At 47.8% G+C, this 144179-nt stretch overlaps 1 protein-coding gene across 1 annotated transcript; it reads left to right on the top strand.

Annotated features, from left to right (window-relative positions):
- The first annotated feature begins 65582 nt into the window (after positions 1 to 65582).
- On the top strand, positions 65583 to 143975 carry ZNF185 (zinc finger protein 185 with LIM domain). The gene is made up of 26 exons (XM_065411332.1): positions 65583 to 65607; positions 68393 to 68531; positions 69793 to 69867; positions 72362 to 72400; positions 73261 to 73332; positions 74461 to 74541; positions 75188 to 75268; positions 80143 to 80226; positions 81412 to 81450; positions 83221 to 83304; positions 84509 to 84592; positions 85244 to 85324; positions 85768 to 85851; positions 94880 to 94924; positions 95389 to 95493; positions 97588 to 97683; positions 98231 to 98329; positions 99578 to 99673; positions 100101 to 100196; positions 110501 to 110614; positions 131399 to 131497; positions 137717 to 137818; positions 139396 to 139458; positions 142166 to 142231; positions 142995 to 143097; positions 143877 to 143975. Exons 1-26 carry the CDS (start codon positions 65583 to 65585, stop codon positions 143973 to 143975), a joined length of 2151 nt encoding a protein of 716 aa, XP_065267404.1.
- Positions 143976 to 144179: the final 204 nt, after the last annotated feature.

Below are 144179 nucleotides of genomic sequence, written 5' to 3'. Positions count from 1 at the left end.
AGCACTAACTAGTGACTAAAGTGGAGCCATCCTTTACTCCATGTATTTGTAACAGTGGCGGGAATGAGCATCAGTTCTCTTATCCTTTAGTAAGCAAAGGGTGTGCCCTGTCCCTGTCCCTCGTTGTAACAATCTTGGGTTTTTCTTGTAACCAGAATATGCCATGACACTGCCAAACCACAGTTGTTGTTACTCATTTCAGTACTGCATGGTCCTGCAGAGAGCATAATGGGAAAACAAGCTTCCCTTCTCAAAGCTTACACCTAAATTAAACTTTTTTGCCATTATCTACCTCTTTGCCCTCCCTGGCTCTCCAATTCTGTGTTGGTTCCCTGCCAACTTGTATCCTACCACAGTGGAAGCACCTGCAATAGTGAGGTCATGCCACTTTGGGGTGGGGGTTTTGACACTCTGACTTTGTGAAAGGCCTATAATGCGGCTTGTGCTAAAGAGTGTGTTGGGATATGTGAGGGTTAAGTAAAGACCTGGGAAACCGCTGGTGTGCTAGCATGGTATTAGGAAGTAAAGGCACAGACAGGCACAGTTTCTTCGCTTGACAGATAAAGTTGCCATCCCTCTCCCTTCCCTTCTGCTTAAGGATTTTTTTCATAGATTCATAGATTCTAGGACTGGAATGGACCTCGAGAGGTCATCGAGTCCAGTCCCTGCCCTCATGGCAGGACCAAATACTGTCTAGACCATCCCTGATAGACATTTATCTAACCTACTCTTAAATATCTCCAGAGATGGAGATTCCACAACCTCCCTAGGCAATTTATTCCAGTGTTTAACCACCCTGACAGTTAGGAACTTTTTCCTAATGTCCAACCTAAACCTCCCTTGCTGCAGTTTAAGCCCATTGCTTCTTGTTCTATCCTTAGAGGCTAAGGTGAACAAGTTTTCTCCCTCCTCCTTATGACACCCTTTTAGATACCTGAAAACTGCTATCATGTCCCCTCTCAGTCTTCTCTTTTCTAAACTAAACAAACCCAGTTCTTTCAGCCTTCCTTCATAGGTCATGTTCTCAAGACCTTTAATCATTCTTGTTGCTCTTCTCTGGACCCTCTCCAATTTCTCCACATCTTTCTTGAAATGCAGTGCCCAGAACTGGACACAATACTCCAGCTGAGGCCTAACCAGCGCAGAGTAGAGCGAAAGAGTGACTTCTCGTGTCTTGCTCACAACACACCTGTTGTTACATCCCAGAATCATGTTTGTTTTTTTTGCAACAGCATCACACTGTTGACTCATATTTAGCTTGTGGTCCACTATAACGCCTAGATCCCTTTCTGCCGTACTCCTTCCTAGACAGTCTCTTCCCATTCTGTATGTGTTGAACTGATTTTTCCTTCGTAAGTGGAGCACTTTGCATTTGTCTTTGTTAAACTTCATCCTGTTTACCTCAGACCATTTCTCCAATTTGTCCAGATCATTTTGAATTATGACCCTGTCCTCCAAAGCAGTTGCAATCCCTCCCAGTTTGGTATCATCTGCAAACTTAATAAGCGTACTTTCTATGCCAATATCTAAGTCGTTAATGAAGATATTGAACAGAGCCGGTCCCAAAACAGACCCCTGCGGAACCCCACTCGTTATGCCTTTCCAGCAGGATTGGGAACCATTAATAACAACTCTCTGAGTACGGTTATCCAGCCAGTTATGCACCCACCTTATAGTAGCCCCATCTAAATTGTATTTGCCTAGCTTATCGATAAGAATATCATGCGAGACCGTATCAAATGCCTTACTAAAGTCTAGGTATACCACATCCACAACTTCTCCCGTATCCACAAGACTCGTTATCCTATCAAAGAAAGCTATCAGATTGGTTTGACACGATTTGTTCTTTACAAATCCATGCTGGTTATTCCCTATCACCTTACCACCTTCCAAGTATTTGCAGATGATTTCCTTAATTACTTGCTCCATTATCTTCCCTGGCACAGAAGTTAAACTAACTGGTCTGTAGTTTCCTGGGTTGTTTTTATTTCCCTTTTTATAGATGGGCACTATATTTGCCCTTTTCCAGTTTTCTGGAATCTCTCCCATCTCCCATGATTTTCCAAAGATAATAGCTAGAGGCTCAGATACCTCCTCTATTAGCTCCTTGAGTATTCTAGGATGCATTTCATCAGGCCCTGGTGACTTGCAGGCATCTAACTTTTCTAAGTGATTTTTAACTTCTTCTTTTTTTATTTTATCTGCTAAACCTACCCCCTTCCCATTAGCATTCACTATGTTAGGATAGAGAAGCGTTGCAGCTGCATAAGGAATGTGGTTGTCTGAAGGATATCCTATGTGTAAAGAAGTGTTATCTCCCCCCTCCCTTCCTTTTCCAGCTACATAAACGAGCTCGGGGTCATGTCCCCTTCCTCCCTCACCTGTGAACTGCTGATTAAGGGAACTTGTGTCTACAATTACTGCAAAGAAATGTATCTTCAAGGTAAAAATGTCTGTATAATATGCTTAATGCTGAAAACAGTAAACAGCTGGGTATAATTATATTCAGTATATAGCTATTAATATTCATTATATGGTCATTCATGTTATCAAATAAGGGTTTTGGGGGTGTTGTAGTAAATGGGTAGTTACATATTAACTTAGGTAAAAGAGCGTGATGTGATTAACTTACCGCTTACTTGACAATTGGGTCAAGGGGAACAAGTACCGCAATAAAGAAGCCTGTTTACTCAATCTGCCTCTGGGTCAGCCTGCTCTTCATCTCCAACAGAGTGGGGAAGTACTAGTGTGTGTTGTGCGCTTCACCGAGCTGTCAAGCAAGTTACTGGTTTCTAAACTGTGACATTGCTATTGCACTTCCACTTTTAGCATTTTGTGTGAGAGGAAGCATGGGCCTGGGATTTACTCGCTTCTGACCTGTGACCCATCCCTTAGCCTCTCTGGACCTCAGTTTCCCATCTGTAAATTGTGGGATACTTCCCCTGCCTTGCAGCTGTGTTGTGAGGATAAATGCAGAAGGGATTGTGAGGTGCTCAGACCCCAGGAATGAGGGCCAGATAAGTACAGAACCAATGATAGATTGGCCTGCAGGTGGCACTTGCCAGCTAGAATTGTCTGCCAGCTTCTGTTTTCACCATACCACAAGTACTGTCTATCTCAACCATCAGCAGTAATTGCAATGGAGGGCTTTCCTCTCCCACTGTAGGATCATCAGGGTATCAAGGGAATGTAGCATCCAGCCAGAAGTGCTACAGGACCTGGAACATTGAGACTGGTTGGACTGGTGTAATGTAAGGAGCAGTGTGCATGCTAGAATTTTCCCTCTAAAACCCAGCTCATAAAGAGAGGAATAAATGATAGACTGTGATAGGTGAGGTAGCTAGAGGAGGGCAAGAATGGTCTCCCTGTGCTGGTAGCTCACAAAAAGCATTTGGGAGAAGTGGAATTGGACTGACCTACTCAGTACTCCCTATCAATTAGGTCACCTCACCATCTCTTCAACATAGCATCACTAGCCTTTACTTTCCAAACCAGATAGAAACCCTGCACTATGGCTGGGCTGAAGTCAGATATTAACATGGCTGAAATTATAGCCAATAGCTTAGAGACACCTCTTCTCCACAAGGACCCAGATCCATATAGGGACTTAAATGATGCAGGGCTGAGTATCGTGGCTCCCATCTTTTAGGTGCCTAGAGAATGACAGAACACCACAGTGAGCGACAGAACACCACAGTGAGCCACAGAGCCTGAGTTAGGCTCCTAGGTTCCCTATACAATGAATAAAAAGAACAGGAGTACTTGTGGCACCTTAGAGACTAACAAATTTATTAGAGCATAACCTTTCATGGGCTACAACCCACTTCTTCGGATGCATATAGAGTGAAACATATATTGAGGAGATATATATACACACATACAGAGAGCATGAACAGGTGGGAGTTGTCTTACCAACTCTGAGAGGCCAATTAAGTAAGAGAAAAAAACTTTTGAAGTGATAATCAAGATAGCTCAGTACAGATAGCCACCCGCAGGTCTGTCATTGAATGGCCAATCTTACAACAGAAAAACTTCAAAAGCAGACTCCAACGAGAGACTGCTGAGCTGGAATTGATATGCAAACTAGACACAATCAACTCAGGATTGAATAAGGACTGGGAATGGCTGAGCCATTAGAAACATTGAATCTATCTCCCCTTGTAAGTATTCTCACACTTCTTATCAAACTGTCTGTACTGAGCTATCTTGATTATCACTTCAAAAGTTTTTTTCTCTTACTTAATTGGCCTCTCAGAGTTGGTAAGACAACTCCCACCTGTTCATGCTCTCTGTATGTGTGTATATATATCTCCTCAATATATGTTTCACTCTATATGCATCCGAAGAAGTGGGTTGTAGCCCACGAAAGCTTATGCTCTAATAAATTTGTTAGTCTCTAAGGTGCCACAAGGTACTCCTGTTCTTTTTACGGATACACACTAACACGGCTGCTACTCTGAAACCTGTCAGTATACAATGAATGGGCACATTAGAATGTGAGTCACAGAAGCCAGCATGCCAGGTGGGGAGCCGCCTAAAGTAGCCAATGGGAGATGCCGAGCTGAGAGCTGTGTGCTAAGTCCTGGCCCCTTCTCAGAGATGATGCCTAATTCCAGGCTGCAGGCAGGGGCCTCACAGTGCTTAGTGTTCCAGGAACAGGAACCAGCCACTTGGCATCTTGTGGTTTAAGCACCTAAGGTGTTTCCTGGGGCATGAGTCAGGCACCCGCTTCACTTCACACAACACAGCTGAAGGAGGAGGAGGCAGCACCCATCTTATAGCCCAGCAGTTAGAGCACTTGCCTAAGGCATGGGACACTTGGGTTCAATTCCCACCTCTGCCAGACAGGGAGAAAGGGTTTGAACTGGGTTTCCCACCTATTTGGCAAGTGCTCTACAACTGAGGTGCTCCCTCAATCTCCTCTCAAAGCTGTTCTACTGTGGGTAACTAATGATTCTTCTTCAAGTAGATGTGTATCCCATGTAGGATGTGTGTGACCTGTGCACCCGGGCTGGAGACTTGCCTAGCAATACCTGTAGAGAGGCAGCACTTGTGCATGTAGTCCCACCCGTGGTTCTATGAGGCGGTCCCCCTCAGTTCCTTCTTACTGCCCATCAACTGGAGTTGGAGCTCTGTGTGATTGTTTCTTCACAATCTCTCAAATTTATATCTTAGCCTAGTTGTATATAGTTAATAATTAGTTAGTTGGTGATGGAAATGATGCCGGTACCAACGATATCAATGATGTCGGCATCCTGTCCTTGCCACTGGTCCAGGATTTGCAAGGCTGGTGCCTATGATGAGACCCCAGTTGGAGCATGTTGTTGAAGTTTTGGCACCGCACCATGAAGCACCACTTCTTCGAGTGCTTGCTCATATCCATTCCATTGTAGGTATGAGTGCTCACCACATGCACTGGTGCCGGAAGTTTTTCCCTCAGTGGTATCCGTAGGGGACCGGTTCTAGCGCCCTCTTGAGTGTCATGCGCATTCACCGGTATAAGGGGCACTACCGGCTCCCCCCCACCCTCAGTTCATTCTTACCACCAGTGATGGTGGTGGAACGTCTCCTTGCCTCAGCAAGCCTATTCTTCTCAACTGTGCACAGTTGTGAACTTCGTATATAGTTGTTATAAAATTGTTAGTTTTAGTATAGTAGTGGGTCCTGAGTGGGACTTAGCCTAGGGACAGGGCATGCCCCTGGCCCCAGGCTTCAAACCTTGTTGTGACTGTTGCAAGAAACCCATGCCAGTCAGTGATCCCCATAGAAGCTGCTTGAAGTGCTTAGAGCAGGGGAGGACAAACTACGGCCTGCGGGCCAGATCCGGCCCATTAGGCTTTCAATCCAGCCTGTGGGATTGCCAGCCCCATGGCGCAGCGGGGCTAAGGCAGGCTCCCTGCCTGCCCTGGCCCTGCACTGCTACTGGAAGCGGCCGGCACCATGTCCCTGTGGCCCCTGGAGGGGCGGGGGGAAGAGGGCTCTGTGTGCTGCCCTCTCCTGCAGGCACCACTTCCCCCCCGCAGCTCCCATTGGCTGGGAACAGAGCCGCCTGCCCCACCCCACCCCCAGGAGCCACTGCCAGACATGCTGGCCACTTCCGGGAGTGGCGCGGGGCCAGGGCAGGCAGGGAGCCTGCCTTAGCCCCGATGTGCACTGCTGCCACCCCGGTGCTGCTCGACGTAAGCAGTGCCAGGCCAGAGCCTGCCTTCCAAACCCCTACTGCACGCCTCACACCAACCCCCTGCCCTGAGCCCACTAACCCCCTGACTTCAGCCCCATGCTCCACCCCTCCTGCACCTCAACCCCCTGCCCTGAGCCCCCTCCTGCATCCTGCACCCCTTCTGCACCCCAACCCCTTGTCCTGAACCCCTTCCTGCACAAAGCACTCCCTCCCACACCCCAACCTTACATTCATGGCCCTGCATACAATTTCCCCTCCCAGATGTGGCCCTCGGGCCAAAACGTTTGCCCACCCCTGGCTTAGGGGAAACCCACCTTAGCGACAAGTGTCACATTTGCAAGAGTTTCAGACCGTGGACCAAGAAGGAGCAGGACATTCATCTCCAAGCGCTCCTTATGGAGTCGGCCCTTACTCCGGCCTCAGAGCCGAGCAAATCAGACTCTACTCCTAGCATTGTGGCTTTGGTGTGGAGTGTGTCGCAGACCAGCACCGATCCCCATCCCCGGTAGCAGCTAAAAAGCAAAGAAAGGCCGTGAGGGAGCGTTCTCCTATGTCCCATAAAGGGAAGGAGAGGGCTGGAGGAGAGCAAAGAGGGGCAGCTCTTCCCCTCCGGACAGAGGTCAGTCCCTGACTCCCGCTGAGTGGCCAAGCCCACTCCAGGACTCGCCTGCCATCCAGGGAGTGGCAGAAGCACTCGGCACCTGGCAGTGCCATCCACGCTGGAGGCCTTTCAGGCTGTGTGAGACATTCTGTTCTTGCCAGTGCTGCCCATGCCAGCTACAGACGTGCCTCAGTCGAGGGGTAAACTGGTCTTGGAACCCTTCCAATGGTCCTCATCAGTATGACACCGTTCCTTGCCACAGGAGGTGCCCTGTCAACGCTCACCTGAGCAATGGCACCAGCCCGCAGACGCGGGCCGTCTGGCCTGCCAGAGTCCCTGGTGTCAGTCCACGGACTCCAGGCAGTGTTCCTCGGGCTCGAGGTGGCAATCACCAGTGGGCTGGCGCAGACCTGTAGAGGTACAACAGCAGTCCTCAGAGCCCCGACGCCGGGAGCGCTTGAGCTGCTCACCCAGTGCATGGCACCACTCCACAAGGTCAAAACGCCGGTCCCCGGAGTTACGCCACCGGGCGCCAGACCGCTGGTACGGCTCACCACGAGCGCATTGACGATCTCCGACTCATCAGTCAACCTGCTCATGCTCCCGCTCGATGGAGTGGCACCACTTGCGAAAGCGTAAGGCGTCGATCGTGGAAGTACTGTTGCAGATCCACTGAACGCTGCCGCTGGTCACCGGGATTGTGGCACTGCGAGCCATCACCCTCCTACAGAGTCTCAGCAGAGGCTCGGGGCCAGAGCCGATGGGATTGGAGTAGACAGGCGGCCTTGGCACTGGCCTGGTCCCCAGACATATATCCCCTCCTCTAGCTCCGACAGTTAGGTGGAGATACTGCCCGTGGGCCAGGGCCACCCATTAGGGGCATTGGCGTTCCCCGCTGGGCCACCAGTGGTACCATGGCCATAAAATATCAGGGTTGGAAGGGACCTCAGGAGGTCATCTAGTCCAACCCCCTGTTCAAAGCAGGACCAATCCTCAACTAAATCATCCCAGCCAGGGCTTTGTCAAGCCTGACCATAAAAACCTCTAAGGAAGGAGAATCCACCACCTCCCTAGGTAACCCATTCCAGTGCTTCACCACCCTCCTAGTGAAAAAGTTTTTCCTAATATCCAACCTAAACGTCCCCCACTGCAACTTGAGACCATTGCTCCTTGTTCTGTCATCTGGTACCACTGAGAACAGTCTAGAGCCATCCTCTTTGGAACCCCCCCTTCAGGTAGTTGAAGGCTGCTATCAAATCCCCCCTCGTTCTTCTCTTCTGCAGATTAAACAATCCCAGTTCCCTCAGCCTCTCCTCATAAGTCATGTGCTCCAGCCCCCTAATCATTTTTGTTGCCCTCCGCTGGACTCTTTCCAATTTTTCCACATCCTTCTTGTAGTGCAGGGCCCAAAACTGGACACAGTACTCCAGATGAGGCCTCACCAATGTCGAATAGAGGGGAATGATCACGTCCCTTGATCTGCTGGCAATGCAAGCCCAAAATGCCATTAGCCTTCTTGGCAACAAGGGCACACTGTTGACTCATATCCAGCTTCTCGTCCACTGTAACCCCGAGGTAGAACTGCTTCCTAGCCATTTGGTCCCTAGTCTGTAGCAGTGCATGGGATTCTTCCATCCTAAGTGCAGGACTCTGCACTTGTCCTTGTTGAACCTCATCAGATTTCTTTTGGCCCAATCCTCTAATTTGTCTAGGTCCCTTGGTATCCTATCCCTACCTTCCAGCGTATCTACCACTCCTCCCAGTTTAGTGTCATCTGCAAACTTGCTGAGGGTGCAATCCACGCCATCCTCCAGATCATTAATGAAGATATTGAACAAAACCGACCCCAGGACCGACCCTTGGGGCACTCCGCTTGATACCGGCTGCCAACTAGACATGGAGCCATTGATCACTACCCGTTGAGCCCAACGATCTAGCCAGCTTTCTATCCACCTTATAGTCCATTCATCCAGCCTATACTTTTTTAACTTGCCGGCAAGAATACTGTGGGAGACCGTATCAAAAGCTTTGCTAAAGTCAAGGAATAACACGTCCACTGCTTTCCCCTCATCCACAGAGCCAGTTATCTCCTCATAGAAGGCAATTAGGTTAGTCAGGCATCACTTGCCCTTGCTGACTGTTCCTGATCACTTTCCTCTCCTCTAAGTGCTTCAGAATTGATTTCTTGAGGACCTGCTCCGTGATTTTTCCAGGGACTGACATGAGGCTGACTGGCCTGTAGTTCCCCAGATCCTCCTTCTTCCCTTTTTTAAAGATGCGCACTACATTAGCCTTTTTCCAGTCATCCAGGACCTCCCCCGATCGCCATCCGCCAACTCGTTTAGCACCCTCGGATGCAGCCTATCCGGCCTCATGGACTTGTGCTCATCTAGCTTTTCTAGATAGTCCTGAACCACTTCTTTCTCCACAGAGGGCTGGTCATCTCCTCCCCATGCTGTGCCACCCAGTGCAGTAGTCTGGGAGCTGACCTTGTTCGTGAAGACAGAGGCAAAAAAAATCATTGAGTACATTAGCTTTTTCCACATCCTCTGTCACTAGGTTGCCTCCCTCATTCAGTAAGGGGCCCACACTTTCCTTGACTTTCTTGTTGTTGTTGTGAACATACCTGAAGAAACCCTCCTTGTTACTCTTAACATTTCTTGCTAGCTGCAACTCCAAGTGTGATTTGGCCTTCCTGATTTCACTTCTGCATGTCTGAGCAATATTTTTATACTCCTCCCTGCTCATTTGTCCAATCTTCCACTTCTTGTAAGCTTCTTTTTTGTGTTTAAGATCAGCAAGGATTTCACTGTTAAAAAGTGGCCTGCCCCCTGGCAGCTCTGGAACCCCTGGGGATTTCCTCAATCATCACAGGGGCATAGGTTGGTCTCGGAGCATCTGACAAACGGTTGGCAACAATCTCCCACCCGCCCCTGGACTTGGATGTGTAGTCAGAGTGGGTCCAGCCAGCCTCGGATGAGTCTCCCATGACAGAAGCGAATGCGGGACCCTCTCATTCGGTTCCCCAGAACGGCTCACCAGGAACTCTTAAAGAAGGTTGCCTGCAGTGTTCCGTCTAATTTTTCCCACGCATGTTCGGAATTAATTTTATGTGCACCGATATGGAGGTGATGTGGTGGGGATGGGGCCAAGGGCTTTGGAGTGTGGAAGGGGGGTTCAAGGCTGGGGCAGAGGGTTGGGGTGGGGGGTTAGGGCTCCGGCGGGGGTGCAGGCTCTGGGGTGGGGCCAGGGATGAGGGCTTTGGGGTGCAGGCTGCCCCAGGACTTCCCACCTCTCTCTCCCCACAGCAGCACCTGGGCTGAGGGGGAGAGGCGCCTCTCCTCCGGCCGCGGCAGGCCCGGGTTGGGGCTGGGGCTGGGGGAGGGGCACTTCTCTCCTGGCCACAGCCCTGAGTCCCAGGTAATATTTAGTGTCAGATGACAAGACCACCTGACTCTGTAGGATCACAGCATCCATGAGGCCCTTTTCACAATCCATTGTCCTCACTGATGGGTCATGAGCCCTGTCTGGCTTTTCCATCGTTGTACCTGAAGTGTTAGCAGTGGGCGTCACCCAAAGTAGCATAGTTGAAATACAGATACATAGTTAATATTCCTAACTTCAGATACAGAAATGATACAGGCATAACCTTTCCAATGATATCTCACATGAGCCATCTTGCATAAAGTACATCTCAGTTATGTCATATTCATATCATAAGCATATTTTCATAAAGAATATGGAATGAAACGTCACACCCACCCTGCCCCAAGCTCACTGGTTGTGTTGGCAGCCAAAGAGCACAACAGATAAGGCCAACCAGGATCTATGCCCAAGAACGAGGAAGCAAAGAGGCTCGATCTATCATTCTATGAAAAAGGTTCAATCTCTTAGGTAGAAAGATTTATTTTACATCCAGCCTCCAGCTGAGAGTGGCCAACCACCAGGCCTTGCTTGGCTGCTATGATTTTAATATCTGGCAGTCCATGGCCAAGTTCTTGGATGCGCTGCCAGAGGAGCCCATGAAGGAATTCCTGATGGTCCTGGATGAGGGTAGGGCAGTAGCCAGGGCAGCACTCCAAGTGGCCTCAGATGCCACAGACTCTACTGCCCGAACCATGGCCTTGGCGATTTCAATGAGGCATGTGTCCTGGTTGCAATCAGCCTGGTTGCAATCGTCGTGCCTTTCGATGGAGGTTCAGCAGTCCATCCAGGATCTCCCATTCGATGATCTGGCACTGTTTTCTGAACAGACAGACAACAAATTGCATGGCCTGAAAGACTCGGGCCACATTGTGCACCCTAGGCCTATATACACCGGTGCCGGCAAGGAAGTGGTTTAATCCGCAACAGACACAAAGGTTCAGGAGCCAACCTCGGTCAGATCCCTTCTGTAAGAAGGGCAGGAGCTATAAGTGCTGGCAAGGCAACAGCTGGCTTCCTCTGCTCACTCAAGCTCCAGCCGTAACCAGCAGGGTGGTAAGCAGGCATTTTGAGGGTGCACTCAAGGGCGATCTTCCAGCCTGTGTCCTGGATCCTGCTCCCCTGTTATTTTCCAACCACCTGTTCCCCTTCCTCCCTGCCTGGGCCTCTATAACATTGGACTGGTGGGTCCTCAGCACAGTAGCAGGGGGATATACCCTCCAGTTTATTTCTATCCCCCCTCTCCCACCTCATCTTCCCGTCCCTCTTCAGGGACCCTTCTCACAAGCATCTGCTCGCTCAGGAGGTACAAGGCCTTCCCCGGGTGGGAGTTGTGGAAGAAGTACCGCTGCATTTAAGGGGCAAAGGCTTTTACTCCTACTATTTTTTGATCCCAAAGGGGGTTTATGGCTCATCCTTGACCTGCAGAACCTCAACAAGTATCTCAAGAAGTTGAAGTTTTGTATGCTCTCCCTGGCCTCCATCATTCCTTCCCAGGATCCAGGAGTTCTCTGCCAGGAGGCCCTCTGCCTGTGGGACTTTTGCATCCAGCATGCGATCCACCTGGAAGCCTCGCATCTCCCCAGCATCCAGAACATGCTGCCGGATGGCCTCAGCAGGTCCTTCTCTCACCATGAGAGGTCGCTCCATTCGGAGGTCATTGAGGCGCTCTTCTGAAGGGGGGTGGACCAGTTCATCACCAGACAGAACAGAAAGTGTCATCAGTTCTGCTCTCTCCAGGGCCTCGGCAGGGGTGCCTTTCCAATGCTTTTGTCCTATCATGGTCAGGAAACCTGATGTATGCCTTCCCACCCATTCCACTTATGGGCAAAGTCCTCTTCAAAATCAAGAGTCATTATGATCGCCCTGGCGTGGCCTCACCAGTATTGGTTTGGCACGCTCATGGAACTGGCCATGGTAGCCCCTTGGCCACTGCCCAGCCACCCGGACCTACTCTCGCAAGACTATGGTCGACTCCTGCACCTGAACCTTACCTCTCTCCACCTCAGGCTTGGATCCTGCATGGCTGAACCCAGAGGAACAGGCCTTCTCTAGTCAGATACAGAAGGTTCTCTTGGAAAGCAGAAAGCCCTCCACCAGAGCAACTTACCTGGCAAAGTGGAGGCGCTTCTGCTGGGCATCGGAGCGCAACATCTCCCCGACCCACTCGTTTCTGCAGTCCATCCTGGATTACCTGCTTCAATTAAAACACCAGGGCCATGCCTTCTCTTTGATCAAGGTGCACCTGTCAGCCATATCGGCCTTCCACCCTCGAGTCCAGGGCAAATTGGTATTCTCGCATGAGATGTCGATCAGGTTCCTGAAGGGCCTTGAATGGCTCTTTCCACTGATCTGGGACTTGGTTCCCCAATGGGACCTCAACCTAGTCCTCTCCAGGCTCATGGGCCACCCGTTTGAGTCAATGGCTTCTTGCTCCCTTTCCCATCTGTTGTAGAAGGTTGCTTTCCTTGTAGCGATTACTTCGGTGAGGCAAGTATCTGAGATTAAAGCCCTCACTTTGGAGCCACCGTATACGGTATTCTACAAGGACAAAGTCCAGCTGAGGCCCCATCCGGCTTTCCTACCTAAGGACCCTTTTCATGTCAACCAGGATATCTTCCTCCCAGTGCTCTGTCCAAAGCCGCACTCAGCCAGTGAGGAGAGGCGGCCTCACACTTTGGATGTCTGGTGCAACCTGGCTTTCTACCTGGAGTGCACCAAGCCCTTCCGCAGGTCGACCCAACTCTTTATCGCGACAGCTGACAGGATGAAGGGACTTCTGGAATCCTCTCAAAGGATTTCAAATTGGATCACGACTTGCATCCATACTTGTTTCAAGTTGGCGCAGGCCGTGCCTCCACCGATAGTGAAGGCTCACTCGACTAGGGCTCAGGCATCTTCGGCTGCCTTCCTGGCACATGTCCCTATCCAGGACAACTGCAGGGCCACAACATGGTCTTCAGTATACACGTTCACGATGCATTACGCCATCACCCAGCAAGCCAGAGATGATGCTGGATTTGGTAGAGCTGTGTTGCAATTGACATGTCCATGAAGACCTACCTGCCTCTGGTGGTACTGCTTGGGAGTCACCTACAAAGGAATGGACATGAGCAAGCACTCAAAGAAGAAAAGATAGTTACCTTTTCATAACTGAGATGTGTTGCTCATGTCCAGTCTCTGACCTGCCCTACTTCCCCACTGTCGGAGTTTCCGGCAAGAAGGAACTGAGAGTGGGGGGAGCTGGCATTGCACCTTATACCAGTGCATACGCGCGCCACTCCAGAGGGTGCCAGAACTGGTCCCTATGGATACCACTGAGGGGAAAACTTCCAGCACTGGTGCATGTGGCAAGCACAAACACCTACAATGGCATGGACATGAGCAACACATCTCGAAGACCAATAGTTATGGAAAGGTAACTGTCTTTTCCAGGGCTTGGTATGGCCACAGTACTGGAGACAGTACAAGGCTCTTCAGTATTGTGCCCTTCCTTGGCACTGGTGCAATCGATGCTGCAGCTGGTTCCGTGAAGGCTGTCTCCACCCTCAACATTGAGGCATGCAGGCACTCCATTACCATCATTTACAACAGGCCTGACCTTGCCTATGGCACCAACCTTTTCAGCACTGGTGGTGAGGACTACTTTGGGAGCACTGATCCTGACCTCATTCTGGGCTATGGATGAGTCGGATTGGCTATTGGCTCCTTCTGGAGTCGCCACTCCTATGTATCCGAGGTGCTGGGACTCCTCTCCTTCAGAGTTGGGCTTCACTTCACCTGAGGGCATCCAAGGGCCATCGGTGGACCACTACGGCTACCAAAGTTGGCATGTGCCTCAAGGCCAGGATGGAGGTCCCTTGCCTAGCGCCTTATCCTCCTCGGACCCAATGGGAGACTACTCACTCTCTGAGGTCTCGCTCATCGTCCAAGTCAAGAGCGAGATCTCCTGCTTGTGTGGCATTGGTGGCTGCGGATCAGATGCAAATTCAAACACCTGCAGTTCCCCTGCCCATGGAGCCCCAGAGTATCCTTCTCCGGAGGTGGTGTCCCAGGAGTAGGACCTGCTGGAGGTCCAGACAAGACTCATCCTTGTCCCTGGATGATGTGGTTTCACCTCATTCTTCCTCCTCTTCCATCCTGGAGGACTTTAAGGCATACCAGGACCTGTTATGCCAGCTGGCCTCCTCCCTGGGTACTCAGGCGGAGTTTTTCCAGAAAAATACCTATAAACTCATGGACATTCTCCAGCCCTCTGTCCCTGGGAGAGTGGCCTTCCCAATTAATGAGGTGCTCCTTGAGACTGCAAGCGCTTTTGGGGGCACACCAGCCTTGGTACCACTGGTAGCTAAGCAGTTGGGAAGCGCTAATTTATCCCAGTTCAGGGATATGAGGGGTTTTATTCCCACCTGACCCTGATCTCCCTGGTGGTCACAGGGCCCAGCAGGGCAGAGTCAAGTCCTCCCCCAGGAGGCTCAAAGCACCTAGACCTCTTAGGCAGAAAGATATACATCTCATAGTAACTTCAGATGAGTATTGGAAATCAGCAAGTGCTGCTGGCCAAATATGACTTCCTCAACTGGCTGGCTATGGCCAAGTTTGAGGAGCAATAGCCTGAGGGCTCCCAGGATGATTTTCAGGCATTTGTCTCTGAGAGCTGCTTGGTGGAAAAAATGTCTTTGCAATCTGCCCTGGATGCGGAATACACTTTGGCCAGGGTGATGGCCTTGGCAATTAATATGAGGAGGACTTTCAGGCTCCAAAACTCAGGGATTGCTCTGGATGCCCAGCAAGCTATTGAGGATATGCTATTCGATGGCTGAACCTTGTTTTCGGACAAGAATGATGAAACTCTCCATTCCTTCAAGGATTTGAGGGCTACCTTACGGTCTCTGGGGGTATATACATCACCTGAACAGATATACCATTATGGGGCTCAGCCATAGCACCCCTTTTGCAGCCCGTCACCCCCGAGACAGCAAGACTATCCCAGGAAGGATAAGTCTCATAAGAGGAAGCACTTGAGCTCAGGGCCCAGTCACTCAGTACACCCTCCTTTGATGCCTACTAAGTGCCCAATTTGACTCATTGAGCCAGAGCACTGAGCCAGTTGTTCTTCTTCCTCATTCATCATTCCCCGTTCCTCTGGGGACAGGCTGGCTTGCTTTTACAATGCCTGGGTCTCTATAACATCTGACAGCTGGGCCCTAGACACTGTCAGATTGGGCTATGCCATCCAGTTCCTCTGAACGCCCCCTCCCCACTCCTCTTCAGGGACCCCTCTCATGAGATACTGCTCTTCAAGCAGGTCAGTTCTCTGATAGTATTGGAAGTGGTGGAGGAGGTCCTGCAAGAACACTGCAGCCCCAGATTCTACTCCAGGTATTTCCTGATACCAAAATCCAAGGGTGGGATGAGGCCCAAACTCAACAAGTTCATCAAATATGTGAGGTTCTGTGTGGTCACTCTGTCAGCTAGCCTCCCTGTTTTGTCCCAGAATGACTGGTTGGCTGCTCTGGACCTTCAAGATGTTTACTTCCATATGGCCATTCTACCAAATCACAGGAAATATCTTTGCTTCATGGTAGGAGACCACCACTTTCAGTAGATGATTCTCCCATTCGGCCTCTCTTCTGCCCCCTGAGTCTTCACCAAATGCATGGTGGTGGTCATGGTGCACCTCAGGAGGAAAGGAATCCATATCTTCCCTTACCTCAATGACAGATTGTTGAAGGGCAGCTCCAGAGAGGAGGTTCTTGCCCACATCGACACCACTCTATGCTTGCTCGACTGTTTGGGACTCATTCTAAACACCATAAAGTCAACTTTTGGCCCCCCACTCAGCAAATAGAGTTCATTGGAGCCCTGTTAGAATCCATGAAGTCAAGGGTGCTCCTGCAGACTGACCGCTTTCCAGGCGATTTGACACTTGTGCCTCAGTCTGTAACCATAGTTGTCCATGACAGTTAATGTATGCATGAACCTATTGGGCCACATGTCCGCTTGTACCCAGGTGGTCCATCTTGCCAGGTCATCCTCTTCAGATGTGGCTCGGGACGGTTTACTGCTCTGCCCTGCATTCTCTAGACAGGTTGGTTCACCTTCCTCCATCAGTCCTGGAGTCCTTGCGCTGGTGGGAGTCCCCACCCAATGTGTGCCAAAGGGTCCCCTTCACTCTCCCACCAAGTCACTGGTTATTGATGTGTTCCTCTTGGGTTGGGAAGCGCATCTGGACTTGCTGCAGGTGCAGGGTCTGTGGTCGGAACAGGAGACCACACTCCATATCAACATGTTGGAGCTTTGGGCCATCCACAACACACGTCTTGCCTTCCAGTATCGGATCAGGCATTCACTGGTTCACATGCTCATGGACAAAACCACTGTGATGTACTATGTGAACAAATAAGGGAGAGCTCACTCAAGAGTACTCTGCCTGGTTGTGAGTTCAATCCTTGAGGGGGCCACTTAGGGATCTGGGGCAAAAATCAGTACTTGGTCCTGCTAGTGAAGGCAAGGGGCTGGACTCGATGACCTTTCAGGGTCCCTTTCAGTTCTATGAGATAGGTATCAAAGAGGACATCACCCTGATAGCTGTCCATGTACCATGGGTCCAGAACCATCTCTTGAATCATCTCAGCAGAGTTTTCTCCCCAAGCCACGAGTGGTCCCTATAAAGATGAAGATCTTTCAGATGATGTTCACAATTGATATCTCTTTAACAAGGGAAAATAGAAAGTGTTGCCTATTCTATTCTTGAGAGGGGCTCAGCCCAGGCTCCCTGTCTGATGCTTTCCACTGCAGCTGGAACTTGACCTTGCTGTTAGCATTTCCTCCTATCCTGGTCCTTCCCCAAGTCATCGTCAAGCTCAAGGCGGATTGAGCCAGACTCATCCTCATTGCCCTGGCGTGCCCAAGGCAGCACTGTTCTCAGATCACCTTGCTCTGCCTGTTCAGCCTCCCCGCCACTTCCTCTCCTTTCTGACCTCTTCACACAGGACCGCAGCTGCACCCTGCATCTTTCGGTGTGGCTGTTGCATGGCTGAACAAGGAGGAAGAGCATTGCTCAGAGGCTGGCCAAAAGGTTCTACTTAACAATAGAAAGCCTTCCACCAGAATGGCCTACTTGGTGAAGTGGAAGAGGTTTTCTGTGTGGTCCTTGGCCCATGGAACCAATCCAGCAGAGGCTTCTATCCAGGACATCTTGGAGTACCTGTTGCACCTTCAGGAATCGGGCCTAGCACTCAGCTCTCTCAAAGTGCACTTGGCATCGGTATTGGTGTTTCATCCAGCAGTGGGTAGCATAGGCTGTGGAAGGCTGTGCCATCTCAAACAGGCAGGCATGTCCCTGCCCATGCTCACCCCCAAGCCCACTCCTGCTTGCTTCCAGTTCCCTTCCCAGCACTCTTCCATGGCTGAGAGGCTGGGGTGGGCAGACTGGGGCTGGTGCTCACAAGGCCTGGGGCTGGGGCCACACCACGCCGCCCGTCCGCTCGGTGCTGGGGTTGGGGCCGTTGCGACTGCGTCACCCGCCTGGCTCTCCAGGGCTGGGGCTGGGGCCTCCTTTCACACAGTTCTCCAGGGAAAAGGTTACACTTTAGCCATATCCATAGTTTGTATCCAAGGTGGTCTCAGTTTCACTTGACCTAGCCTATATTTTTCCCCAAACTGCATTCCTCCCTGAGGAGCAATGCCTCCATATGCTAGACAATAGATGCTGTCTAGCCATCTATCAGAAGAGGACAGAACAGTTTCATGCTTCACCTTGCCTGTTTGTATCATGCAGACCACATGAAAGGTTAAGCGGTCTCTGCACAGACTCTGCACAGTCTGCCATCTTTAGATGGATATCAACTTGCTTCAAGGCTGCATATGAGATCGTATGAGCTACACCTCCTCAACAGATAAGGGCATGTTCAACAAGAGCACAGGTATTGTCGGTGGCGTTCCTCAATGACATTTCCATATTGGACATTTGTAGAGGAGCCACATGGTTGTCCATTGATACTTTTACAGACCATTATGCAATCACTGCTTCTTCCAGAGCAGATGCTAATGTCGGAAGAACAGTCCTGAGATCCTTGCTCAGGTAGACTCCGAGCCCTGCTCACTAATCACCTACTTGGAATACGGGTCTGCATCTACTCGAAGAAGAAGAAATGGTTACTTACTGTGTAACTGTGGTTCTTTGAAATTTCACGCAGACATGTACTCCACAACTCACCCTCTGTCCCCTCTGTATTGGAGTCTTCTCTTGAATGTTCAGTGCAAAGGAACTGAAGGGGGTTGGGGTGGCGCCACCTCATATAGCCAGCAGAGGGGTTACAGACACCAGGCACAAGCGGCACCCCTCTACAGGTACTGCTAGGCAAAAGGCTCTGGCGTGCAGTGCACACGCACCTACTTGCAATACACGTCTGCATCACATCTTGAAGAACAGTAAGTAACTGTTTCAAGAGTGATTGGAGCAGGGGGGACTGGACTGTGGGTCTCCCACCTCCCAGGTGGGTATCCTTCCCACTGGACTACAGAATCATTCCCTCTGTCTCTGCTCCACTGACAGTTCCATTGTGGATAGATACTTAAGTAGCCATTCAGTGAGAGAGAGAATGATTCTGCATGGGTGCACCCACGGGGAAAAATTAATGGGTGCTCTGCACCCACCGGCAGCCAAACTCCCCTCCTGCCCCCCCTCCTCCTTCCCCCCTCCTGAGCACGCCGCGTCCCTGCTCCTCCGCCTACCTCCCAGCGTTTCCCACCCGGCCACCGCCAAACAGCTGTTTGGCAGCGTTGGCACACTCTGCGGGAGGGAGGGAGGAGCGGGAACGTGGCGCACTCAGGGGAGGAGGCGGGGCCGGGGTGGGGATTTGGGGAAGGAGTTGGAATATTGGCAGGGAGGGGGCGCAGTTGGGGCGGGGACTTTGGGGAAGGGCTTGGAATGGGGGCAGGGAAGGGGTGGGAAGAGGTGGGGCAAGGGTGGGGACTCATGGAAGGGGTAGAGTGGGCGTGGGGCCAGAAGCAGAGGTGGGGGGTCGAGCATCCACGGGAAAGAGGGGAAGTCGGCGCCTATGTGACCCAGTCTGCTTCCCTTCCCCACCTAACCCGATACCCCAGTATGATGGAGTATCTGCCATTCTAATTTTATAAATAACAATAATTCAATATTATAAAGGTAGAATAAAATGTAGTAGATTTTGATATGAAAGAATGAAGGAAGGAAGTATAGGTGACCAAAAAGGGTGTATTTCTGATTACAATCAACATTGCTTAATTTTAAGGAAAAGTCATCCTGATCTCTTAATCAATGTTTACGTCACCTAGGGAAAGACATACAGAATGAGCTTATTCAGCTTCTATCCAATGCCATCAAACAAAAAATCCTAGCATCTGCTCGTGCTGCAAAATACTTTTCGATCATTCTAGATTGTACACCAGATGCAGGCCACGTTGAACAAATGACCATAATCATTCAGTTTGTGGATAGGCCTACTTCAGAGACCGAGAATGAGACTGAATCAGTATTCATAAAGGAACACTTCTTGGGATTTATGTGGCTTACGGAGACAACTGGAGCTGGTATGACAGAAACTATTCTTCACCAGTTAGAAGAGATGTCACTGCCTATAGAAAACTTGCGTGGTCAAGGGTACGATAATGGGAGCAATATGAAAGGGAAAGAAAATGGTGTCCAGCGAAGAATTTTGGATATTAATCCATGAGCCTTTTTCATTCCTTGCAGTGCACATTCATTGAATTTGGTTGTTAATGATGCTGCAAAGTGTTGCTTGGAGGCAACTGCCTTCTTTGATTTAGTTCAACGTGTTTATGTGTATTTCTCAGCTTCTACACGTTGCTGGGAAGTTCTAACACACCACGTATCTAATCACACAGTTAAACCATTGAGTGAAACAAGATGGGAAAGTCAAATTGATGCCTTGAAACCTCTTCGCTATCAGCTTGGTGACATCTATGATGCTCTGATAGAGATCTATGGTGACACTACTCTAACAAGATCATCTGGCAATACATCACAAGTTGATGCAACGGATCTTGCAAAATCCATTTCTAGTTTCAAGTTTCTTGTTTCTCTTGTTGTGTGGTATGACATATTGTTTGAGATCAACATGACTAGCAAACAACTTCAGGCGAAAGAATTCGACATAAGTGATGCCGTTAATCAACTTGGAGAAACCAAGAAGTTTCTCGTAGGCCGCAGAAGTGACGCAGACTTTGAGAAAACATTGATAGATGCAGGTTAACTTGCGGAGGAGTTGGATGTACCGGCACTTTTTGAACCAGATCCAATCCGTATTAGAAAAAAGAGGAAACAGTTCACATATGAAGCAGATGACAAACCTATTTACAATCCGAAAGAAAAATTCAAAGTGAACTTTTACTTTGCAGTCATCGACACAGCAATACATTCAGTTGAAGAAAGATTCACATTGATGCAGCAAATTAGTTCAGTATTTGGCTTCCTATATGAAGTTTACAGTTTGCAAACATCAGGGGGTAGCCGTGTTAGTCTGTATCTACAAAAACAACAAGGAGTCTGGTGGCACCTTAAAGACTAAACAGTTTGCAAAATACAACACCAAAGCAAATTATGGAACATTGCTTGAATCTGGAGCAAGCTTTGCAACGTGGTGAATCCAAAGATTGATGCCTTTGACTTGTGCAATGAATTGCAAGCTATTGCACAACGAGTCCAAAAGAGTGCATCACCACAAGATGTATTGAACTTCATATGCACAAATAAACTGACAGATAGTGTCCCCAACACAGTTATTGCTCTTCGCATCCTCTTGACTCTCCCAATTTCTGTGGCCAGTGGTGAGCGAAGCTTCTCAAAGCTCAAGTTGATAAAAACATACATGCGAACATCAATGTTGCAACAAAGACTTGTTGGGCTATCTACCTTGTCAATAGAACATGACATTGCTCGCAGCATTGACTTGGAGGAACTTGTTTCTAAATTTGCTAAACTGAAAGCGCGGAAAAATAAATTCTAAATTATAATGTGTTACTCTGTGACAGTGTATTGTGTATAATGTATGTGATTTATTTTAAGATCCATGCTATGTTGTGCAAAGTGAAAACAATAACAATGTCAACACTGTCAGGTTATTCATTTATTTTCATTAAATATGTAGACTAAATAATTAAATTAATAATTTTTCAAGCCGAACATGTATTAATTCTAATGAACAATGCCACATTATGCAGCATTCATTTTTGAAAGTTTTTAATAAGTGATGTTCGGGGGGGTGCAAGGTGGAAGTTTCGCCTAGGGCGCAAAATATCCTTGCACTGGCCCTGGGTGCCCAGGCACAGGGATTGTCAAACTTCATTGCATTACGACCCCCTTCTGACAACAAAAATTACTACATGACCCCAGGATGGGGGACCAAAGCCTGAACCCACCCGAGCCTGCACCCCACCACCTTGGGCAGGAGGACCAAAGCCAAAGCCCAAGGGCTTCAGCCTCAGGTGGGGGGCCTGTAACCTGAGACCCACCACCCAGGGCTGAAGCCCTTGGGCTTGGGCTTGGGCTTTGGCCCTGGCCCCAGGCTGTGGGGCTCAGGCTTTGGCTTCTTGCCCAGCAAGTCTAATGCCACCCCGGTACTGCTAGGGTCCCAACCCACAGTTTGAGAACCACTGGCCTAGAGGAAGGAAGCAGTGCACATGCCTAGAGGCAGAAACTTAGGTGCCCACAGAACTTTTACCCTGAAAACATAGGCACCGAGTGAGTTTAGGTGCCTACAGGATTCAGTGGCAGTTTTGTGGATTGCAGTGGAGTCTAAAACTGGGACTTAGGTGTCTAAATACCTTTGTGAATCTGGGCCCAAGAGTTTTTTTATACCTTGCTGAGCCCTCTGTTCTTATCTTGCATGGCTTTTCATAGGCAGTCATAGAATCATAGGGTTGGAAGGGACCTCAGGAGGTCATCTAGTCCACCCCCTTGCTCAAAGCAGGACCAATCCCCAGACAGATTTTTACCCCAGTTCCCTAAGTGGCCCCCTCGAGGATTGAATGCACAACCCTGGGTTTAGCAGGCCAATTCTCAAACTACTGAGCTATCCCTCCCCCATCCTTTCCCACAATTCCCTTTGGCATACAACCAGCCAAACAGCAGCTCTGCCCTCTTCAGGGCTCTGTCCTTTGCTTACTGTAAGTGCAAGAGATGAGACATAAATGAGAGCCCTGTGCTTCCCCTTCCTCCAGTGTCTTGTGTGGCTTTTATTCCACCCCTTCTGTATTCAGAACCAGTGTCTAGCTTTCTTGTGGATGAACAAAACCCCAGTTAATTCCCTCTGTCAAAAGCTCCTTTTAACTTTCTGGGCTCAAATGTTTTATTACTGACATGCAGCTGAAGGCTATCGAGCCCTTCATAGACCCTTCCCTAGAGTGCTCTTACCTGGGGTCTCTATCTCTCCCTGCCTTTCTTTTCTTTCCTGGCTTTCTCACCGTGGCTCTTAACTTTGCTGACTCAAAACATCAGGTGGTGGAATCTCCATCCTTAGAGGTTTTTAAGGCCTGGCTTGACAAAGCCCTGGCTGGGATGATTTAGTTGGTGATGGTCCTGCTTTGAACAGGAGGTTGGACTAGATGACCTCCTGAAGTCTCTTCCAACCCTAATATTCTATGATTCTATGATCAGGGGACTGGAGTTTTTCTGATTTGAGGAGCAATGGGAACAGCAATAAAGGAGCTCTCCTGTATATCTCTGAGAGAGACAGAAGGGCGATAGAGGGGAAGGTAAATGGCCTTGTGGATTATTAGTGGGGTTAAAACAATCTCTCCATCTCAGGAGAGAAACTGCAGTGTTCAGTGTGTGCAAGCATGAGGACTTTAAGTGTAAAGAATTCCATTCAGTCTTCTCTCTTGAGTCAGAGCTGCTGTAGAGCTCTCAGCACAGGCGCACCTAACTACCAAAAAAGGCAAAAGCATTGCTCAGCTGTAGGAGAATGGTTAGTAGCTTGGAGCAGGTGAGAAGAACAATCAGTACAAAGCAGATCAGCAGCTATGGTATGTCTACTGCTCAATTGCATGCCCTGGAAGCACAAAGATGTGGGGACTGATTTCTGAGTCAGTCCCAGGAATGGGTACATGGTAGGTTTCAGGTGGAGAGAGCTAAGGGCCAGAACTGTGTACAGGTTACCTCTCCCATTGGGGGCACGCTACCTTCCATGTCCCTTATGTTAGGATCTTGTTTTTAGTATCCCAATGGTAAAGTACAGTTTTTTAAAAAAAGACTATATGAAAATTGCACCTTCCTACTCAGCAGATCCCTACGTGTACCAGAGTCACATCTGCTGGCATTAGTGACATGCACACATTTGTACTGCCTTGTACTCCCGTTAGCCCTGTGGATCCAACACAAGGGAGAATGAGTGGGCTGATGCTTATTTCTTCTTGTGCCTCATCAACAGAATTGTTTACTGAGTTCCAGTTACACCTGTGCAAACCCTTTGAAGGCCCTGGGGTTGCACAGATGTAATTTGGTCTTTAATACTGGAGCAGGAAAGCACCCTGCTTGATTCAGATCCCAGAGAGCATTTACAAGGCTGATGATCAGGGGAAAAAATCTTTTTAGCTGTAAAGAGAGCACACTTGAGTTGGCTCTGGTGGGAGGCCATAACAATGGAACCCCTTGTGGCTATCTTTACAAAGGTGAACTTCACTAAACGTAATGTGAGTTATAACAAGACCATGAGATTTGGGGGGGGGGAAACAGAGACTTTCTGGCCCATTGGGCTTGGAGTGATGAGGTTTGGGCATGTTTTGAAAGCCTGGTTGCAGGGAGGCTCATGCCCATTTTGTACACTGGGGGCTGGATGGCAGGGTGGGGGCATTCCATAAAACACGTTCTGAAATAGTTCCTGGTTTTATTGTACCCTTCAAGCCCTACTCCTCACCCCTGACATGCTGCTCCCTTGTGCCTCCTCTAGGCACTTCATGTGTTTAGCTCTTCAACCCAAAGGCAATGCCAGAGCTGGGCTCTCTCTGGCTGTAGACAAGCAGTTGCAGTTTGGAGTGGCTTCTCTCTAATAGTGCCCCTGGACTGGCCCGTTGTCCCATTTCACATTGGAGCAGGAGGCTTAACCCCAGGATTTTTTGACCAACTCCAGCAAGGGAGTGCCTTTACCAGCACGAGACTCCCAGGAGTTGCTGAGATTTCTGTATGTCGCAGCAAGACAGGGAAGGGTGCGAGGCATGGTTCTGACACCTGCTATTGGAGGGAGGGCGGTGAGGTCTGGCATTTTGGCAGAGCTAGGTAATGACAACTGATGAAAAACCAGTTTAATTCCCTTGCAGCAAGTGAGTGTTATGGTTTACACACCCTTCTACGCTTCACAGCCTCTTTCAATCCACTTAAAGGAGGAAGGCCTTAGTTCTGTGTGACCCTGGCATGAGGCCAAAGGGAGGGATTGATTGCTCACCTTCCTTTTACCCACAATAGCCAATTAAAGTAGAGATTAGTAAATAGAAAATAAAAGGAAATACTCTTGTACTGTGTATAGTCAGCCGATGGAATTCACTAGTGCTGGGGGCCACAGACTCAAATACCATGGCTGGAAAGGGCTTGATAAATTTGACCCATAACAATATCTATTGTGATGCAAGCCAAGATAGCGATAATCAAGTCATATGCTTCAGTCATGCTGTCAATGTGTGCCTGGGTCAGGAAGGAATTGCTGCCCAACCTGGCATCCCACTGTTAGGCCCAAAAATATGGAGTATAGGACATTGTTTGGCCAGCTTAGCCAAAGTTAGGCTAACAGTAGTTGCTGGGCCATTCCTGTCTCTCTGTGAAACCTGAGGGCATGCTTGCTTGAGCTGCAGAGAATGAGATAAGAGGTGGGGGCCGCATTCTTGTACCAGAAGTGCTAGGAACAGTTTGTTTGGACATATGGAAACTTGCAGTCTCCACTCCCTGTTTCTGTTCTTCATCTGTTCTTAACTCCCTCCTTTCTCCTAGTTTCTGGTGCATGACAACAAAGCTCATAAGAAGTTGCTGAGGCATCACGAATTGTTTGTAGTGTCAAAGAAGATAGATATGCATGAATATTAGAAGCTTTCTAACTAATAAAGGGGGGTTGGGTTGTTTTAACTATGACGCGACGGAACTGTCTATATAACCTTACTAGTTATTGTAATCGGGGCTGGTTCTCAGTGGAGACGGGCCGCTCTCTATTGTTGTGTGCACTCTTCAATAAAGAGCTTGTATTGGACCTTGCTGGTGTTGCCTGTCTCTCTCTGAGGTCAGACAACGAACCTTGCCGTCTGGGTTAAAAGTCCCCGACACCACCATATTGCATAACTGGCTGGCTGCATTTTGTAGAGTTAGGGGCTTACTGCGTGCTCAGTATGAGCTTTCTTGTGTTATGCAATTCTTGTGTTTTGCTGATCTCACTGAAAATGATCTGCTTTGGAGCTCACCAAAGATATATTTCTTTCCTGGCCTACTGATGTTTCTTAGGAGGAGTATTTTGCCAAGGCCTCTGTCATAAATATAAAGGGAAGGGTAACAATCTTTATGTATGCAGTAACATAAAATCCCTCCTGGCCAGAGGTACAGACAGAGGTACAGAATCATTTTACCTGTAAGGGGTTAATCAGTTCAGTTAACCTAGTTGGCACCTGACCAGAAGGACCAATGGGAAAAGAAGATACTTTCAAATCTGGGAGGAGGGGGGTAGGTTTTGTGTGTGTGCTCTCTTTGTTTGTTCCCTCTGGCTAGTGAGAGAGAGACCAAGCAGGTAACCCATCTCTTGAAAAGATACCTTGAAATGATACATCTAAAATTACAGAGGTGCTGCTTTTACTTTTTTCTTTATTATAAAGTTCTTCTTTTAAGAACCTGATTGATTTTTAGTGTCCTAAAAATAAAGGGTCTGGTCTGTACTTTTATTAAAGGCAATTGGTTGGTATATTATTCTCAAGCCTCCCCAGGAAAGGGGGTGAAGGGGCTTGGGGGGATATTTTGGGGAAATAGGAACTCCAAGTGGTCCTTTTCCTGAATCTTTGTCTAAATCACTTGGTGGTGGCAGCAATACCGTCCAAGGACAAGGAAAGGATTTGTGCCTTGGGGAAGTTTTAACCTAAGCTGCTAGAAATAAGCTTAGGGGGTCTTTCATGCGGGTCCCCACATCTGTACCCCAGAGTTCAGAGTGGGGAGGGAACCCTGACAGCCTCCGCCAATAGGTAGCTAGATTGTGCAACATCACCAAGGAGATGTAGCCAGCATCCATTCTGGGTGAAATCAGATACTCCAGGCTGCGATTTACCTAAGAACACTGTTCCATGGATGAAACTAGGGTCCAGTCAAAACAGAAAGCCCTCCTCTGCTGCAGGAATGTGCATGTGTTGCCGTAGAAATGTTGTGTTGTTGAAACATGTCACGATAATTCCACTGACATTTGGACTGAGTGACTTGGTTTCCCTGGCACACTTGCTATGTTGGCATTAATCATTCCATTGTCTATTGGCTTAGAGTTAGTCCAGTAATGCAGCAGCTGTGCGGGGGCTTTTAGATGGACCCTGTTGGCCTTCCCTGCATATACTAAAGCTACCACACATGGAGCCTGATTGTACGTCACAGAAGCTTTTCCAGTGACTTCAGTTGGCCCAGGATCTGCTCCTGTCGGTGTTCACCTCACAGAGAATTAACATGCTTCCTCTAGAAACTTGTTTCAAAGGTTGGCTTAGCTCACAACTGAACATGAGTTCTACCTTGAAGTAATAGCACATCTATGGATACTGAATCTGGGAACCTTTTCCTGGAAAAGCATGAGCCTCAACTGCTTGTACTAAAGGACTGGTTCTGTTAGTTCTGGGGCAATAGCAGGCTCATAAACCCCTATACCGTGTCTAGCAATTATAGGGGACAAAGAGCCTGGCTTACATGAGTGCCTGGATATTTGCCCCTCTACATAACTACATGCTGGGCAGCTTCTGATCAAGAAAGGCCCAGAGGTGCTGCAGCTCACCAGGCAGGGGGACTGGCACAAGGTAGTGTGGGAAGCATCCATAACACTTGCTAGCATTAATTCCTGCCTCTCGCCACAGCTATTATTTTCACATGCACCTTCATTAAAAAAAATTAAACACCTGTGGCTTCAGCTCTTCATTCTCAGTGCCTTTCTGGCATCATTGTGGGCTAAACCAGTTGCAAAGAAATGCTGGGTTTCTCATGTCCTGGTGATGAAGATTCAGTAGTTTATAACCAAATGTGAGAGCTTAGACATTGTGTTTCAATCCGTGGACAATGCCATTGCTTCCTGTGATGGGGGCAGGGCCATGGTTTTGACACTAGATAGCTGAAGAAGAGATTATATGTAGGGCTTCTGGGTTTAGGTTTTTAACTAATAAACACTGATTAAAAAAACAACACCTCATTCAAAAAAAGAAAAAGAAAAAGAAATTGGTGTTCAGCCAATCAACACTGGCCAGACACCAGTTACTCAATTTGTGTTCCCAGTGCAGTTCGGTTATATAGGCGATGTCCCTGCACCCTGACTTGTACCTAAGGGCTTGTCCACATGGAGTCGGAATGCGGACTAGGGGGCTATGATTTCTAAAGCGCACTAATGTGTTGTGCCTGATTCTCCTGGTGTTGTGCATTAACATGCACACTAAAGTTTACCTAGAGTGCTTTACCGTAGTGTTGTTTGACACAGTACATTAATGTGCCCTAGGGAACAATGCACTACATGCTAAACCAAGGTTTCAATAACAAGGATACAAAGCTTAAACTAACCTGTATGTGTTATATATACACCACTACCCCGATATAATGCGACCCGATATAACACGAATTCGGATATAATGCGGTAAAGCAGTGCTCCAGGGGGCGGGGCTGCGCATCCGGTGGATCAAAGCAAGTTCAATATAATGCGGTTTCACTTATAACGTGGTAAGATTTTTTGGCTCCCGAGGACAGCTTTATATCGAGGTAGAGGTGTATATATATATATATATATATATATATATATATATATATATATATATATATATATAAATTTTATATATATTTATATATATATAAAATTAACATAGATCCTACTTAGACAAGAATTTTGTGCAGTACCCAAACAGTCTTCCCATTACAGTGTCAAAGCGAGAGCCTCGAAACCTGCCATTTCTGAACATCTACATAGCATTCAAAAATTGCTAAAAGTAACTCCCCCAAATGAAATTAATGAATCCTGAAAAACAGAAGGCCTAGTTCTATGTTATTTCTGAATTTGCCAATTGGGGAGCACAGTATGACTGCCTTGGCACCTCTTAGGGTATATCTACACTGCAACTAGTAGCAAGCCTCCCAGCCCAGGTGGCCAGACCTGCTGGAGCTAGGGTGTTAAAAATAGCAGAGCGGATGTTGCAGCCTAGGCAGCATCTCAGGCTAGTGACCCCCCTATGTTTATATACTGCCCCCAATTGCTATAGTCTCTGATGTGGTGCCAGTCCTTGACTAACGCATGGGAAGACTGGTAAAGCCAAGAGTTCAAACATCACAAGACAAATCAAATTAACCCCAGAAGGTCTATTTCCAAGCTGATGAGCCCCTGATCTGGTGCAAGTATCCCCATCCTACAAACATATATGATGGCATCATGCTGAAAAGTGCAGGATACTTACAAGCATGCTTCCTATGAGGTCAATCAATGATGCACTCCCTTTTTCAATGGGAAATGCTATCACAGACTTGACCACCTCCCCCTCAGCCAAACCTGGACAGATATTTGCCTGCCCCCAGATCCAGCTCAGCACTCTGTTTGTCTTAGACTTGCTATGACCCAACTTGCCTTAGGCCTTGCACTAGAGCAAGCTGCCTTCTTTGCAGCATCAAAGGCCACAACACTGTGGCCTTTAATTTCAAAAGGGGGAACTATACAAAAATGAGGGGGTTAGTTAGACAAAAGTTAAAAGGTACAGTGACTAAAGTGAAATCCCTGCAAGTTGCGTGGGCCCTTTTTAAAGACACCATAATAGAGGCTCAACTTCAATGTATACCCCAAATTAAGAAAAACAGTAAAAGAACTAAAAAAGAGCCACCGTGGCTTAACAACCATGTAAAAGAAGCAGTGAGAGATAAAAAGACTTCCTTTAAAAAGTGGAAGTCAAATCCTAGTGAGGCAAATAGAAAGGAGCACAAACACTGCCAACTTAAGTGCAAGAGTGTAATAAGAAAAGCCAAAGAGGAGTTTGAAGAATGGCTAGCCAAAAACTCCAAAGGTAATAACAAAATGTTTTTTAAGTACATCAGAAGCAGGAAGCCTGCTAAACAACCAGTGGGGCCCCTTGACGATGAAAATACAAAAGGAGCGCTTAAAGATGATAAAGTCATTGCGGAGAAACTAAATGGATTCTTTGCTTCAGTCTTCACGGCTGAGGATGTTAGGGAGATTCCCAAACCTGAGCTGGCTTTTGTAGGTGACAAATCTGAGGAACTGTCACAGATTGAAGTATCACTAGAGGAGGTTTTGGAATTAATTGATAAACTCAACATTAACAAGTCACCGGGACCAGATGGCATTCACCCAAGAGTTCTGAAAGAACTCAAATGTGAAGTTGCGGAACTATTAACTAAGGTTTGTAACCTGTCCTTTAAATCGGCTTCGGTACCCAATGACTGGAAGTTAGCTAATGTAACGCCAATATTTAAAAAGGGCTCTAGGGGTGATCCCGGCAATTACAGACCGGTAAGTCTAACGTCGGTACCGGGCAAATTAGTTGAAACAATAGTAAAGAACAAAATTGTCAGACACATAGAAAAACATAAACTCTTGAGCAATAGTCAACATGGTTTCTGTAAAGGGAAATCGTGTCTTACTAATCTATTAGAGTTCTTTGAAGGGGTCAACAAACATGTGGACAAGGGGGATCCGGTGGACATAGTGTACTTAGATTTCCAGAAAGCCTTTGACAAGGTCCCTCACCAAAGGCTCTTACGTAAATTAAGCTGTCATGGGATAAAAGGGAAGGTCCTTTCATGGATTGAGAACTGGTTAAAGGACAGGGAACAAAGGGTAGGAATTAATGGTAAATTCTCAGAATGGAGAGGGGTAACTAGTGGTGTTCCCCAAGGGTCAGTCCTAGGACCAATCCTATTCAATTTATTCATAAATGATCTGGAGAAAGGGGTAAACAGTGAGGTGGCAAAGTTTGCAGATGATACTAAACTACTCAAGATAGTTAAGACCAAAGCAGATTGTGAAGAACTTCAAAAAGATCTCACAAAACTAAGTGATTGGGCAGCAAAATGGCAAATGAAATTTAATGTGGATAAATGTAAAGTAATGCACATTGGAAAAAATAACCCCAACTATACATACAACATGATGGGGGCTAATTTAGCTACAACGAGTCAGGAAAAAGATCTTGGCGTCATCGTGGATAGTTCTCTAAAGATGTCCACGCAGTGTGCAGAGGCGGTCAAAAAAGCAAACAGGATGTTAGGAATCATTAAAAAGGGGATAGAGAATAAGACTGAGAATATATTATTGCCCTTATATAAATCCATGGTACGCCCACATCTCGAATACTGTGTACAGATGTGGTCTCCTCACCTCAAAAAAGATCTTCTAGCACTAGAAAAGGTTCAGAAAAGAGCAACTAAAATGATTAAGGGTTTAGAGAGGGTCCCATATGAGGAAAGATTAAAGAGGCTAGGACTCTTCAGTTTGGAAAAGAGAAGACTAAGGGGGGACATGATAGAGGTATATAAAATCATGAGTGATGTTGAGAAAGTGGATAAGGAAAAGTTATTTACTTATTCCCATAATACAAGAACTAGGGGTCACCAAATGAAATTAATAGGCAGCAGGTTTAAAACAAATAAAAGGAAGTTCTTCTTCACGCAGCGCACAGTCAACTTGTGGAACTCCTTACCTGAGGAGGTTGTGAAGGCTAGGACTATAACAATGTTTAAAAGGGGACTGGATAAATTCATGGTGGCTAAGTCCATAAATGGCTATTAGCCAGGATGGGTAAGAATGGTGTCCCTAGCCTCTGTTCGTCAGAGGATGGAGATGGATGGCAGGAGAGAGATCACTTGATCATTGCCTGTTAGGTTCACTCCCTCTGGGGCACCTGGCATTGGCCACTGTCGGTAGACAGATACTGGGCTAGATGGACCTTTGGTCTGACCCAGTACGGCCTTTCTTATGTTCTTATGTTATCATGTGCCATTGGGGTTAGAGAAGGGACTGTGCTGTGAGGATGAAAGTTTCTTTCAACCCCCTGCCAACCTCCGAGGACAACCAGTAGAGAGATGGTTTCTTCTTGGTGCTTTTTCTTGTCTAGCTGGCCTGGTTGTTGGATGAGACACACACACAACCCGTTCAACAAGAAGTCCGGTTGTGCCACCAGCATGATACTCAGAGCACCAATCCAGGTGTCCCGCCAGCCTGGCTCCACCCTAGAACAGCAATGGTTGGAACAGTGTATTTGCTTTGCTTCCGGCAGAGAGGCTGCTATTTGTCAGCCAAATTATTCTAGTAATAATCTGAGCACCACTCAGCGTCACCAGGGTATGCGAGGAATGCGGTGAGAGGCAGGGGGCAGGGAGACTGCATCTGAACAGAGAAACCTGTTTGATCTTCCCCTGAAGGGCAAGACACACCCACATCTCCTCCTCAGAACAAGGCTTGGCTTTTGGAAGCCAGCCCTTGCAGGTAACCCACTGCAGCTGCTGGGGAGTGCGAAGAAGAGACCTGCAGGGAGCTGGGGGAGACAGCTCCAGCCACTTTACATACCATTCTCAAGTTCACCTTTGGGGGAAACCTGAGCTGAAGAGCTGCCACAGGTAGGGCCACTCATGCTTCTCGGGGCATCTGGAGAGAGCAAGACAGAGCCTCTGTCTTTCTGTTCTCCTCTTCTCTCCCGTGCTCACTGTAAGAAAAGGCTGTTTATAACCTGCCAGTGCTGGGATTCAGCCAAAGGCTTTTGCTGTTAGCAGAGCTGGGCTTGAATCAAAATCCCAGCTCCCAGCGTGCTGTGGAGCATGCAGGACCTGTATCTGAAATCCCTCTATAATGGACTGTAATAGCCTGGGTCCGAGTGCTGCTGGGCTACCAGAGTGCTGGGTGTGGTATAAGAACCTGAGTGGACCAGAATGTTAGGAGGGGTCAGATCTGGATCTGGACAATGTGGCTTGGGCTCAGGTCAGGTATAATCCATATCCATTTACCTCTTAGCTTTGTCTGACCGCTGCATTCCTTCCTACCAACCTCTCTGAAGCCACTGTTCTACCTAAGATCATTATATACTGAGTAAGAACTGGTCTCCCCTTTGTATGTATTAACTTGATAGGCTGGAGAGCGAGAGAGTGGTGATGGAGGGCTAGGAGGCTTATGAAACTTCTGGCAAACCCTTTCTTCTGCAGAGGTTTATTTGCTTATCTCTGAATTAGTATGTAAATTAATGCTCTTGGAAGGGAGGTATGGGACTGACAGTACAGGTAGGGCCGGTCTAGTGTAGGCAGGCACCTCCCTCAATCCCAGCTTCTCCACTGCACCTCAAATCCTGTTACATCCTTTCCACCCCACCTGCTGGTCTAGTTCTAGGTCTCTGCCTAACAGAGACTTGGCCATCTCAGCAAGTGATGTGGTGGCTAACAAATGTGATGCAGCCCTGCCCAGCTCATTTCACTTGTGAGCCAAGGCAACATGCAGACCTAGCTCTCCAAAGGCAAAAGGCTCCTGAGTAGAACAGCTCAGGAGTATTAGTTTTTTTTATTTTTTATGCCTGCAAAACAACTGTAAATGAAAACTAAGCTTGTCAAATGTGTCCTCAAAAATTGGGGGTTTTCATTAAAAAAAACACCCCAAAAATCTGAAACCCTTTTTTTTTTCAGTTTTCAACAAATTTTCATGTCTTTTTTTATAAAACCCTGAAAAATTTTGACAAAAATGGATTTTTTTTTGACAAAAAAATTCCATTTTGTTAAAAAGAAAGCTGTTTTCCATTGCAAAAGTTGAACATTTTCAGTTGAAAATAGAGCTGTTCATGATGCTTCATCGATGAGATAGCTGTAATGTGGATGTAAGGCTTGACTGAGCCCTTGACGCTAGGGAAAATGGTGTCTTTACTTTTCTTTTTTTATATTGCGGTCAGGGCTCAAGCTGAAGGTTATGTGGGTATGGAGACCATTGCTCTCCTTTTTAAAATAAAGGAAATACTTTAATAATAATTAGCAGTTAATTACTTGTAATTATAATAATTAAATGGTGGGCACAGTGTTGTGAAATGTGCTTTAGAAATGTGTATCGTGATAATAGTAAGCTCACTAGATATGGGACTATCAATTGCTGTTTATATAGCACAATGGGGTCCCAGTCCGGTTAGTGACCCCAGATGCTGTTGATATATATATATATATATGTGCAATAATATTACACATGTGGAGAGGGGAGAGAGGGGTCAAGGAAACATTTCCCTTGTTAAAGGTTTAACTCTGTGATTGTCAACAACAAAACGTCCGAACTCGTAGCACCCATGTCTTGGAAGGGTTCTTAGGTTGGGATTTTGCCCACTCTTCTGTGTTATAATACAAAACACTGACTGGTGCTCAGAAGGCAGTTCTGTGCAAGCCTTTGTCTGCTCAGGGTTGATCCTGAGATGCTGATGCCATAGAACTTCATAGAGATTTGCCAACCTGGCTCATCCCAAGTCTGGGATTGTGTCTCTGGCACTGACAGGATCAGAGATTAGCAAAACCAGTAAATGCCTCAAGCCAGCTGAGCATCTGTTTGGTTGCAAGCTTGGGTACTGCACAGGTAGGCTGGGCCCCCACACCCTGTCTCACCCATGTGTCTCAACCCTGACCTGTAGAGCCCACCCCCACCCCAGTTGAGACAGAAGTGCATTTGTGGGACCCATTCCTCCCTTAGCTCTTCTGCTGCAGCAGCCCATGATGGTGGGCTTTGTGATGTGAACATCTGTTCACAAGTGACTGAACTAAGTCCTCAGACTCATTTCATTCCATCTCTCTGTTGCCCTGAGCTGGATCTGAAAGGGTGCTGAAGAGGGGAAAGGTTTCATCTCCCATTACCAGTCTCTGGAACCAGCTAAGCAAATCACTTACAAAAATTAAATTGAACTCTGATCGCTGCAGCAACCAGGACTAGAGGAAGGGTTGAAATGATTCTTTGCCTTCAGACCAACACACCCTGGAGGTTAAAATCTAAACAACGGTTTTCAAACCACCATTTTATATAATGGCATGGAATTCCGTTTATTCACCTGGCAGGAATCTTCGGAATTAATGTTTTCAGCATAGGGGAAAGTGCTGGAAGGAGGTCACCAATAGGGGATGGGCTCCCAGGTGTTGAGGAACAAGTTAGTGGACTGAACTAAGTAGCAAGTGTTCAGTTTGGTCAAGGCAGCCAGTGCTAACACTTATCGGGTAACACATTAGCTATTGGAGATAGGTAGGGCTGCCAACTTTCTAATCGCACAAAACTGAACACCCTAGCCCCAGCCCTTCCCTGAGCCCCCCCCCACCCCCGCTCACTACATTCCCCCTCCCTTGGTGGCTCACTCTCCCCCACCCTCACTCACTTTCACTGAGCTCGGGCAGAAGGTGGGAGTGTGGGAGGGGGTGAGGGCTTCAACTGGGGGTGTGGGCTCCGCATGAGGCTAGAAATGAGGGCTTTAGGATGTGGGAGGGGCCTCTGGGCTGGGGCAGGGAGTTGGGGTGTGGGACGGGGTGAGGGCTCTGACTGGGGGTGCGGGCTCTGGGATGGGGCTGGGGATGAGGGGTTTAGGGTGCAGAAGGGGGCTCCAGGCTGGGGGGTGGGGCCAAGGGATTCAGAAAGTGGGAGTGGGTGCAGGCTCTGGGGTGGGGCTAGGGATGAGTGCTTTGGGGTGCAGGAGGGGGCTTCAGGCTGGGGGTGGGGCCAAGGGATTTGGAGTGCGGGAGAGTGCTGTGGGTTGAGGCAGGGGGTTGGGGAGTGGAAGCGGGTGAGGGCTCTGGGCTGGGAGTGCTGGCCCTGGGGTGGGGCTGGGGATAAGGGATTCAGGGTGTGGGAGGGGGCTCTGGGCTGGGGGGTGGGACCGAGGCATTCAGAATGTGGGAGGGGGCTGCGGGTTGAGGCAGGGGGTTGGGATGTAGGAGGGTGTACGGGCTCTGGGCTGGAGGAGCGGGCTCTGGGGTGGGGCTGGGGATGAGGGGTTCAGAGTGTGGGAGGGGGCTCTGGGATGGGGCAGGAGGTTTGAGCTCGGGGTTGGGGCATGGGCTTACCTCCGGCAGCTCCTGGTCAGCGGCGCAGCAGGGATGCTAAGGCAGACTTCGTGCCTGTCCTGGCACCATGGACTGTGCTGCACCCCGGAAGCAGCCAGCAGCAGGTCTGGCTCCTAGGCAGAGGCACGCACCTGACTGTGCATGCTACTCTTGCCTGCAGGCACCGCCCGGCCAATGGGAATACGGAGCCGGTGCTTGGGGCGGGGGCAGCATATGGAGCTCCGTGGCCCCCCTGCCTAGGAGCCAGACCTGTTGGCCGCTTCCGGGGTGCAGCGCGGTGACAGAACAGGTAGGGACTAGCCTGTCTTAGCCCCGCAGCACCGCCGACTGGACTTTTAATGGCTCGGTCAGCAGTGCTGACCAGAGCCGCCAGGGTCCCTTTTTGACCGGGTGTTCTGGTCGAAAACCGAACACCTGGTCACCCTAGAACAGGGGTGGCCAACCTGAGCTTGAGAAGGAGCCAGAATTTACCAGTGTACATTGCCAAAGAGACACAGTAATATGTAATGATTTTATATATATATATAATATGCACACTCATAATCATTATGTGACAGACCCAGACCAGTGGGGTACAGGAGTCTGGTAGAGGGCAAATATACTGGTCACTGGATGAGTAGTTTTCTGTTCCCTGAGTGACCAGAGCAGGGGCTGCACTAGAGTAATCAGGAACCTGCTAGAACCAGTTAAGGCAGGCAGGCTAATTAGGACACCTGGAGCCAATTAAGAAGAAGCTGCTAGAATCAATTAAGGCAGGCTAATCAGGGCACCTGGGTTTTAAAAAGGAGCTCACTTCAGTTTGTGATGCGAGTGTGAGGAGCTGGGAGCAAGAGGCGCAAGGAGCTGAGAGTGAGAGGGTGTGCTGCTGGAGGACTGAGGAGCACAAGCGTTATCAGACACCAGGAGGAAGGTCCTGTGGTGAGAATAAGGAAGGTGTTTGGAGGAGGCCATGGGGAAGTAGCCCAGGGAGTTGTATCTGTCATGCAGCTGTTACAGGAGGCACTATAGACAGCTGCAGTCCACAGGGCCCTGGGCTGGAACCCAGAGTAGAGGGCGGGCCCGGGTTCCCCCCAAACCTCCCAATTGACCTGGACTGTGGGTTCTTCCAGAGGGGAAGGTCTCTGGGCTGTTCCCCAACCCACATGGTGAATCTCTGAGGCAAGAAAATCCGCCAATAAGCGCAGGACCCACCAAGATAGAGGAGGAACTTTGTCACATTATATAGGTTGATAATGTATATTTATTATAAATTTATAATGTATAGTTAACGATAATAACAACTTAATCTTTTACTTAGTGGGACTTCTGGCAATCTCTGCTTTCAAGAATTACATTGAAGTTTGGTTTGTGTTCAGTTGTGCTCACAAGGAGCAGTTCTCTTAAGTGTCTGTCTGTCAAAACGGATCAGTGCTTGGATTTCACATTTGAGTGTTGAGAAAACAGACTCACAAGGATAGGTTGAGGCAAACATCGAGATTAATTTTAAGGCTGTACCTCTGATGTTGGGGTATTTATCCTTTGGTACAGATTTCCAGAAAGTAAGGGTCCCCTCTGTCTTCTGAACAGATTTCAATCTGTCATCTTCCAAAAGTTCTATTATTTCCATCTGGGATGTTGCTTCATCAGTGACTAAAGGGGGCTTCAGACAATCGGCTTTAGCACTAAAAGGGTCAATCAGAAAGCTGATCTGAGGTCTTTTCTGCTGCTAATCTTGGAATCTTTCCTCAAAACTGTCCTTAAGATTACACTCACATACCTAGTTGTGCTCCATTTTAGGAGTTCTGCTGCACCTTCTTTTGATCTGGCTTGAAGTTGTGATATTGAGGGAAAGTGTGTCAGCTCTCCCTCAAGTGTCTGTCTGTGAAACAACTGCAGTTTGTTCATGAACGCAAATACGCCTTGCACTAGATCAGACAGCAACCCGAATTTTCCTTGTAAGTCCACATTTAGTTTATCCAAATTCAGCAGCATGTTTGCAAGAAATGCCAAGTCTAGAACCCATCCAGGATCTGTAAGCTCGGGGTGTATTCTGTGCTTCTCCATAAACAATTTTACCGGTTCCAGGAGCTTGAAAAAACGGGAAATAATTTTACCTCTCGAGAGCCATCGAACTGCACAGTGAAATGGCAAATCATCAGGGGAGTCTTCTTCATCCAGTTCTTCAATTATATTTTGAAATTGTCTGTGACTGAGTGCATTTGAGAGAATGAATTTCACAATGTGCAAGACAGGTTTCATGACATGATCAAATTTGAGATTTTTAGATACCAGTTGCTCCCGATGAATAATACAGTGAAATGTCCAAAATTTGGGAAAGCTCTCATCAGACTTACAAAGTCCTACTAATCCATTCGCAGAGCCCCACATTTGCAGAAACCCATCCATTGCAATGGCAGTGAGTTTCTGTAAAGGCAAGTGGCTTTTCACAACTACCAACATCAACGCCTCCTTTAAATCTCGTCCATGAGTTCTGTCCTTTAGTGACACGATATCGAGGAGTTCTTCCCTTACAACACAGTCATCAGACACAGTGCGGACAAATACCGTTATCCTGTGCATGGCATGACTCATCCAAAGTGATGCTCAAATACTCACACTGCTGAAGTTGCGAGTGCATTTGCTATTCAATGACAGTATTCAGTTCAGAGATTTTGCATTCTATTGTGTGGCATGAAAGCTACAGGCCAGAAATTTTCCTCTATAGATTGTTGTTCTCTGGTGACAGGATTGAAATCACATTAGTGAGGCACGTTTTTATAGGCTCTCCTTCAGAGTAGGGCTTTTTCACATGGGCTGTGTGCCAGGCCCCATAATAGGAGGCTAACGTTACAGTCTGCAATCAGCTGGCAAATCTCGTGAAGAACTGGGCTTCTACATATGTTTGTTTTTTCAAAGTTTTCAGTTTTAAAGTGCGAAGTTCAGAACCTTGTGGGAATTCTTGATCCATATGTGCATGGCTAGAAGCGAAATGATGCTGCAAGTTTGAAGATTTGAACGGAGAGATATACGTCTGGCAAAAAAGACACATGGCCTTACCATTTACATTGAACGAAAAAGTACTTATTCTCCCACTCCTGTTGGAAGCCTCGATTTTCATCTGTGTATTTTCTTTTCTGTTTGCACCCACCATTTTTTCCCCAGAGTTGGCTCCTAGCAGGAGCCGCATATTGTCTTCTTAAATAGAACATTCATATTCCATGGTTGGCTGTTCGCAGTAGAGACTGGCACACTTTGGATGGTGTGTCCATAATAACTTAGCTGAGTAAATGCCCATTGTACATGTCCACATGCCGACTGGGATATATTAATGTTTGATCTCAATGACCTGTTAGGTGCTCACATTTGAAAACAACCCCTAGTGTCAGTATGACAAAGAGATTGGGTGGCATCATGCAGTTGTGCTTCTAGAGACCTGGCTTCAGAGCTGGATTTTGAATCACAGGTGAAATGAATTTGATGGCCTCCATCTAGTCCATATTGGTCATTTGTCCACAACACACAGTTCAGAGGTTTGGAGCTTCTACTTTCCAACATGGATTTCACGTTAAATGGGGGACTCCACTCTGCCGCCCCTTATAACATTAGCCTGGATAGCTCAGCTTGTGCCAAGCATTAAATGGAAGTGCTTTACAAGAATGCTACCTCCCTAGATTGCTTTGCTGTTGTAATGGTTGCCATCTTGGCTGATACCAGGCATTGAACTAGGGACCTCCAAAGCTAAAAGCCCAAGGGAATAAAGTTCCCTAGGTGATAGTCGTTACAGACTCCTGTCCTCTGTGGATTGGGCACAGAGCACAGGTAACATACAGTGACCAGAGGCAGGGACAAGGTCAGGTGGCAGGGGGGGGACGACTTTCTGGAAATGAGTCAGGGGGTATGTAATGAAAGCATGCTCAGACCACTAGCTGCAGAACTTCCTTTCCTTGGCTGTCCCCTTTTCCCATCTGTTTCTTTAACTACTCAGTTCTTTTCACAAGGGCTGAGTCTGATATATGCTGTTAAATTGCTCACCCAGAAGTTTCTCTCTTGCTGATTGTATCTTTTTGTCTGAACCAAGGATGTGTAGATTGCTTCATTGTTATGTATCCACAGTGGTTTTAAGAAAGGGGCCCAATGACTCTGCATGCGGATATTGGATTAAAATATGATCCATTACACTTTTGATTCACTGCCAATCCTAAACTTTCTTGCTGCAACTGCTGCCTCTGTTCTACTGATTGCCCAAAGTTCCAAACATAAACCTTGTGGTTGTGCATCCTGCATATGCTATTTTCATCTGAGAGTGATGGTGTCTACAGCAGAGACTCACAAGTTTTGCTCCATGGCTCATTCCCTGATACTGAACAGAATGAGTGATTTTGAGAACTAAGCAGTGAGGAATGGGAGGTTTGCAACAAAGGGAGGGAGGGATAGCTCAGTGGTTTGAGCATTGGCCTGTTAAACTAAGGGTTGTGAGTTCAATCCTTGATGGGGCCACTTAGGGATCTGGGGCAAAATCAGTACTTGGTCCTGCTAGTGAAGGCAGGGGGCTGGACTCAATGACCTTTCAAAGGTCCCTTCCAGTTCTAGGAGATAGGATATCTCCATTAATTTATTTATTTAGATTACAGGGGACTACAAATGTAGAAAGTCTAGATGAGAGTGAGGGTCACAGGATTAAAACAAGGGAACCAGAAGGGGACACTGAGCAGAGAACCCCAGACAGCACCTCCCACTCCAAGTGAAAGGTGCCAGCTGGATAGCTCTGGAGAGTGAAGTCTCCTATTTATCCTGGTCACCTGGTAGTTGCTGACCTGTTCAGATGAGCACAGTCAGCTCAGTTCCTGGCCAGATGTGAGCATGCATTTTGTGATGTAGACACTGTAGGTGGATTTTCAAAAGAGCTCAGCATTGACCCATCTCTGCTTCTGGTGAAACCAATGAGAATTTTACCAATGGCATAGATCATGGAATCATAGAATATCAGGGTTGGAAGGGACCTCAGGAGGTCATCTAGTCCAACCCCCTGCTCAAAGCAGGACCAATTCCCAACTAAATCATCCCAGCCAGGGCTTTGTCAAGCCTGACCTTAAAAACCTCTAAGGAAGGAGATTCCACCACCTCCCTAGGTAACCCATTCCAGTGCTTCACCACCCTCCTAGTGAAAAAGTTTTTCCTAATATCCAACCTAAACGTCCCCCACTGCAACTTGAGACCATTGCTCCTTGTTCTGTCATCTGGTACCACTGAGAACAGTCTAGAGCCATCCTCTTTGGAACCCCCCCTTCAGGTAGTTGAAGGCTGCTATCAAATCCCCCCTCGTTCTTCTCTTCTGCAGATTAAACAATCCCAGTTCCCTCAGCCTCTCCTCATAAGTCATGTGCTCCAGCCCCCTAATCATTTTTGTTGCCCTCCGCTGGACTCTTTCCAATTTTTCCACATCCTTCTTGTAGTGCAGGGCCCAAAACTGGACACAGTACTCCAGATGAGGCCTCACCAATGTCGAATAGAGGGGAATGATCACGTCCCTTGATCTGCTGGCAATGCCCCTACTTATACAGCCCAAAATGCCGTTAGCCTTTTTGGCAACAAGGGCACACTGTCGACTCATATCCAGCTTCTCGTCCACTGTAACCCCTAGGTCCTTTTCTGCAGAACTGCTACCTAGCCATTCGGTCCCTAGTCTGTAACAGTGCATGGGATTCTTCCGTCCTAAGTGCAGGACTCTGCACTTGTCCTTGTTGAACCTCATCAGGTTTCTTTTGGCCCAATCCTCTAATTTGTCTAGATAGGCTGCTGCTGAGTGCTGCTGAGACACCACTTGTCTATTAGGAACTGGAGAGGGGCCATCACCTCAGTCCATAGAAGACCCTGAACTGTAATCAGTTTTTGGTCACTATTAGCCTAGGCTGGATTCCTGTCGGGGACAATGCCAAGATGCATTGATTCCATTCAGAAAAGAGAGGGTTAACACTTCAGGAGCAAGGGAAAGACGCCCGCTGTTTGGCTGAAGTGCAGAGTGTGGCAGGGAAACTTGTCCAGGAGGGGAGCAGAGCTGAGGTCAGCTAGGTGAAGTAGGTACTTCCTCAGCACTCTGTGAAAAAGATGTGCTCAAGGCATCCAGCCTAGGTCCCATGGTGGAAATACTAACTAGGTCAGCTCACTTTTGATGGATTCAAACTTTGTCCCTAAGCCTTGTGGTTAAGCTCAGGCTGAACGAACCTTTTAAAGCGCCTAGTTTAAGTTCTAGTTGAGAGAGATGGTTGTTCTCTTTTGTCTACACTAGAACTGGAAGGTATAAATTACAGCTCAAGGAGACAGAAGCACTAGCATCCGAAAAAGAGTAATGTAGCCACAGCGAGAGGGGCTAGCTGCCCTGAGTACCGACCTATGGGCTCAGGCTCCGGGCAGCTAGCCCTTCCTGCTATTTGCACAGCTGTAGTTATGTTCTGTTTTCAGTGTGGTAGCTCACTCAGAGCTAGCATGCATATGTCTCCTCAGCTATGAGACCTGAGCGGTGACTGAGAAGCAAACAGCTCCACTACCCTTCCCAGAGCTAGTCAGGCCTCTACCTCATTTCTGCCTTTCAGAGAGAATTACCATACCAAAATGGGCAGCAGCCCGGCCATGTCAACAGCATTATAAAAGGCAGGTTTGTAGGAGAGAGGGGTATGAACCCCCACTCCACCCCAGGTGCTGAGGCAATGCCATGCTGTGTTATGTGGTCTCCAGGACAGAGTGCTATCAGCAGCACCCTGATCACTAGAGTTGCTGCAGCATTGAAAAGGCTGCAGGCTCAGCTGGCAGCAGTTAATCACTTTCTATTGGGGGATTAGGGACACTTGGGTGGTAATAGCTGGGTTAATGATATGATAGCTGTAATTGGAAGGATGAAAGGGGAAGACAGGAAGTTGTGGGAAGGGTACAACGTGGAAGGTTCCTGCTACAATATCTTGTTCTGTTTGTGAGAGAGCTGAGGAGTAAATGTACAAGTGGTGAAAGGGCAACAACCTGGTGTGTTTTTGACTGAGGCAGGGCAGTCCTTAGGATTTATGGGGCCCTAAGCAGTACTATTAAAGGTGCCCCTATGCCCAACTTGGGGCACAGCCACCACCCCTGCCCGCAGACCCCCCCATTGCTGACACACACCGAGCAGCAGCCCGGGCTCGCAGCCTGGGGGGAGGGACAAGGCAGCAAAGAGGATACCAAGCCGCCCGACAGAGAGTCACAGTTCCCCACAGACCCTCGTACCCTCTCCCTCATGCAGAATATGCCATGCCGGCACATTCGGGTCTGTGAATACGGCCCTTGCCTTCTGCCTAGTAAGGAGACTGCAGCGTGTGCTGGGTGTGCGGGAGCCGAACCGCTCTTACTGGCCTGGTCATAGGCGTGGACTCCGTGGGTGGGTGCTCTGGGGCTGGAGCACCCACAGGGAAAATTTAGTGGGTGCGGAGCACCCACCGGTGCCAAGCTCCCCCCTCTCTCGGGGGAGGGGGTGGAGCAGGGGCAGGAAGAGGCGGGGCGGGGACTTGGGTTGAGTGGGGGCAGGGCGTGGAGTGGAGGCAGGGGGGTCGAGCACCCCCTGGCAAGATGAAAAGTCGATGCCAATGGTCCCGGTGCTGCCCCAAATTTTCGGGTTCCCAACCCAGCTGCATATGCTGCATATGCTTAAGGACGGCCCTGGACTGAGGGACCATGGAAACAGGCTAGGCAGTACAGCACACCGGGTAGCTGAAGAAGCACCTGTGACATTCTCTTAAAGCCACCTTTGTGCAGGGCATTGAGTTGGTTCTGAGCAAAAATAATTAGCTGTGCTTTTCTGACAGAGACAAGTACTGCACTGTCCCTAAAGCTCTCTGGGGAGGCGTTGTCTTACCGTGGCAGGTGCCAGTGCTGGAAACGGCAGTTTCTCAGAACAATGACTCAGATGTGTTTTAGCAGGTAGCTGCACAGTCCTGAGTTATGTGCTGGGCCTGTTCTTTAACTTCCTTTTAGTTCAGTCTTGGAAAGTGCCTGTGGCACGCCCTGATATTTCTCTCCTTTCAATGGGGTAAATCAAGAGTTACCATCATTGATGTTAATGAGATTACACCAATGCAAGGGCGACGAGAATCAGGTTCTCAGTCACTGATCAAAAAGCACAGCTTACTGAAGGCCCCTCCATAGATATTTCACAGGAGTTATTTTGACCTGTTCAGTAAATCATAGGCACCCACCCAACTCACTAGGGCACTAGACTGGGCTGCAAGAGGCCTGAGTTTAATTCACAGCTCTGGTACTCCTTTGCTGGGTGACTTCGGGCCAATCATGTCCTTCTCTATGCCTCAGTTTCCCCATCGGGAAAATAGGGACCTCCATTGTGAAGTGCTTTGAGATCTACGGACAAAAAGTGCTATATAAGAGCTAGGTATTGTTCTTTTATTCCACCGACTTCATTTTAAGACCTATGTGGCAGTGCTTGTGACCTTGTGTGGAGCTATTTCTCACTGGGGTTACAGCCAAATACTTTTGTAACATGACCAGTTTGCTGAATCCTTTTGGTAGCAAACACAAAAGGATCTAAGCTGCAAAATTTGGATCAGGATTTCAAAACCATGCATCTACATGTCTGGAAATGTTCAGCAGCTGCAGGCTTTTGCATGAGGCTATTTGCAAAGTTTAGCTCTATCTACCCATGAGAGTCTGGCTTCAGATTTTGAGCCATACAGCCATTAAAATTCAGAGGTGTTTGTGTAACAATCCTTATGTTCAGCACTGCTGGGGATTGAATCAGTGAAGCCTGATTTTTATTACATCCTTCTTGTACCAATGTTGGACCATAAGGCAAAAACTAGTATCTTCCTTCCCTCTCTATCCCTTGCTGCTGCTTCCATCTGTTCTACCCTGTCTGCCATGTTCTTAAGCTTTCTCTTGGGTGTACCATGTCCTCATTTCCTCACACCAGCTGGTTTCCTCTTGACAGCTTCATGTGGGAACCAGTGTACATGCCCCAAATATGTCCAGTGCTTCCTTCTATTTCTAGTGGAGATGAGCTGCTGGTAGGTGACTTCTTGGGTCTCCTTCTTTGGTGATAGTCTCTTCATCCAATGCCAAGAATCTTTCATAGGCAATTATTTCCAGAGTGAAGTCTGAGTTTAGAGATTAATTCTTCTGTCAGGGGGCTGCAGCAGATCATATTCTCTGTGGGTCAGGCAGAGTGTGGGCTGTGTCATATGCTGAATGAGTTGCATTTGGATCCAGGATTTTGGTTCTTGCCCATTTGCAGTTACCAGCTCTATGTGGAAATCTTGCCATGTCCCTGCTGAAGGCTGGTGTAGAGAGATTAGGTGCATGGTTTCCACTAGCATGTTTGATTCCCTGTCCGTGCTGGAGCTAAAGCCCTGCTAAACTCAGGCTAGTTACAACCATGTTTGGAAATGGCAGACAAGAATGGTTTTGCCAGAACTTTGACAGCTCATTCAGAATCCGATTGGGTTAAGCAGAGCTCTGCTCTCATTGTGGAATAATCTTTAAATGAAAATAACCCCACTCCCCTTTCTCAGTCCCCTAAATCCCAAAGGCATTTGATCTAGTGGCCGTCACAGGCATGTCTATACTAAAGAATTCTGCTGTTTGGCCATGGGGGCAAATCTAGCGCTTCAACCATTGCTGAAAATGTTTGTCCAGCTAGCATTGACAGGGCCAAATGAATTCAATGCAGCAAAGCATGGGTGACCCCTTTGTTCTAAAAGGGGTGTGACTCATGCTTCCTTACAACTGGTGTTGAACTCTATTGACCCTGCTCACTTTAGTAGAGGATCACTTTCAATATTGGTGGAGGGGAAGGGTGGGGGAGCAGGGGACACATGTTTTCAAGTGTAGACACTGATTGGAAGGGACAATGAATCCACTAGATTCTCTTAAAGACATAAGGTATGGCACTGTTTGCTGGGGAAGAAGAAATTATTTTTCTCCAATCGAGGAATGATAGCCTCCCTTGATTTTATTTTCCTCCTATTTGTTCTTATTGCTGAAGAAGAAATGTCTCTAGTAAGCAAGGTCTGTTGGAAAGATGGCAGGCATGTGTTTAGGAACCAAACAAGTTCTGACCACTCTTTGGGGCAGAAAGAATTTAAGACCTGTGTATCCACTACTTTGTATAAATGTGCTGATGCACAAAACAGAGGTAGCTATACTGAATCGGGAGAAAAAGAAAAATGTGGACAGGATAGAGCATAAGATACCTGCATATTGAAGCAACTGATGAGGAATAATAACTGCTTTTGGTCCATTAACTTGTGTATATATAAACTGTAGTTTCTGTTAGCCATAAACCATTGTAATGAACTGGCTTGTAGCAGGGGCGGGTAGTGTCTGTCTGTGTATGTGCATACAGCATAGCACAGCCCTCTTCTGGACAGAAACTGAACTGCTTTGTGTGTCATAGACCCTATGCTTCTAAAGCTAAGGCAGATTCTCCTTTAGCTCAAGAGGGAGGGGCCTATGAGAAGGCGCAAGGGGATCTGAATTCTATCCCCACTGTTGCCTGGAAGTTCTGACTGACTACTCTAGTTGATATAATGACAACTGAAGTCTTAGGTAGCCATGGGCTTGTGTCAAGAGATTGCATGTGATTTGTCTGCAGAAAACCATTGAGTAATCTTTCCAACAAACCCTTAAGGAGAATGAGAAAGGAGTTGGCCCAAGTAATGAATCTAGGCACTGTGGATAAAAGCAGTCTGCATTCTCCCTTATGTTTGTTCTCTTTCCCAAGCAGTGTGGCATGTGAGTTTATGAAGACAGATTTGGCAATATGGAAAACATGTTTAAATTGTTACAAAACAGGAAGCATGGGCAGTCAGATGCTGCCAGTAGGTGGTTAGCCTGTTCTCCCTAGTGGATTACAGATAAGAAGGCGAAGAAGGATCTTTACTTGCATTACAGGGCAAAATATAATTAATCCAAGGGTCATCTGCCTCCATTTGCAGGATCAGCATGAAAGATGGGAGCAGTGTCTTGTAGCAAGAGGAAGGGCCTAGAACTTAGGACTCCTGAAGTCTATTTGTAGCCCTGCCGCTGATTTGCTGCCTGACATGGATGGACATCATGTCACATGTTTGTGCTCAGTTTCCCCACTGGTAACGCGTGGATAGCACTTGGCCTTGCTCACAGGCAGGTTGTCAGGCTTACTTTTAAAGTGTGACTCCACTTTTTTGATAAGCAACTATGAAAATGGCAATTGGGATCCCACTTTTCCTGTCTCCTACTGACTCCATATGAAAAATGCTCAGTTTCCAAGTAAAAAGATGGCTTTCTAACTGCTGACCCTGCAAACTCCCGCTGGGATCAGAGAGTCGCACTGGGCGCCTTCCTTCCCAGGAATCATCTCAAAAAGTATCTACAGGCTCAATTATGCTATTTAGGACACTTGTGTTACCTATTGTCTTCAAACTATGCCCTGTCTCAATGACACCTGTAGAGCCCCCTTACTTTCAATAGGTTTGCACAGGTGTAACTAATTGGAATTTAACAAGCCGTTCTGTCACTGCTGACCAAGATGGAAGAGACTCCAGCCCACTGGCTCTACAGGTCTACCAGGAGTAAGAAGCTGTAGAAGAGTATATGTGTCACTAAAGCCGGAAGATGGGAGTTTGATGTACACAGCGAGATCTGCTGAGTAGAAGGGGAGATTTTTGTAATTACTTTTCAGAGTAGAATCACATGCCAATATTTTGCACTTCAACTGAATCTTAATTTAAGGAACTCTGAGCACTTCACAAACACTCAGTCTTACACCCTGGGATGTTTCATAGGAAAGGGCTATTAAGGGATCATTTCTGCTCCTTGAAGTGCAGCCAGTTCTGGCGTGGAACATGGCAGCTGTATAACAGAGCTCAGGAACATGAAATAGAGGAAGTGAAGAACTGTTATTATATCCTTTACATTGTGGGCGAGCCTTTGGGTGCTACATGAGGACTGAGGTCCCATTGTGCTGGGGCCTGGATGAACACACACAGTTCCTTCTTTGAATCATTTACATTTAAAGCTGGTTGAAAACCTTCCATTTAAACTTTTTTTTTAAGGCAAAAATAGTTTTTTGATTAAATGGATTTTTGTGTTTAAAAACCTTTCCATTGTTGTTGAAATTTTTTGGGGGGGTTATTGAAAAACTGAAAAATAAAATCAGTTTCTAGCAACCAAAATCAGGAAACTTTGTAAGTTGACTTATTTTCAGTTTTCAACTGAAGTGAAAATATTTGACAAAACAATCAATGAAAATGGAAAAAATAGTTTGTTTTCAGTAAAACGTTTCACAGCGGGGAAAATGACCCCATTCCCAAAGAGCTTGTCTTATAGTGTAACATGGACAAAGGCTAGGAAACAGTGCTATGACAGACAAGGAGATTTGCTGCATGCCTGTATTAGTCACATGCTGAGTTATTATTGATTTGTATTACTGTTGAATCTAGGAGCCCAGTCATAGACCAGGACCCCATGGTGCTAGGTGCTGAACAGAGAAAAAAAAACAGTCTCTGCACCGAAGGCCTGGATCCTTGAAGGTAATGAGAGTTAGGCACCTAAATGGAATCAAGAGCTAACACTCTACATGGAAGACAAGAGACAGCTAGAGGGAGGCAGACAGGAAGTACAAAGAAACAAGGAAACAAAGTGGTCAGTATGACAGTCAGTGGTCTCTGCATACCAGCAGCCTAAATGTTATCAAGGGCTTGTTTTTTTTGCAGGCAACCTGCTGTTGCTGCTGCTGTTGATTTTAATTGGGAGGTGCAAAGGCAGGGGTATGGGAGTGGGAGAAGGGACTCTGAGGGTAGAGGGGAGATAGGGGAAGGAAAACTTGGCAGGTGGTGAAGAGCACAGGGGGTGGTGAGGCTGGCAGCAGAGTAGAGATCAAGAGGGGCAGGGAGGAAGATGGGGCAAATAATCCAGAATGCTCAGTTAAAACCAGTAGTTAGGCCAAGTGTAGGCACCCAACCTGGAAAATAGCCAGGGCACTAGGGTTAATACCCCCTCATGACAATTACTGGGGATCTGTAATGAAAACGTGTGGTCAGCTGGGGGGGGGGAGTGGGTTCTCTCTCCTCTGAAAGGCAATTTAACTAAGGATTCTATCCACATAAAGTGCATTGTGGTGAAAGGGGCTGTGAAAGAGCAAGTGATATAGTGAAATGTCAAGGAAGTAACAGGCCCAGGAGCAGGAACTTTGCCGAAGCAACAGGTAAGGACATGCAAGGTTTCTTGGCAGGCTCTGCAGATTCTTTGTGCAGAGAACATGTTCTGGGCCATGTCAATTTGCATAGTTCCCTGAAGAATTCCATAGACACTCCCTCAGGGAGTTGGGCTCTCTCCCATCCTGCTCCGCACTGCACTCAGCCTTTAGAGTTAGAAAATAGAGACCAGAAAGATCTGCTACAAAGAGTTTTCAGAGGGTGGCAGGATCTGAAGGCTGCCAGCCATGAGGGATCCTTGTTATTCAGCCAAGACCTGAAAACGTGACGCCCTGTGTGCAGTGCATGAATGTCAGTGATCTCATGGGGAAATGCATCCTCCGTTATACAACAGGCAGCATGCTGGTTTGTTTTCACACCCACCCTAAAGGTGGCTGCATTTCAGTGGTGCTACAGGTGGTACTACAGAGCCTGTGAAGTGCTATGGGATACAAAGTGCTATATAAAGCTGAAAATGATGTTATCAGTGTCAGGGGTTGGGTGAACTACGGTATAAATGGGATCCATTGCCATTATTTTCTCCTGCCCTGAGGAATCACACTTGGAGCTGTGGTAGCTTTCTTACAGAGTTCTGTTTATCCTCCTCCTCCCCCAGAAATCACAAAACCCTTTCATCCTACCAGCAGGTAGTAGAAATAGCAAGATGACCAATCGACTGACTGGGACCATTTACAGCTTGCTAATAGTTCTTCCTCTCCTGTGCCCTATAAATATGGAAATCAGACTGAAGGGCTCTGAAATAAGTCCCTACAATCTCCCAGGCACATCGCAATGTAAAAGTTGGTTTTGGAGCTAAAATACTTCTTACCAGGCATTCCCCTCCCATAGAGACCCACAAAGATACTCCAGAGAAGCTGCTATATTGCTCTGACTCAGTGGTGGGCAAGCTGCGGCCCGCTAGGGTAATCTGCTGGTGGGCTGCCAGTTTGTTTACATTTGCACGGCCACCCGCAGCTCCCAGTGGCCGCGGTTCACTGTTCCTGGCCAATGGGAGCTGCAGGAAGCGGCAGCCAGCACGTCCCTGCTGCCCGCGCCGCTTCCTGCAGCTCCCATTGGCTGGGAATGGTGAACCGTGGTCACTGGAAGCTGCGGGAGGCTGTGCACATGTAAACGAACTGTCTGGCGGCCCGCCAGCGGATTACCCTGGCAGCCTGCATGTGGCCCACGGGCCGCAGGTTGCCCACCACTGCTCTGACTCATGTAATGTGGATATCTTGTCTTCTTTTCTTTTTTCTATTTCCCATCACAGCAGCCACCTCCCATCACTGTCCTCTGGACAGAGGACACTTGTCTTGAGGCCCAGCCTCTCCCCTGATGCCACTTCAGTCTGTAACATGATGCCAATAGACATTCCCTTCTCCACATAACAACCTAAGCAATGGTATTCTCCTCAGCCTCCCATGGTCCATCCTAGACAACCAGGTATTCAAGAGCAAGTCAGGGCTGATTGCACTGTTATGACTGTTTATTCTCACCACATGATTCATGCTTATATTCTGCCCTGTGACTATTTTTTCAGCAAGAGGCGCATGAGAATTTAATAACTTTTTACATTAGCTAACAACATCATTGAATCTGTGGGACAGCACTGCTGAAAGTACCCACAATGCAGTCAATGTGTCCACAAAAGCTGTGCTGTTTTGGGTTCAGAATGGTTGCAGTTTTGTCCTGTGTCCACCCTAATTGCGATTTACACAGCTGTAGTCACAGTTCCTTCTGGGTACCTATCCCACATTTCCTGGTACTGCCACCAGAAGCTGTAACTTCTGGGAGATTTCAAAAGTTCTTCTAGGTTACCTGGAGTGGCACAAGAGAATTATGGGAGAAGAGGTCACTCTGCCATAATTCCCTGGAAAAACTCTTGTAAATTCTCTGGTGTTGGCACTATTTCCTAGTCCGTGGCTCAAAAGGGAGGCCAGAGGACATGCTTTGCTCTTGCTCCTCACTTAGTTGGGAGGGTTTTGCTGTTGAAAAGTAGTTATGAAAGGTGACTGTGGAAGATATTTCAGAAGAGCCTATGGAGAGCCAGAGATTGTCAAACAGCTCCCAGCACTCACGATCAGCAAGGCATCCATCACCACTGCCTAGCAGTCCAGATGAGCTTCACTGGGTGGAGCACAACTTTTGTGTCTAGACCATGAGCTCAGAATCCAGGGGGGCACAAACCATACACAAAGCTGAGGGCAATATTGCAGCACCAGATGAGCATGGGATTTGCTGCACCAAACAAACAAATAATGATCCCTCTTATCCAGAGCTGGGGGTGTTTGGCTCTGGGGTTTTGGTTCAGTCCAAACAAAATACCTCAGCATTGATTTGCTTTTCCCTTCCCTTCCTTGCTGAGTTCAGAAGTCTGAGCCTCCACTGCAGTGACTGACAATGTGCCTAAGGTGGGGCAGAGAGGAGAGCCATTCTAGCTGGTCTCAGAGGGCAGGTCTACACCACTGCCTAAGCTGATCTAAACTTACGTCACTCAGGAGTGTGAAAAAGTCATCCCTCCCACCCCTGAGTGACACAAGTTTTGCGCAGTTCCCACCAGTGCTATATTGGCGGGAAACGTTCAACCAAGAACATAGCTTCCACTTCTTGCCGAGGTGGAGTAATTATGTCGACAGGAGAGCGCTCACCCATTGGCATGGTGCATCTTCACCGGCTGTGCTACAGTGGTGCAGCTGTGCTGATGTAGTGCTCTACTGTGTAGACTTGCCCAGAGCTTCAGCCTCTGTGGCTATGTTCAGTCCCAGCTTGAGTACACAAATTTGCACAAGCTCTTATGGCGTTAGCATGGTAACAATAGTCATGTGGCCATTGTGGCATGGGCAGGGGCTGGGATCGTTGCAGTCCAAGCCTGCCCACCCTCCCAAGTCCAAGCTCGGGTGGCCAGCCTGAGCCTCTGCCCATGAGGTACCATTCACATTGTTAGTTCTAGTCCGCTTGCTCAAGCTGAGCTAGCACCAATCTGGCTGCTACATTGGGAATCACCCCTCTCAATTGCAGTGTCAATAGGCTCTAGGCTTGTCTAGATTGGAAAGGGTAAGCTGGTCTAGCTAGTGAAGACACAGCTTATCCCGGCAAAAGAGTGCTGTTACTTATGTAGCTTATACCACTTCCCAAATGAAATAAGCCAAAGCTCTCTTACCAGCTATACTGCCATAAGCTGGAGTAACTGTGTCTACACTAGGGCTTTTGCCAATGTAAAAATGTTGTAACAAAATCTCACTTCTAGTCAACAGTACTAGCCCAGCAAATGGTTCTAGTGTGAACCTGGGCCAAAGCTGAGATTTTCTGAAGTGAATTAGTGACTCCAATGGGCCAACACTGAGTGCTTTTGAAAACCCAACCCTAAATCCTGAACTCAGATCTCTGAAGAAACTTTGAGCTATGATTTGTGCTCTTCATTTGTTGAAAGCTCCAGGCTCAATAGCTACAAGTGATGGAGAAAATGCTTGCCAAGCATTTTGTTTTAAAATCTAATTGTCTCTTCGTTGAAGTCCAGATGCATTATGTGTTGTATTAATGGAAAGAACAGGATACAGACTAACACGGCTGCTACTCTGAAACCTGTCATTTCAGAGTAGCAGACAGCTGTTCTCACGGGATGGACTTCACCTGAGTAGGGAAGGTAATAGACTTCTGGGAGGGAGGCTGGCTCATCTCATCAAAAGGGCTTTAAACTAGGAACTTGGGGGAGACGGTTGGGAGATGTCCAGTTAATCTCCACGCCAGATTCCAATGCTGAAAAAGAGGGCAAAGAGATAAGCACAGATATAGATAGGGGTAGGGAATTGGACATAAGAAGGAGGGGGCGGATGGACACTACGGGGTCCGTACCAAAGTGCATAACTAATGGGAGAAAGGATAGACAGCATACGGTAAGATGTTTATACACCAATGCGAGAAGCCTAGGTAACAAAATGGAGGAATTGGAGCTCCTGGTCCAAGAAATGAAACCTGATATCATAGGAATAACCGAAACGTGGTGGAACTGTAGTCATGACTGGAGTACAGGTATGGAAGGGTATGTGCTGTTTAGGAATGACCGGAAAAAAGGTAAAGGTGGGGGTGTGGCACTGTATGTCAATAATGAGCTAAAATGTAAAGAAATAATAAGTGATGGAATGGATAAGACGGAGTCTGTCTGGGCAATGATTACACTGGGTAAAAGAACTACTAGAGCCTCCCCTGAGATACTGCTTGGGGTGTGCTATAGACCGCCGGGATCTAGCCTGGATGCGGACAGAGAACTATTTAATGTTTTTAAGGAAGTAAAAACTAATAAGAGCTGTGTAATCATGGGGGACTTTAACTTCCCGGACATAGATTGGGGAACAAATGCTAGTAACAATAATAGGGCTCAGATGTTCCTAGACGTGCTAGCAGATGAATTCCTTCATCAAGTAGTAGCTGAACCGACGAGGGGGGATGCCATTTTAGATTTGGTGCTGGTGAGTAGTGAGGACCTCGTTGAGGAAATGGTAGTAGGGGACAACCTTGGCTCGAGTGACCATGAGCTAATTCGGTTTAAACTAAATGGAAGGATTAACAGAAATAAAACTGTGACTAAGGTTTACGATTTCAAAAAGGCCAACTTTAATAAATTAAGGCAACTACTTAGGGAAGTGGATTGGGCTAACATACTTAGAGAGCTAAAGGCAGATGAGGCCTGGGATTATTTCAAGCTGAAGTTGCACGAGCTGTCCGAGGCCTGTATCCCGAGAAAGGGGAAACGGTTAGTAGGCAGGAGAATTAGACCTAGCTGGATGAGCGGGCGTCTCAAAGTGGCGATTAAGAAAAAACAGAAAGCGTACAAAGAATGGAAGAGGGGAGAGATCGGCAAGGAAACCTACCTTATTGAGGTCAGAGCATGTAGGGATGCGGTGAGAAAGGCCAAAAGCCGTGTAGAGTTGGACCTCGCGAGGGGAATTAAATATAAGAGGTTTTATAGCCATATAAATAGGAAGAAAACAAAGAAAGAGGAAGTGGGACCGCTGAAGCATGTAGATGGAGTGGAGATTAAGGATAATCTAGGCATGGCACAATATCTAAATGAATATTTTGCGTCGGTGTTTAATAAGGCTAATGAAGGGCTTAGGAATAGAGGGAGCGGGACAGAGGGGAATAAAGGAGGGGCGATTGCAATTACAGTATCAGAGGTGGAAGCCAAACTTGACCAGCTAAATGGGACTAAATCGGGCGGACCGGATGATCTTCATCCTAGAATATTGAAGGAGCTGGCGCGAGAAATTGCAAGCCCCTTAGCGATAATTTTTAATAAATCTGTAAACTCGGGGGTGGTACCAATGGACTGGAAAATAGCTAATGTGGTTCCTATTTTTAAGAAGGGGAAAAAAGTGACCCGGGTAACTACAGGCCTGTTAGTTTAACTTCTGTAGTATGCAAGGTCTTGGAAAAAATTTTGAAGGAAAAAGTAGTTAAGGACCTTGAGGTGAATGGCAATTGGGACAAATTACAACATGGGTTTACGAAAGGCAGATCGTGCCAAACCAACTTGATCTCCTTCTTTGAGAAAGTAACAGACCTTCTAGATAAAGGAAATGCGGTGGATCTAATTTACCTCGATTTTAGTAAAGCGTTTGATACTGTGCCGCACGAGGAATTATTGGTTAAATTAGAAAAGATGGGGATCGATATGAAATTCCAGAGGTGGATAAAGAACTGGTTAAAGGGGAGACTGCAGCGGGTAGTACTGAAAGGTGAACTGTCGGGTTGGAGGGAGGTCACCAGTGGGGTTCCTCAAGGTTCGGTTTTGGGTCCGATTTTATTCAATCTATTCATTACTGACCTCGGAACCGAATGTAGGAGTGGGCTGATAAAGTTTGCGGATGATACAAAGTTGGGAGGTATTGCCAATTCGGAGAAGGATCGGGATATTCTGCAGGGAGACTTGGATGACCTTGTAAATTGGAGTAACAATAATAGGATGAGATTTAATAGTGAGAAGTGTAAGGTGATGCATTTAGGGATGACTAACAAGAATTTTAGTTATAAGTTAGGGACGCATAGGTTGGAAGTGACGGAGGAGGAGAAGGACCTCGGAGTCCTGGTTGATCGTAGGATGACTATGAGTCGGCAATGTGACGTGGCTGTGAAAAAAGCTAATGCGATCTTGGGATGCATTAGGCGAGGTATTTCTAGTAGGGACAGGGAGGTGCTGCTTCCGTTATACAAGGCGCTGGTGAGACCGCATTTGGAGTACTGTGTGCAGTTCTGGTCTCCTATGTTTAAAAAGGATGAACTCAAACTGGAACGGGTACAGAGAAGGGCCACTAGGATGATCCGAGGAATGGAAAACCTTTCCTATGAAAGGAGACTCGAGGAGCTCGGTTTGTTTAGCCTAACCAAAAGAAGGCTGAGGGGGGATATGATTGCTCTCTTTAAATATATCAAAGGGATTAATACCAAGGAGGGAGAGGAATTATTTCAGCTCAGTAGTAATGTGGACACGAGAACGAATGGATATAAACTGGCCGTGGGGAAGTTTAGGCTTGAAATTAGATGAAGGTTTCTAACCGTCAGAGGGGTGAAATTTTGGAACAGCCTTCCGAGGGAAACGGTGGGGGCGAAAGACCTTTCTGGCTTCAAGATTAGGCTTGATAAGTTTATGGAGGGAATGGTTTGAAGGGATAACGTGATTTTAGTCAATTAGGCATTAACGTGCCATCGTGGGTAAAATGAGGGTCCGGCTGTAGAATCTTGCCTGTATGCTCGGGGTTCTGCTGATCGCCATATTTGGGGTCGGGAAGGAATTTTCCTCCAGGGTAGATTGGCAGAGGCCCTGGAGGTTTTTCGCCTTCCTCCGCAGCATAGGGCAGGGGTCGCAGGCTGGAAGATTCTGTTGTGGGTGGGTCAGCTTTTGTGGCCTGCATCATGCGGGAGGTCAGACTAGATGACCATATTGGTCCCTTCTGACCTTAAAGTCTATGAGTCTATGAGTCTATTAATGGAAAGGGATCTCAAGCTGATTTGATTTGGAAGTTTTTGATAATTACCTATAAAGAGATAGGAGGGAGGCGAGTGGGCACAGGGGAAGCAAGAGGGAGGTGGCATTATCAGATGAGCCTCTAAAGCTTTTTTCCTGATAAGAAGTTTGCTGTTTGTTACTCTGTCCCTCTTTCAGTTTGCCTTTGAGTGTCTTGTGTATCTCTGTTTATGCTTGTTTCTCTAATGCAACTGTCAATATTGCCATCTCAAATTGCCAGTCTATCTGCTGAGAATCAGTGTCTAGCAGGAAGGAGAGGTTTTCAGTTCAGTTCCAGCAACTGCTTGGTCCCTGTTGTGTTCATTCCACCATGGATGGTCTGGATCAGTGTCTTTCTCTATTGTGCCAATTACCATAGTACTGAGATGTTAAATACAAGAAGTATAATTTCTGTCCAGTTATGGATCTCTGGCTCTGTCCCTCCCTTGGTTAGGACATATTTCTGTGATCATGTTGGGGGATGATATCTAAGCAGAGGATAAAAGTTGTTGGCACTTTTTAGCCTCCATTAATAAGGAAGGTGAGTCTTGTGTTGTGCTCTAAATTAATCAAGTCAGGGACTCCTGCTTTCTCCTGAAGAAAAAGCCTATTATCCTTGTGAACCTACTGCAGAAAACTGGCTAATGTGGCCGCTTCACTCTGGACTCTAACATTCACAATGTTCCCACAGAGCATCTAATTCTCGGTGTGGTACAGAAGAACAGGCGGCCCAGTGGTTCTCAACCAGGGCTACACATGCCCCTGGGGCTACGCAGAGGTCTTCCAGGGGGGGTACATCAACTCATCTAGATATTTGTCTAGTTTTACAACAAGCTGCATAAAAAGTACTAGTGAAGTCAGTACAAACTAAAATTTTACATAGACAATGACTTGTTTATACTGCTTTGTATACTATACACTGAAATGCAAGTACAATATTTATATTCTAGTTAAGTTATTTTATAATTATATGGTAAAAATGAGAAAGTAATAATGTGTTGTGACACTTTTGCACTTTTCTGTCTGATTTTGTAAGCAAGTAGTTTTTAAGTGAGGTGAAACTTGGGGGTATGCAAGACAAATCAAACTCCTGAAAGGGATACAGTAGTTTGGAAATATTGAAAGCCACTGCCCTAGCCCACAGAGGCTTCTGGAGATGATACAGCTTAAAGTCAATATTTCCGTAGATCTGAAATTGGGTAGAAACCCAAAGTAGCTCTCAGAGTGCTGGTGTGATATGTTCTCTCTGAAGTGTCCCACTTAAGAGAAGAGCCACCCCATGTTCAACAATGCAATGGTAAGCTTCAGGTATCAAGAGAATCTGCTCTCCAAGGCCCCTGTTCAACCAGGTGTTTAAGCACATGGCTAGCTTTCAGCACATGTGTAGACTCACTGAAGTCAACAGGATGACTGAGTCAGGGCCCAATTGTTAAAGAGCTGCACAGGCTTCAAGGCATACTGGACTCACCTCTACACCTAGATCTCCAAATAGCGGCCATAAGTGCTACTCAGCCTCAGTTTGCAAGGTGGCAGAACTCTTCCTCTCAGATATAGAGCTTGCCATTACGATCCATGTCTTTGTCATCTCATGCTGTACTCTATCCAGGAGTGACTTGTGGAGGCCAAGTTGGAGCTCTAACATCTGGAGGTGCTGTGTAACTTGTGTGTCTGAGGCGCTGCATGGATCCTATTGTGCTCTGGCACTGGAAGAAGACTCATTTATACTTAACAACCCCAAGTGTGCCTTGGCATAGCCTTCCCAGGATAGAAATTCCACACTAAAAAATTCCACACTTTGTCCCCCACCACAAAGCCTGGAGTTCTCCTGGTAGCTGAGAATTATCTTGGGAGGCTCTTCCTATGTGGATTGCAGTAGTCAATTAAACATTGTCTGCCTCAGACCAGGAGTGCGGTTTGGTACTAGACCCTGTTTGTGTTTACTGTCCCATTTCTTGCAGCGCACTCTCCTGCAATAGGTTTTTTGCTTTAGAAAAAATCTCATCATCTCCAACATGTCATTAGGAAATCTGCTTGGAATTCTGCACTTGGGCAGCCCCTGAAACTGTGGTGTGGCCCTTTACTGAGGCTCTAGAGACAGCTGTCCCAGACACTGGCCTGCCACTGACTCTGAACCACCACACTCAGCGTGCTTGTACCTTACTAGGCCATAGCGTGCCTGTCAAGGAAGGGCAGGGCTCGCTGCTGCTGTGTGAGTCACGGTTGGAAAAACAATGTGTGGGAACCACTGCCAGTCCCGCAGAGCCAGCCCTAATGAGCCATCAACATGCCCAAACACCTGTCTGCAGAGCCAGAAATATCTGTGGTGCACAACCGTTTGTGATGCGCTCTCCCACACTGATGTGAATGGAAAGCTAGAGAAGCCTGAAGGATCAGGTAGTAGGGTTGGCCAATGTGCAGTTTCAGGGATCAGAACTGTGTATTTATTCACATGTCCTTTAATGCCCATTGGCACCTCCTTTAATTCTGGGGTGTATTGTTAAAGGCAGATAAAGTTGGGTAAGTAAGAGGCTAATAGTAAGAGGCTAATAGATCATCATCATCATCATCAATAGTGCTGGCTAGATGATGTGCCAGCTATGTCTAGGGAGGAGTCCCAAGCAAAATTCTTGGGCTGAGATTCTCATCACTGCTCTGGTCCCATTACCTGTCATAAAAGACTCTCTCTGTACAAGCACTGCGGAAGACAACTGTAAGCTGCCCTCTGAGGATGCCTTCATGAGCCTTTGGATAGGGCGTGTGGGACTGTGGTGATGGGAGGGATGCGCTGGGGGTGGGGGAACAGCTGGGAGATTTCAGGTAGCACTGCAGTCCAGGAAGGATGCCCCTAGAACAGCTCAGGATTTTTCAGCTTTCTGGCTTCCAGCCTGACATGCTGCCAGGCTCCTAGGCTGCCTAGATTCTCAGCAAGCTACTTCTTTGCAGAACAGGAAGCAAGTAGCTGGGTAGCCGACCATCCTGGGGATCTGACCAACCTGGGAAGCTTGACAGCTCACAGGCAGTGTCAGCCTGGGTACCTGCTTATCTGGTTTCCATTGAAGCTGTTGGTGGAATTGATGCATGTTGATTCTGTCAAATCAGGCAGAACATTTTCGACTAGCTATAACCATCAGTCTAGTGACGCTACTACTTCTAACTCAACATGGATCAAGGGCAGCATCTGACCGTTGGGTAGAGCTGGGTGCAAAACAGTTTCCCTCAAATATTCAAGAGTTCACAATTTGTTCTCATCTTAAATCAAGATGAAAAGTCAAAATCTCAAAAAAATTTGCAATGCAAAACACAGAGAAATGTTTTGGTTTTGGTCTATGGAAGCATTTTATTTTGAAAATTTCAAAATGTTTCATTTCAATTTTCACTTTTTTTTTTCTTTTTTCCTCAAATCTGACTCAAGAACAGTTTTGGTTTTGACAAGTTAGCCTCTTTCAATGAAAAACGATTCATCCAAAAAATTCCCAACAAAATTCCCTACGTTTGGGCTACTTCCTTGCCACCATTTTCCCCTTTGTCCCTGTTCCTGGGTTGTTTTATACCACACAGTTACTGCAGGAATAGGAAATAACTTGTTAACAACTAGAAGGGAGGAAGAAATGCATCAGAGCATCTTGCATATTGAAGATTTGAATTGAAATACTTTATGGTCATCCATAATAGGATTATTGTCCTTGTTCTGTCTCTGTCCCCTTGTGAGACTGAGTGGAAAGGCCTCAAGAAGGCCAGTCTGGGAAAGATGGGGGCAGGAGAGGGCTGTCTACATGCAGTGGGAGTTAAACTAGCATTCTAGAAGGGAAAGGTTGAGCAGGTGAATGGAGCTTGAGAGCAGGAGTTGTCCTGAATTTATTGCACTTCGGTTGTGTTCCAGAATTCAGTGCAAACTAGGAGGGAAGTTGGATCTGCAAAGAGCAGAGGTGGTTATTCAGCTTCTCCTGTGCCAAGCAAAGGGTGAGGACTTCGCCAAGCAGTGATGCCGTGAGATCAGTACTAGGTATTTTTTAATGGGAGCGTGGTTTCCATGCAATATTTCAGAAACAAGCCACCCACAGGTAATAATAACTTAACTTTATATTCATGCAGCATAGGGTGACCAGATAGCAAGTGTGAAAAATCGGGACAGGAGGTGGGGGGTAATAGATGCCTATATAAGAAAAAGCACCAACAATCGGGACTGTCCCTATAAAATCGGGACATCTGGTCACCCTAATGCAGCATCTTGAAGATTCCCAAGCCCTTACAGACTGTACACACAGGGAGCATGGCTGCTTCTGGGGAGGAATACACAGCTGTTGGAAGCAGTGGCACAGGACAAGTCTTTAGGACAAGAAGTGAAAAATTCTGCTCTCTTGTAATGTTTTCAGAGGGGATTTAGACAGGCAGCGTACACTTAGCCAAATTGGAATTTGGCCAGGACACTCACACTAACCCTAGTCTGGGATGCCCAAAATGCATGGGACGTCCAATGACCATTCATGGCCAGGACTTTGGTGTTGTATTTCACAGGAAAGGTGACACCTCCAGTAGCAAAATACTTCCTAGCTTCCCAGTTGGTGCATTGGTTCAAACTGACTCAGATGCCTAAGAGAACATTGCTGTAGAGGATTACACTCAAAGGAGATCATGCAAATCATCATCATGCAAATCCCAAAGGGACGTAGCATCCTTGCAGTCTGAGTGCCACACAGATCAATTTCTAGCTCGGTCCTTCAAGTGGTCTGGCTGGATAGTCAGATTATGTCCATCATTGGTAATTTTACTGCACCCCTGAAATTTGTGATTACCACGGGATCTCTGGCCATGTAGCAGCATTCCTTGGTAAATACACTTTGGAATTCATTGGTCTTCCATTGTAATTATATGTCCATACCAAGAAAGCCACCGAACCTGAACCAGTGTTGATGGAGATGGTTACTGGGTCCGGCTCAAACATTCTCGTTGCTGATCTTGTCCCTTAATACAAGCAGATGATGAAGATGGTGAGAATCGCAAATGTCAGTGTGCCACTCTTCAGCAGCCACGTTTCATTGCTGGACAATAGAGCTGGTATATCTAAGGCCTTGGCTACACTTGCAGCTGTACAGCGCTGTGAGTTAAACCTGTCTTAGTACAGCTGAGTAGGGAAAGCGCTGCAGTCTGCCCACATTAACAGCTGCCAGCGCACTGTCGTGGCCACATTTGCGGCAATTGCAGCGCCATTGGGAGCGGTGCATTATGGGCAGCTATCCCACAGAGCACCTCTTCCCATTCTGGCGCCGTGGGTTGTGGGAAGGGGGTGTGGGTGCGGGGATTCTGGGTCCTGTCCCAACGCCCCGTGATGCATCGCTTCGCATCCCAGAAATCCCTTTGTTTCTGTTCACCTTTGGCGCCATCTTTCAACGGTTTCAGAGTGCAGCGCGATCTGTCTGCGGGAAATGGAGCCCAAACTGCTGAGGCATATGCTGACGAGTCTCGCCAGCACATCACGTTTGGCTGTCAAACTATTCCTTAAGATCCAAAGTGACAGTGAGAGTGAGGAGTCCGACAATGCTATCGAGCCGCGTAACGCGTATGATACAAAATTGCTTGTGGCATTCATGGACATGCTCAGCACCGTGGAATACTGCTTTTGGGCTCGGGACACAAGCACTGAGTGGTGGGATCACATCGTCATGGAAGTCTGGGATGACGAGCAGTGGCTGCAGAACTTTCGGATGAGAAAAGCCACTTTCATGGGACTGTATGAGGAGCTTGCCCCCACCCTGCGGCGCAAGGACATGAGATTGAGAGCTGCCCTGCCAGTGGAGAAGCAGGTGGCTATTGCAATCTGGAAGCTGGCAACTCCAGACAGCTACCGGTCGGTCGCAAACCAGTTTGGAGTGGGAAAGTCGACCGTTGGAATCGTGTTGATGCAAGTTTGCAAGGCCATTAATCACATCCTACTCAGAAGAACCGTGACTCTGGGTAACGTGCAGGACATAGTGGATGGCTTTGCACAAATGGGTTTCCCTAACTGTGGAGGGGCGATAGATGGGACGCACATTCCTATTCTGGCACCACCCCACCTAGCATACGAGTACGTTAATCGGAAGGGGTATTTCTCTATGGTTCTCCAGGTGCTTGTGGATCACCATGGGCGTTTCATTGACATTAACACAGGCTGGCCAGGAAAGGTGCATGACGCACGCATCTTTCGGAACACTTGGCTGTTCAGGAAGCTGCAGGCCGGGACTTTTTTCCCAGAGCAGAAGATCACAGTAGGGGAAGTTGAAATGCCCATTGTGATCCTTGGAGATCCCGCTTACCTGTTAATGCCGTGGCTCATGAAACCCTACACAGGGAGCCTTGACAGCAGCAAGGAACGGTTCAACTACAGGCTGAGCCGGTGCCGAATGACTGTGGAGTGTGCCTTTGGCCATTTAAAGGGCCACGGGCGATCTCTGTATGGGAAGCTGGACTTGGCCGAACACAGCATCCCCGCGGTTATATCCGCGTGCTGTACCCTCCATAATATTTGTGAAGGGAAGGGTGAAAGCTTCACTCAGGCATGGACCTCCGAGGTTGAACACCTGGAGGCTGAATTTGCACAGCCAGAGAGCAGGGCTATTATAGGGGCCCAGCGCTGGGCTGCAAGGATTAGGGATGCCTTGAGGGAGCAATTTGAGGCTGAAAACCAGCAGTGATATCTGGTGCCCCACACGGGAGTGAAGTGCAGTAGTTCCAGTCTTTAGGAATAAGTGTTTGCTAAGCAGACTTGCAGTGCCTGTTTATTTCCTGGGCTAAGGAATCTTTTACTTTATGCAATAATAAAGAATGTTTTCAAAGCCAAAAAATCCATTTATTGAAAAGAAAATCCATTTATTGAAAAGAACATTTATTTATTGAAAAGAAACACAACTGCTTGGGAATCAGAAAGGGCAAGGGGATGGAGTGGGGAACGGTACAATCACAGATTCGCATATGTCCTGTCTGGTGTGCTGTGCAGTGAGTGCTGCACTTCAGGATAGCTATACTGCATGGTGATGGGGGTTCAGTGCAGAGGGTAAGGGTCAAGGTTTTCAGGGCTGGGTGGTGAAGATACTGGTGTTGGAGGCAGCTGGTGGCATGAAGAACCTGGAAGTTGGGGAAAGTGGGTTGGAGGTAACAGTGGGGCACAAGGGAAAGAGTTTTGGGACAAGGGCTGTGGGGGGGGGGCGTTTGCGTTTGCGGTACTGCTCCTTCTGCATGGCTACGAGCTCCTGGATAGCATCTGCTTGGCGCTCCAGGATGCTTATGAGCCGATCCATGCTTTGCTGCCGGTACTCCGTGCTTTGCCGCCGGTGCGCTGCGTTTTCCTGGCGGATCCTGCTTTCTCTCTCCCTCCAGTTCTGTGCTTTTTCATTGTCTTTAATAGATTGCCGCATCACTTCTTGCAGCATGTCTTCTTTGGTTTTTCGCGGTCTCTTCCTGAGTCTTTGCAGTCTCTGAGCAGGCGATAAGAGGGACGGCTGAGGTCTCAAGGTTGTTGCAGCTGTATAGGCAAAATGCAACATTTAACAGAGGCAGCATTGTTTATAGCAGACAGAGTAATGATTTCCCCCGCACTTAAAGGGGGCACACACAGGGTCTACACAATAGCATAATTTTCCCGTCCCAAACAGAGCACACATAACCCACGGGAGCCTCAAAATGGTGAGTAAGGGGGACTGATTGTTTCAGGGCTGTACTGTCCTCTGGGTTTCTGTGCCTTGGGGAGAGCCAACAGCTGCAGGGGGCACCTACACTGAACACTGTCCCAACATTTTCCACAGGAGTTCATCCTGGACGATATCTCGCTGCTGAGGGTGACCTGGGAAGCAAGGGAGGGTCTTCTACTGCAATGCAGCTTCCGCCCTGCCCCATATGCAGCTTGCCTGTGTGCAGCAATGGTCCCCCCACCCCTCGCGGCACAGTGGCGCGGACACATTAGCCTGGCTGGGACAAGGACCACGGTGGCTCTCCCGATAAACCTGTGCAAGCGCATTGCACACGTTCTGGATGAGACATTCGAAGAGATTACCGAGGCCGATTACCGCGATGTGATAAACCACATCAATGCACTATTCCGCATCTAGGCATGCATGCCTAACCCTCCTCTCCCAAAGGGCCCGCACTGAAAAAATTCCTTCCCGAAAAAAAACCCGCTTACCGGGAACCTGCTCTTCTGTTTGTCCTCCACCAAGTACCGGCCGCTGCGACTGGCTATCTTCCTCCTGGCTCGAGAAGAGCTCCTGGCTGCATGCCTCCAGGGATTCCCGGGTGTCTCCATCTGCCCCACCACCCTCACTCCCGTTTTTCTCCTCCTCCTCCTCCCACCCCGGCTCTGAAGTGTCCATGGTGGTGCTCGGAGTGGAGGTGGGGTTAACCCCAAGTATCGCATCCAGCTCTTTGTAGAATCGGCAGGTCGCAGGGGGAGCACCCGAGCGGCCGTTTGTGTCGCAGGCTTTGCGGTAGGCACTCCGCAGCTCCTTCACTTTAGTCCTGCACTGCAGGGCGTCCCGGTCATGGCCCCTTTCCATCATGTCCTTTGATACCTTCCCGAAGGTATCGTAATTCCTACGGCTGGAGCACAGCTGGGACTGGACAGCTTCCTCCCCCCAAACACTGATGAGGTCCAGCAACTCGCCATTGCTCCATGCTGGGGCTCGTTTGGCGCATGGAGGCATGGTCACCTGGAAAGTTTCGCTGATAGCACTCCACTCCACACCATGCCTGGCTGAGCAAACAGGAAGGGGATTTTTAAAATTCCTGGGGAATTTTAAGGGCGGGTCACATGGTTGGTTACCTGAGGCCAGGGCAGTAGAGTTTGAACTGATGACCAGAGTGGCTAGAACAGGCATTGTGGGATACTGCCGAATACTTCTGGAGGCCAGTCACAGTGCATTGGGCAACCACACTGGCGCTGCTGCGCTTCAGCGGCAGCGCAATACACGATATTCCTCTCGGGGAGGTGGAGTACATGCAGCGCTGCAGCCACGGAGATACAGCGCTGTAAGTGCCTTGCCAGTGTGGACGGGGAGTGAGTTACAGCGCTGGGGGAGGCTTTATTGCGCTGTAACTCGCAAGTGTAGCCAAAGCCTAAGGTTCTATAGATCCACAGCTTTGTAACTGTCATGATGTTCCCACAGAAGCTGCTGAAAGGCCCAAAACATGACAGCACCTACTGCTATACAAGAAGAAGAAGAAGAAGAGGGTCCTTGCATACCAGACTGTAGAGAATATAGCTCTTTGGATGAAAGAGCCTCTTAATTGTCAGTCATTAAGTCATTTACGCACTTGTAAAAGAGACAACAATGTGTGTGGGTATCTATAGGCTAAGGTTACTACAGCTTGCTACCTGCTTGTGAGATCATTTGGCAGGGAACAGGAATTGTCAGGTCTGCCTGGAAAAGTGATGCTGCTTTAAAAGAATGTCAGTGTTATATCAACATCAATATGTGTCTTGTGTCTTGTCTGAGTGGTTTGAGGCATATGACCCTGGGGTGCCTCTTCCTCCGCTGAGCCTGGATAGGCATGTCTGCCATGACTAGACTATGGAGTTAATGGACCTGAGCATGAATCCAAGTGAGTTTTACCCATCTTGATCCTGCCTCAGAGCAGGGGGATGGACTAGAATGACCTCTCAAGGTCCTTTCCAGACCGACATTGCTATGATCCCTTAATTCTGAATGCCTTTTCACATGGATCCATGAGAACAGTGATGGGAAAGATTCCAGTTGGCCAAGAGGGTGAAATAAAATAGAGGGGCAAATAGACCTTCCCCGTCTCATTTCTGCCAGTGTGATATTACTGTGATATGTAATTCACACACTCACCCAGATCCTGTCTGGAAACCATTTATAACTGGAGCAATAATTTGGGTTTCTCCCGCTTTTTCATTTTTTCAGGTGGACCCATTACCTTGAACTGGGAACTGAAGTAGAAGAAAATTTAAGAGAACCATGATGTCTCTTGGTGTCAGCAAAGGTGATTTATCTTGCCCCTACCTAAGCTGCTTTGCAGCCCTCTCCTTCCTTAAGATCATGCTATTTGCTATTTGTTATATGAACTCTAACATCTATGATTTCCCCTATTCCAGTGTATGATGTCTGAAATGTCGTTGGTCCTACTCTTTCCTCTCAGCCTTACCCCCGTGAGATCCCTCTCCAGTACACAGGCATACTTTCTCCACCCTCCCAAATACCCCTCAATACACACTCAACCACCAGCACCCCGCAAATATCCCTCCCAATACACACGCACCCCTCCTGAACCCCCAAATACGCCTCCCAGTACACACGCACCCTTGCTGCACCCCCCAAATACTCCCCCAATACATACCCATCCTGCACCCCTGAAATTGCTCTCTCCATACATGCACACTCTTGCCACACCCCACAAATAGCCCCCAGTACACACGTACTCCCCCCAGAATCAACCAAATACCCCACACACAGTTTCTGCATGCTCCAAAATACCCTCCAATACACATGCGCCCTCAGAACTCCCCAAATACACTTTTGAATACATACACCCCTCTGGCCCCCCCAAATACCCCTCCCAATAGAGACGCACCCCTCCTGCACACCCCAAATACTCCCACCAGTACACACATACACCCCCCAAATATCCCTCCCAGTACTGTCACTCCCCCAGCACTCCCCAAATACCCCTCCCAGAACACTCTTGCCCTTTCTGCACCCCCCCAACTATGCCCCCCATATTGTGTCCTCTTTTTGGGAACCTGCAATATGGTAAGCCTAACTGTGTCCACATTCAGGGTTGTGCTAGTGTAACTACTGTGGTAACCTTCCCCCCCCCCCCCGATATAGTTTCACTTGTGCAAAATCTGTGTGTGGAGCAGGCCGAACCCTTCTGGCCCTTTGTTGCTAGGGCTACCAACCCTCCTGGATTGGCCGTGAGTTTTGCAGAATTGGGCTCAATCTCCCAGAGGCTACTGAAGCCAATCCAGGAGATTTTAGGTCACTAAACGTCCAGCGGCACAGCGGGGCTAAGGCAGGCTCCCTACCTGCCCTGGCTCCGCATGGCTCTCGGAAGCGTCCAGGGGCATCCAGGGGGTCTCTGCGTGCTGCCCCCGCCCCGAGCGCTGACTCTGCAGCTCCCATTGGCTGGGAACCGCAGCCAATGGGAGCTGTGGGGGCAGTGCCTGTAGGCAGGGGCAGTGTACGGAGCCACCTGGCCCCTCCATCTAGGAGCCAGACATGCCAGCTGCTTCCCGGGAGCCACCTGAGGTAAGCACCGCCCAGCTGGAGCCCGCACCATGCGCCCCCTTCTGCACCCCAACCCCTGCCCCAGCCCTGAGACCCCTCCCACACCCTAACTCCCTCCCAGAGCCCGCATCCCACACCTTCTCCCGCACTCCAACCCCCTGCCCCAGGCTCAGCCCGGAGCCCCCTTGGCCCCACCTCTAGCCCAGAGCCCGCATCCCCTCCCGCACTCCAACCCCTTGCCCCAGCCCGGTGAAAGTGAGTGAGGGTGGGGGAGAGCGAGCGATAGAGGGAGGGAGGGGGTTGGAGTGAGTCAGGGTGGGGCCTCAGGGAAGGGGCGGGACAGGGCATGGGGCGAGGGTGTTTGGGCTTGTGTGATTAGACAGTTGGCAACCCTATTTGTTGCTGGTTTCCAACTGGAAAAGTTGGAGGCTTTTTGGCAGCAAGCTTTCCTCACACCTTCTCATTTTTCAAAATTTTCTCCTGGGAAAATTGTTTGTATGCAAGGGGGAGTCTATTTTGAATGGGGATTTTTCCCATGCAAATTCCCATTTTCCATCCAGCTGTACTCAGCCCCTTGCAGATAGTGTTTAGCAATCTGCAAGATTGATCCATGTTTTGATATTCCTCTTCCCTCCTCCCCCCCACATACGGCTCCTCCACACCCTAGCTTTCCTCAGCGCCTTCCACTTTCTCTAGCCCCTCCCTAGGCTTCTTTGGTCCTCTCAAACACCACCCTGTCCAACCCTCACTCTCTCCCATCTCCCCTGAACTGCTTTCTCTCGCCTGATCGCTACCCTGCTGATATTCTGGAAGACATGGATTGATCACTTGCATTTGAAATAGCAATTGGGAATGGAAGGGTAGAAATGAGCAAGGCAAGGGTCTCTTTAGTTCGCTAATTTGAGGTTGTCATTAGACAAGGTTTGCAGGAGGGACTCCTATGTTCTTTCGATCTGTCCGTCCTTCCATTGAGCAAGTCCTAAACTTGTCTCACCACTAGGTGGCAGAAATGGCAAACCATGCATGACAACCAGAAACATGTTTTTTTCCAACCTAACACTTGCATTAGCTTCAGCCACTCTAAGTAGATTCAGGGAGAGGGAATGTGGAGGCAAACATACTGCCTTTTAGATAAGCGAGCAGACAGTCACCTGAATGTCTTTGGTTCTCTGTGGTAGAAAAACAACTGATTCATGCTAAATACTCCCCTTAAAGGAGCACAAGCAAATGAGTCTGTGAATTCCAGTAGAGGGTCCTGTAGGCCAGGATATCCAGTGTAAAGTGGCCCTCTAAGTCCAGTCTGGAGTCTGCCTCTGACTTTGCCAGCTGGCAAATTCCAACTGCCAAAGCCTGTATGAGTGGGTGAAAGATTCCCTCGGTATTTTAAATCTATTAGAATAAGAAGGGGGAAATAAGGGCTGGCTTTTTTCCCAACTGGAATGGCTCCTGGATGGGTTTGTGGGAGTTCTGTGCTTATTCAACAAGCCCATTCCCTCAGTCCCACACATCCCCCTAAACCATCTCCTCTTGTTCTGTATCAGGGGGTGTTATCCCACCTAGTGAAGAAGATCGCAAGAAGATCATCAGACAGATGAAGGTACGCACCACACTAAAAGGAGATAAGAGCTGGATCTACCCACAAAACTCAGACAATGAGGAGGAGATGAAGAGCAGCCCATTGTAAGTAGAGTTACCAGTCTCACCCACCCACAGCTTGTTGCCCCTTCCTCTCAGAATTCTGTGCTATTTTGGTAGAGTCCCTTCCCCAAACTCAATGGAGTCATGGGACAACCCCATCACCGTCAGGTATTCCCTAAGGGTGGCACAAGGCCATGCGGCTGGCAGTGAACTCACAATCAAATTGACGCATTGCTTGTATTTACTTTTGATAGTTTAAATGGAAATGACCTTTCCAGAGAACCATGAACCCAGCAGCTCGGAGGCATTTTTAATCCCCAGGAGATGTCCAACTGCAAATGGGAGAGGATCAGCTGAACTCATAGAGCCAGTCCTGCCCAATGCTCTGGCCCTGTGGTTGCTGGCATGGTAAAAAGGGGCTGCAAAGCTGCCAGAAGTGGGCAGATGGAGGTTGCCCCATGTGGGGGAATCCTGGACCCTAAGTGTTGTAAAGCCAACACAGCTAGCTCTGCACCACCCCCTGCTGATCCCAGGGGCATAACATTACCCTTGCAAGGTGCACTGGGCAGAGCTTGGGATACAGACACTTAAAGAGCCAGTGTTTTATTAAACTGCTTAATGAAAAACAAAACAAAAAATCTCCCTCCTTTCTAAACAAGCCTCCCCAGTGCTGATGAAACCTGAGTGCATCAGCAAGCTGGCAGCTGACCACAGGATGCCCCATCCCCACACCAGTTTGGATGCTGTAGATTCTCTGGCAGGGACTTTTCTCTCTACTTGTTTATAAAGCACCATCTGTAGCATGAGCGCTCTCTAAATAATAGCAGCAAAATAGGGAGGCAGACAGTGCAATCCCAGAGGCTGGGTGAACCAGAGTAACATTCAGGAGAACTGGGTTCTATGCTTGGCTCTGCCACAGACTCGCTGTGTGACTTTGAGCAAGTCACTTCCCACTCTTTGTGCCTCACTTTCCCCATCTGTGCAATGGGGATAATGCTCCTTGCCTCATGGTGAGGTGCTTTGAGATCTGTGGATGAAAGAGCTGGGTGAGTATGATGACACCAATGTGGTTCTTCAGGGAGCATTGCCTGCACGGGATTTCCTTCATGGGTGAATTCCTCTGGAAGTCCTCCCTGGCTGCAGCACGCCATTGCCACACTGGCACCACGATGTGCCATGCACATGGGATGGCACTGGAGGTGCATTTTACTCACATAACTGTCACATTTGGCATGTCTAAAGCAGTTGAGAATTGTGTGAATGGGACTGTTACCATTGTGATTCTGTTCCTCCCCCCCACCAGGCACTCACCATGTAGGTCTGGCAAGATCGACGGGGGATCCCCAGCCTCAGCATCTGTTACACCCCACGGTGACAGGTAACTGAAGGCTTCTGGCTGGGATGGTAAAAATATGCAGTGCCATTGCAGCTGCCTGTACATGGGGTTCTTCGAGGTCTCCTCACACCCACTCCTGGTATTATTAGGTTATAAAACGTAATGCAGGAGGAGAGCTGCACCCATTGTGCTCAGCACAGCATTCTGCAAGCATTCATCTTGGACGGAGCATGGCCCCCATCCTGCAAGTTCATACATGCGGATGGATCCGTGTGCCAACGTAGTGCCATGTATGGTCCCAAGCAGTGGCAGATTATCCAGTGGGCTGATGGGACCTGTGCCCAGGGGCCCTGGCCAATTTGGGGGCCCTGGAAAAATGTGTGCCCGACCCTCAGCAGAAATCTACCGCAGTGTGGCGGAAGTTCAGAACCCTAGCAGAAGCGCCAAGCAGGGAGTGGGTGGGGGAAGCCACGGCGCCTGGACCCTCGCTGCGGCCCCAGGACTAGAAGAGCTCTCATTCCCTGCCATGGCTTCTCTCGTGTTAGAGCAACAGAGGGGGAGGCAGAAAGGAGCAAACGGGTTGTGGGGCAACAGTGTGTGTGTGGAGGTGGAATGGTGCACGGCCGTGGGTGGAACAGGGGTGGGGTTGCAGGGGAAAGGGGCAGAATGGGGTGTGGCCGTGGGCATGGCCACAGGCAGAAGGGGCAGGACTGCAGGCAGAAGGGGTAGGGAGGGGCCCCCCACTTGCTCTGACCCAGGACCCCAGGAAACCTTAATCCACCTCTGGCCCTAAGCCTGCAAGCTCACAGATGCAGGTGGATCCGTGTGCTGGCAAGGTGCTTTGGATGGCCCTGATTCTGCAAGCTTATGGATACAGGTGGATCCCTGTGCCAGTGTGCTGCCTGGGGATAAGGATCCAGCTGTTCAGATCCTAAGAAAATAAAAACATGGGGCAGCGATTAGCCCAGTGTTTGAGCCCCCTGCTGGCTGCAGTCCCATTGCTGAAAAGTGACAGTCCTCGCCGATCTGAATTTTTCATTAATAACTCTCCTGTGAGCGGTTTGCTGCCGCTTCCCCCTTCTCCTCCATGACCTCTTATCAGTTCTCCTTGCGTTCCCCCTCTCCTTAGCTGGCAGGATTCTCCAGGGAGGGCCTTTGCTTGAGGCCTTCCTGTAAAGCAACATGCACATTGGGGCACAATAGATAATAACAGCAACATTTGTGACATTGCAGGGGAGTGCACTGGAATAAAAATTTGGCCACTTTTGGAGCGGCATTTTCTGTGCCCCAGGGCCGGTGGAGCTCGCTCTCCATGCCTGCCCCCCATGGCTGGTGGAGTTCGCTCTCACCCGGCAGCTGGAGGATCTGGATCTCCCCCTGCAGCCTCAAGGCTGGAGGAGCTCGGTCTTCCCGCCCCAGAGGAGTTCTGTGCCCCCACTGATTGGGGGGTCTGTGCCCCTGCTTGCCCCCCCCCCCCCGTGCACACCCCTGTGACATTGGCAATGTGATGCCTTCGGGGGCATGTTCACCTTGCAGTGAAAGGGGAGGAGTGGAGTCTGCTGTAGCTGAGGTAAGGGGGAGAGCAAGGTGCTCAGAAACCCGATGGTAACGAGGACCACTGTCTTTTTGTTCTGTTTGTACAGCGCCCAGCATGGGGGTCCTGGTCCGTGACTGGGATTCTCACATGCTACTGCAATACAAATAATTAATGGGCCAAGCTTTCCAAGAGCATGTAGTGATTCTGGGTGCCCAACCTGAGACATGTTAAAAGGGGCCAGACTCACCAAAGCCCAGATCCTCAAAGGCCTAAGCACCTCTGAGGACCTGAGCCCCAGCTGCTACAAATCAGAGCCTTTAAGGTATCTCAGGTTGAGCACCCAAACATTGAAGCACCTCAAATGACTAGTCACTTTTGAAAATCCTATGCTGCTTCTCCTCCAGTCCCTGTCCTACTTTCACTGTCAGAAAGACATTTCTGACTCAATATTTCACAGGTTTGTATGTCAGTCCTTTTAGCATGTCACAATTTGCTGGTTCTAACCCTATCTGACAATGTTTCCTTCCTGTTCCCCTAAGGGAGTGTTTCTCCAAACTCCTTCCCTAGCTGAACAGCAGGCCCCTTCTGCAGATGGACATTTGAATAAGTTAATGTAAATATGTTGTTCTATAAGAGAGACAATGTTTGATCCATTATCCATGCATTTATATTCCATCTGTGGATTTATGTTTGTGTCTGGAATTAAATAGACAGTCAGCACAAATTTTTAAAGAATGAGTCAGTTTCCTGATAGAGCCCCTTATAGCACATCCTGAAATAGTGTAAAAAAAATCCCTTGGAGCTAGTTGTAAACAATAGTGGCTACATAAACTTCGGATGGGGATGTGAAATAGCATCACGGGGCTCGCTGCTCTGGATTTCCACTGTTGTGGCTTTGGACAGCACCAGAAGCCCTGGTGCACTGACAGCCTTGTACCCTATGGATATTGCTGCTCCCGTTTCTTCCTTGTGAGTTTTTGATTTCTATTCCCTGTGTAGGTTGCCAGGTTCCAAGCCCACCTCCGGTTACCTCATCAGGTTGGTATGCAGAGCCCCATCCCCGGAGATAGAATCACTGGGGCTGCAGGTGACAGAGGCTAAGACAGTAGAGGATAAAATGGGTGAAATATCAATATCACCTGTGTTTCACTGTTATGGTGATGTCTGACTGTGGGGATCCCCTGTGGGTAGACATATTTGGGTGCTTAACAAGCAGAGCCCTGGCAGTGATGGGAAATCAGATCTCGTAGCCTGAGGAGTAAGGTGGTCACTTGGTGGGGGTGTCAGGAAGTCTCTTCCAGTCCCTTGTAAACAACAGTGCACTAGAAACTCCGAGCACTGTGGGATTCACCTTCCATTGCAGCACTAGGTGTTGACCAGCAGTGGACTTGGTCTTCTGTGGTCTGACAGAGGATCATGTATCCTGTATTGCCATACTCCCAAGTCCATTTGGGAGCTGATTAAGTATTGACTATGACCATGGAATGGTTTAATCTGTTTCTGACCCAACATCTTGCCCTCAACATGAGACATAGGCCCTTGCATTAGCCAAAATGCTAGGTGTATTCAATTCCTCTCACAATTCCGTTACCCTTTGGGTGCTGGATGAATCCTTGTACACACTCAAGGGTCACAAAGTCATCATACTTCCATGGAATGCGAGGCTGGGCAGTGCATCCTCATCAGGCTATACAGATCATAATGTAGTGGAGGTGATGAGAGCCCTGCAATCTATGAGGAAAATCTGCAGCTTAATAGATTTGATGGAGAGACAGATTTGGGGCCCACTTTAGCATGGTCCTCTCCTCTAGGGCCTTTCTCAATGGCTCCCTGAGCCTTTCTGTAAGTTTGGTTCTAAGATGGCCCTGCATCTAACTACAGTTCTCCTCTTCCTATAGGGGGGTGTTCACCAGGACCATTGACAAGACTCCGCCCGAGAGCACCTTCTATTCCAATGGCACGCAGAAAAGGTTTGTCTGATCCTATTCTTCATACAAGACCTGCTTGGCATTTTGGAATATTCTGCATACACTGGTGCCCAGTCTTTGATTTCATACAGTGCCTGTAGAGTCCCACAGATCTCCATTAAACTCTGGCAGAGCCACTCCAACCACAATTCAGAATCCAGAGACGATGAAGCGTCTAACAAGCTAGAGAGACTTGGACCCAACCCGCTGCACTTGAAGCGCATTCAAAACTCCAAACTCGGATCCCAATTCTGAGGCTTCATGCCATCTCTAAACTGAACTGGTTGTGGCACATAGTGGAAAGGTTCATCTTGGCCCATCACTGACCTCCGAGAAGGCTGCCGGAAGTTGTCTGGAGTGGGAGTGTTCTGGGCGTGCCCTCATTTTTTTAATCTTGGGATGCTTGTCCCAGAAATCATGTGCTGATTAGAGCTTTTTGGGGTGGGTAGGAACCTTGAGAAAATGTCCATGATGGTTTCATTCAATAATCATTGTAACAAACATGTCACAAAAATAACAAAAATATTTTATTATGATGATGATGTTGTTGTTTATTTTTGAAAGCTGGAGTGGTGGGGTGAGGCTGTGGTCACACACCTCTCACCCCCAGCCTGCCACTAGCCTACTCCTGAGCGCTCATTACATGCCCCTGGCATGAGGAGTACTTGGGGGGTGGAGAGTTGCAAAGCTAGCATAGCCAGTCCTGTGCCTTCCCCATGGCAGGGTGATTTATGGCTTCTTTGCCACCATGGCACACCCAGGCATTTCCCCCTTTACTGTCCAGTGGATAATGCTAGAGAGAGCAGTGTTACAAGATGTGTGTCTCTCTCTCCTTGTAACAAGATAGGATTGTGTGATGGAGGGGGATTCCAAACCTAGTAATGACAGTTTTCAGGAGCCCTTGGGAAACTACTGGGCCCTCATATCTGTCATATCATATCCTGGGCCCAGGACAGCTCAGAAGAACAATGTGCTGTCCATACACTGGCTAAAGTAATCAACATGATCCATTAGGTCATCCTTTTTGCCCTTCTCTTGTGAAACATTCTCGAATCTGCATGGGAGGGAAGCTGGCGGGAGGGCAAGAGGTCACAAGTGTCACATTAATGGAAGTGACTGTGTTATCTGCAGTGCTGCAGCTCAGGCTAAGAGTGCCAACCTCCCCCACTTCTCCTCCGGATACAAGATGACAACTGAGGATTACAAGAAACTGTGAGTGTACCAAGAGGAGCAGTGCACTGCTTATCCAACTGCAGGGCCTCGCCTGGTGCAGTCGCCTGCATGATGGAGCCACCTGCTCAGCCAGGCTGATCGCTTGGCTTGCTGAACATTCCACTGCCATTCATTTTAAAAGAAGTTACTGTGTGGAGCTTCCTTCTGCATGGGGTGAATTTTGTTCTTAGTAAACCCAGTTGGGACAGGAGTCAGAAGCCTCCAAACTACCACAAGGGATGCTTGCTTTGCCGTATCTGTGACCTGTCTGAAAGCAAGAAATGCAGAAATCTCATGTCTGGGCCTGCTGCCAGGCCACTGCCTGATTTTTCTGATCAAAGCAGGTTCTGGCTGAGCATTCAACATTATCATCTGTTGAGGCTCAAGCCCTGTAAATCAGAAAACCTGGACAGGGATATGTTTTCACCATTGTGCATGGAAAATAAAAGTGCCTCTCCCATGAATGAGGGTCAGGATTCCTTTAGGTGCTGCACTGACGTCTACCTCTAAGTCATCTCATCATCTATGCTCACCTGGCTAAGGCTGCTTCAAAGTCTGTTATCCAGTATCCATTGCTTTAAATTCTTTTATTACTAGGTACAAAAGCGAAGCCATTAACATAGTTCTCCTCTTCTCTTGGATTCAGGGCTCCATTCAATGTCAGGCAAATATCAGTGGAGTCAGATGAAGAGAAACCATCCTTTTCCCCAGATGAACATAAGAAGAGGTACAAACTGCTGCAGCCAATATCTTTCCATGCAGGGGTTTTGGGGATTCAATGGACACAACAGAAAGTATCTTTTCATCTTATCTACCAGCATCATGCAGGTCAAGTTTATGAAAACTTTAGCTGAGCCAGTCAGAATAATAATGCATTTCTATATAGAGTGCATCAATGCCCCCAGGCCTCCGGGCTCCTAACAAAATATAATTAAAAGCCTGACATGATTCAAAATGACAGTATGGCCCAATTAATTTCCTAGTGAGTGAGAGGAGGTGGGGAACCCATCAGCTACATACAGTCTATGTGAATGGATGGAAAAAATGGTGTAAAGACTCAGGATTATCCTGGGAGTAAAGTGAGCAAGCCACTTTCTGTAGCCAGACCCGAGCTCCAGAATTCTAAGTCTGGATATTTTTGCATTTGGATCTAAATCCAGATCTGAACTTCCATAGCTCAGGCCAAGCTCTAGCTTTCACATCACTTCCTCTGTCAGGCGGGACTTCCTGGAACACTGCCTCAGAAGCAGCGAATCAGAATTCCTGACACTTGAAATCATATTTTCAGAAGTACCTTTTTCTGGCATGGGACTTTAGGAATGGAAACATATATTTTGGCAGACTTGTTGAAAGTCTCTGGGTAAGGATAAAAGAGGTAAAAACAATGGTGATGACATGGTAGGGGTCTACTACAGACCACCTAACCAAGAAGAAGAGGTGGATGAGGCTGTTTTTAAACAGTTAACAAAATCATCCAAAGCATAGGACTTGGTGGTGATGGGGGACTTCAACTACTCAGAACTACATCTGTTGGGAAAATAACACAGATTATCCAGCAAGTTCTTGGAATGTATTGGAGACAATTTTTTATTTCAGAAGGTGGAGAAAGCTACTAGGGGAGAGGCTATTCTAGATTTTATTTTGACAAATAGGGAGGAACTGGTTGAGAATTTGAAAATGGAGGCAGCTTGGGTGAAAGGAACCATGAAATGGTAGAGTTCATGATTATAAGGAATGGTAGGAAGGAGAAGAGCAAAATAAAGATAATACATTTCAAGAAGGTAGACTTTATCAAACTCAGGGAGTTGGTAGGTAAGATCCCATGGGAAGCAAGTCTAAGGGGAAAACAATTGAAAACAGTTGGCAGTTTTTCAAAGAGACATTATTAAGGCACAAGAGCAAACTATCCCACTATGTAGGAAAGATAGGAAGTATGGCAAGAGACCACCTGGCTTAACCAGAAGATTTTCAATGATCTAAAAATCAAAAAGAGTCCTACAAAAAGTGCAAACTAGGTCAAATTACAAAGGATGAATATAAACAAATAACACAAGTAGGTAGGGACAAAATTAGAAAGCCCAAGACACAAAACGAGATCAAACTAGCTAGACATAAGTGGTAACAAGAAACCATTCTACAAATACATTAGAAGCAAGAGGAAGACCAAGGACAGGGTAGGGATGTTACTCAATGAGCGGGGAAAAACAATAACAGAAAATGTGGAAATGGCAGAGGTGCTTATTGACTTGTTTGTTTTGGTTTTCACCAGCAAGGTTGGTGGTGATTGGACGTCTAACACAGTGAATGCCAGTGAAAATGAGGTAGAATCAGAGGCTAAAATGGGAAAGAACAAGTTAAAAATTACTTAGATGTCTTCAAGTCATCAGGGCCTGATGAAATGCATCCTAGAATACTCAAGGAGCTGACTGAAGAGATATTTGAGCCATTAGCGATTATCTTTGAAAAGTCATGAAAGACAGGAGACATTCCAGAAGACTGGAAAAGGGAAAATATAGTGCCAATCTATAAAAAGGGAAATAAGGACAACCCAAGGAATTACAGATCAGTTAGCTTAACTTCTGTACCCGGAAAGATAATACAGCAAATAATTAAGCAATCAATTTGCAAACATCTAGAAGATAATAAGGTGATAAGTAACAGCATGGATTTGTGAAGAACAAATCATGTCATATTAACCGGATAGCTTTCTTTGACAGGGTAACAAGCCTTGTGGATGGGGGGAAGCGGTAGATGTGGTATATCTTGACTTTAGTAAAGTTTTTGATACTATCTCACATGACTTTCTCATAAACAAATTAGGGAAATGCAACCTAGATGGAGCTACTGTAAGGTGGGTGCATAACTGGTTGGAAAACCGTATCCAGAGAGTAGTTATCAGTGGTTTACAGTCATGCTGGAAGGGCATAACGAGTGGGGTCCTGCAGGGATCAGTTCTTGGGCCAGTTTTGTTCAATATCTTCATCAATGATTTAGATAATGGCATAGAGAGTACACTTATAACGTTTGTGGATGATACCAAGCTGGGAGGGATTGCAAGTGGTTTGGAGGATAGGATTATAATTCAAAATGATCTGGACAAACTGGAGAAATGGTCTGAAGTAAATAAGATGAAATTCAATAAGGACAAATGCAAAGTACTCCACTTAGGAAGGAACAATCAGTTGTACACATACAAAATGGGAAATAACTGCCTAGGAAGGAGTAAGATGGAAAGGGATCTCGGGGTCATAGTGGGCCACAAGCTAAATATGAGTCAACAGTGTAACACTGCTGCAAAAAAAGCGAACATCATTCTGGGATGTATTAGCAGGAGTGTGGTAAGCAAGACATGAAAAGTAATTCTTCTGCTCTACTCCACGCTGATTAGGCCTCAACTGGAGTATTGTGTCCAGTTCTGGGTGCCACATTTCACGAAAGATGTGGACAAATTGCAGAAAGTCCAGAGAAGAGCAACAAAAATGATTAAAGGTCTAGAAAACATGTCCTGTGAGAGAAGATTGAAAAAACTGGGTTTGTTTAGTCTGGAAAAGAGAAGATTGAGAGGGGACATAACCGTTTTCAGGTACATAATAGGTTGTTACAAGGAGGGAGAAAAATTGTTCTTCTTAGCCTCTGAAGATAGGACAAGAAGCAATGGGCTTAAATTTCAGCAAGGGAGGTTTAGGTTGGACATTAGGAAAAACTTCCTAGCTGTCAGGGTGGTTAAGCACTGGAACAAATTGCCTAGGGAGGTTGTCAAATCTCCATCATTGGAGATTTTTAAGAGCAGATTAGACAAACACCCGTCAGGGATGGTCAAGATAATACTTAGTCCTGCCATGAGTGGAGGGGACTGGACTAGATGACCTCTCGAGGTCCCTTCCAGTTCTATGATTCTATGATTTTGCCCACATTCCACTGTGGGCAAAAAACTGAGGTTGGCAGCACCCCATCCACATTTAGTGGTACCAAAATCTTCAAATGAATCTGTATAGACACACCTGGTCCATTCAGCAATCCAGCTGTGAAGCCCAGGCCCCACACTCTGTATTTGCGTTGTTTTATTATGTACCATATTGCAACCTTTCATTGCCCTTGGACAGTAATCTCCTTGAGCTAGGGACTCTATTGGTTGCTTGGCACATTTCACCCATTGCACAGAGCTACGTACACGCCTAGCACAGTATAAATAGTATGCAGGTGGGAATTGATACCTGGCCACCACAGTGATGGGTACAGATTAAATGGACAGATAGGCCATTGTTACTACCCTTGGCTCTTGCTTGATTTATGTTCTTTCCAGCGGAGTCTGGTACAAGCCTTCAGTGACTCATTCACCTCTAGCCCCCTACTGTCTCAGTCTCCTGCCTCCCACCTTCATCACTGGAATATGCTCTCTTTACTCCTGAGGGCATTCTGTGCCAAAAAAATTAAAATTCTGTGCACAATATTTTACAATTCTGCAAATTTTATTTGTCAAATAAATGTGAAGGCTCCAGCATGGCATTGGGGAGCACAGGGCACTGGCTGCACAGAGGTAGGAGGTCACTGTGCAGCTCCCCCTCCCACCCCCAGGACATGGACTCAGCGATAAGGCTGCACCTGACCTTGACACAGCGCAAGGACCAGGCCTGCCCCAGTAACACCCCAGAGCCCTGCACCTCCGTGCCAGGTGCACCAGGTATGGGCAGGCAGGAGCCAAGTGTGGAGAGGCTTATTGGGGCGGGAATCCAGGTGTGGGTTGAGAGGGTTCTGTGTGGGGCAATCTGGGTGCAAGCGGCTCAGTGGGGGATCTGGGTGCGGGGGGATCTACATGCACAGGGGCTTACTTGGGGGGTTCTGGGTGCAACGGTAATGGGACTCTGCAGGAGGATCCAGGTAAAGGTGGTTAGAGCTTAGCAGTGGGGTCTGAGTGTGTGGGGATAGAGCTCAGCAGTGGAATCTTGGGGGGCTCAGTGTGGAGAGCCAGATGCTGGGGGAGTGGGGCTTATGGGGGTTGGGACCCAAGTGCAGCCGGTTGGGGCTCGGTAGGTTGGGGATCCAGGTGCTGGTGCTCATCAGGGTGGTCCAGGTACAGGGGGAGTGGGGCTCATTGGGAGGGTTCTGGGTGTGGGGTGGGTGAGGCTTGGTGGGAGGGTCTGGGTATGAGGGGGTCTGGATGCATGGGGGTTGGATGGATGGGGGATCAGCTCCCTGTACAGTGATCTCTCCCGCTGCAGCTGAGGAACGATGGGTGCAGGAAGAGCTGGTGGCGGGAGGGTGAGAAATCTGGGGGAGGGCTGACATGGCCCTGGATGCCATGCAGGGGAAGATGAAGTTCTGTCCTCCCCAGCCCAGCCGGGACTAGCAGCTGAGCCCGGCACAGGGAAGGAGCCACCAGCTGTATCTTCCCCACAGTGATTTGCCTCTCTGTCGGCTGCCCTGTGCACCCGAAACATACTGCTGGGGAGGGTCGCATGACTGCTTTTGTGGCTGCCCTTTGCTTCCCTATCAGAAAGTCATTTTTCTGCAGGGAAACAAAGAAATCTGCAGGGGACATAAATTCTGCATCTGCGCAGTGGCGTAGAATTCCCCCAGGGGTATCTCTTCCTTCCCTTCCAGGACAGAGGCAGCCAACAGTGTACTGAGGCGCACAGCCAGCAGGGAGCGCTCTTACGTCCTCTCTGCTGCCAAGAAAAGCCATGGGTGAGTCTCATGGGAGGGGTGAACAGAAAGGGAAACTATTAGCAAATGTTTCACAGGGACTTATGGGCCTGATCCATTGAAGGCAATGAGTCTTTCCACAAGTCCTAACTGAGAAAAGTCCAAGGAACTGTAGAACTGGGCATATCCACTGAAGGACCTTTGAAGTGTTTCCCATCCGAGAGGGAAAGGAGCAAAAGGAAAGAAAAACAGCCTGAAATCTTTGAAAAAATGATTCCTAACTGTCTAGAACCCACAACTAAGACCCATATTTTCAGGCCTGGCTGCTCAGAACATCCCAAGCACCTGTTTTCTCCAGCCCAGCTTTATTGCACCAGGGAGAGAGGGGGCAGGGGCAGAAGGGGCTTGTAAACATTAGTATGGGCCAAAGAATCTCCCACAAAGAAATTGGATTCCAAGCAGGATTTGCATCCAGTTTAGATGAGCTCCTTGGGGCAAGGACTGTCTTTCACCATATATTATGAGTCCCCATCTCAGCAGCAGCTCCAGTAACAGTAGTAGTGTAAGTATGTAGGAGATACTGCAGGTGTAGAAAGCTCCTCTATCCACCTCTTCTCTGGGGGTTGTAAAGGTCAGTTCTACTGGTCAAAATAAGATTGATCTCCCAGGACAAGTAACTGCAATTTTTGCAGCTTAAAGGGCATCTTTTCCCCTCTTGGTCTAACTCGGGGTGGCACAATGAGGTGGCGGGGAGGCTGGCAGTGCCTGTGAGGGAATAGGAGAAGCAAAGAAGGAATGTGCCACAACAGTGACATAAAGTGGTGTAATTTACACAAGGGCAATAAGATAGTGTACCTTGCACTGATTTGGAATTCAGCTGGTATGCAAAACAAATGCCGTAAACAAATGCCGAGGCAGAAGGATTTTGTGTGTAACAAGAAAAAAACTACTAAAAGAAAGGTGTAAAATAAGAGGGGGTGGCTTTATTTTACACCTTCTTATCAGATGCTTTTCCTGCTTTTGCCCCCTAGGTGTGTAAGTTACATTGGTTTTGTATACCCACTCACTGCTAAATCTGTGCAAACTGCATTACGTGGCCCTATATGTAAAATAGCATCACCCTTCAGGTCTCTGTTGAATTTGTCTCAGCGCCTCCCGTGAGAACTGCCCACATGCCAGGTTTGCTCACTGGCTTCATGCAATCTTTGCCTTGTATCTCCTTTACAGAAGCCCAACACAAGAAGTATCACCCTTCATTGCCAAGAGGTGAGTTATTGGCTCTGTGCCCCAAAAATTACAGAACTCCCCTTCTATGGTACCATCTCAGTGTAGTGGTTTCTACTAAGGGCTAGGGTTTGGCGTTTCCATCTGGTGTGAAATTGGAGGCAGGGAAAATGCCTAGATAGGCTGGACCCATCCATCTGGGCTGACTTATACTGGCACTGGAAAGCTCCTAGTGGGATGAACACGGCGACTTAGGCTATGTCTACACTGGCACATTCATCATTACAAATTTTTTTGCTCAGGGGTGTGAAAAAACACCCCCCTGAACAACAAAAGTTTTAACGACGAAAAGCACAGGAGTGGACAGGACTTCATTAGCGGAAGCTGCGCTCTCAGCCTTGAAGCTACCACCCCTCGTTGTAGGTGGCTTTATTTTGTCGCCAGGAGACAAAATGGCTATACAGTGCACCTTACAACAGCGCGGCTGCAGTGGCACAGCCGCACCGTTGTAAGCAGTGGTGAGCTGGAGCCGGTTCGCACCGGTTGTTAAATTTAGAAGCCCTTTTAGAACCGGTTGTCCCGCGTGGGACAACAGGTTCTAAAAGGGCATTTAAATTTAACAAGCGCTCCCCGCCGTGGCCCCAGCTCACCTCAGCTCTGCCTCCTCCCATGAATGCTCCGCCCTGCTTCTCCTCCCCCCTGCTTCCCGCAAATCAGCTGTTCGCGCGGGAAGCCTGGGAGGGCTGAGAAAGCAAGCAGGCTTCCCACTCAGGCCCAGGAAGACGGAGCTAAGGTAGGGGAAGGGGGGGAGCGAGGAGGGCCATGCGCCCGGGCTGGTCTCTGGCCCTGCCCAGCTCTGGCCGCGTCCCTGCCCGGCCCCGCGTCCCCGGCCGCCCGGCTCCGGCTGTGGCTGGACTGTAGTAAGGGGGCAGAGAGCAGGGAAGGGGTGTTGGAGAGAGGGCAGGGGAGTTCGGGGGGGTGATGGGGAGGTGGATAGGGGTTGGGGCGGTCAGAGGCCAGGGAACAGGGGGATTGAATGGGGGCAAGGGTCCCGGGGGGGGCAGTCAGGAAGGAGCAGGGGTTGGATGGGGCGGTGGGAGGCAGTCAGGGGCAGGGGTTCCAGGGGCAGTCAGGGGACAGAGAGAAGGGGTGGTTGGATGGGGCAGGGGTCCCGCGGGGCCATCAGGAATGAGAGGAGGGGTTGGATGGAGCGGCGGGGGGCAGTCAGGGGACAGGGAAGGGGGGTGGATGGGGCAGGGGTCCCTGGGGTGGGGGGGGCATCAAGGAACGCAGGGGGTTGGATGGGACAGGAGTCCCAGGGGGTGGGCCATGACCCCCTCGTGGGGTGAGGAGGGAACCGGTTGTTAAGATTTTGGCAGCTCATCACTGGTTGTAAGGTGCGCAGTGTAGACATAGCCCTAGATATTGAACTGGAAGATGACAGCCGTGGATTGTCAGGAATCCTGGAATTGTGATTGGGAGATCATGGGGACCCACTTCCTTTCCTCTTCCAGAAGAGATTGACCCCTGCAATCAGGGTCACCATTGGGCTTTTAACTTCCTGAGCAGTCAGTCCCACACAAAGAAAGGCTATCGAGGTGAGGGTAAGGGCTTGCTTCACTCAGCCAGTTAACAACATATTCATTGTTAAGTCCAGCTGTGGACTCCAGGGACAGAAGCAAAGTTTGACCCTAAGATGAGCAGAGAAAAATTCTACAGCATGAGGGGAGACTAAATAAAATGTTTGAACAAGTGTGTGTGCATGTGTGTGGAATGATGTGATGTTTGTGTCTTTATTTTTCATCCTGAAAGGGTTGAGATTGAGGAGGAAGGAGGACTGCGCATGCAGAGTCAGATCCTTCCGGCTTCATCAAGGTTCGGTCTTGGTGGCAAAAGGTAGTGTCCCTGACTCTGGATTACTCTGTGTGTGTTTGGGATGGGGTCCATTTTCCAGCTTGTCTTCCTGTGTGACACTGAAGGTAGTTGCTGGTGAAAGGTGACAGTCTTTCTGACCACAGTTGATGATGGAGGGTCCCCTCCCACAAGAAGCACCAAGAATGGCTATGGCTGGAGATGGTACCATAGGCAGGTTAGGCCAGAGTTCTGAGGTGGCACTGAGCATTCTCTCTCTCAGGTGGTTGGCTGGCTCATATGCTCAGGGTCTAACTGGCCACCATATGTGGAGTTGGAAAGGAATTCTCCTCTAGCTCAGATCAGCAGTGACCTTGGGTGGGTTTTGCCTTCCTCTGCACTGTGGGGGTGCAGGTCACTTGCCAGGATTATCTGGGTGTCTCTCACTTCATCATTTCCCTGCCAATGCAGGGTTTTGGGCACTGGTGCACCTCAGTCCCTTCTATTCTCTGCCTGTGGCACGTAATAGTCTAGTCTCCTGTGGTCTCCTCTACTTTGGTCTCATTTTGGGTTTGGTGTGTGGGTGCTGGGTGATGCTGGTGGCTTGTGTTCTATGGGAGGTTAGACTAGATCATCTAGTGGGCCCTTCTGGCCTTAAACTCTTTTACAACCTTGGCCACCCCTGCTGAAGAGGGGAGGGGGCCAAAAGAAACAGGTCAACTAATTCTAGGGGACAAAAGGGCAGGGGTGGGAATGGGGCCAAAGGGAGCCATTCCTTACTTTTCCTAGTGGGCTCCCAACTGCCCCCAGCAAGCTGTACACCTGCCAATCACAGTGGGAGAGATTTTTGAGTTTGAGTCACTGTGGCTCCCTCCAGTGCTGCACCAGAGCCCAGGCACAAAAGTAGCTAAAAAGCCAGACAAGGAGCTTCCCAGGTAAGGTCATGCACACACTCTAAACTCACGTAATCACTGTGAAGTGTCAAGACCACTTGCAATGAACATCAGGAATACCTGAGCTCCATTTTGATTCCTGTGGGAAGAGGGGAAGCGATCCGATCCAGAAGAACAGTTTATTCAGTATTTCAGAAGTGTTCCTTGCACTGCTGCAGGGAGCAGACCTTCACTCCATGTGCACGCATTTCTATCTGGGATGGAGTGTTCAGTGCAGCACTGGGTGTCTTGGAAAGCAGGGGGGCATTCACACTTTATCTTGTGTTTTATTAATTATTATTTATTGTGATTATCAGTGATAAAGTGGATGAGGAGAAGCCTGTTGGGACTTCTCCAGGTGAAGCAACAACATCCAAACCCGCTCTGGCTACGGGCAGAAGGTAGAGTTGCTGTGGAGTTTGTTACATGAAATGAGCCTGCATGCCAGTGGGTGCTCCCAACTCATATGTACTTTTTGTGGCCGGGGGTGCCACTTGCTATGCTATTGCCTTTACTAACTCCACTAAGGAACGGGTGGTTCCTTTCAGCATTGAGAAAGACGCTGCTCTGCCCAATGAGGAAGCAGTGAGGCACTTAGTTTGTTCTACCCAGGAGTAGATGGGAGCTGCTGGCTTCCCCATATTCAGATCTCCTCTGCCCCAATCTCAGTTATACCCGCCGGTCCAGCTGAGAAGGCTTGCTACCCATTTCTTTTATACAGACCTCCTCTGGCCTAGGTTATACCCTTTGTCTATTTCAGAGATCCTTCTGTCCTTTCCTCAGATTCAGACTTCCATGGGTGGAAGAAACTCATTTGCTTACTTTGTCCCATGTTAGTGGAGTTCTTTTCCCTCTCACGTTCACGGCGCAGAATTTGTTTGCTATGATTTGGTTGGATCAGAACAAGCTTCAGACCTATTTTTTTGGCATTTCCTTTTAAATTCTGTCTTCCTTTGCTATATGGAACTTCAATAACTGTAGAGGACTTGGATGTACCAATGAGTTTGTGGTAGCATGCCGGTTAATTGCAACTTTCTTTCTATATTTATCAGTGAAGAAAGAGTTATAAATGTCCCCAAGCCAATGCCTCAAAGTGAAATAAAGTTGAGAGTCACCTCCTCCCCAGAGAAAAGGTAAAGTTCAGACTGTGTTGATGTTCCCTTAGTTAAGGTCATGAATAGATCCCTGTGTCTCATTATTGCAGCAAATGCATGATCATAGAGCACTGGCCATGGTGGGAGTTATCTGACATGGCCACTCCTACCAGTGCAATCATTCCGTGTGTGGGATAGTCTCCCAAAAGACAAAGGGGATCGCTGTTACTTGAGCTAGGCAGGGCAAAGAGTGAAAAAAGATTACACTGTAAGGAACAATTGGCAGAGCGAGAAAATAGACACAGCAGCTGAACAGGTCCATGGTGGCTCTGATTTATATGATTAGCTTGAGCAGAGTGGACTATCCCCCAGTATATTTTTCTGTTTTTTCCTATGCACCCTGTATTATATTTCAGTAAGTTATATTAGGCTACAGTACAAGTACTACATACCGAGTCTTACTTTTGTTTTTTTGTTACTAGTGACAAACCAGTTAAAGAGGAGCCTGACCTGATCTCCTGGGATGAATCGATTCCAAAAGCCACCACCATTTCCACAGGGGAAAGGTAGAGTCCGTATGAAACACCTTCCCTCCTCCTGCAGTGAAATGAGCGTTGTGCAGAGAGTGAAATAGATGTTGTAAAACTCATATAGGCTCAACAGTAAGACTCACATACAACATAACAAGGGAAAATCCCCACTTCATCACACCAGGAAAATGGGGCAGCCTGACATGAAGGTAGCATGGCAAGTATCTAAATGCCTCTTCTACCCCTGGAGCACATTCTATTCAGAAGTAGCTGTTGTGGGTGTTCTCCCCACATCTCTAATGAAAGCTGCCCACCACTGCCCTACTTACCTTCAGCATAAGATCAGTAATGTAGCGCTCATTTATATAGCTCATTTCATCTAGCAGGATCTCAAATCAGGTTTGACTGTTGACTGATTCACGTGTGCTGGAGAAAGAGAGGAGAGGAAGATGCAAATTGAAGCCCCTGCACTAATGTTACCATGAGAATTCACCCTGAGGGCAGGTGGTGTTTAAGACATTGCATGCCCTGGAAGTTTCCCCTCTTCCTTTCCCTCTCTCTCTTCCCTCCCCTGATCCCCACTCCCACCTCAGAAGACTCTACTCATTTGTATAGTTTCCACCTTTAGGAGAAACAGCTGCCAACTCCAGCTCCCAGCAGCCTACTAGACCAGAGTAGCAACCTCCTTTCTCCAGGCCTGGCAGCTTAGAATCATAGAATATCAGGGTTGGAAGGTATCTCAGAAGGTCATCTAGTCCAACCTCAAAGCAGGACCAATCCCCAGACAGATTTTTGCCCCAGATCCCTAAATTGCCCCCTCAAGGATGCTCAAACCACTGAGCTATCCCTCCCCCAGAGCTCAGCTCTAGCAATCGTTGAGAAAGAACCAGAACTCTCAAATGAGTCTAGTTTGCTTTAAATACCAAAGGGGAAGGGACAAATGGCTTGTAAGCCCCTTCAAACAGGTCCAGACCACTAGTAGAAACACCTGTATCATCCCTTTCCCCAACACTCTTGAAGGGGTAGACACCTCCTCTCAGCACAGCAAAGGGGATTAACCCCTTTCTTGCTCAGCCAGAGATGGGGAACATATACACCATCACACTTCCCTCCTGTGCCTAGAGGTTGTGTCTCCAGCTCAGGTGGGAGGCAGGTTGGTGATGCAGTGTGTGATGGAAGCTTGCAGTGAGGCTTCCTGTGCTGTGGATAAATTGACTGCCATACAGCCTCTTTCACCAGCCGCAAAGTCATAGAATCATAAAATATTACGGTTGGAAGAGACCTTAGGAGGTCATCTAGTCCAATCCCCTGCTCAAAGCAGGACCAACACCAACTAAATCAACCCAGCCAGGGCTTTGTCAAGCCGGGCCTTAAAAACCTCTAAGGATGGAGATTCCACCACCTTCCTAGATAACCCATTCCAATGCTTCACCATCCTCCTAGTGAAATAGATTTTCCTAATATCCAACCTAGACCTCTCCCACTGCAACTTGACACCATTGCTCCTTGTTCTGTCATTTGCCACCACTGAGAACAGCCTAGCTCCATCCTCTTTGGAACCCCCCTTCAGGTAGTTGAAGGCTGCTATCAAATCCCCCCTCACTCTTCTCTTCTGCAGACTAAATAACCCCAGTTCCCTCAGCCTCCCCTCACAAGTCATGTGCCTCAGCCCCCTAATCATTTTTGTTGCTCTCCGCTGGACTCTTTCCAATTTGTCCACATCCTTTCTGTAGTGGGGGGCCCAAAACAGGATGCAGTACTCCAGATGTGGCCTCACCAGTGCCAAATAGAATAGAGAGGAATAATCACTTTCCTCAATCTGCTGGCAACGCTCCTACTAATGCAGCCTGTGACAAGGTTGGGACTCACCACCGCAGCGCCTCCTGCTGGTTACCTCTGGGAATTAGCTCAGTCCAGTGGAGCACCCTCTCTCGGTGGTGTCCCGCCCGTTGCCTCACCCTTGGTTGGCGTCTGAGCCCGCGTCACTCACCAGCTCGTGGCATCCTCTTCCAGACCACTGCCCTACGGCAGTGCCCCTTAGTCCATCCACACCCCCTTCCGCAGGGGGGGGCAGTTGATCAGCAGTCTCTCTACGCCCCAGCCACCATGTCCAACCACACACCCCCAAAGTCTATCCCTCTTGTCAGGGATCTGGTGTAGTCTATAATGGCCGCTCCCTACGGCCGATGGCTGGATGTACTGCAAGGGGGGACCCAGGCCCACCCTCTACTCTGGATCCCGGCCCAGGGACCCTCTGGCAGCAGCCTCGCTGTCCTCCTTCTCTCCCCTCCGTCTGTCCACGTCCCTGGGCTGCTTCCCCTTCGGCGCCTTGCGCTGGCTAGTCCCTTCCCCTCAGGGCCTGCAGTCTGGCAGACCCCGGGCTGGAGTTCCCTTCTGCTCCCCCAGGCCTGCCCAGCACTGCGCTCTCCCAGGTGCTAGTCTCCCCTCTGGAGACAGACCTTCTCCCATGAAGGTCTGGGACAGGCTGACTGCTCCCTTCCTGAGCAGCCTTTTTATAGGGCTGAGCCGGGCCCTGATTGGCTGTCTCCAATCTGGGCCCCGATTGGCTCCCACTAAGCCCTTCTCTGATTGGCTGCCCGTCTGCGCAGGCCCACTGGCCTGTGGCAGCCTAAATTCTCCAGGAGTGGGGCAGCCGCCCCACTACACAGCCCAATATGCCATTAGCCTTCTTGGCAACAAGGGCACACTGTTGACTTATTTCCAGCTTCTCATCCACTGTAATCCCTGGGTCCTTTTCTGCAGAACTGTCGCTTAGCCAGTCGGTCCCCAGCCTGTAACGGTGCATGAGATTCTTCCGTCCTAAGTGCAGGACTCTGCACTTGTCCTTGTTGAGCCTCATGAGATTTCTTTTGGCCCAATCCTCCAATTTGTCTAGATCACGCTGGACCCTATCCCTACCCTCCAGTGTATCTACCTCTCCCCCAGCTTAGTGTCATCTGCAAAGTTGCTGAGGGTGCAATCCATCCCATTATCCAGATCATTAATGAAGATGTTGAACAAAACCATTTGATACCAACTGCCAATTAGACATCGAGACGTTGATCACTACCCGTTGAGCCCGACGATCTAGCCAGCTTTCTATCCACCTTATAGTCCATTCATCCAATCCATACTTTTTTAACTTGCTGGCAAGAATACTGTGGGAGACCGTATCAAAAGCTTTGCTAAAGTCAAGTCCACGGCTTTCCCCATATCCACAGTGTCAATTATCTCATCATAGAAGGCAATCAGGTTGGTCAGGCATGACTTGCCCTTGGTGAATACATGTTGACTGTTCATGGTCACCTTCCTCTCCTCCAAGTGCTTCAAAACGGGGAGGGATAGCTTGGTGGTTCGAGCACTGACCTGCTAAACCCAGGGTTGTGAGTTCAATCCTTGAGGGGGCCACTTAGGGATCTGGGACAAAAATCAGTACTTGGTCCTGCTAGTGAAGGCAAGGGGCTGGATTTGATGACCTTTCAAGGTCCCTTCCAGTTCTATGAGATAGGTATATCTCCATATATTATATTAAAATGGATTCCTTGAGGTCCTGCTCAATGATTTTTCTGGGGACTGAGGTGAGGATGATCGGTCTGTAGTTCCCCGGATTCTCCTTCTTCTCTTTTCAAAGATGGGCACTATATATGCCTTTTTCCAATTGTCCTGGACCTCCCCCGATCGCCACGAGTTTTTAGAGATAATGGCCAATGGCTCTGCAATCACATCAGCCAACTCCCTCAGCACCCTCGGATGCATTGCATCCGTCCCCATGGACTTGTGCATGTCCAGCTTATCTAAATAGTCCTTCACCTGGTCTTTCACGACTGAGGGCTGCTCACCTCCTCCCCATCCTGTGCTGCCCAGTGGGAGCTGACCTTATCTGTGAAGACCGAGGCAAAAAAAGCATTGAGTACTTCAGCTTTTTCAACATCATCTGTCACTAGGTTGCCTCCCCCATTCAGTAAGGGTCCAACACTTTCCCTGACCACCTTCTTGTTGTTAATGTAACCCTTCTGCCAGGTGAAGCCAGCAGCAACAAGGGCCGGGTTCAGTATCTAGGGGTTCCTTTTCAACAATAAAATACAAAACCAGCTCGAGCCCCCACCCAGTGACCTGGGACAATTACACACCACCCCCTGGGCACCTCTAAGAGGCAATACTTCCCCTCTCACAAGCATGGAGTCTGAGTGTAGGAAAAACTGTTAATAAAAGGAGGGAATTAACTCAGCATTAATTTGGGAAAACACTGCAACTAGAGCACATAAACATAAACCATGAGCAAAAGACCCACCCCCAAGTAAGTTGGGCAGTGTCCTTTTCCCCTCAGGGTCTTAAGTCCAGCAACCCAAAAGTCCCATTAATGTGCCCATCCCTTCTCTGTACCCCACTCACAGTTCCTGCCTTTGGCCAGTGCTGCCCCAGAATTCAGAGGTTCATCTGCAGAGTTCACCTCTCAACCTGTGTGGAAGGCGCAGGGGGTGGTAAGGAGGCACCTTAAATGCTGCACTGCTCGGGCACTCGCTTGTCGCTCCAACAGCCAAATGCCACGTCTCTGGGGGTCTCTGCTTGGCAGGGCCGGTGCAAGGATATTTTGCGCCCTAGGCGAAACTTCCACCTTGTGCCCCCCTCCCCCTCCTCTCCCCCCGAGCATCGCTCATTATAAACTTTCAAAAATGAATACTGCATAATGTGGCATTGTTCATTAGAATTAATACAGAGAGGGAGGATTTGGCCCATGAAACAATAACTGTGTTAAGATGTGGCCTGTGAAAAAGTTTGAGAAACCTTGACTTAAATTTCTTTGGTGACATGATGTAATATTCAGTATTGCCAACCTCAAACATTCAGAACTCATGAGTTGGGCCCCCACAAAATCACTTGATATCTGATCTATCAGTCCTCATCCTCAAAGGAAACATGCAAAGCACTTTTCAAAAGATGAGCCTGGGAGCTTGAATTCAAAACGTTGCTAGACATTAAAAATCATGATCTTCATAAAAGATACTGGATCTATGGTTAATTACAACAACTTGCAACCCACTAATCTCCCCTTTTGTCCTGGGATTACAAGGGAGTTAATGGGCTACTTCACCTTGAATGCTCCCCTTGAATATGTGCTAACTACTTGTGCTAAACTATCTGTTAGTTCTAGTGTTTAGCTGTGACACTGTTAGTACCTTTTCAGACCTGACAAACTCTGTGTAGCTCGAAAACTTGTCCCTCTCACTAACAGAAGTTGGTCCAATAAAAGATATCACCTCATCCACTTTGTCTCTTTTAAATAATGTGACAGCACAAGGGATTGTATAAAAATTATGTGTCCCTGTAGCTAAACCCCATCACCCTGGTCCTTTTCAAGTGTTCATAGTAATAAGTTCAATAACAGATTTGCAGACCTTTGATATCTCTACTTAAAAATGACCTGACAACTTTCCAACAACTGATGAAAAGTGCTTTTTTGAAATGTTCTTTATAAAATAGGCCCCTCCCATATGATCTCATATTGTAAAGTTTGTCGTTAAGTTTAAACTAATATTTACGGAAACTTCTGTTTCTATTTGACATTGACTCCGCTTATGCATAATATGTGTTTCTTACTTTACTGATCACTTCCTTATCTGGGAAGTGTGAAACCAACTGTCTTGGCATGATTTTCCTAGTTTTGTGGCTGTGTTTTATAATCAGTTGAATTACTTTTTAAAATGTTAGCTACATTAATTCCTTTGTATGCTGTGGCTTTCTGAACAGTTTAAAGAGCAGGATACATCATTGCAATTGGAATTGTTTTCTTGATTTAAACACTACAAATAAAAAAAGTTGGGGCATATTTTTGAAAGTTAGGTTAATGCAAATATCAAGTATTTAATCATGTAACTTTTTAAATAGGTTGTTTCCCCATAGAAATCCCAGATTAATCCATACAGGGAAATACAACTAGAAAGTCCAGGGGTTTTTTTGAGCTGTGGAGGCTTGGCCCATGCAACATGTGGGGAAGGGAACCCCGAGGGGCTGCAACTTACAACTCCCAGGTTCAGGTCGGCGCCGCGAAGGTTTCATAGATTCATAGATTCATAAATTCTAGGACTGGAAGGGACCTCGAGAGGTCATCGAGTCCAGTCCCCTGCCCGCATGGCAGGACCAAATACTGTCTAGACCATCCCTGATAGACATTTATCTAACCTACTCTTAAATATCTCCAGAGATGGAGATTCCACAACCTCCCTAGGCAATTTATTCCAGTGTTTAACCACCCTGACAGTTAGGAACTTTTTCCTAATGTCCAACCTAGACCTCCCTTGCTGCAGTTTAAGCCCATTGCTTCTTGTTCTATCCTCAGAGGCTAAGGTGAACAAGTTTTCTCCCTCCTCCTTATGACACCCTTTTAGATACCTGAAAACTGCTATCATGTCCCCTGTGTAAATTTCTAACATGTATCCATTAATCTTCACCCTGTAGCAGGCTGCAAATATAGTGATGTTATTAACCTGAGAAGGTTTCCTGCCAAGCCAGCCAGACGGTGATGGTCAGGAACATTTCCTGGGAACCCCACGCTGCCTGGTGGCCACAGTCCACAGCAGCATCCCTCCTAGTCCTGCGCCGCCTCCCGCTGCCGCTCCCAGGGCAGGAGCCAATGCCGGGCTCCGGTGATCTGTGGGGGACAGAGGTGGCGGGCAGCATCCGAGCGCGCAGCCGCCTCCTCCCCAGGCTCCAACTTTCCCGGCTCCCTGAACTAGGGTGACCAGATCAGCAGTATAAAATATCGGGACGGGGGGGGGGAAGCAAAAAAAAAAAAAAAAAGGGAGTTTAAAAGGGGCCGGGGGCATTAGCAGGCCCCGGCCACGCGCGCTGCCCTCCCCGCGGAGCCTCCCGCCCCCCGGCCCGCCAGGGGCATATGTGGTGCGCGGTGGGTCCGGGTGGGGGCAGCGCGGAGCGGGCAGGGGCCGGGTGGGCGGCAGGGGCCGAATCCCCGCTTCTGCCGGGGAGCCCCGCGCCTCTCCCTCCCGCTCGCGGCTGTGGCTCCTTCCCGGCGGGACACGCCTCCCGCCGCCCCGGCCACATGCGGCGCGCGTCCCCCGCGCCTAGTCTCCCTCCCGCCGGGAAGGAGCCGCTGAACACGCGCCAGATGTGCCCGGGGCAGGCCGGGGGGCGCGTCCCGCCGGGAAGGAGCCGCAGCTGCGAGCGGGAGGGAGAGGCGCGGGGCTCCCCGGCAGCAGCGGGGATTCGGCCCATGCCCCCGTGCCGCCCACCCGGCTCCTGCCCGCTCCGCGCTGCCCCCGCCCGGACCCACCGCGCTGCCCCGCAGGCTGCAGGGCTGGAGCAGTCTCCAGGCTGCGCTTCCGGCCCCGGCCCCCATGTGCAGCGGCCCGGGGCCCGGGCAGGAGCCCTCTGGCGCGGCGGGGGGCTCAGAGCTGAGCCCCCCATCTCCCTCCCTTGCCAGCTCCCCTTTGCCCGCCCAGTGCCCGGGTGCCGGAGCTGACTCACCAGCTCCAGGATCCAGGCACCGCCGCCACCCCCTCCCTCCAGGCTTGCGCCGCCATGCTGCAAGCCTGGGAGGGAGGAGGAATGCTGCTGGTTGGGGAAGAGGCGTGGCCGGGGCGGGGATTTGGGGAGGGAGCCAATGGGGGAAGAAGGGGGCGGAGCCGGGGCAGAGGGGGCAAGAGTCCCTCTGGGAGGGCAAAATTTCTTTTTTGTCCAGTGTCCCGACCAAACATTGGTCAGGACTAGGGTGACCAGACAGCAAATGTGAAAAATCAGGACGGGGGTGAGGGGTTATAGGAGCCTATATAAGAAAAAGATCCAAAAATCGGGACAGTCCCGATAAAATCGGGACATCTGGTCACCCTACCCTGAACCATGGGGCCTGAAGCAACTCTCCCCCCCCCCAGCTCCGGCTGCTTCTGCACAGGGGAACCGCCCGGTCGGGGGTGCACAGGCTGGAGAGCAGCAGGAGCCAGGAAAGTTGGAGCCCATGGAGGAGGCGGCTGCGCGCTCGGATGCCGCCCGCCGCCACTGCCCCTCTCAGAGGGCTCCAGCGATCTGCGGGGGACAGAGGCAATGAGAGGCATCCGAGCACGCAGCCGCCTCCTCCCCGAGCTCCAACTTTACCGGCTTCCTGAACCGCGGGGCCCGAAGCAACTTCCCACCCCCCCCCAGCTCCGGCTGCTGCTGCACTGGGGAAGCGCCTGGCCTGGGGCGCACGGGCTGGAGAGCGGCGGGAGTCGGGAAAGTTGGAGCCTGGGGAGGAGGTGGTTGCACACTCGGATGCTGCCTACCGCCTATGTCCCCCACCGATCGCCGGAGCCCTCCAGCAGGGGCAGTGGCGGTGGCGGCAGCTCACACGCCGGGGAGCCACAGAACCCGAGCACGGTGAGGGGGGAACAAGGCGACCACCTAGTTTGCCTAGTGGTTGCACCTGCCCTGCTGCTTGGGCCCTCTCCACCAGCCATGCCTCTCCACCAGCCACCCTGCTGATCACAGCTCTCCACCAGCTGCCCACTCACCAAGATGTCTTCACCCCCCCCCCCATACACTTAACACAGCTCTCAATGAGTTCAGCTGTTAGTGGGGGAACTTTACTGCTGGTGCACACTGGGCAGTCTCTTGCACACTGTGCCAAAGTAGATCTAATATTTAGACCTAGGTATCAGTGATTTTAGCTTTGCAGCATGTAACAAGCCTCTCAATTGAGTCTAAATTAGCTAACTAGCCGATTGCCCTACATTCTTAGTATGAATCAAGCTTCCCCTGTTGCACCCTCAGGTACACAAAGCAGGAAGTGGGGAAGTTTGCATTTATTTTCCCAAAACAAAGGAGCGTTTCCCAGTAAGAAATATGCTGAGGCTCATCCCCAGAGGATGATGCCTTTTCACTGTTGCCCAAAACTGTTGGATGCTGAGGCTTCCCAAGAAGCCCAGTCTCCCTGTTGTACATTGGGAAGATATAGGAGAGCCCTTTTGGTTTTTATAAATGCCAGATACAAATATTCAGGAAATGGGTAATGCAAATTATCATGCTCTGCACAGTGGATATGCTTTCTAAGGGTGATCTCTTTCCTTTCTTCTAGCTATCCTGATTCCCTAGAGGCTGACAATGAATTTGACCCAATAAAGTAAGAGCAGAGTCTGTTAACAGCATCACATGCTGCTGTTTTTGTCTTGCCGTTGGGATAGAGGGTTCTTTTTCTTTCTCCAAAGCATCCTAACAAAGGGCATATCAAGGGGACTGCACTCCTGCAGAATTATGAGGGAGGTGATGCATGTATTGTCCCTGGGGAAGAGAAACAACCCATCATTTAAAAGTGCATTGAGGTCCTTCAGCTTCTTTCCCATGTTGGCATGTGTCTCCCAGATTCCAGTCTGCACACTTTGACCAGCAGGCTGTCATGCTGTATAGTATGCTGGTGCATGGTAACTGATGGGAAGTTACATCTCACTGTCTGAAGTGAGCAGCAGGTAGGTCAGTAAGTTCTTTTCCAAAAGGAAAGTTTCACATCATATGATTTTGTTACTTCAGACATTAACTCCATTCATCAAACTGCTCTTACAAGGTGTCATGAGTCTCTCTCCCTTGCAGGTCCAACTCATATTATATGGACAATACAGCTGACCCCCCATCTGAGACACGCCACTGGTACAGGGTTCCTGAATACCTGGATGACACAAATTCTGACCTCACAAGGTAAGAGCCTAGAGATGGTGTTCACAGTGGTGTAAGTAGAGATCTGATGATATTGGGATAAACTAGCATCAGCTTTCCAAAGGGGGCAGGGTGACCTACAGGGCTGTGGGGCAAAGGAGAATGAGAATGGGATATCTTGTACATAGAAGACCAGGAAACACAATCCACATCCTGAGCCAAAGGTATAGAACATGAAGTGGGCACAGCTTCACTGCAGTGACCAGTCACATGGTTATTAGTCTTGTTGATTCATCGCTCATCAAGCTTTCTGTTGCAGAATCAACCAAGCTAGTAGCGGTAACTACAGTTGTGCTGTGTCCACTTCACCTTTATGATTTCCCTGGGTATCTAGAGTCTTCATTCTACACAAGTGTTGGAGTTTGTTCACTTTCAAACTTGACATCAGGCATGTGAAATCAGGAAAGTGATAGTGGAGTCGCAGCTATGGATGCTGAAGACACTCAGCATCTCTTTTTCTTGGGTGCCTAGTTTTGGATCTTGGTCTCACACTTTATCCCACCAAAGGGACTGGGGAGTTGAGAGGTATGATCTTGTGACACCATTCTATCCTTTTTGTGAGTTGCATGGTGAACCCAATGTGGGGGCTGGCAAAAACCCAACCCCAGGCAGTCAGAAGCTGTGGAGTTGCTGATAGCAATCCTGGGTTTAGCTAACATTCCTGCAAGAAACTTCTGCTATGCTTTATCGGGGATTGCAGCACTAGCTGAGACAGAGTAACTGCATTTGTTCTCTAGAAGTCTGTATTTCTTGGTTAGAGGTAGTGAGAATGTTTTTCTGAAAGGAACACAGCTTTCCACACCACTTACTTGCTAGTTTCATAGAATCATAGGACTGGAAGGGACCTTGAGAGGTCATCTAGTCCAGTCCCCTCCACTCATGGCAGGACTAAGTATTATCTCGACCATCCCTGACAGGTGTTTGTCTAACCTGCTCTTAAAAATCTCCAATGATGGAGATTCCACAACCTTCCTAGGCAATTTATTCCAGTGCTTAACCACCCTGACAGTTAGGAACTTTTTCCTAATGTCCAACCTAAACCTCCTTTGCTGCAATTTAAGCCCATTGCTTCTTGTCCTATCCTCAGAGGTTAAGAAGAACAATTTTTCTTCTTCCTCCTTGTAACAACCTTTTATATACTTGAAAACACTTATCATGTCCCCTCTCAGTCTTCTCTTTTCCAGACTAAACAAACCCAATTTTTTCAATTTTCTCTCATAGGTCATTTTTTCTAGACCTTTAATCATTTTTGTTGCTCTTCTCTGGACTTTCTCCAATTTGTCCACATCTTTCCTGAAATGTGGCGCCTAATCAACGTGGAGTAGAGTGGAAGAATTACTTCTCATGTCTTGTTTACAACACTCCTGCTAATACATCCCAGAATGATGTTCGGTTTTTTTGCAGCAGCATTACACTGTTGACTCATATTTAGCTTGTGGTCCACTATGACCCCCAGATCCTTTTCTTCAGTACTCCTTCCTAGGCAGTCATTTCCCATTTTGTATGTGTGCAATTGATTGTTCCTTCCTAAATGGAGTACTTTGCATTTGTACTTATTGAATTTCATCCTATTTTCTTCAGACCATTTCTAGTGTCTCACACAGTGCAACCTTGTTAGTCTAGACCAGTGGTTCTTAATCTTTACTGCAGCCTGCACCCCTTTGGTTTTCAAAATATGTTCTTGCACCCCTTATCAAAAATCAAAATTTGTTCTCGCACCCCTTAAATCTAATAAATATGTTCTGACACCCCTTAAACCTAGATATATTTTTGTTTGTATATTACAGTATGTAATTGTTAAAAATATATAATGTTAATAAATACATAGGTTTGATAAAACAAAGTAGTTGTACTTACGTGCCTGTGCTTAATTTGTGTTTTCGATGATTTACCTTCTAAAAAAAATCTGGCATGTCTCGAACCCCCAGAAAGGGTATCTCGCACCCCCACGGGTGTATGCACCCCAGGTTAACAACCACTGGTCTAAACAGTAATTTCACTGAATGCCCTTTCTGAAGCACTTTAACAACACATATGAGCGAGTGAAGCAGTTTAATGACTCTCCTCCTCTGGCAGGTCCAGCCCTCACTCTAGAGACATCCCCGCACATCACACTGATGCCAGATTCACAGTCCCTGGATACCTGGGTGATACAGAATGTGACCCTAAAAGGTACGTGGGTGTTGCATTTAGTGGGGTTATCCAGGAAATCTGAGGACAAAGGAAAATCTAAAGTCCACTGCTCTTGGAAGGCACTCTTATTATAGCCATCAGCCCTGGAGTGTGAAATGATGAAAGGGACTGTGCAGAAGAGTGTAGATACCCCAGCTTGCAGGACGTAAGGTGAGCTTGAGGTGTATTTCACCTCAGCTTTTCCTGACAAGATTCGAACACTTGAGCTCTATTCTCTTGTCAATGCCATGTGCTTGGAGGGATTAGAACCCTTAGTTTTCAGCCAATGTTAATGTGAATAGGCTCTGCTCCCATCCTAGTGACCGTAAGATGCTGCAGAGGCAACAGAGGTGTTGAAGGGCAACTGAAATATATAGAAAGTCAGTGTCAGTAGGTTGGCACATTGAAATGCAATTGGGGACCATGAAACAATCCCCACAGAAAGAGCCTTTGAACAGTTGGACAGAGTCTTTCCTTTTTCTTAGCACATAGAACAGGTTTACATGATGATTCAGGTGCCAGTGATGGGCTTTTCCTTCTTTACCAGATCTGTCCCATGCTATGAGGAGAGACGTCCCACAAGAGAGATCAGATACGAGAGTACCAGAGCCACAGAACACAAAGAGCCTGAACTGAATGTGGCAAAGTAAGGAGTTAGGGGGAACAACCATCATATTGCTCTGATGATGAATTCTTGAGTTATGTTCCGTTCCCCTTTTGTCTAAGGCTTTGGAAGTGCCTGTTGCTCCCTAACCTCTTAACATCAAGCAGGTGCAGAACATCACAATTTGAAATTCCCATGCCAGGTGCCAATTCCATCTATTCCCTGTAGGGACCTTTGGCACTGCTGCACCTTGGTCCCTCCTGTTCTCTGCCTGTAGCACACAGTAGTTTGCTCTAATTCTGGATGTGCAGGTGCTGTGTGGTGCTGGTGGCTTGTGACATACATGAGGTCAGACCAGATGATCTGCTGGTCCCTTCTGGCCTTAAACTTTATTACTCTACAATGTTCAGGGCAATTAGGCCAAGCAATTCCAAACTCACTGCCAAGGGGCTTAATTTGAGTAATTAATATTCAGCTGATATCCATTGAAAAATCAAATCTCAGTGAACTGATCTAATATAGCCCAAGCTTCTTCCAATGTTCCCAAGATCTGTCCATTGCATGTATGTCTTCATGGGTACAATCCAGCCCTCAGAAATGCATGCAGGACTCTCACTGACTTCTGTAGACCTTGCACTTGTGTATAGTTGGGTGGAATACAGCCCATGCTAAGGGTCTCCTAACTCCAGCGTAAGAGAGCCCAAGTAACAAAATAGTCTTTTCTATAGCAGCTCACACCCTAACACCTTAATTATACATGAGTGAACTTAGCCTTGCAACCCCCTCTCTGAGATAAGTAAATATGATTATCCCATGTTACAGATGAAGAAACAGAGGCACAGCAACTAAAAGATTCTTGCGAAAGGACAGACAGTGAATCAGTGGCAGAGCTATTAGAGGTGCATGTCTTCTCAGTCCCAGCATTGTGCCTTAATCATAAGACCTCCTCCTTCCTTCCCAGTCTGACCCTGGGTGTTGGTTTGATGTGCAGGTGCTGACCCTGGGTCAGACTCCGTTGGCTATTGCGCTTTGCTTACAGCTGTCAAGCTACTATTGCTGGGAGGAAAGCTCATAGAATGCTGTACATCCCCAGATTAATGGGTAGTGCTAAGAGGAGTTTAGCAAAAGGAGTTCTGTAGTCCACGCTTATTTTGCATTGCCTATACTTCCCCCACATTGCCATGTTCTGGAGCAGATATTTCACAAAGGATCCAGCCATTTCAGAATCTAATTCCATGAGCCAATCTCCAAGGCCCTTTGCATACTGGAATGACCCTCCTTCTTTCGTAGGTCCAGCCCTTCTTCTGGAGACAGCAGCGCTGTTACCCAAGAGGTCCGATACAAAGTCCCCATGCACCTGGATGATGAAGAATTTGATTTCAACAGGTGAGGGGGAGATGTGTGTTTTGTTGAGTGATATTAGACAAGGACTCTAAGGAAAATCTTGAGGATATTGCACTGGTAAGTCTTGGAAGTAGAATCGGGACTTTGATTTAGATTGTCAGGTACCCGGTCTTCATTTATGATTGTACGGCACTGAGCACACTGCCAATGCTCAATATATAATCAAACATCATATAGTTTTCTGCAGACAATAATAGCGCTTTTTCTAGACAGTCCATATTAATGTTCAGTACTAAGAGGCCTTGACCAAATGGGATTCCACATTTCATTCCTACTGCTTACACTTTTCCCACAGTACACTTTTCCTTGTAGAAAGGGATCACTTAAGAATGTGATGTTTCAGGTCGTGATGCCATTAGCCGATCTCTGGGGCTCTTCATGGCCTGCAATGACTTTCTTTCTTCAGCAGGTCCAGCTCTCATTCTACAGAAAGCAATGTTACTATCAATGACCCAAGACACAGAATCCCTGGGTGTATGGAGGTTGGGGAATTGGATCCTGAAAGGTATGGGAAGTCTTGCATTTAGTGTTGTCACGCAAGAAAGCTGAGGACAATGGGGAAAAATTGGCATTCAGTGTCACAGGTTCCCAAGAGTGCAACCTGGAACTGGGATACTGCTGAGGCCTCTCTCTTAACAACCTGGGCTCCCTCTCACACTGTGATGCTGTGACAAGCTGCAAACCTCTCCAGGTCCTGCACTTAAACAGATATCCACAGGCAGGGACACACCCAGCTGAGTTACATGAATGCTTCTCCTAGCCACTCATGAACAATAGAGCGGCTCCAGCCAATTCCCCCAGCTCCACAGCTTCGGACCCCAGAACTGTACCGTCTTGCCCTGGTCAGAAGCCTGACCAGTGTAAGTTTATTACCCTGTCTGCCACTTCTACAAAGGAAAGTGCACATGCACCAGCTTTTGTACACTGAGCAGATTCCCCAAACACTTCAAGCAAAACACACTATTTTAGGTAAAATATAAAACAGATTGATTAACTACAGAAAGATAGATTTTAAATTATGATAAGTAGTAAGCATACAGATCAAAGTTGGTTACCTAAGAAATAAAAAGTAAAATCGCAATCTGAATTCTATAAACTAGACAGGATTTGAATCAAGCAGTGTCTCACCATGATAGATAATACAAGTAGGTCACAGATCTTCCATACACAGGTTGGAAATCCCCTTCAGCCTGGGACTACCTCCCCAGTTCAGTCTTTGTTCTCCAGATGTGTTTCCAGGTGTTGAGTTGTGGGGGGAGTGAGGCTAAATGATGATGTCACTTCCCCTCCTTTATAGGTTCTTCCAGCTTGCTGGAAAGTTCTTTTGCTATGATGTGAGTCAAACAGTGTCCATTGTTTACATGCTTCCTCTGAGAAATCTTTATTGTACACAGATCCTGTGATAGTCCTTGGTAGTGTGGATTCTGCTTAATGGGTCATCAACACTATCAACAACTTCATTGTTGTACCTGAAAGGCTGGTTGTGGGTGTTTCCAACTTCACAACATATTTTGATAGCAAAACTTTGTAACTCCACATGTAATGAGAGCACATACAATTTAACAGGATATTAATGTTCAACAGATTAAGACTTTTAAAATGATACCTTACAAGACATACTTTGTACAAAGCATTTCATAATTATATCACCAGGGTACATATGGGGTTGCCAGGGTGTTGCTTTGGGGTACAGAGTGCCACAGTCAGCTGTTCTGAGGAGGCATGGAAGCAAAGCTGGAACTCCTAGTTCAGTGTGTAGGACAGTGGTTCTCAACCTGTGGTCTAAACTATATCTAAGGGGTCCGCAAAAGACAGACTGAAAACTGACTGAACAGAATTCAACTTTATATACAGATAATAGATTTCCAAAGGGGTTCACAAATTAAAAAAGATTGAAAACCACTGGTGTAGGGTATACCAAAGGTTGTGATAGCAAGGGTTGTTGATATCACATAGGTGACTATGTTAGCTGTCAGCAGTATTGTCATAGCAAGGGACCACCAGAGGTATCACAATGCATGTATCAGTCCCCAAAATTAATTGATTGTCATATGTCTAACACAGGGGTTCTCAGCCTTTTTCTTTCTGAGGCCCCCCACAACATGCTATAAAAACTCCAGGGCCCAGGGGGAAAGGGGGGACTCGGGGCTCTGGGACAGTGGGGGGGAAGGCCCTCAGATGTAGGTGTAGTTTCACTTCTATGTTGGGTGGGCAGGGGCCAGTAGGGCTCGAGCCAGCTCCTCACAGTGGGGTCTGTGGGGGGAGCATCACCTCCACCCCCTGATTCACCTCAACAGGCCACCCAGCCTGACTAAGTTGTTTGTGTGTGAGGGGGTGCAACCAAAAATTATAACTCAGCTCAAAAAGTTTGAAAACAGCTCAGGGTGCAGGGAGAGGGATATATAAGGGCTGTGTGCGGGCAGAGGATAGCTCAGGGTGCAAGGAGGGAGTAGCTAGGGGCTGTGTGCGGGCAGTGTGTGGGGGGGTAGATAGGGGCTTGTGTGTGGGCACGGGGCTAGCTCAGGGTGAAGAGGGATGGGGTAGCTTGGTGCAGGGAGGGGGTAGCTAGGGGCTATGTGCAGGCAGGGAGGTAGCTAGGGATTGTGTTCCAGGAGAGCTCCCCTTCAGTCCCTTTTCCCTGAGGGCTCTGCCAGCCACGGAGCCAGGTCCCCCAACCCGGGCAGCTCTTTCCAGCTGTGTGAGCAAAGGGGGCTGGGAGCTGAGACACAGCTTCAACCCCCTGCAGCAACACGAGACAAGGGAAAGCTGCAGCTACCTGCTCCATGGCACTAGCCAGAGCAGCCTCCGACCTGGCCAGAGGGCGGGGAGAGAAGGAGGTGTGTGCGGGGGGTGGAGCTGCCCTGGGATTGCCCTGCTCTTGCAGTGTAGTTTAAGGGGGGGGGGCAACACTCCCTGGCCTCCCAACTCTGTCCATGGGCACCGGGGATCGGGGCTTCAACCCCACAGGTCCTGGCTTCAGCCCCAAGGGAGGTGCTGGGGCTCAGGCTCTGGGTTTTAGCTGTGGAGCCTCACAGCCCCCCTGAAAGGGTTTGGACACCCCCAGGGGGCCGCAACCCCCCGTTGAGAACCACTTGTCTAACAAACAGATGTGTCCATGTTTTCTTTTAACATATGGAAGGGAGGGGGAAAAGGGAAGAGGTGTTGCCTTATATATTAAAAATGTATGCACTTGGACTGCGATTGAGATGGAAATAGGAGACAGACTTGTAGCAAAAAAAAATTTAAGTACTTTAGAAGCAGGAAGCCTGCCAAACAACCAGTGGGGCCACTGGACGATTGAGATGCTAAAGGAGCACTCAAGGACGATAAGGCCCCATTGCGGAAAAACTAAATGAATTCTTTGCATCAGTCATCATGACTGAGGATGTGAGGGAGATTCCCAAACCTGAGCCATTCTTTTTAGGTAACCTATCATTTAAATCAACTTCTGATGCTAGTGTGACACCAATTTTTTAAAAAGGCTCCAAAGGTGATCCCGGCAATTATAGGCTGGTAAGCCTAACTTCAGTAGCAGGCAAACTGGTTGAAACTATACTAAGGAACAGAATTATCAGACACATAGATGAACACTGGGAAACATTGGGAAAGAGCCAACATGATTTTTGTAAAGGGAAATCATGCATTGCCAATCTACGAGAATTATTTGAGGGGGTCAACAAGCATGTGGACAAGGGTGATCCAGTGGATATAGTGTACTTAGATTTTCAGATAGCCTTTGACAAGGTCCCTCACCAAAGGCCCTTAAGCAAAGTAAGCTGTCATGGAATAAGAGGGAAGGTTTTCTCATGGATCAGTAACTGGTTAAAAGATAGGAAACAAAGGGTAGGAATAAATAGTCAGTTTTTAGAATGGAGAGAGGTAAATAGTGGTATCCCCCAGGGGTCAGTACTGGGATCAATCCTATTCAACATATTCATGAATGATCTGAAAAAAAGGGGTAAACAGTGAGGTGGCAAAATTGGCAGATGATACAAAACTACTCAAGGTAGTTAAGTCCAAAGCAGACTGCGATGAGTTACAAAGGGATCTCACAAAACTGGGTGACTGGGCAACAAAATGGCAGATGAAATTCAATGTTGATAAATGCAAAGTAATGTACATTGGAAAACATAATGCCAACTATACATATAAAATGATGGGGTCTAAATTAGCTGTTACCACTCAAGGAAAAAATCTGAGTCATTGTGGATAGTTCTCTAAAACATCCACTCAATGTGCAGCGGCAGCCAAAAAATCTAACAGACTGTCGGGAATCATCAAGAAAGGGATAGATAATAAAACAGAGAATATCCTATTGCCTCTCTATAAATCCATGGTACGCCCACATCTTGAATACTGCATGCAGATGTGGTCGACCCAGCTCAAAAAAGATATATTGGAATTTGAAAAGGTTCAGAAACAGGCAATAAATATGATTAGAGGTATGGAACAGCTTCCATATGAGGAGAGATGAAAAAGACTGGGACTTTTCAGCTCGGAGAATAGATGACTAAGAGGGGATATGATAGAGGTTTATAAAATCATGACTGGTGTGGAGAAAGTAAATAAGGAAGTGTTATTTACTCCTTCACATAACACAAGAACTCAGGGTCACCAAATTAAATTAATAGGCAGCAGGTTTAAAACAAACAAAAGGAAGTATTTCTTCACACAACACACAGTCAACCTGTGGAGCTCCTTGCCAGAGGATGTTGTGAAGGCCAAGACTATAACAGGGTTAAAAAAAGAACTAGATAAATTCATGGAGAATAGGTCCATCAATGGCTATTAGACAGGATGGGCAGGGATGGTGTCCCTAGCCTCTGTTTGCCAGAAGCTGGGAATGGGCGACAGGGGATGGATCACTTGATGATTACCTGTTCTGTTCATTCCCTCTAGGCTAGGGCACTTGGCATTGGCTACTGTCAGAAGACAGGATACTGGGCTAGATGGACCTTTGGTCTGACCCAGTATGGCTGTTCTTATGTACATAAGTATCATCATTCTGCAAAATTCACAATAAATACCATAAGTGGACACTAGCCTAGAGATTCTGTGGACCATATTTGTAGCCCTTGTGTCCTGTGAGTTGGGGCTGGACATGATGCAGAAGCATAAGTGTTAATTTCCAGGAAACCTAGAGAAATCCAAGTAGAATCTTTGTAAAGTTCAGCCTTAATCAGAGGTCACAGACTTCGAGCGCTATGTATCTAGATGTTTGTCTAAAATTGGATTAGAGCCATGTGCCTACAAGCTGCTGATCCCATCTTGTGAAATAGTCACTACTCTGCACTTCCACTGAACTGCATGGGAACTGAAGATACATGCCCCTTTTGGGAGGTGTTCTGCACTTTGCAGGATCAGTTCCCATGTCAGTTCATTGGCATCCTGAAGCACAATTTTGAAATTGGTCTCCATTGACACAAGACATTGACTGTCTTCTCTTTCTTTGTGCATTAAGCTTAGCCCTCAGGTGGTTCAGATATTGACAGTAATTGTCTTAATGGGTTTTCTCCTTCTTTGTCAGCTCTGCCACAGGGTGTGGAGAGAGAAGCACCACCAGAGAGATAAGACATGAGAGTAATAGAGCCACAAACTACTACAAACTGGAATGGCATGTGGGAGAGTTTGTTCGGGTTCCCAGGGGGGCCACGCCAAGATTGCTCAGTTAGAGCAAACTATAAAGAAAGGGACAGATAATCCCCAAAACCGGTGGTTATTCTAATACTTAGATGCACCAAGCTAGCAACAAAACAGCTTCTATAATACCTTATTGGTTACCCAGAAGCCAAAAACACAGTTCCCTTGAAGCAACCCAGGCTTTGGGCTCCCACCCAGACAACCAAGTCAAATATGATGAGGATTATTGAAAATCTTGTTCATCATATACAAGTTCTACCAATCCCAAAGGATGGCCACATTATCTCCCCAGGTCAATGAATATTTTAGATCTTACCCAAAAACATGCTTATAGCCAAATTTTATTAACTAAACTAAAATTTATTACAAAAAGAAAAGAGAGAGTATTGGTTAAAAGATTATTCATGTCTGTATGTATAATGGAGTTCTAAGGTCAGTTTCATAGTAGAGATGGTGAGCTTTAGAGCTGCAAAGAGTTCTTTCAGAATTAGTCCATAGGTTCAGTCCAGTGTTCAATATCAGGGTGACCCAGAACGGAAGTGGAGATCTCAATCTTGTGGCTCAAATTTCCCCTGATGAAGCATAAGCAGATTTGAGATGAAAGGATCAGAGCCCAAAAGCCCTTTATACATTTTCTCGGCAGCCTTTTGACTGCATGCAGTCCTTGGGTGAACAGTAGTGTTTTTGAAGTAACCTCCTATTTCTTAAACATCACCAGTAATTAGCTACATGGATTAACATAAGGCAATTGCCTGTCTCCCACCTTTTGCAGGTGATTTGCTATATACTTAAAAGAGAAATCAAGACAGTGATATCACTACATTCACAGTTCATTTAAATGTTAATATCTCCTTTTGATCTCTGAATTAACAGAATACAGCAATAGACAGGAACAGTTTGGTTACATTGTTAACCTCTAACAATATGTATATAAACACACAAAACCACAAACATTATCTACTAATATGTCTCTAAAGGTTGAATCTGGGTCAATTAGCCAGCTAGTTGTGTAACCCTTTCTGGCTCTGTGTCACAGAGGGTAATCAATCAGTGGGACTAACACAAAGTTAGCTAGACAAGATGGGTGAGGTAATATCTTTTATTACCTCACCCACCTTGTCTCTCTATATCCTGGGACCAACCTGGCTACAACAACACTGCATACACCAAAGTTAGCTACTCAGTGGAAGAATTCCTCCATCTTATTTTATTCCTATCCCACTCAAAAGCACAGAAATGCATTTATCTCTAACCCCTTTGCTTCATACTAAACCATGAGCCATAACACCAGGCAATCCCAACTCTGACGTCACAGGAGAGCAATTTGGATTATGAAAGTTCAGACACTGTCCAATGAAAAGTCAAAAGGCAAGTTTCTTCCCTGAGTAACAAACCACACCACTCCATCAACAGAGCTGGGTAAATAAAGGATTTGTCCATTTGCTGGCAATTTAGAAAAGTTGGGGTGGGGGGTGTGATGTTTCCCTCTGGTATTACCCGGACCCGTGGTCTGCTAGGTCACTCCAATCCTTGACTCTGGGAGCCAGGCTTACCCCGCACTGCTGTGAGAACCCCCACTCCTGGGCTGTTCATGCACAGCCTCTGGCATGTAAGCTGCTCCCAGCTATGTGCAACCGAATGACACTAGCCAATATCTCTGGTCCTAGAAACAACCCTAGGAACCTCCGTCTTGCAGTGTCCAGTTATACCTGCTGGACGCTGCAAGCTTATATAAGTTCATCAATTTAACAAAGAAATTGATATTTACTAGGCTTGTTATCCCCAGGGGAGTCTCTGACACACATCAAACCAAACGCACTGCTTCAGGTAGAATAAACAAACAGATTTATTAACTATAAAGGTAGATTTTAAGTGATTATAAGCCAAAGCATAACAAGTCAGTGTGGTTACCAAAATAAAATAAAATATAAGCATGCAGTCTGAACTCTTAACCCTATTAGACTGGGCAGCAACTAGATTAAGCAGTTTTTCTCACACCACTGGATACTGTAGTCCTTAATATACAGGTTTGTTCCTTAAACCTGGGCCAATCTCCTGTGTTGCAGTCTTGTCTTCTTCTCAGTGTCTTGGTTGCTTGCAGCATAGGTGGGGCAGGAGAAGGGCCCAGTATGTGTCCACTCTGCCTGTTTTATACTCTCAGTCCATGTGCTTGTAGAACACAAATCCAGGCACGTCTGTGTGGCATTGCTGAGTCTCTCCAAGCAAGGACTTTGTCAAGCCGGGCCTTAACAACCTCTAAGGATGGAGATTCCACCACCTACCTAGGTAACCCATTCCAGTGCTTCACCACCCTCCTAGTGAAATAGTGTTTCCTAATATCCAACCTAGACCTCCCCCACTGCAACCTGAGACCATTGCTTCTTGTTCTGTCATCTGCCACCACTGAGAACAGCCGAGCTCCATCCTCTTTGGAACCCCCCTTCAGGTAGTTGAAGGCTGCTATCAAATCCCCCCTCACTCTTCTCTTCTGCAGACTAAATAAGCCCAGTTCCCTCAGCCTCTCCTCATAAGTCATGTGCCTCAGCCCCCTAATCATTTTTGTTGCCCTCTGCTGGACTCTCTCCAATTTGTCCACATCCCTTCTGTAGTGGAGGAACCAAAACTGTAGTGGGCCTCACCAGTGCCGAATAGAGGAGAATACTCACTTCCCTCAATCTGCTGGCAATGCTCCTACTAATACATCCCAATATGCCATTGGCCTTCTTGGCAACAAGGGCACACTGCTGACTGATATCCAGCTTCTCATCCACTGTAATCCTCAGGTCCTTTTCTGCAGAACTGCTGCTTAGCCAGTCAGTCCCCAGCCTGTAGCAGTGCATGGTATTCTTCCTTCCTAAGTGCAGGACTCTGCACTTGTCCTTGTTGAACCTCATGAGATTTCTTTTGGCCCAATCCTCCAATTTGTCTAGGTCACTCTGGACCCTATCCCTACCCTCCAGCATATCTGTCTCTCCCCCCAGCTTAGTGTCATCTGTGAACTTGCTGAGGGTGCAATTCATCCCATCATCCAGATCATTAATAAAGATGTTGAACAAAACCGGCCCCAGGACCAACCCCTGGAGTACTCCACTTGATACCAGCTGCCAACTAGACATCGAGCCATTGATCACTACCCGTTGAGCCCGACAATCTAGACAGCTTTCTATCCACCTTATAGTCCATTCATCCAATCCATACTTCTTTAACTTGCTGGCAAGAATACTGTGGAAGACAGTATCAAAAGTTTTGCTAAAGTCAAGATATATCACATCCACCGCTTTCCCCATATCCACAGAGCCAGTTATCTCATCATAGAAGGCAATCAGGTTGGTCAGGCATGACTTGCCCTTGGTGAATCCCTGTTGACTGTTCCTGATCACATTGTAGCTCCCTTGCTGGACAATAGCTGTTGATGGGCTATTTGACACCCCACCCAAGCGGGGTTGGTTACTTTCCTTGCTGTTGCCTCGGGGGAGCTAATATCTGGATGATTCCCCAACTTACAGCATGCTTTAGTGACCTCCATACAACACAATTCTCATAATTTCATATGCACTAATGATACACATATTTGGATAGAGAAATGACTTTCAGAAGATCATAACCTTTCCCCTGATACCTTACAAAGCATGCTTTATATGTGAGATCACGATTATATGAAAATGAAGAATATGGGGGTTACAATATGCTCCCCCTAGGTATAGAATGTCACGGAAGAAAGGAATGTTTTCAAACTAAAAAGTCAAAACATTTCCTTTCCAAGATGTAAAAACAAAATTTTGGGGGAATTTTTTTCCTCCAAAACAAACAGTTTGGTGAAATCAGCACAACATTTCAGTGTCACCAAATGTCAGGACAGCCAGGCAACTGGCTGTGGTTGGAGAAGGCACAGGGGCAGGAGCAGTCTCTCAGAACTACCAGACAGCTGGTAGCAACACTGGGCAGATTGAAGTGGCTGCCATAAGCGCTGACTCCGTGGGCGCTCCAGGGCTGGAGCACCCATGGAGAAAAATTAGCAGGTGCTCAGCACCCACCGGCAGCCAGCTCCCCTCCTCCCCACTCCCGCCCACCGGCGGTCTCCGCCGATCAACTCCTCCCCCTTCCTTCCAGCGCCTTCTACACGCTGCGTGTAGGAGGTGCTGGGAGGGAAGCACTGGAATGCATTACCTAGGGAGGTGGTGGAGTCTCCTTCCTTGGAGGTTTTTAAGGCCCGGCTTCACAAAGCCCTGGCTGGGATGATTTAGTTGGGAACTGGTCCTGCTTTGAGCAGGGGGTTGGACTAGATGACCTCCTGAGGTCCCTTCCAACCCTGATATTCTATGATTCTATGATTCTATGAGGAGGAGTGGGGACAGAGTGCACTTGGGAGAGAAGAGGTGGGGTGGGCGTGGAGTGGGTGTGGGAAGAGGCGGGGTGGGATGGGGCCTTGGGGAAAGGGGTGGAGTGGGGGAGGGGCATGGGGCTGACGGGGGTTGAGCAGTCCCCGGGAAAATTAGAAGCTGGTGCCTGGATGACTTATTCCATTAGGAACCTATGTACCTGCCTTGGAGTCACCTGGTCAGACCCTTGCTTGTGGATTATCTGGGCCCTTAGGACTCATAGGGAATTACCTTGGATGACCCATCAGGCTCAGAACACTCATGACACGAAATATGCATTTTTCACCCAAAAAATTTCACCCAGCTCTACCCATTTACATCAGTATGGTGCAGTGAATATTAGTGAGTAGCCGACGTTTGGCCCAGAGATGTAACTCAGTGTTATCCAGGCCTTCAAGGATACTGCCTAGATGCTGTGTTCAATATGTGTATTTCTCTATGGGACTTGTGTCAGTGGAGAGAATTATAGCAATGCTAGCAGGAAGGTACCTACGTCTGGCAGAAGTACATGCTCCAATGGCTAATATTTTCCCTCTGTGACTGTCACAGACAATAGGCCTTTAGCTAAGATTTTCAAAGCCAGCTAGGGGATTTAAACACATCATGCCCATGCATTTCAGTTGGAATTGTGCATTCAAATCTCCAAGGTGGCTTTGAAAAGCTCAAGCCTAGCATAATATTTCTCCAGCTTTCAGCCTGATGGTTCCTATCTTTGGAATGGATTTCCACATAGTCCAATATATTAATTTTTCACATGTTCTTAAGAAAACCTCTTTATTTTCTCCCCTAGGCTTTCTCCCTTGAAGGGCAATACTGAGGACGCTGAGAATGAGAACATATCTACTACCCGATCCAAGCCTCTTACCACTAGAAAGCACACTGAGCCTGACGTGAACACGGCACAGTAAGGAGCCAGGGAATTCATGCCCTGTTTTACACTGAACTTTCTTCACACACACGAGGCTAATGAAATCCTTTCCCTGGCTGATGCTGTCTGTGGGATACTCACTCCATTGCTTGACGCTGTTAACTACATTTTCTATGAGAGTGGGGGCGAAAACATCCGTCACGCACATTAATTAGACCTGAGGTACCCAAACATTGCCCAGTGAAGGGCTGCACTGATATCTTGCCAGAAGCCCGAGGGTCACGCCCACTGTGCATAAAATGGACGTGGGTGCGGAGGCCTGCAACTTAAATATGGAGGTGGGACCTGCTTACGGAGACATGGCCCAATATGCAAGGAATGCTGGGACTTGTATTCTCTAGGCTGTGCATCCAAATTAAAGATCATGGGAGCCACAGGACTCTCATTTTAGAAGTTCGTAGTCTTGGCCACCCTGAGTTAGGGATTGATTCCCTTTCCTCATCTCCCAGCTTCCAGTTATGAAGGGACACATTTCAGCCTCAGTTATACCTCTGCAACTCCATTGGCTTCAGTGGCACTGACTGGGCATAATTGGGGGTGGAATTTGCTCCAAAGCTTATAAACAACCTAAGAATATATTTACCAATGTAAGTACTTAGTTTTTAAGAGAGAGCTGGACAAATTTGTGAGTGAGGTTGTATGATGGCGTTGCTTGTGATGGTGGGATCCCTTTTGGTTCATGTCCAGTGTTTCTAAAATCTTAGGCTTCAGGGCTTCAGATGGTTACCTGCAGGGGTCAGGAAGGGATTTTCCCCCCAATGTATTCTGGGTATTTTTTGGTTTCCTTCAGAGCAGGCCACAGCTGGAGATGGGACACTGGATGAAGTGGGCCAATGCTCTGAGGGGGCACTGATAATTCTCTCTCAGGTGCTTGGCTAGCTGGTTTTGCTCACATGTTCATAGTCTAACAGATCACTGCATGTGGGGTTGGGAAGAAATTTCCCCCAAGGCAGATTGGCAGTGACGTTGGGGGTTTTTCACTTTCCTCTGCAGTGTGTCACATGCCAGGACTATTTGGCTATATCTCACATAATCATTTCCCTGCCGTTGCAGAGGCATCGGGCACTGGTGCATCTTGGTGCCTCCTATTCTCTGCCTGTGGCACACAATAGTTTACTCTTATGTGGGCTGTTATACTTTGGTTTAATTTTGATTGTTGGGTTTAGTATGTGAATGCTGGGTGGTGCTGGTGGCCTGTGACAGGAGCTCAGACTGGATGATCTGGTGGTCCCTTCTGGCCTTAAACTCTGTGACTCTATGATTGTGACTCAATTTATGGGCAGAAATCTTGACTTGTATTTCTATTTTCCATAGAAATGTGGACTGTTGACAAACTGAGATTTAGAGCCCATTTTGGCTCCAGGCTTCTCATGTGTTTTTCCAGCATGAAAGTGTTTTCTGAATGCTAGTTACTTCAGGCTATAGTTCCACAAAGCAAACTCCTGAATCCCTTTCCCACAAGTCATGCTTCTCTTCTTTCTCAGGTCCATGCCATTTTCCAGAGACAACACCATCACTAGCACAGATGCTAACAGTGGGGGCTCACCATATATGGAGAGTTTAGAACCTGCCTCAAAAAGGCAAGTGGGATAGTGGGATTGGTTATATCAAAGAGGAGCCTGAGGACAAGAGAAATTTGGTGCCAGATGTTTTGGGAAAGAGGAAACTGAAAACAGATTTGAGAGTGTTAGTTCCTGGTTCTGGTTGGGGGTTGTCCTGTTGTCTCCAGTGTGAGAGCAGACACATACACACTTTTGTACCTGTAGGCAGTAATAACTAATGGAATTAGGGTGCGAGGTATCTGAGAATGCACTGGACATTCCCAAAATGTAGATCCTTGCCCTTCATTGCAAGGAGATGCAGAATGAGCCAAGAGGGATTGTTCAGGTTTCTAAGGGACCCACTCGTGTTTGAGCTATACCCATTCATAGGCTGTTGGGTAAGAGAGAAACCTGCCCCTCTGTGATGGGGTTCGCTCAATGCAGGTGGCGGCTCCTACTGATCATCCTGGGGATTAGCTCTGCCAGGCATTGCACCATCCTCTGGCGATGTTTTCACTCAGCCTGTCTCACACTGCGGCCCCTCTCACTCCAGGAACTGCAGCCTCTTCTTTGTGACTCAGTCCTCTGGCTGGGTCACTATGTGGTTTCCTCTTCTGGGGGTTACCCAAAGTCCTTCCACACAAACGGTCTCAGGCAGTTTTCTTCAGCACTGTTCTGATGGTGTCACTTCCCCAGTGACTGGCAGGGGAACATGGGCCCGCCCATTACTCCAGGTTCCAGTCCAGGGACCCTTAACCTGCAACTGTGGTCTGCTTTCCCTCAGCCCTGGCTGCTCCTTCCCTGGATTCCTTCCTACAGCTTCTGGTTCCCCCACTGCTCTGGGTGTATCAGCTCAAAATGTAGGCTACTCTCAAATGCCCCAATACCTCTCCCTTTTCCCAGGGAGTGACTGCAGATGACTTCCCTGCAGCCCATCTTCTGTTGCCAGCTTCCTGGCTTTATAAACCTGGCCAGCTCCTCCCCCAGCTGGACTTCATCAGAAAACTAGGCCTTAGCACTCCCTGGCTCTCCTCCAAATGTGGCTTATGGGCTAACAGGCCTAATTTACCCCCTCAGGCCTTGTTCGGCGTGGACACTCCATAACACCCTCCCTCCCCAGTCCCACCCAATGAAATGAGAGAGGAAGATAAAAACACACAGGACACATGTCAAACACAAGTAACCACTCTGTCACCTGCTCTGCCCTACCTTTTAAATGCCCCTGTTGAAACAATCATTGACTAGCCCTGCTTTGCCCTTTTTTCTCAGTGCACAGAACTGAGGTCTAAAATGATTCAGGTACCAAGTGCTGTAGCTGTTGTTGGGCAGATCTGTCCCAGGTTATGAGGAGAGAAGCAGCACCAGAGAGACCAGATATGAGAGTTCTAGAGCCATAGAATAAAGGTACCAAGCTTTGCAAAGTGAGAAGTCAGGATTGCTAACCATGGGCTTGTCTACACATATAGTGATGCAGCTGTGCCACTGTAGTGCTTAGTGAAAACACAACCTATGCCAGTGACAGAGTTTCTCCAATCAGTGTAAGGTTATGTCTACACTGGCAGAACTATTTCATGGAGAGTTTGGTCAATGATCAAAAAGCATTTAAAGAAAGTCGATTTTGTGTGTTCACACTGTCATACGCTGTCTGCATAGCGCATCCACACTTGGGGCATCGACAGTGAGAGCAATCCATTGTGAGTAGCTATCCTACAGTTCAGCTCTCCACCTTCTGCCAGTAGGTGTTATGGGAAGGCGGAGGGGATCGCAGTGCACCGTGGATCCGAGCTCAATGTCCCACAATTCATTGCTTTCTGTTCCAGCATTCAATATGTTTCCGTCTTCAGTTCGCGGCATTTTTCAATGTCCCATGTTTTCTGCTTGCCACCGACATGGATCTCGCTCTGCTCTCGAATGCTCTGCCAGCTATCACTAGCATATCGCGAATGGCAGTGGAGTTAATGTTGAAGCTCCAGAATCAACGGGAATCACAGTTACCTGACGTGCTGTTTGACTTGGATATGGCCAACATTAGGTTGCTTTGGGCATTCACAGAACAGCTGAATACAGTGGAAAGTCGCTTTTGGGCTTGGGAAACTAGCTCTGAGTAGTGGGATCGCATCCTTATGCGGGTCTGGGATGACAAGCAGTGACTGCAGAACTTTCGGATGAGGAAAGCCACCTTCCTGGAACTGTGTGCTGAGCTTGCCCCAGCCCTGCAGTGCAGGGACACCCAAATGAGAGCTGCCCTCATGGTGGAGAAGTTCATGGCGATCACAGTGTGGAAGCTGGCGACTCCAGACTTCTACTGGTCAGTTGCGAATCAGTTTGGAGTGGGGAAGTCAATCATTGGGGTTGCATTAATGCAAGTGTGCAGGGCCATTAATCGCATTCTGCTGCAAAAGACCGTGACTCTTGGCAACGTGCTTGAAATAGTGGAAGGCTTTGCAGAAATAGGTTTCCCTAACTGTAGAGGGGTGATAGATGGCACGCATATTCCAATTATGGCACCGGACCACCTTGTGATGGAGTACATCAATAGGAAGGGATACTTCTCCATGGTGTTGCAGGTGCTTGTGAATCATCGTGGCCGTTTCACTGACATCAACCCGGGGTGGTCCGGAAAGGTGCATGACGCACGTATCTTCAGGAACATCAGCCTCTACAGAAAGCTGCAAGCAAGGGCTTTCTTTCCAGCCCAGAAGATCACCATTGGGGATGTTGAAATGCCCATAGTGATCCTGGGAGACCCGATGTATCCCTTAATGCCATGGCTCATGAAGCCGTACACGAGAAACCTGGATAGCAGTAAGGAGTGGTTCAACAATAGGCCGAGTATGTGCAGGATGACCGTGGAATGTGCGTTTGGCAGATTAAAGGTGCATTGGCGATGCCTTTATGGCAGGTTAGACCTCAATGAGGAAAATATTTCCATGGTCATAGCCGCGTGTTGCACGTCGCATAATATTTGTGAAGGTAAGGATGAAAAGTTTGCTCAGGGGTGGACTGCTGAGGCAGACCACCTGGCTGCTGATTTTTGAGCAGCCAGATACCAGGGCTATTAGAGGGGCACAACATGGGGCAATTCGATTCAGGGAGGCTTTGCAGCAACACTTTGAAAATGAGAATGAGTAATGTTTGTTGCTATGCTTGGGACTGCAGTGCTTAATGAAGTCGAGTTTTACTAGGCTAGGAAGCACTTGTGATTGTTCAGGCCAAGGATTCAATGTAAACAAAAGATTACAGAGCTTGTGTATTTGTTGATGCCTTTTGCTAACATAACTTTCATGGAAACAAATAAAGAGTGGTTATCTGTCAAATAACTTTTCTCTTAAAACAAAAACAAAAAGCCCAACAGCACACACATACTGACACATGCACATTCTTGGGGGGTGGGTGGGGAGGAAGTGGGATGAGGTACCAGGGTAGGGCTGACTTTCAGAGCTGAGCATAAGTCCAGCTATCGTTTGTGAAGGTGTCTGTGGGGGTGGAGTGCATGGGAAAGCGAGAAGTCCCAGAAATCTGAAAGGAATGTGCATGTGGTGTTTGGGGAGGGCATGGGAAGGAGTTCTGAATGTGCTGAAGGGGCGGTGGGCACGCATGTGCTCAGTCTGCAGCATGAGGGACTGCAGCATGTTGGTTTGCTGCTCCAAAACTTTTATCATCCTCTCTGTTGCATCCCTATTTTACGCCTCATTTTCTTTTCTTTCCTGCCTGTCGCTTTCCCAACACTGCCTGCGTTCACTCTTCTCTGCTTCTGAGTGCTGCAGCACCTCCCTGAACATATCTTCTTTGTCCATCTTGGGTGCTTTCTTAACCATCTGAGACACTCAGCCGGTGTGTGTGGAGTGCCTTTCAAGGACAGATCTGGAGAAGCACAAGGAACAATACACAGAAGCATGATTGTTAAGTATACGTACAGCATTGAAACTGTTCAGTAAAATATACCACTGCTAATATACCAATGACTTTCTCGCTGACCCTAGACAAGCACATGTGCCAGCAAATATCCCAAGCATGGTGCGTTTACCCTGGGGCATTGGAGAAAAGCACTATTATAGGGTCTCAGGGCACTTGATGGGGGACAACATTCTAAGGTTTCCCTCCCTTTTCCACAGGCGGGGGTCATCGTAGCAGACACCTCACTGCTGAGGTTAACCAGGGAAGCAAGGGTGCATCTACTATATGCTTGTGGCTTCCATCCTGGCTCCTATGCTGCTCGCCTGTGTGCCACTTTGGTCCCTCCTCAAGTGATTGCAGAATGCTGCTGGAAAATGTCCCTCAATGGGGGAAGGAACAAAGCAGCTCTGCCAAGGAACCTTTGGCAGAGGGTTGCCAAGTACCTCCAGGAACATTTCCTAGAGTTCTCTCTTGAGGATTCCCATGAAATCTTGGTGTGCATCAACACCCTGTTCTGCCGTGCTGCCTAGATGCACTAGGAGATGTCCAGCACACAGAAACCCAGCCAGCCTTGCACATTTCTCTGGCCTCAACCCATCTCTGCACTACACAAAGCAAAACCGTTTACCAGGGGTCCCCTCTCCTGCTTCTTGCTTGCCGGAGAGCAACTGCTGAGACTGGCTAGACACTTCCGAAGTGGAGAATAGCTCCTGACTGGACACAGCACTAGGTGACCCCGCCATGGGCTCCACATCGTCTTCTGCCTCCACCTCTTCATCCATGACTTCCTCCTCTGGGTTATGCCCATCTTTTGCCGGCTCCAGACCTACCAAAGTATCCACTGGGCTCTTGGGGGTGGAGGTGGGGTCGCCACTGAGGATAGTGTCCAACTCTTTATAAAAATGGCAGGTCTGGAGTGCAGCACCGGAGCAAAGGTTTGCCTCCTTTGCTTTCTGATACACCAGAAAGTTCCTGCTTAGGCTTCCTTTCATGTTTTATTTTGTTTTTAGTTATTTAGTAATGTTTTTGGTGCTAGGCACCTGTGGCAATGCCAGGCTTTATGCACTGCCCGTCAGTAGGGTGTCTATCCCAAATAGTGACACCCCCCCACCCGCCCACATGTGCTGCTTTTTGGGTCTTGGCACATTAAAGAGAGGTGCTGTATCTGCTGTTCGTCAAGAAAACCAGGCAGGTTTCCAGAGATCTGCACCTCATGGAGTAGACAGTGAGACCAGCCTGGGCCCCAAGGCCCGCAACTGAACATCCTGTTACCCACACACACAGTCCCCTATGGAGGCTGCAGTGGTCACTGACAGACCCCTGGACTTCGACCCTTCTCCTTGGAGAAAGAGGGGCTGGTCTTTCTGTCTGGGTTTCCCCAAAAGAGATCCCATACAGAGACTGCAGCCATTTGAGGCCAAAGAAGGGTTCTTCTTCTTCTCCTTCTGCAGAGAAGGACTCAGAACATCACTGGGACTCCTCAGATACGCAGGGCAGAGCTGGGCTGTCAACCTGTGTCTCCACCAGTTGAACTTCCATCTTTTCAGTGGTCTGGGACTCATGCTGAACAAAGGAAAATCCACATTAAACCTGACACAGACAATCAAGTTCATTGGGGCCCTACTTGATTCCATTAATTAGATGGCTTTTCTCCCACAAGACAGATTTCAGACCATTTGCCAGTTGTGCGTATCTCTCAACTCTCACCCTACCACCATAGTCCAAAGATGTTTAATACTAATAGTCCACATGGCCTCATATACTTATGTGACCTTTCATGCCACGCTACACCTGAGCATCCTTCAAGGGTGTCGACCAGACACCCCCTAGACATGTTGGTCCAGGTTCTTCCTGTGGTCCTATGTTTCCTAGATTGGTGGATGGATCAGAACGCATATGTGGAGGTGTACTGTTTTCTTGCCCCCTAACAACCAGACCATCTTTACAGGTGCCTCTCTGATAGGGTGGGCTGCACATCTAGGGGACTTGCAAACCAAAGCATTATGGACAGAATGAGAAGCAGCTCTTCAGGTCAATGTCTTTGAACTTGGAGCAGTTCACAAGGTTTGCTGTGCTTTTCTCCCTCACATCAAGGGCTTGTTGGTCCTGATACTGACCGACAATACAACCGCAATATACTGTGTAAACAGACAAGGAGGGTCACAGTACAATCAGCTTTGCCAAGAAATGCTGAGACTCTGGAATTTTTGCATCAAGGAAGACAATACTCCCATTGCCACTCACTTACCTGGCTCCCAGAACCAGTTGTCCAACCATCTTAGCAGGAGATTCTCCCAGAATCCTGAGTGGTTCTTCAAGAACAGTGTGCTGAGGACCATCTTTCAAACCTGGGGTATTCCAGCAGTCGACCTATTCACAACGAAAGACAACAAATAATTAAATCTGCTTGTGAGTGATTACCAGTCCAGGTTCACTAACGAATGCCTTTCTCTTATGATGGGGATCAGGTCTCATCCCTGGTCCATTCATCCCACAGGTTATTCTCAAACTGAAGCAAGATCACCCCAAAATAATTCTCATCATGACAGTGTGGTCGAGACAGTGCTGGTTCTCAGAGCTTCACAGTAATTGATTCAACTCCCTTGTGCTTTGAAATGTACTAATGAAAAGTGCTAGATAAGAGTTTTATGTTTTGTTTCTGTAGCTTGGAAGTACCTGTTTCTCAACAACCATTTATCATCAGGCAAGTACAGAACATCTAGCTAGGACTAATGTATCTTCTCGCATGGCAGCAAGCCAGCAAACCATAACCCCAGTGGGAGTCTATTGTGTTGATGAATATTCACATTATGGATTTTGGTGTATAAAGTAAAGATATCTCTACAGCTCTTTCCTCCTGTTGTGAAAATAGCAATTCTCTTTGTTGGCTAATACACTTAATCTGTGACACTCTCTGGTAATGTGCTACTAGTGGTGGAAGTAAAACCCATGATACAGAGACTAACTAGGAAATAAGAGCTATCATCCCCTTCCCTCCTCCCCCATATACCACAATCATAGACTTTCAGTGTAGAAACTTAGCCAGCATGTTAGGAATTTATTTTCTAAAATGTCAAAATAAATTCACATTTTTGCTGCAGAATCCACCTTTTCCCAGATTTTCCACATTGATATGTGGTATCAAGATTCCTTTACCAAAGAGGAACAAAAGACTTGGCATCCTGGAGCTGACCAGTGGCCCACCTAGTCCAGTATTCTATCTTTGATAGCAGCCACTACCACCAGATGCATCAGAAGGAAAGGTTCACGAAAGCCTGAAGTGGACATTTATAGAATAACTTGTCCACAGGGAAAGCTACTTTCAAACTCAGCACAGTATACTATTAAAATGGTGTTGTCAGATGTTTGGCAGCATGCGTGCGTTCTCTCTGCTTGCTGCACTGGCTCTGTGCAGATAGCCCATACAGAGGCTCTGATCGAACTGCCTAATAAAACCACAAGACTTGGTTTAGTAGCGAAGGCACTAGGCCAGTTTATTGCCAACGAAGCACAGTGCTAATGCCCCGACGCAATGGTTACAGGTACACTAACACATGTATGCCTGTGACATTGGACCAGCTCAGTCAGTGGCAGGACTTTCCACTGCCGCATAGGCCAGACGAAGGGTTAAAGGTATCCCAACATTTATAGACTGAGACAAACAATCTGGGATAAACAACTTACGTATCACCTTACGTGTTTCATGACATGTTTGTTACCTCCCCTTGTACATTCCTCTGGATGTTTCAGACAAAACATCCCTATTCACCACCTGTCTTTGTACCTTTACTCCTGATGTTTCACACAAAATATCACTATTCCTCACTTTTGTCAAACCATCTTATTGTGTGCTAGGTTGGGGTGTTCTTGTGCTGGCCTGCTGGAATGTGTTTACATATTCAGTGTGTTTTAGCAATACTGGTGTCAAGTTCATGTACCGGACACTGATTTGCAGGAAAGCATCTACTTTTGACAGGGCTTGACTGTTGCTCATAGTATAACTATTGCTGACTTTGGTTCAGGCCTCAAGCCTTGCACCAGGCCCATGCTTCAGCCTCTCTCTTTCTACTACAAATGGTACTCAAATAATGACAGGAATCCCCCAATGGTCTGTACGAGTGTATGTGTGAGATGTCCCCTAGAGTAATCCCAGGAGAGACAAACCCAGAGTCCCTTTGCAACAGGCCCAGAAATGCAGTGAGTGTTCTCCTGAGATCATTATCCACAAGAGCTCAGCTTATGCTCCTTCAGTAAATGCAGAGGCTGCCAGTGAATGTAGAGGCAAACTCAACCAGTATGACACTGGCTAGCTGTAGATGTCCTGATTGAGCAACAACAGTCACAGATAAAGTAATTACCCTGACATTTGGGATGGGGAGACTGAACAGGTAATTCACATTAATTAGGACATATCATTTTCTTGTTGCTTCCAGCTTCCAGTCTCCAGCTGTTCAGTCTAGAAACAGCTTGTTCACACAGTCCCTACATTCATATTTTTTGAGATATGCATATTTTTCTCTGTTTTCCACACCACTGTGGAGGACACCAGCTTCTTGCTCCACAAGGACCCCACGCTTTTCTAATGCAGAAGTTTCACAAGGGAATTTGTTTCTTCACACTCTAATTCTGCTGGCTAATCCCAGGGACACATTGCAGGCCAAAATAACCTTCCTTCCTTGGCAGGTCTAGCTCCCCATTTAGAGACAGCAGCATTACTATGCCAAAGACTCTGTGTACAGAGCACAACAAGCCTGATGTGAACATGACAAGGTAAGGAGCCATGGGATATGTTTGCTGCTATGCTTCATACTTGTATCCTCCTCTTCTACTCCTGGCTTGTTCTCTAATGAAGACATTGCAATTGCCTGTTTCTTGACTGATGGAAAGAGAAGGTGTGCCAAAGCCAGTGATATCAGGAGTCAGGATATTAGGACACTGGTATGCAGTGTGATAAACTCAGGACAAATGGCTGCAAGGGGGAGGGGGTAGAAAACAGTTCCAGAAGGTTAAAAGGCCCTCCTCCCTATCAACTGGAGAGGGGTGACTACAAGTCAATCAGGTTCAGATGAGAAGGGGTTACCAGAGATCAATTAGGATCAGCTGAGAGGGAGTTACCTGAGGTCAATGAGGATCAGCTGATTCCAACTAAGGGCTGCCTGAGACCTTTTTAAACCCTCCCCTGTGGGGAGAAGGTGGGGGGAGAGAGAGAAGGAGTCAAGCTACCAGTAGGCGAGTAGCAGCAAGGGGAGGCTGTATTCCCTCCCATAAGGGAGAAAAACAAGCCCAAAACACTGGCTGAGAGAAGGACGGGCTGCCCCTGTGCAGCCCAGAGGGACTGTTTTACCCCAAGCCCGTCTCACCAAGGCTAAAAACAGCGCAGGCTGGTGAGACCGAGAAGGTGCCTTGCCACACGTGGTGTCAGGGGTGGGATCTGTGAGTAAGACTTCGTGGTGAACCATCTCAGGGCAGGGTAAATCACAAAAAACAAAAAAAAATAAAAAAAATGGAGGATGTAGTGAAGGTGTTGGTGCAGGCCACCATGGGCCAACAAGAGGCTACCAGGGTTCAGCTGGCTACCCAGGAGGAGTCAGTGCGAATACAGCAGGAGACAAATCAATTACTGATGAGCCAGGTGGCCCAAGATTGAGCCACCCTGCGTGAGGTTGTGAACCAGCTAAAGGCCCTGGCCACTCTGACGCACGGCCCCCATGGGACCCGACCCCTGCGGGCAAGCAGCTACTTACAGAAGATGACAATGGATGACGATGTAGAGGCATATCTCCTCACATTCGAGAGAATGGCCCTGCGGGAGGCCTGGCCCCAAGACCAGTGGGCCAGTATCCTTGCTCCTTTTCTGTGTGGGGAGGCCCAGAAGGCGTATTTTGACATGACAACAGAAACAGCTACAGATTACCCCCAGCTGAAGGCGGAGATCCTGGCGAGGTCTGGCGTGACGACAGCTATAAGGGTCCAGCAGTTCCATGAGTGGAAATACCAGGACAGCAAAGCGCCGAGGTCCCAGCTGTTTGACCCAATCCACCTAGCCCAGAAGTGGCTGCGCCCCAAGCCCCATGCCCCGAAGAAAATTGAGAAAATCATAGTTTTGGACAGGTACATGAGAGGGCTCCCATTGGACATACGAGGATGGGTCAGTCAAAATGATCCCTCCTCCTATGATGAGCTAGTTGCCCTCATAGAGAGACACCTAGCAGCCCAAGAACTTTCTCAGATCACCGGGGAAGGAATGTGCCAGAATAGGAGGCAAGTCTCTGTGCTGAGGGCCTGAGTTGCCTTAGCCCCAGGCAGAACTATGGAGGGGAGGAAGGAGGCTGAAGAGCGACCGGAGGGACTTGGGGACTGGGGGAGAAAACCTCAGGGGGTGAGGCCCAACAGCCCAAAAAATAGGGGGCTGCCCCAAGCAGGGTACAGTTGTTATGCATGTGGGGAAATAGGGCATATAGCTGCCCAATGCCCAAACCTAGAAGAGCCCATGCAATGTGACCTGGGAGATCTAGGAGGACCCATACGACCTAATAAATCTAGAAGGGGTTGTGATGGTCCCTCATAGGTATACTAGACCAGTTAAAATGAATGGCATAGAGACCACCGCGTTAGTGGACTCGGGAAGTGCGGTCACGCTGGTCTTGGGAAAACTAGTTGGGCAAGACCAACTATCTTGGGCCAAGCGCACAGAAATATCCTGTGTACACAGGGATGTCAACTATTACCCAACCATTCCGGTAAAAATAGAAGTCCTGGGAAACCCCTCTAAGGTGACGGTGAGTGTGGTCCCGAAGCTCCCATATCCAGTCCTCATAGGACAAGACTTCCCAGGGCTTGGCAGCCTACTCCCCAGAGGGGAGTCAGAAGAAGGTAATAATCCCAAAAGCAATGGGATGACCCCGATAGTTAGCACCCTCCCGATCTTCCATGAATTTGCCCAGGATTTTTTCTCTCCCCCTGGGAAGCCCAGGAAGACCTGGCAGGAAAGGAGGGCAGATAAGAGGAGGGGAACAAGAATCTTGGCCCAGAACCAAAAGCCTACACTCCTAGGGGAGAGAGTTGGCCCAACTGACAAGGGTACTATGCAGGGGGTCGATGAACCAGCAGCCAGACCCAGTTCCCCGGGGACCTCCCTGCCCCCCCCCCCCCGAGGGGGAGACAGAAATAGATCCCCCTGAGTTTGGGCCAATTGGACCTTCATTGGAGAATTTTGGGCAGTATCAGGCCAATGATCTGATATATAACAATATTCGCAAAGAAGTAGTTGAGGTGAAAGGGGTCCCTGTGGAAGGGAGAACTAAGGGCCCAGGGCCATATTATATGATAAAGAGGGGTCTGCTATACAGAGTAGCCTGGATCCAGGAACAAGTCGTGGAACAGCTCTTAGTACCGTAGAAGCATCAGAGGGGTGTGCTGGATCTAGCCCACAGCCATCTGTTCGGGGGGCATCTAGGGGTAGATAAAACCCTCGATCGAATTCTACAGAGGTTTTTTGGCCTTGAATTTATGCGGCGGATGGACGATATTGCGCCTCCTCTCCTGAATGCCAATTACATGGCCCCTGACCACACTTAAGGGCCCCTTTGGTACCTCTGTTGATTATTGAAGTCCCATTCGAGTGGATAGCTATGGACCTAGTAGGCCCACTGGAGAAGTCAGCCCGGGGCCATCAGCACATACTGGTTGTGCTAGATTACGCCACCCAATACCCCGAGGCCGTGCCCCTACGAAACACCCAGTCCAAGACCATAGCTAAGGAATTAATCCAAATTTTCTCTAGAGTAGGGATACCCAAAGAGATCCTGACAGATCAAGTCTCTACGCAAAAGAATTAATGGACACAAATCTGACATCAGGAATCATAATACTCAAAAACCAGTGGGAGAACACTTTAACCTGTCTGGCCATTCTTTGACAGACCTGCGGGTGGCTATCTTAAAACAGAAAAACTTCAAAAACAGACTCCAACGAGAGACTGCTGAGCTGGAATTGATATGCAAACTAGACACAATCAACTCAGGGCTAAATAGGGATTGGGAATGGCTGAGCCATTACAAACATTGAATCTATCTCCCCTTGTAAGTATTTTCACACTTGCTTCTTATCAAACTGTCTGTACTGAGCCATCTTGATTATCACTTCAAAAGTTTTTTTTCTCTTACTTAATTGGCCTCTCAGAGTTGGTAAGACAACTCCCACCTGTTCATGCTCTCTGTATGTGTGTGTATATATATCTCCTCAATATATGATTCACTCTATATGCATCCGAAGAAGTGGGTTGTAGCCCACGAAAGCTTATGCTCTAATAAATTTGTTAGTCTCTAAGGTGCCACAAGTACTCCTGTTATTTTTGCTGACAGATCAAGGAACCCCCTTTGTGTCTAAATTAATGAAGGATTTGTGTGCGATGCTCCACATACAGACCATAAGAACATCAGTCTATCATCCGCAGACTGATGGCCTCGCTGAACGTTTTAATAGAACATTAAAGAACATGATACAGAAGGTGGTGAGCCAGGACGGGAAGAACTGGGACACCCTGCTGCCATACCTAATGTTTGCTATAAGGGAGGTTCCTCAGACTTCAACTGGGTTTTCCCCATTCGAGCTGTTATATGGTCGCCACCCCCGTGGCATACTGGACATTGCCAAAGAGGGTTGGGAAGAACAGCCGAACCCAGGGAGAAACATTATTGAGCATGTGTTGCAGATGAAAGACAGGATAGCCCAAGTTGCCCCCTTAGTACGGGAACACATGGAGAGGGCGCAAGGGGCCCAACAGACATACTACAATCGCCGAGCGACGATCCGAAAATTCCAGGTGGGAGATTGGGTAATGGTGCTTGTACCCACAGTGGAGAGCAAGCTCCTGGCCAGGTGGCAGGGGCCATATGAGATAATAGGTGCCATTGGAGAGGTCGACTTTAAGGTCCGACAGCCTGGTCGCTGGTAGCCGGAACAGATCTATCATATAAACCTGTTGAAACCTTGGCAAGACAGAGAAGCTCATGTGTTCACTCTAGGGTCGCCGCCTGCCCGAAAGCAACTGGCACGGCCAAGTGAGAATATCCCCGGAATTGATCCCTGACCAACGAACTGAAGTGATCAACATGGTCAAACGCAACCAGGACGTATTCTCAGAAAAGCCAGGCAGGACTACCAAGGTTCACCATCACATCCTCACAGATCCTGGAGTGAAGGTGAATATCAAGCCATACCAGATACCGGAGGTGAAAAGAAAAGAGATCAAGACAGAAGTCAGGAAAATGCCGAAGTTAGGAGTCATTGAAGAGTCTCATAGCCAATGGTCCAGTCCAGTTGTCCTAGTACCTAAGCCCAATGGCAGTATGAGGTTCTGCAAGGACTTCCAGAAACTGAATGAAGTGTCCCAATTTGAGAGATGAGCTAATTGACCGATTGGGAAAAGCACAATTTTTGTCCACCCTTGACCTGACCAAGGGTTATTGGCAAATCCCCCTGGCCAAGGCCGACAAAGAGAAGATGGCCTTTTCAACACCAGAGGTACTGTATCAGTACACTGTCCTCCCTTTTGGTTTACATGGGGCTCCCGCAACTTTCCAACGTCTCATGGATAAGCTGTTGCATCCACATGGCAGGTATGCGGCCTCCTATCTCGTCGACGTCATTATACATAGCCCAGACTGAGAGATGCACTTGGAGAAGGTGGAAGCAGTCCTGGACACCCTGAGGAAGGCGGGGCTGACTGCAAATCCCTCCAAATGTGCGATTGGGCTAGTAGAAGCCAAATACCTCGGGTATATCGTGGGGAGGGGCATGGTGAAGCCCCAGCTAAATAAGTTAGAGGCAATACAGAATTGGCCCCAACCAGTCTGGAAGAAACAAGACAGAGCATTCCTGGTCAGAGAAGAACACCCAGTTCTGTTCCTCCCGCATGGCCCCACAGTATGCCAACATTTTTATGGCTGACTTAGAACAACGCTTCCACAGCTCTCGTTCCCTAACGCCCCTACTCTACTTACGCTACATTGATGACATCTTCATCATCTGGACCCATGGAAAAGAAGCCCTTAATAGATGTATACAATCATACAGAGGGAGTTTTGCCATTGACACTAGTGGAGTCAGGATTTCATTGAGGGTATGCACTTGGAGAAGGTGGAAGCAGTCCTGGACACCCTGAGGAAGGCGGGGCTGACTGCAAATCCCTCCAAATGCACAACTGGGCTAGTAGAAGCCAAATACCTTGGGTATATCATGGGGAGGGGCATGGTTCCACCATGATTTCAACAATTTCCATCCCACCATCAACCTCAGCCTAGACCAATCCACACAAGCGGTCCATTTCCTGGACACTACTGTGCTAATAAGTGATGGTCACATAAACACCACCCTATACCGGAAACATACTGACCGCTATACTTACCTACATCCCTCCTGCTTCCATCCAGAACACACCACACAATCTATTGTCTACAGCCAAGGTCTAAGATACAACCGCATTTGCTCCAATCCCTCAGACAGAGACAAACGTCTATAAGATCTCTATCAAGCATTCTTAAAACTACAATACCCACCTGCTGAAGTGAAAAAACAGATTGACAGAGCCAGAAGAGTACCCAGAAGTCACCTACTACAGGACAGGTCCAACAAAGAAAATAACAGAACGCCACTAGCCGTCACCTTCATCCCCCAACTAAAACCTCTCCAGCGCATCATCAAAGATCTACAACCTATCCTGAAAGATGATCCCTCACTCTCACAGATCTTGGGAGACAGACCAGTCCTCGCTTACAGGCAGCCCCCCAACCTGAAGCAAATACTCACCAGCAACCACACACCACACAACAAAAACACTAACCCAGGGACCTATCCTTGCAACAAAGCCCGATGCCAACTCTGTCCACATATCTATTCAAGTGACACCATCATAGGACCTAATCATATCAGCCACACCATCAGAGGCTCGTTCACCTTCACCAATGTGATATATGCCATCATGTGCCAGCAATGCCCCTCTGCCATGTACATTGGCCAAACCGGATAGTCTCTACGCAAAAGAATAAATGGATACAAATCTGACATCAGGAATCATAACATTCAAAAACCAGTAGGAGAACACTTCAACCTCTCTGGTCACTCAGTAACAGACTTAAAGGTGGCAATTTTGCAACAGAAAAGCTTCAAAAACAGACTCCAACGAGAAACTGCTGAGCTTGAATTAATATGCAAACTAGATACCATTAATTTAGACTCATAGACTCATAGACTTTAAGGTCAGAAGGGACCATTATGATCATCTAGTCTGACCTCCTGCATGATGCACGCTACAAAAGCTGACCCACCCACTCTTGGAATAATTCTCTCCCTTGACTCAGCTGTTGAAGTCCCCAAATCATGATTTAAAGACTTCAAGTCGCAGAGAATCCTCCAGCAAGCGACCCCTGCCCCATGCTGCGAAGGAAGGCGAAAAACCTCCAGGGCCTCTGCCAACCCTGGAGGAAAATTCCTTCCCGACCCCAAATATGGCGATCAGCTGAACCCCGAGCATGCGAGCAAGATTCTCCAGCCAGACCCTCCGGAAAAAAGTTCTCTGTAGTAACTTTTAATATCCCATCATTGATCATTGTTACTAATTACCAGTGATGGCACGTTATTGACCTATTGACTAAAATCACGTTATCCCATCAAACCACCCCCTCCATAAACTTATCAAGCTTAATCTTAAAGCCAGAGAGGTCTTTCGCCCCCACTGTTTCCCTCGGAAGGCTGTTCCAGAACTTCACCCCTCTGATGGTTAGAAACCTTCGTCTAATTTCAAGCCTAAACTTCCCGACGGCCAGTTTATATCCATTCGTTCTCGTGTCCACATTAGTACTGAGCTGAAATAATTCCTCTCCCTCCCTGGTATTTATCCCTCTCATATATTTAAAGAGAGCAATCATATCCCCCCTCAGCCTTCTTTTGGTTAAGGTAAACAAACCGAGCTTGAATAGAGACTGGGAATGGCTGAGTCATTACACAGATTGAATCTATTTCCCCATGTTAAGTATCCTCACACCTCTTGTCAGCTGTCTGAAATGGGCCATCTTGATTATAATTACAAAAGTTTTTTTTCTCCTGCTGATAATTGCTCATCTTAATTAATTAGCCTCTTAGAGTTGATATGGCTACTTCCACCTTTTCATGTTCTGTATGTATATATATCTCCTTACTATATGTTCCATTCTATGCATCTTAAGAAGTGGGCTGTAGACCACGAAAGCTTATGCTCAAATAAATTTGTTAGTCTCTAAGGTGCCACAAGTACTCCTGTTCTTTTTGTGGATACAGACTAACACGGCTGCTACTCTGAAAAGAGTAACAAGGTGGTTCCTGTTGCTACAACCTTTACACTTCAGAGTACAACATACATCTGGAATCAAGCATGGCAACGCTGATGGCCTGTCGAGGGTGCACTGTTTGCCGACCCAAGCAGTCCAACCACGTAAGCAGAAAAACAAGCCCATAACACTGGCTGAGAGAAGGACGGACTGCCCCTGTGCAACCAAGAGGGACTGTTTTACCCCAAGTCCATCTCACCAAGGCTAAAAATAGTGCAGGCTGGTGAGGCCAAAAAGGTGCTTTGCCACAGCAGCTACTTACCACTCTTTAAATAACCTGGTTTGACCCCTTTTTCTCAGTGCACTGAGCTGATCTCTGACTGGTTCAGATACAAGTGCTGAAGACATTCATAGGCATTTTCTTGCTTTACCAGGATTGCTCCAGATTACAAAGAGAGAACTTTGAGCAGCAGAGAGACGAGTCAGGAGAGTCCTCAAGCCAGGAGGCACAAGGAGCCTGACCTGAACTCAGAAAAGTAAGGAGTCGGTGGGATCAACGCCTTGCTTGTTGTCTTGGATGGATCTTGGCTCCTCATCCCCTGTTGTTTCCATGAATTGATACATACCCTTGATGAAATCCTGACTCCACTAGTGTCAATGGCAAAACTCCCTCTGTATGATCGTATACATCTATTAATAATGAAAAGAGAGCAAGGATTTTACTCCCTGAATGTGCTTGATCGTGTTTAATTCCTTGGCACCAGGTTAATCAGAGCATCACTAGTAGCACTACTGAATTTTGCATCCACGTACTGTGTTGGGAAGTTCAGCTCTATAATTGTGGGAGTAAATGTAGACTATGACTCTTTATGGGTTAACTGTTGCAAAGTTAAGCATAGCAAATAAATTCAATCTCTGCGGGACTTTACAGGCTGCAGTGACTCTAATATTTAACAGGTCCAACTCCCACTCTAGACAGAGTACTTTCAGCATGATAGAGACCTGTCATGTGATGCCTTCATATCTGAACCGCCAACAATACAACACCAGCATGTCAGAACTCAGTCAGAGGATCCCATCATATCTGGACAACCAAGTATACAATACCAGAAGATAAGGGAGTTGGGAATGGTAATGGAAAGACCTTGGAGATACTTAGAGTAAGCTATTGTGTGGCTAGGGGTCTGAAAGCAAAGTTGAGTCTTATGCCCAGGCCCAGGCATCATGTAGACTGTGGTCTGTAATCGAAGAACAGGCTATGGGAGCCTGTTTTGTACCGATTGGCAGCAGTAACATGGAGTAGTGTTACCAGACATCACAGAATGCAGCAAGGGTCAGACATTGGACTGGGACTTGGGAGATGTGGGCTCATTTAGTTGCCGAAGTAGCTCCATTGGATGAGCGTTAGACTGAAGGTTTAAAGGTTCCTGGTTCAATCCCTAGCTTTGGCATGCCCTAGTCTGTAGTGCTGTGGGGTGTTTTCTGGGAGTGTAGCTGTGCCCTTAGCCAACAAGAGTCTCTGATCTCCAGCTCCTCAGCAAAAGAAGAGAGGGTGTGGTTCTCCTCCTAGGTGGCCAGCCTGACCTTTCTTTCATCTTGGCAGGGGGTTAGACTAGATGACCCTTGTGGTTCCTTCTAGCCCTATGATTCATGGCTTTATCTCATTATGTTTCTGTGTCCTTGGGCAAATCATCTCCTCTCTCTGTGCCTCAGCTCCTGATCTATAAAATGGGCCTAATAATACTTCATTTCTCCCACCCGTGTCTGTCTTGTCTCTTTGGACTATAAACTCTTTAGGGCCAATACTGTCTCTTGCTATGATTGCGCAGAGTCTAGCACAATGGGGCCCCAGTCTTAGTTGTAGCCCATAGGCATTTTTGTATTATAAATAAATAAATAAATAAATACCAACAACAAAATGCATGAGATATCCCCAGATTGTGGTCTCTCCTAACCACTCTCGCAGAGTGCGATGCCAGGAGGTCAGTTTGCTGTGTTTTAGAGCAGTGCTGCATTGCTGATCTGCTTTACACCACTGGGACTCAGAGGGAATATGTCACAGTGCACAGAGCAAGGGCATCACATGTATAGGCCAGAGAGCTATTCATTTCTCTACGGCCTTAGTCTCACCTTCCTTCACTCTTTAATTCACCATTAATATTTCATCATAATTTAATAGTTAGACTTATATACCAAGTTATACCAAGAGGACCCAATCAGGATCAGGGTGCCTAGGAGGCAGTGCAGCCTAGTGCCTAGAGCACTGGACTGGGACTCCGGAGACCTGGGTTTCTATTTCTGGCTCATCTGCTGGCCTGCTGGGTGAGCTTGGATAAGTCAGCTCACCACTCTGTGCCTCAGTTTCCACATCTGTAAAATGGAGATGATACTGATCTCCTTTGTCAAGTGCTTTTAGATCTACTGGAGGGAAGTGTTATGTAAGAACTATGTGGTGCTGTTATTAATATAGGTGCTGTACAAACACAGACACAGTCTGTGTCCCAAAGCACTTATATGGTAAGAAATAGAACTATGGAATGTTGTGTTGTCTGAAAAATAGAGTTTTTCTTGCAGTTTAAAGTCAAATCTATGCTGGAGAAATACATACTCTGTCAATACATGGACTGCTTGACATGCATAGGTTGCCAAGCCCAGAGTCAGCTTGTCACCCCCCAAGTCAGCAGTTGGGAATTGCAGATGGTGCAGTGATGTTTGTTGTGAGCGCCAGGAGATCCAGCAGAGTTCAAGACAGGTCAATTTCCAGGCAGCTATGCAAGAGATGCCTCAACTTAGTAATCAAGCATTAGTGTTAGCTCTTGCAGGAACTGGTTACATGGCCTTCGGACCTCAAATGATTTGCTGCATTGCAGAACTCGGGTGTGTGAAGCAGGGAAGGGCAGAAAGGGAGCTACATTAAAATATCTCCATTGAGCCAAAATATTTGGAATTGACCGATACCTGAATTGCTACATGTCATGTCCTGGAGCTGTTATTGGGCTTTCTTGCTTCCTTAACAGAACTGTCCCAGGTTATGAAGGGAGAAGCAGCCCCAGGGACACCAGATACGAGAGTCCTAGAGCCAGAGGGCACAATGAATTTGACCCCAATATGGGAAGGTAAGGAGCCAGCAGGATGAAACCCTTATTTGCGAGGCCAAATAGAGTGCTATCACTTGGTTCATTCAATACCTTGAGCATAGTGGGCCTGTTCCTATTGAACCCCTAGCAGCAGTCATGGGCATTGCCGTTAGCTGGATTGTGTTTTAAATCAATGTGTTTTGGGGATTTCAATTTCAGTTTTGGGGGCATGGGGATGAGGAAGTATAATGAGTATTCAGAATGTTTGTGGATTCTTCATCACACATTAATATTCATTCTCTGAGGCTGTATTGATTCTTTATAACAGTGTAGGTACCCCCTGTCATGGGGTGTTAGGTCCCATCTCGTCCAAAGAAAGGGAAAGGATGTACCGCAGCCAGTTAGGTCCTATGCTGGTGACCCTGACTATAACACGAGGTAGTACATCCTAGTGGCTGGAGTCAATAAAGGTACCCTTCCTCATGGGTCTGTGTGGCCCAATGGCTGGAGTCAATAGAGTAGTCCACCTCTGTGTGGCTGTGTTGGCCTATTGGCCTGTTACAGAAGTGGGGTGCCTTCTAGGGGTGTGTGGCGCTTGGGATAGGGGGACTCGGGCCCTCCCTGCTTCTCCGAGTCCCAACCCAGGGCTCTGGCAGTGGCGAGTGTGCTTGCCACTGAGTCAGTGGGGATCCCCCCGAAACATGCTGACCTGTTCCCTGGTTCTCCAACCAGAGCAATGTCTAAGTCCCCTGAGCTGTTTCCTATTCTGTCTTCCTCGGTGTTGGTCTACAGTTCCCCATGGTCTCTGGGGTCCTCAGCCAGTGCAGCTGCTGATTGCCCAGTCCCTTCTCTGGATTCTGCAGGCAGCCTGGAATCCATCTGGGGCATGGTGCGCCTTGGCTCTGTGGTCAGGGCAAATAGCAGCTCCAGAGAGAGAGAGCCTGCAATCTGTGTCCTTCCCCTTCAGCAGCCTGCTGAGGCAGAGAGGTGTGGCCTCCTCGGCCTGCAATGCGCAGTTAATCTCTGCAGGCCAGTACAGGGCAGGTACACCCTGCCACAAACAGGCACTACTCCCATTCTAGAGACAGCATTGTAACTATGTCACAGGGAAGTCACAGCATGCCATTTTACATGGACAGCACAGAGTATAACACCAGAAGGTAAAGGGATGGGGCTGGTGATGGCCATGTGAAAAGCCTGCAGTCAGCTGCTTTGGGATGGGAGCCAAGAAGCAGAGTTGAGATATTTAACCTCCAGTTCAAGGCAGAGAGATGTCATGAAGGTGATGTGATCGCTCACTCTCTGGAAAATGATTGCAATTACAAGAACCACTTGTAGCCACTGGGATGCACAGGACTATCTTTAATCTGGATTAATTGTTACCGGCAGATGCTACACAGGATGGGGCTGTGATATGTCCGCATCTACACGATGCTTGATGGAGATTCTTTGCCATTCCATTTGTGGACTTTCCATACTCAGTGCAAAACCCACAGTACACTATCTCCAGAAAGCCAATGATCAGTCAAATTGGCTCCAGAATTGCCACTGGCCTGTTGAAGATGGCAGTTCATTCAGTGTGTGGATTTTTCTACAGTACTTCACAGCATTTAAGCCCATACAAGCACAGCATGACACCCTGCAGGCTGAGAGTATAGGATCTGTAGTTTACACCCAGAAGGGACTTCATATAGGTATGAACATCAGGCATGGAATTCCTAGATATCCTAGAGCCATAAGGTTTGACTCTAGGCAGGATCAACTCTGCCCTTTATCCTTCTAAGGCAGATTAGTTATGTTTCATACAGGTTGCTAGGCATGGCTATTTCTGGTAACGTCTTAACAACCATGGTCCACTCTACTCTCTATGGGCACTTATAGTCCCACTGCATTCTTTTTCTAAGGCTAAAAGTTTGGGCCAAGGACCTGGCCAGGTAGTTCCCCTCCCGCTCCTGTTGTACAGTGTTGTGTGCTGGTTGTCCACTTGGCCATGGCTCTCCCATCTCAGAGATAGCTACGTGATTCTATATGACCTTTGGTCTTTTGAAGTTCTTAGTTGACCCTCCCTTCACTGTACTGCCCCAGGATTAATCCTCTGAGAAGCTACTCCTCTCTCTAAGGGCATGGCTACACTTGCAAATGTAGAGCGCTTTGAGTTAAACCAGCCTTCGTAGAGCGCAGTAGGGAAAGTGCTGCAGTTTGTCCACACTGACAGCTGCAAGCGCACTGGCATGTCCACATTTGCGGCACTTGCAGCGGCATTGGGAGCGGTGCATTGTGGGCAGCTATCCCACAGAGCACCTCTTCCCATTCTGGCGCTGTGGCTTGTGGGAAGAGGGCGGCGGGGCATTCTGGGTCCTGTCCCAATCCCCCGTGATGCATCGGTTCACATCCCAGCAATCCCTCTGCTTCCATCCACAATTGGCGCCATCTTTCAACGTTTTTTGTACTGCATGCTCTGTCTTCCCTTTCGGTCTGCAGGAATGGAGCCCGATCTGCTGAGGAATATGCTGATGAGTCTCGCCAGCACATCACGTTTGGCAGTCGAGTTACTCCTTAAGATCCAAAGTGAAGCGAGGACTCCAATGATGATATCGACTCGAGTAACGCATATGACATAAGATTGCTTGTGGCATTCATGGACACGCTCACCACCGTGGAACGGCACTTTTGGGCTCAGGAAACAAGCACTGAGTGGTGGGATCACATCGTCATGCAAGTCTGGGATGTGTGAGGAGCTCGCCCTCACCCTGTGGTGCAAGGACATGAGATTGAGAGCTGCCCTGACAGTGGAGAAGCAGGTGGCTATTGCAATCTGGAAGCTGGCAACTCCAGACAGCTACCAATCGGTCGCTAACCAGTTTGGAGTGGGGAAGTCGACCATTGGAATCGTGTTGATGCAAGTTTTCAGGGCCATTAATCGCATCCTGCTCAGAAGAACCGTGACTCTAGGTAATGTGCATGACATTGTGGCTGGCTTTGCACAAATGGGTTTCCCTAACTGCGGAGGGGCGATAGATGGGACACATATTCCAATTCTGGCACCAGCCCACCTAGCCTCCGAGTACGTTAATCAGAAGGGCTATTCCTCTATGGTTCTCCAGGCGCTTGTGGATCACCAAGGGCATTTCATTGACATTAACGCATGACGCATGCATCTTTCGGAACACTGGCCTATTCAGGAAGCTGCAAGCCGGGACTTTTTTTCCAGACCAGAAGATCACCGTAGGGGAAGTTGAAATGCCCATTTTGATCCTTGGAGACCCAGCTTACCCTTTAATGCCGTGGCTCATGAAACCCTACACAGGGAGCCTTGACAGCAGCAAGGAGCGGTTCAACGACAGGCTAAGTCGGTGCAGAATGACTGTGGAGTGTGCTTTTGGTTGTTTAAAAGGCCGCTGGAGCTCTCCGTATGGGAAGCTGGACCTGGCTGATAACAGCATCCCCACGGTTATATCCGTGTGCTGTACCCTCCATAACAGTTGTGAAGGGAAAGGTGAAAGATTCACTCAGGAATGAAACTCGGAGGTTCAACACCTGGAGGCTGAATTTGAACAGCCAGAGAGCGGGGCTATTAGAGGGGCCCAGCGCGGGGCTGCAAGGATTAGGGATGCCTTGAGGGAGCAATTTGAGGCTGAAAGCCACCAGTAATGTCTGCTGTGTAATGCACGGGAGTGAAGTGCAGTGGTTCCAATATGAGTAGTAATCTGTGTTTGCTACGTATGATACACTCACTTGCAGTGCCTGTTTCTTTCCTGGGCTAAGGTATCTTTTACTTTATGCAATAATAAAGAATGTTTTCAAAGCAAAAAAATCCATTTATTGAAAAGAAAATTCATTTATTGAAAAGAAACACAACTGCTTGGGAAACAGAAAGGGCAAGGGGGTGGGGTCGGGAACGGTACAATCACAGATTTGCGTATGTCTTGTTATCATACTCAGCTGTCCTGTTTGGAGTGCTGTGCAATGAGTGCTGCACTTCAGGATGGCTATACTGCATGGTGATGGGGGTTGAGTGCAGTGGGTAAGGGTCGTAGTTTTCAGGGCTGGGTGGTGAAGCTACAGGTGTTGGAGGCAGCTGGTGGAGATAAGAACCAGGATGTTGGGTAAAGTGGGTTGGAGGTGACATGGGGGCACAAGGGAAAGTGTTTTGGGACAAGGGCTGCAGGCGCAGACGGGCGCGTAGTGCTCCACCTGCATGGCTACGAGCGCCTGGATCGAGTCCGCTTGGCGCTCCATGATGCTTATCAGCCGCTCCATGCTTTGGTGACGGTGATCCGCATTCTGCTGGCGGACCCTCCTTTCACTCTCCCGCCACTCCTGCACTTTTTGATTTTCATTAAGGGACTGCTGCATGACTTCATGCAGCATGTCCTCTTTGCTTCTACATGGCCTCTTCCTGATTCTTTGCAGCCTCTCAGCCAGTGATAACACAGATGACTGAGATCTCAAGGTCGCATCTGTAAAGGCAAAATGCAACACTTAACAGAGGCAGCATTGTTCACACCAGACAGAACAATGATTCCCCCGTACTTAAGGAGGGCAAGCACAGTCTACACAATAGCATAATTTGCCCGTCCCAAAGCGAGTGCACATAACCCCCGGGAGCACCAGAATGGTGAGTAAGCACAGGGTTAAGGGGGACTGATTCTTTCATGGCTGTATTGTCCTCTGCCTTGGGGAGAGCCAACAGCTGCAGGGGGCCCCTATACTCAACACTGTCCCCACATTTTCCACAGGAGTTCATCCTGGAAGATATCTCGCTGCTGAGGATGACCTAGGAAGCAAGGGAGGGTCTTCTACTACAATGCGGCTTCTGCCCTGGCCCATATGCAGCTTGCCTGTGTGCAGCAGTGGTCCCCCCGCCCCTCACGGCACAGTGGCGCGGACATGTTAGCCTGATTGGGACAAGGACCACAGTGGCTCTCGCACGAAACCTGCCCAAGCGCATTGCCCAAGTTCTGGCTGAGACCTTTGAAGAGATCACTGAGGCCGATTACCGCGATGTGAGAGAGCACATCAATGCCCTATTATGCATCTAGGCATGCATGCAGCCCTAACCCTCCTCGCTCCAAGAGCCTGCTTCCTTCCCAAAATAAAAGCCGCTTACCAGGAACCTCCTCTGGTGTTTGTCCTTCCCCAAGCACTGGCCACCGCAACTGGCTACCTTCCTCCTGGCTTGAGAACAGCTCCTGGCTGCATGCATATAGGGATACCGGGGTGTCTTCCTCCTCCTCAGCACCCTCGCTCCCGCTTTGTTCCTCCTCCTCCTCCTGCTTTGTTGGACTGGGCTCTGAAGTGTCCATGGTGGTACTTGGAGTGGAGGTGGGGTCACCCCCAGGTATCGCATCCAGCTCTTTGTAAAAACAGCAGGTCGCCGGGGCAGCACCGGAGCGGCTGTTTGCCTTGCGGGTTTTGTGGTAGGCATTCCGCAGCTCCTTCACTTTAACCCTGCACTGCAGAGCATCCCAGTCATGCCCCCTTTCCATCATGGCCCTTGATATCTGCCCAAAGGTATCGTAATTCCTACGTCTGGAGCGCAGCTGGGACTGGACAGCTTCCTCCCCCCCAAACAATGATGAGGTCCAGCATATCGCCATTGCTCCATACTGGGGATCGCCTGGCGCGTGGAGGCATGGTTACCTGGAAAGATGCACTGAGAGCACTCCACGCCTGTCTGAGCAAACAGGAAGGGGATTTTCAAAATTCCCAGAGAATTTAAAGGGTGGGTCTGACGGTTGGTCACCTGAGGGCAGGGCAGTAGAGTTCAAACTGGTGACCAGAGTGGCTAGAACAGGCATTGTGGGACACTTCTGGAGGCTGATCAGAGCGCATTAACAGACTAGGGCGTCCACACTGGTGCCACGGTGCTCCAGCGGGGGCGCATCAACATGATTGCCGAGGTGGAGTACCAGGAGCGCTCTAGCTGCGGAGTCAGAGCACTCTACGTGCCTTTCCAGTGTGGACGCATCGTGAGTTAGAGCGCACTGGGCTGCTTTAATGCGCTCTAACTCACAAGTGTAGCCATGCCCTAAGATGTTGTGTGTGTCAGGTGTGGGAATGGACATGAGCCTATGTTACCTGTGACAAAATATGAATCAGGATGCTATTTCATTCAACTGAGGGACTTAATATTGTCCCACACCTTTGAAACAATGTCATTGTGTTCTTGCTTATCCATTCTCCCCTAGCATACAGACCTGACACCTGCTGCAATTCAGGTTCCAGGTGTTTGTAGCCTTTTCCCTCTCTTGCCAGGCTTCCCTCAGCTTCAAGCGAGAGGATCTCCATGTCTACTGCCAGCTCTCAGTACCACAGTCCATCAGCCATGGGATACAAATCCAACCCCAGCACTGCAAGGTAAAGAGTGGAGAAGACTTACCCTGTGTTTGTTATCCTGAGCAATTCTCTTCTCATGCACAGATCCCCACAGAGAGCCAAATCCTGTCCTTGATGCATGTGAATGGCTCCTACTGCAGTGAAATGGGAGCCCTATGAGCATACCCTGTGCTTAGATACTGTGGTGTCAGGCACCTTAGAGATAGAAGATAAAGCTAGAATTTGGCCCCCTGAGTATCATAGAATATCAGGGTTGGAAGGGACCTCAGGAGATCATCTAGTCCAACCCCCTGCTCAAAGCAAGACCAATCCCCAGACAGATTTTTTTACCCCAGTTCCCTAAATGGCCCCCTCAAGGATTGAACTCACAACCCTAGATTTAGCAGGCCAATGCTCAAACCACTAAGCTATCCCTCCCCCCTTCACCTGTTCTGTTTCATGTGGCTGATAAATACTTTGAGCTCTGAAATATGGAATGACCTAATAAAATGATGCAGCTTGCAAACCTTCCTGCCCTGCTCACTTAGCCCCGGATTGGAACGCTCTGATTCCATTTGGGTCACAGGCCAGTCCGTCAAACTGGACTCACTTTTGAGGAGGGGTGATTCTGCAAAGGCATTGCATAGTGTAGGCAAGGCCAAAATACAGCTGCAGGGGGCCAGTGTAGCATATAGGCACCCGTAGTTTTATTATAGAAGGTTGGCCTGCAGGGCCACAGTGCCCTAGTCGGATAAACTTGGCCAAGCCAGGGTACTGCATGCTGGCACATGTAGTCTCCACAGGCTGCTCCTTAAAGCTGAAATCGGTCCATTTAATGCAAATTATCTGCAGCTTTCAAGCTCCTGCTAAGATGCCAATGTGGGCGTCTGTTGGCTAGTGTTGGAGTGCCCTGGTATAGTGCCACACTGTTTATGATAATATCACTGTGCAAGCAGTGAGTGCTCATCTGAGATGCTGGCTCTGAAAGAGTCTATGCAAAAGAAAAAGGCTCTGTTTTTCTTTCCTTAGCTGGAACACAGCTTAATTTGATCACATAAGAAGAAAGGATTAGTTGTAGCCCAAAGGCAGCCATGAAAATGAACCATGGAGAAAGATGGGTTACTTGAACTCGACCTCTGATTAGCTCATTCTCACAGGCTCTGGGAGTGTGCTGGCAGGAATGTAGGATCTGTGACAGAGGTACAGACACACGGGGGGGAGGGGCAGGTCACTTTGAAGAGAGCATTACAAAGTGTGTGTGTGCGGGGGAGGGGGACAAGTGCAAGGAGGTTCAGTTTCCTGATCTGCAAGAAAAACAGCACAAAGGATAACCATCAATTAGCAATGACAATCATTCTTAAGTATCACTAAGGTTTTTAATGTTAAAGGACAGAGAGAGCAAGAGAGAGCTAATGGCTATTAAATCCTGAGATTGTTGGAAATGGCCAAACTGAATGTAAATTGAGATTCAGTGATAATCCAATAGCACCTGCATCCCACCTTCCCCCTTGCCATGCACACGCATGTGTGCACACACACACATTGTCTCTCTCACACTTCCATTAGTTCCTGACTCCTCTGATGTGAATGTTTCTGTTACTGTCTCCATCCTTCTCTAGCAAAGGGATCCTCTTTGTGAAGGAGTATGTAAACAGCCGTGAGTTATCTCCACGCGACAGCAGGTATGAGCAATCCATGACTCACTCCACAGTGGAGATGCAGAACTGAGTCTGTTGGGTTAGGGTAGTGAAACAGTCACACTGAAATTCCAAAACCTCAGTGTTTGATGCTGTTGGGCTTCATTGCATATTTGCAAAAGTGGTTAGATTTGGTGCGAAAACAGATTTGTTGTGGCTTTTCTGTCAAAAATAGGACCATTTTTTATTGAAAATTATCTATTTTCAAGCCAAAACTCACAATGTGTTTTCAATTTTGTTTAAAGTCAGTGAAGTTATTCCAGATTCTCACCAGTGTTATTGAGAGCGGTATTTGGCTCTCTTTGCTTTCTATTTATGCTCACCTGGTAAACATTAACATCTTGTTAAAATGCATGCTTGCTGTGCTTTTATCCTCACTCAGTACAGCACTAGAGTTTATAACCCGCTGGCCACAGCAATGTTACCATTGTCAGCTTCTAGCTATTCTGGTCTCAAAAGCAGATCTCAGTGACTTAGAGATGTGCTTTTATATTTGGAATATCAGCATTCACTCGGGTGCCCACAGTATTTCTAACACAAATGTCTTCAAGAAAGTAAACAAACATGAAGCTCACTGGGGCAGGGATTGTGTCTTTTATTTGTCTGTGGAGTGCCTACCACGTTGGGTAGGTATTGGGAGTTATACTATAATCAATATTAATGATATCCTAAAACGTTAATAGGACGCCTTGTGTGAAATCCTGGCTGCACTGCAATCAATGGGAGTTTTTTCACAGACTTCAGTGGAGCCAGAATTTCACCCCAGTCTGTCCAGTGGCCAATGTCAGATGAGTTAGTGGTCTCATGATATATCTACACAACAAAAGCTGTGGTGCACAAGCTAGCCTGTCTGAACTAAGCTGAATCCAATTAGTGCAGGTAACAATAGCAGTGAAGGCAGCACAGCATGGGCTTCAGACTGCATAGCATGGGCTTGGCACAGATGCTAACGCTTGCCCATTCTGAAGCCCCGCACTGCGCTCTCTTCAGTTATCCACCTAGTTGGATTCAAGCTAGCTGGGTAAGCCAGCCTGTACACAGCTTTTGCTGTATACATTGTGACGGATTGAATCACAGAAACCCCCTTGGGAACTGCCAACCGATGTGCCAAGACTACTTCTGCCCCTGCTTTCCTGCCCTGGCAGCTCGGGAATCCAGCACCCTGTCTTGTTGAGCCAGACATACCCGTCTGCTCCAACACAGACCCAGGGTCTGAATTACTTGCCCCACAGCTGCAGGTTTACCTGAAAGCAGCTAACAGAAGTGTTCTTGTCTTTAACCATCAGATGCCCAACTCCCAGTGGGGTCTAAACCCAAATAAATCCGTTTTATCCTGTATAATGCATATACAGGGTAAACTCATAAATTGTTTGCCCTCTATAACACTGATAGAGAGATCTGCACAGCTGTTTGCCCCTCCCCCCCCAGGTATTAACACATACTCTGGGTTAATTAATAAGTAAAAAGTGATTTTATTAAATACAGAAAGTAGGATTTAAGTGGTTCCAAGTAGTAACAGACAGAACAAAGTGAATTACCAAGCAAAATCAAATAAAGCATGCAAATCTAAGCCTAATACAGTAATACAACTGAGTACAGATAATATCTCACCCTGAAAGATGTTTCAATACATTTCTTTCACAGACTGGATGCTTTCCTAGTCTGGGCACAATCCTTTCCCCTGGTACAGCCCTTGTTCCAGTTAAGGTGGTAGCTAGGGGATTTCTCATGATGGCCCCCTTTGTTCTGTTCCACCCATTTATATATCTTTTGCATAAGGTGGGAATCCTTTGTCCCTCTGGGTTCCCACCTCCCCCCCCCCCTTCTCAATGGAAAAGCACTAGGTTAGAGATGGATTCCAGTTCAGGTGACATGATCACATGTCACTGTAAGACTTCATTACCCACTTGCCAGCACACACCTTTACAGAAAGCCTTACAGGTAAAACAGAGCCATCTGCAGTCAATTGTCCTGGTTAATGGGAGTCATCAAGATTCCAAACCACCATTAATGGCCCACACTTTGCATAATTACAATAGGCCCTCAGAATTATATTTCATATTTCTAGTTTCAGATACAAGAGTGGTACATTTATACAAATAGGATGATCACACTCAGTAGATTATAAGCTTTGTAATGATACCTTACAAGAGATCTTTTGCATAAGGCATATTCCAGTTACATTAGCATATTTTCATAACATCATATAGAGTGCAACGTCACATACATAATCTCCGTCCAGGTCACAAAATCATATACTTTGGTTAGCACCCTCGTTAGCATACTTAGCAGAGAGGCCAGGCACTGGGTGGGCCATAGAGCCTAAACTACCCTGTCTCACCATCAGAGTGGTCCCTCTGGGTTGGGAGTGAGGCACATTGGTGCCCGAGCAGGGAAAGCTTGTGCTCTGCTGCTCCTCATGCAGTACGTGCCCTGTGAATAAAGGGAAAGTTCAGTCTGTGGTGATGACACTTTGCTGCCTTTCACTAGCACAGCACTCACTTTTAAGAAAATGTCTATTGATATTTAATTGGCAAGGGATGACACTCTTGTCAGTAAAGAGGCACCTGGGAAGTTGCTCAGCAGCACTGTGACCCAATTAGAATTTTTGGATGCTCTGCACTGATGATTAATGTTTCCGCTCCTACATGTGACTGTCAAGTAATGATTCCTCCCTCCCTCTCTTCTCCAGTGACAGCCTAGTTGATTTGTCTGACATAGAGAGAGCAAGCTACCTGCACAGCAGCGCCTCCCAGAGGTAGGAAAATTCATTGCACTGGGGTGATTTCAAGGGGATGTTATACAGCAGGGATCGGCAACCTTTGGCACGTGGCTCGCCAGGGTAAGCACCCTGGCGGGCCGGTTTGTTTACCTGCCGTGTCCGCAGGTTCGGCCGATTGCGGCTCCCACTGGCCGCAGTTCGTCGCTCCAGGCCAATGGGGGCTGTGGGAAGCAGCGCGGGCTGAGCGGTGAACCACGGCCAGTGGAAGCCGTGATCGGCCGAACCTGCGGACGCGGCAGGTAAACAAACGGCCCGGCCGCCAGGGTGCTTACCCAGGCGAGCCGCGTGCCAAAGGTTGCCGATCCCTGTTATACAGAAACGTTCTTTAAGGCTTTACTGTATATGATCTTTTATATCATATGTAGGTGTTCAGTAAAATAATGTCCTTTTCTTTGGCTTCCTGGTAATGAAGCTTAGAACTGTCCAAGGAGACTAAAGAGCATCAGCCATAGTTACCGGGGGTGGTATTAAAACAGTGCTTCCTGCTGCCATGCTGCTTTGGAGTAAATACATAGGAATCTTTGCCCTTGAACTCTGGCAATCCTGCTACACCACAGATGCTTCTGTATCGGCTCTTGGCACAGCCAAGACATATGGATAGATGTCCACTTTTGTACTGCATGGTAGTGCTGGTGTTAGATTTAAGATTGCTTTTGCTCCTACTCAGGGACAGGAACTGTTTGTGTTATTGAGGTGTGGTGATGTTGTGATTCGAGTCCTTTCCTCTCCAACCCCACAGGTCATGTGAAGGTGTCTGCACTTACTGTGGCCATGAGATCCGAGACTGTCCTAAGATAATGATAGAACATCTCAACGTTTACTGCCATGAATACTGCTTTAGGGTAAGGGACATTATTATGTAATGGAACTGGAGGGGACTTGTGGCTGGGAAAATGATCATAAAGCAATATTTGTTCAGACTTTCAGATTAAAAGCAGATTAAAAGAGATCTGGGTCCATCTTGGAGTAGGAAGTCATGTGGCCACAGATTTTGAAAGTGCCCACAAAAATTATCTTGGGCCATTGTATAAACTAATTATTGAGCTAGAAGATCCCTTTGTTATCATGTTGATTGGACTGATTTTATAATCCAGTGAAATTAAACAGCAAATTGACCATACAAACAGTGATTGTCAGGCATCGGATGGCTCAGAGGGTTTGTAATAGTAGATCACTATTTCATATCCAATAGTGACTGAAACTTGTTGCTATCTGGTGGGTAAGGTGAATTTAGCTAGTGGCCTTAGTTCACAGTTGACTATTGTCTGCATTAAAAAGTCGACTACACAATTAGCATTCCAAGCAGAGAAGCCAAGTTTTGGATGTGTTATGGAGACTGACATTCCCTCTCTTCCTGAAGTTAATATACATTCCTCAAGGTTGATGCATACTGAGGTGATGAGGTGTATATGGGGAGCTTGCTGTGATATGGCTTGTGCTTACCTGTTCTTTACAGAAGCAGAGGTTTTTAGACTTCAGGGCCATTAATCCAGCACCTTTCACCAGCTTTAAATTCACTTAAAAATTACAGAGATTGCCACTCATTTCTCAATCCTCTTCCTATATATGCTTCTAAATAGGGCTCTGGTAACCATCCAACTCCCTGTTTTTATTTCCACAGTGTGGGATTTGCCATAAGGCAATGGGAGACCTCCTGGATAAAATATTCATTCATCGGGACATTGTCCACTGTGACCAGTGCTATGAGAAGCTCTTCTAGGTGAGTGCCACTTTTTCCAGGGTTAGCATGACTGGATGGACACTAACTCATGGAGAGCATAAAGGATGGTGAACACTAACACTCGCAGTTATAGGGTGGCCAACAATTCTGTGCATCTCATCTGCACAAGAATCTTCCTGTGTACCTATAATGGAAGGCACTGAGACCCCAACCATTACATTGTTACTCCAAATCCCTGACCTA

The sequence above is a fragment of the Emys orbicularis genome, chromosome 9, assembly GCF_028017835.1.
Source record: "Emys orbicularis isolate rEmyOrb1 chromosome 9, rEmyOrb1.hap1, whole genome shotgun sequence".
NCBI lineage: Eukaryota > Metazoa > Chordata > Testudines > Emydidae > Emys > Emys orbicularis.
This window is presented reverse-complemented; position numbering and strand designations above follow the sequence as displayed.

What these genes read in the sequence shown, in the direction of transcription:
- ZNF185 (XM_065411332.1), top strand. Translation starts at nt 65,583, where the DNA reads ATGATGTCTCTTGGTGTCAGCAAAG. An exon ending in ACCTCCTCCCCAGAGAAAAG is followed by an intron (nt 85,325 to 85,767) that starts GTAAAGTTCAGA and finishes TTTTGTTACTAG; the next exon opens with TGACAAACCAGTTAAAGAGG. An exon ending in CACAGCAGCGCCTCCCAGAG is followed by an intron (nt 142,232 to 142,994) that starts GTAGGAAAATTC and finishes CCAACCCCACAG; the next exon opens with GTCATGTGAAGGTGTCTGCA.